Below are 140,674 nucleotides of genomic sequence, written 5' to 3'. Positions count from 1 at the left end.
AGCCATTCTACCATAAATAATCAATAGGGGGGAAGTTGTAAATGACTTGGATCAACGAACGCCACAATGATGCATACTAGTTAGGTTGAAGGAAAATAATTTTAGAATTTTGCTAGAGTTTAGTTGAAATTGACAAGGAAAATAATACGATCAATCGCCCTTTTAACTATTGTTCAAATTGGGTCTCATAGTGATCAACGGTCAAGAATCATCTATACACGCAATTGAGTGCACCCTAACTCAATCAGCAAGCTTAATTCTTACGTACTATTGTGAAATCTCATTTATTTTTTGGATGAGTTTGTGTCTTGCCTAATTGTGTATTGAAATGGAGATTGAATGCAACAATTACAGGTAGCAATGATGCCGTCCTATATTGGGGGTGTAATTGTGTTAACTTTGATTTGGGGAGGAAGTTGACCCTTTTGACTTTTCAGTCATTTCATTCTGATGACCTTTTCGTGATACCGGGAGCACCTGTTGTCAACTCCTCACTGGTCCAAAGGAGTACAATTTTCTCATTAATTTTGGAAGGGAGAGAATCCTACTCCAGTCCAAAGGGTGCTTTGCTCTACATATGCAGGGCATACAGTACAACGAGCCATTTCTCAATGACAAACCTCTACCACTACTTTGCACGACTTATTGTTTTGATTAAGGCTACGGGTGCTACTATGGCGGAAGCTTTGGCCATTATGCATGGGTGTAATCTGGGGGCAAGAATTGGATGGAATTCGATATGTGTTGAATCGGACTCTTTCGATTCAATCTCTTGCCTGAGGGATCCGGCAAAGAAGGGCAATTGGGATGCTTTTCCAATTCTCAGGAAGTGCTTAAGATTGGGAAGGGCTTTTCAAGCTTGCCGCTGGTCTTGGGTTCTAAGACTGGCCAACTTGGTCGTGGACTGTTTGGCGTCGCGCAATTGTAAGGAAGTATGTGATCAAACTTGGGTCAATAGACCCCCATCTTCCCTGGTCCATGTATTATGCAATGATGGTCTTCCTTGCCCTCCGTAGTTGCTTTTTGTTAGTTTGAGAAGGGACACTTTAGCATTTGGTGCGGCATCACGGTTCCCTTGTACCTTCTTGTTCTCTTTTCTGTTGTTGTGATGTTTGTTTGTTAGCCACTTTGGTTGGCTTTCTTGTTCCTTTTGGCATCTTTGCCCGGATATGATTATTCTGATTTCCAAAAAAAAAAGGAAGGTGTTATTGACACTTCAAAAATCTCATTTTACACTCCTCACAAGTGTATTTTTCTTTCTTAATATAGAAAGTTTGGAGTGTATAATGAAATTTTTAGAGTGCTAATAACAATTCCCTTTGCTAATTATTATCTCACACTTTCCCAATTTTCTCATTTATCAACGAGGGAAATAATATTAGGGGTTTTTGAACATTAATCCTTGCAAAAGATTAAAATTTAAAAAAAAACCTGGTGCTAGATTAAATATTCAATTTAATCCCTTGAGTGTACTTTTATCAAAATTTACATTCAATTTTTGTTATTTAATGTGTATTTTTATTTAATCTCTCCATATTAAATTTTAATTTTATTAATATGCACATATTTAGTTTTTTTTTTAATTAGAAATGAATGTAATGAGAAAATATTAAAAAAAAATTGTGATACAAAAATATATAAATACATAAGTGTTCAGAAATGATTGTGCCAAAATATATAAAATTGACTTTTTTGTACTGAAATATTTGTACCTACATGATTGTACCGAAATATATTATAATGAACCTAAATGTATGTACCAAAATGTATTATATTGAATTAATGTACCTAAATGTCAATATCGAAATGTATGTACCTAAATGTCAATATCGAAAATGTATGTACCTAAATATCAATACCAAAATGTATGTACCTAAATGTATTTACCGAAATATAATAATTGAATTAATGTACCTAAAAGTCGATACTCAAATGTGTGTACCAAAGTGTACGTAACGAAATACATTATATTGACCGAAATGCATTATATTGAATCAATGTAACTACATGTTTGTACCGATGGATATACCAAAATATTCAAATGTATTAATGTACCTAAATAAAGAACATACAAAATTGTTATCGGAATATATATTATAAAAAAATTAGTTGCCTAAATGTAGACATTAAAATATATTATGATGAATGAAATAAAAATTAAATTTAAATGTAATTAATACATTAAAATAAAAATAAAAGGATAAAATAAAACATCAAAATACAACTAATAAATGATATGATTAAATGTGCTAGGGACTAAAATTGGATTTTAATCTTACATATGGTTATAATCTAAAACTCATCTTTTTTAAGGATTAAAATGAAGTTTTCTAATAATATTATCAAACATTTTGCTCAATTCTAAACCCTCAAAAGTTGGGTAGAGTTTGATAGTTATTTGCATCTATACAAGTAATATGTGTAGCAATATCAATCAACATTTACTACATGCTTCGCTTCAAACTTTGTATGTGGTAGTAATTAATGGGTTCAAACTTTTCATGATGCTTTTTGGGTAAATTACATAGTAGCTCCTCAGGTTTGAGGTCTATTACAATCCCATACAACAACTTTAAAACATTTAACTTTCATACATCCAGTACCATTTTAATTCAAAATAACATATCTGTTAGATTTTTCATCCATTAGTCTGTTAAATGCTGACGTGGTTACCACATTTGTGCTGATGTGGCTGCCACGTGGAAACAAAAATTATTTTATTTTATTTTAAAAAAAAACCTAAATCTTCTAAATAATAAAATTAAAAAAAACTAGAAAATCCCGAAACCCAGATCCCTTCCTTCCTCTCCCCCCCCCCCCCAACACCCTAATGCAACTCCTAAAATCCTCTCTTCTCCCCGCAACCCTCAAACCCATACCCCCCATCTTCAAGTTCATCCCTGCAACCCAAAAATGATAACCCCCCCACCCCACCCACGTCCCCCACCCTAAAACCAGAAACCCATAACACCCCCCCCCCACCGGTGACCCTCCCTCCATCCGCACCCACCCTCTTTCCTTCTCTACACACCCCCCATTCCACGAACCCGATGATGGTGAGACGGGATATGGTTTTTTTTATTTTTTTTTGGGTTGCAGGTAGGGGGTTGGGGGAAGAAGATGAAGATGGGGGAGAAGATGGGGGAAGATGGGGGGGGGGGGGAAGACAAATCGAAGGGGGCTTTTTTTTTTTTCTTCTTTCTTTTCTTTCTGGGTTGCAGGGAAAAAGATGAAGATGGGGGATATGGGTTTGGGGGTTGCGGGGAGAAGAGAGGAGGATGAGGGAAGGTTTCAGTTTTTTATTTTGATTTTTAATTTTAATATTTAGAAGATTTAGGTTTAAAAAACAAAAAAATGCCACGTGGCAGCCACATCAGCACAAATGTGGCAGCCACGTCATCATTTAACATACTAATGGATGAAAAATCTAACGGATGTGTTATTTTGAAATAAAATGGTACTGGATGTATGAAAGTGAAATGTTTTAAAGTTGTTATATGTGGTTGTAATAAACCTCAAACCTGAGGGACTACTATGTAATTTACCCATGTTTTTTTTGTTTAGTTAAGTTTACGGAATCAAATGTTTAGCAAGTATTTCATACATGTTGTCTCTTGTACCAATAAAAATAAAAAAGAGTTGTCAGTGAGGAATGGATTTATGGTTATTTCAGAATGCTGACAAAATTTGTAAAAAATAAATAAATAAATAAATAACCGAGGAAGAAGCTTTTTGCGGTCACAAGAATAATAGAACAGTATATTTACATTCTTATCGAAGGAATACATTGTATCGAACTCTTCCATATTATCACTTAGAAACATATATTTGTGTGTTGGGTGTATCCCTTTGAAAATCTGAGATGCCCTTGAAAGTTGCCTTTTAACTGTTCGACGATTGTCTGTATGGGCATTGGGCATTTGTCGATATGGTCACTTAGGATACGTTGGTATCTGGTGGCATGCTCGATCAAAAGTTATTGATATCAGTCGACATGGTCACTTAGAAGCTGTTGGCATATATTGACAAGTGTGGAATATAACTTGGCAAATCACTTCAGGCCCACCAATGTTGGACCAAATGCCAATTTGCATGCTCAATTGTCCATAAATTTTGCGCACTACAAGTGCTATTCTTATTAACCCCGCATTTTATTTCTTGGATTAGCCATTGATGTCTTTAGAGAAGCAAATTTCATGGCAGACAATTTACTAGATTTGATCTTCCTATTCAAGACACTCATACGTGGGATCACTCAGTGCCTTCCAAGACTTGGAATGCTTTCCTTTTTTATTGTACTCCAGTGGTACTCGTTTTTTCCCTAGCAAAAAAGAAAAATATACCGAACTCGCCATCTATAAAAATTTAAGCTAAAAAAAATATTCTATAAAAATTAACTAATTTATTTGGCTATTTTAGGAGAATTATAAAGTCGCTGATATTATCCAAATTGGCCCATCGTGGTCCAAATTAAAAAAAAAGGTTAATGCTAGCGAGACCAAAATTTTAAACTAAATTCACAAACTAAATGATGTGTCACAAATAAAAAATAAGCACGTTAATTAATACTTAAATAATAATTCAATTATCAACAACTAAGTCATTTTGTTTGAAAGTTTGGTTTAAAAATTTATCCTAAAAATCGAAAATACAAGCGGTCATATCCACAAAACCACCAAGAATTTGTTTTTAACACAAAACCCTAAAACATCAGTGTCCCCATTTGTCACTGTCAGCGATCAAAACCCTAACCACTTTCCCGCTCTTCCCCGAGATCTAGTTCACATATTCTGCTTATTTTCTCGAGAAAGTCCTTAAAATTTCTGTTTGACGGATGGCTAATGGTTTTGAAAGGTGAATTTCAGAGCTTTATGAATTTTGTCATGTATATCTGTCGTTCTTCCAACTTTTTTTTTGGATTATATAAATTTTTTATCTTAGATAATTATATTATCAAATTTACGAATTTCTTTTGTTCCTTTCTGGATTTGGAGCACAGCAATGGGCGATCCCGATTACCCAGCGGTGGAGGAGGCGGTGATTCTCAGAAATTGACAACCGCCGATGCTCTTTTGTTTCTCAAACAAGTGAAGGATGCGTTTTGTGACAAAGAAGAAAATTATGAGAAATTTCTCGAGATCATGAAAGATTTCAAGGCTAAAAGGTAAGTTCAGATTTCCAATTTCCAATCTCAAATTAAAACTAATTTTTTTTCTTTCTGTTAATTATGATGGATGGGTTGTTGTTGGTGTTATATCCGCAGTTGGATTAATTTTCTTGTTCTCGTTCTCCTGAACTCAGGGCTGTCACAGAAGATGTGGTTGCACGAGTGAAGGAATTATTCAAAGGGCATAAGGATTTAATTTTGGGATTTAATCCCTTCTTACCGGAGGGTTATCAGATAACCCCGGATGACGACGAAGATGCAACTTCGCTGAAACAGACAGTTGATGAAGATGAAGAAGCTGCTGGCTCTATAAACTTGACAAACGTGAGTGAGTACAAATATATTTTTTAAATCAAAGCATGTGTCTTAATTTGTTAGGATTCCGTGGTACATTGAATGACATAGTACGATTGTTCATTGACAGTTAAATATATAGAGTTGTTGAATGTCATTACAACATATATGATCGTTAATTGGTGTTTATATTACATGAATATATTGTTTTTGGTGGTATGATATTTGATTTGAATTGTTGATTTAAACTTCTGTTTTAGTTTTTGAATTTTGCCAAAATGATTACTATTTGTCAAGTATGTGAAGTGTATTCCATCGGAATATCTAGCAACATAAGATGCTTATGTTGTCAAAGTTGTGGATATGGATCGTTGCTCATGAGTAACTGTTGTGTGGTACTAAAAAACAGCTACATGAGTTGGTCCCCGTGTTATGAGTGGATACTTATAGATACTAACCCTAAAAGTCCCAAATATCAATCCGTAACACATGGACTTGTTAAATCACCTGGCCGAATTCCAGTTGGTAATTTTTCATTGATCAAGATAATTTTTGTTTCAATTCGGATTCCGACAACATAAGCATTCTGGCGAAAAATCATTACTCGTGAAAATGTGAAATCCAAAATCAAAACTCTAGATTTCAAAATTATCAATTCAGGAAAAATAAAGTCTTCTCTATGAGAAGTTTTGAACTTTTGAGATTATTATCATGATTTCCTCCTTGCAATAAGTATAAAATTATTGTTCTTATTTTAATCATAATCTTGTGTTGATCTTTGACTTTCAGGAGGACAACGGGGAGTGCAGTATCTGCTTGGGGAGGCTGAATGCTGGGTACATTTCACTGGATTGCTCCCACCGCTTCCATGCTAAATGTTTTAGGACCTGGTGGAGCAATAACCCGACGTGCCCATATTGCAGACTTCGGGTCAACGAGAATGGAGAGAAGGATCCCTAGGAGGACCGAACCTGGGTGGAGCTGGAAGATGGAATAACGAGAACCTGTTGCGAGCAGATAAACCACATGATTAGATAACGGGAGTTGTTATTGACATTTAAGAAAAGTCGTACACATTCAGGGAGAAGTTGCACTTGCTAGAGTAAGTGATGACGTTTTTGAACTGCCATTGGTGGCTCCCGAAGATACACAGAAGTACATTGGTTGTTTTCATAATTAATAAGAATCGATCGAGGTCAATTAGAAGTTTGGATGTCTTAAGAACTAGAGCAATAAAGTGCACAGGTCGAACGTTTACTGAAGAAGATGATGTCCTCGCAGTTGGAGCGCGGGAACATTTGTGTTCTTAAATCTTAATTTTCTTGTTTACCCAATTGTCTAATTTTTGCTTTTAGTTGAATGTGGTAAAAAACACAAAACCAAAAATGCTTGATTGACATTCAAAGTTTTCATCATGTTTTTCTAAGGTTGTTTAATAACTATTTCGTTTTCGATTTTGTTTTTACATTTTTATTTTATAAAAAACAAAACAAAAATCATGTTTGGTAACTATTTTTGAGTTTTCAGTTCAAGGAAAACTAAAAATAAAAAACGATAAAATTAAATTTTGAAGTTTTCAAAATTTGACTTTTTATTTTTTGTTGATGTTCTGATTTTTTATTATTGGAACTAGGTAAACTTGAATCACCATAAGATAGTAGGGAGCCTTTCCACTAGGCCTGGCAAACGGGTCGTGTCAGTCGTGTTCGTGTCGTTTTCGTGTAACACCTGTTATCTTAACGGGTCGTGTCGTGTCATACCCGTTATCTTAACGGGTCCTTAACAGGTCGTGTCACTTTACCCAACGGGTAAAGTGACCCGACCCGTTATGACCCGTTAAGAAAAATATATTTTTTTTCTTAAATTTGCACATACCACACATTGCCACATAAATATTACTTCAAAACATTAAAACACATTTGTCGTTTAAGTACTACATCTACACTCGAAAATAAGAGCCTAATAAAAAAATAATACATACACTACTAATCTATTACAAATTTTAAATGTGCAAGGATATGCAAAATGAAACAGTTTTTGTTTTCAAGGTTGTGAAATCTTTCTCAAAAGTTTAAACCTCAATTTACAAAATCCTCGATTTACATCGATCATCATGAAATTGCATTTGAACTTTGGCTTGATCTATTGCCTTCAAGAGTTATGTTGATGATGTTTTCAGTAAGGTTTTCCACGTCATAACTATCTTCTGCATAAACTAAGCATAGAAAAACCAAACATTAAAAATCATTCAAATTATGAGAAGTTTACCAAAATAATTATGAAAACAAATAAAACAATAGTACTATACCATACTTTTATTAAGTATAAACATAAGATCTTGTGGTATCCACTAGTGTAAATATTTTAAATTGAAGATCAAATTCAATCATTGTATTCATATAAGGTCAAGGAGTGTAGTTGTAAAAAATCATCAAAATCGGAGTTAAATTAACCGTTAAAATCATGATTTTTCGTTTATAACCGTCGAAATGTTTTGTCCGGTTACGTGCTCTCTGAATGTTTGTTTTTTGCAATTTTTGGCGTATGCGATCTCGAAATATATACAAACATGTTTGACGGTTAGATCATTGAAACTAGTTTCGTAGAATGAGTATCCCATCAAAACAATAGATTCACTAATACTTAAGAGTTTATTCATACTTTTATTAAGTATAACATAAGATTTTGTGGTTTCCACTAGTGTAAATATTTTAAATTGAAGATCGAATTGAATCATTGTATTCATATAGGGTCAAGGAGTGTAGTTGTAAAAAATCATCAAAATCGGAGTTAAAATGACCGTTAAATCGTGATTTTTCGTTTATAACCGTCGAAAAGTTTTGTCCCGTTACTTGATCTCTGAATGTTTGTTTTTTGCAATTTTTGGCGTATGCAATCTCGAAGTATATATAAACATGTTTGACGGTTGGATCATTGAAACTAGTTTCGTAGAATGAGTATCCCATCAAAACAATAGATTCACTAATACTTAATAGTTTATTCATACTTTTATTAAGTATAATATAAGATTTTGTGGTATCCACTAGTGTAAATATTTTAAATTGAAGATCGAATTCAATCATTGTATTCATATAGGGTCAAGGAGTGTGGTTGTAAAAAAACATCAAAATCGGAGTTAAAATGACTGTTAAATCGTGATTTTTCGTTTATAACCGTCGAAAAGTTTTGTCCCGTTACTTGATCTCTAAATGTTTGTTTTTTGTAATTTTTGACGTATACGATCTTGAAGTATATACAAACATGTTTGACGGTTGGATCTTTGAAACTAGTTTCGTAGAATGAGTATCCCATCAAAACAATAGATTCACTAATACGTAATAGTTTATTCATACTTTTATTAAGTATAATATAAGATTTTGTGGTTTCCACTAGTGTAAATATTTTAAATTGAAGATCGAATTCAATCATTGTATTCATATAAGATCAAGGAGTGTAGCTGCAAAAAATCATCAAAATCAGAGTTAAAATGATCGTTAAATCGTGATTTTTCTTTTTATAACCGTCGAAAAGTTTTGTCCCATTAATTGATCTCTGAATGTGTTTTTTTTGTAATTTTTGACGTATGCGATCTCGAAGTATATACAAACATGTTTGACGGTTGGATCTTTGAAACTAGTTTCGTAGAATGAGTATCCCATCAAAACAATAAATTTACTAATACTTAATAGTTTATTCATACTTTTATTAAGTATAACATAAGATTTTGTGGTATCCACTAGTGTAAATATTTTAAATTGAAGATCGAATTCATTACTTGTATTCATATAGGGTCAAGGAGTGTAGTTGTAAAAAATCATCAAAATCGGAGTTAAAATAACCGTTAAATCGTGATTTTTTGTTTATAACCGTCGAAAACTTTTGCCCCATTACTTGATCTCTGAATGTTTGTTTTTTGCAATTTTTGGCGTATGCGATCTCGAAGTATATACAAACATGTTTGACAGTTGGATCATTGAAACTAGTTTTGTAGAATGAGTATCCCATCAAAACAATAGATTCACTAATATTTAAGAGTTTATTTATACTTTTATTAAGTATAACATAAGATAGTGTAAATATTTTAAATTGAAGATCGAATTCAATCATTGTATTCATATAGGGTCAAGGAGTGTAGTTGTAAAAAATCATCAAAATCGGAGTTAAAATGACCGTTAAATCGTGATTTTTCGTTTATAACCGTCGAAAAGTTTTGTCCCGTTACTTGCTCTTTGAATGTTTTTTTTTTGCAATTTTTGGCGTATGCGATCTCGAAGTATATACAAACATGTTTGACGGTTGGATCGTTGAAATTAGTTTCGTATAATTCATATCCCATGAAGTTCAATGGTGTGTGTGTGTATATATATATATTTATTTATTAAGTAGATTTAAATCTATTTATTTTGTATGTATAATTATTATAGTTTTTAGGGGTATCAAATTTAATATATATATATATATATATATATAATTATTATAGTTAATATTTTGGGTATAATTATTATAGTATATATAATTATTATAATTATTATAGTTAATTTAATATATATATATATATATATATATATATAATTATTATAGTTTTTAGGGGTATAAAATTGTTAAATTAATATATATATATAATTATTATAGTATTTTTTTAGGGTTATAAATTATTAAATTAATATTCTGCTTATCGTGTATCGTGTTACCCACGTGTATACCCGAACAAACCCGTTATCTTAACAGGTGCTTATCGGGTTACCCGATAACGACCCGTTTCGTTATCGTGTTGACCCGAACACCTGTTAATTTCGTGTCGTGTCGTGTCGGGTTATCGGGTCGTGTCAGGAATTGCCAGGCCTACTTTCCACCCACTAAACATGGCATTTTAAACTCAATTCATTATTCCAAAGCATTTGATTTTAGGTGAATGTTTTACAAATCGGATTGTTAACGGGTGAATCTATTAAATAACGTGTCATTTTGAATTTACCTGTGAAATCCATTAGCACCTATTAATTTTAATAGAACAAATCACTTCACTTCGCTTATAGCAAATAGTTTCTTTTTTCAAGCAAAGTTGAATGCTCGAGGAAAAAGCTGGGAAGAAGAGAACAAAAAAGCTTATCCACAGTCCTTTTCCAGTTTCTAGTTATGGATGAGCCTTTATCTTAAAATTTTGAGTAAATCATAGCAATGGTCCCTCAATTTTAATCAAATTGGAGCAATGGTGCCTCAACTAAAAATCCATTACCATTGGCCATTCAACTCATCAAAACGTGTAGCTATGGTCGTTTTCGTCAACATCCTTAAAAATTTGTTACAACGAGTTATGTTAGAAGGACCATTGCTACAATTTGATTAAAGTTGAGAAACCATTTCTCCAATTGGGTTAAAATTGAGGGTCCATTTCTCCAGTTTGATTAAAGTTGAGGGATCATTGGTAATGAATTTTTTGTTGAGAGACTATAACTGCACGTTTTTATGAGTTGAAGGATAAATGCTAATGGATTTTTAGTTGAAGGACCATTACTCTAATTAAGTTAAAGTTGAGGAACCATTGCTACAATTTACTTTAAAATTTTATTCTCTTAAAATAAACAAGAATAACTAATAATATTCATCTAAGAAAATGTCTTCATCTTTTCTTTTTATTTGCCTTTTGTAACAACTGAATCTAAAATCGACCTTTTGCACTATATTCAAACACACATCACTTCCCCTAAATTTTTAATTAAAGATATTCCATTTTTTTAGGTGATCGTAAGCGATTTAGTTTATTTGGGGATGAATTCGTGACACCAGTTTTTTTAAACAACTTTTGACACATGTTTTTGTGGAGCTCATAACGTCTTTTAACCATCTGAACATCTATCTTTTAGATATTATCTCAAATATCATGTCTTTAAAAATTACCCAAATTTGAAACCATATAGCCATTGGATTAAGAATTTTCTTTGTAGAACCGTATTTGTTTATTTTCTTCACTATAAATAAATGTCTTAATGACTTTGGATTTGTCTAATTTTTTGCGACGAGGATCTATGAATGATGTTCTAAAAAACAGAAGGTTTAGATTGTTGAAGTACATTACGAAGTAGGCACTACAAAAACTTGTGTTAAAAATTATGTAAAATAAATGATGTCACATATCTATTTTGATTTCTTTTGTTGAAGTACATAAATATGTACTACAAAAACTTGTGTTAAAAACTTGTGTTTAATTCAACAGTTTTTGTAGTGCCTACTTCGTAATGTACTTCAACAATTTAACCAAGTCTCTATTTTGATGTCATATATTATAAACAACTCTAGTTCATTAGAAGGAAATTTAAACTTGAGTAAATAAATCGACACATTATCATCACTAAATGACATAACCTAAATCAGCTTAATACTTTTCTTTATAGTTACTCCTCGTAGACCCTACGCTTTAAAAGATGTTAGGAATGAATCTAAGTTATCAAACTATATTTTAATCTTCCTCTCTTTGCCATTGTTTTTCTTTTCTCTTCTTTGTCACATTTTTCTGGCCCTGCCTTTTTGCATATTTTATATTTACTTTTGTGCATGGAGTTGATTGTACCACCACATTACCACTTCGAGGAGGAAGGCACCAGTTTGTGTACTTGCGTGGATTGGCAGTTTTGAAGCCTAACTCCACTTGAAAAAAATTAAGAAATGTTTCAATGTACCGGAAATAACGTCCAATACAACAAGTATTAGAGTATAAGTGGTTGAATTTTTTTTTCAAGTATTTAACCACTTGTATTATAATACTTAATTTACAAAACTATGTACTTGACATACTGAAAAATCGATCCAAATAACTTGTGCGGTTGCAGGTTTAAGATTCCCAACGGTCACACGAGGCAGCCTCTCTACAAAACAAACAAAACAATCAACAAAGGAAAAATTGAACAAAAGCTTAAAGTTGGAGACAGGATCACATTTCTAGAGAATGAGAGCAATTTCTAGTCATATATACAAAAGGCCAATACGTAAATCTGTTGAATTAAACCAGAGACTTGGTTAAATCAAATTTAAAATCCATAATTATAGTAACCACTCTTTAAGTTACGATAAAATCCGATGTTGTAATATGACAGTTACAATAACCCACTTTACTCCACTAACCAACGTTTTGATGTCTTACTTTAAACTACTAATCATTAAGTTTGTCAAGAGGACATAGTTGTTCCGTGGTCTTGACGAAATATTTTAAGTTACTTAATGGTGTGGAACAAAATGACACATCAAACATTATTCATGTGGGAAAGCTAGGTCAATACAACTTTTAGAGCAATATCAGATTCGACTATAGTTTCAAGAGCGTGGCATTATTCTAACCTCTTTTTTTTTTTTCAAAAATTTGAGTACTAAAGAAGGGCAACATTCTCTGAAAAAAAAAGGGAAAAAGTAGGCCGAACATACTTTACATGTACTTTCAAGACATAACAATCATGGGCTAAAATTGTCCAACCCGGGCCCATAATTCGGTCCAAAATTTTTTAACGAAATCCGTGAATTTATTTAGAGTAAATCAACTTTTAGCGCAAACCGTGTTACTAATTGGACACGTTAATCAACATTTAACATTTAAATACTAATTTAATATTCAACAACCACGTCATATGATTTAAATTGATATTTTCATTAGAATTACACATTTATTTAAGAAGAAATATATGACTCGTTTGAAAAAGATTTTTAAATGACTGAAAATGAGTTTAAGTTATAAAATCACTCGACGTGTTTATTGCAATAAGCACATGCAAGAAACACTTGAAGTGATTCTTACCGAAAACACTTCAATTGTTTTTATACATAACACTTTAGAATTCACTTGCCAATTTACCATAAATTAGTTTCAAAAATATTTTTACCAAAAACGTTCTCACCAGTTTAAAAAGCACTTCTTGTTTTTTTTTTCTAATTTTTTTTTCTAATTTTTGCAAGTGGAGGCCGAGGCTCGGATGGGAAGAGAAAAGAGAGACATGAGCTATTTTTCAATACAAAACCCCAAAAAACACAACCCATTCCGTTCCTCTTCACATTTTCGAATTCTCTCTTCTCTCTCTTCTCTCTCTCGTCTCTCTCTTTGTGTCCGATTATTTACTTGCCATTTCCACGTTTTTTCTTCTCCTCCAAAACTAAAAACCTAAAGTCTCTCCCTTCTCTTCTCGTCTCTCACAAAATTCACTGCCTAACGTAACACAAGAGGCAGCAGAAAGCAGAAGAGACAATCACAGATATCTCAAAAGCCATTCTCTCTCCTTTTTTGGGTTCTAATTTTCTCTCTTTCTCTCTCTTCCTCTGTGCGCGATCAAAGATCTGTTGCAGAATAGTAAGTCTTCGACGATTGCTTTCGGCAAATGGCTGTTTTTTTTTTTTTTTTTTTTTTGTAATTTTTTGGGGTCCAATTTTCTGATTTGCGATTTTTGGTTTTTTTTTGGCAGGGATGAAGAGAGTGAGAGATGATGTGTACGTCGGCCCTCAATTGAAGCGGCCCCCCTGTTCGTCTCGCGGGGACTCGTAAGTTCCATGATTTGTTCATCACTCTTCAATTGCATGATTTGCTTTATGTTTTGTTTGGTTTGTGAGGATTTTTAATTTTACTCATGTCAGTGTATCGGTGCGCGATTTTGGTTCTGTTGCCCTTGTTTGTGAATATTGGTGTAATTTGATCGTTGTGTTGTTGAATTGCGTACTTTTTAACCTGCAGTGGATTGGATTGTTTGTTCTTGATCATAATTTGTTCAATTTGTTTAGGGTTTGTTGTTTGTTAGAGTTGAACTGAGTACTAGTTTGGGTTTAAGAGGTAAAGTCGAGAGCTTTCTGAAAATTTTGTTAGGTATGTTGTTTTTAGCAGATATGATTTCGGTTTTTAGAGGTAAAGTCAAGAGCTTTCTGAAAATTTTGTTAGGTATGTTGTTTTCAGCAGATATGATATGCTTTTAGGAAGATTAAATCTTCTGATGAATATTAATATAGTTTTATGTTTGAGGCTTAGATCAATGCAGTAGACGGAATGTTGACGGAAATAGTACCTGAGAATGATGATTATCTCTGTTTTCTGGAAGTATGTTCTATTTTTTCTGTTGTAGCTGACTAGATTTAGAAAACAACTATCAGGGGAAGTAGGAAGGAGTTGTATGTGTTGAGTAATTATTCTTTTGTTTATGATGTTTCATGAATTTGACAGTATTTATTTTTATAGTTATATGTTGAGTTTGATGATCATTTTTTGGATGTGGGGCAATAGGCAATCCCAGATACCGGGGGGAGGAGGTGGAGGAGGGGGCGTTGGAGTAGGTGGAGCTGGGCCCATTGGAGGAGGAGGAGGAGGTGCTTCACAGAAATTGACCACCAATGACGCTCTAACCTATCTCAAAGAGGTGAAGGACATGTTTTTAGACCAAAGAGAAAAATACGATACGTTTCTTGAGGTTATGAAAGATTTCAAGGCCCAAAGGTATCAATGTACCCATTATCATTCCTTTTTTCTCTCGTAATACATTCCTAGTTGATTCCTCAGCTACTGGATTCCTGTTTTTGTCTTTTTCAGAACTGACACAGCAGGTGTCATTGCAAGAGTAAAGGAATTATTTAAAGGGCATAACAACTTAATTTTGGGCTTTAATACCTTCTTGCCGAAGGGTTATGAGATAACCCTCGATGAAGATGAGACTCCACCAAAAAAGACAGTTGAGTTTGAGGAAGCTATCAGTTTTGTAAACAAGATAAAGGTGAATATGTTTAATTTTATTCTAATGGCAAGTTTAAACATTTATTATTTTCTGTTTGATTGATGGATTTCTGTCCCTACAGAAACGTTTCCAAAATGATGATCATGTCTATAAATCATTCCTAGACATACTGAACATGTATCGAAAGGAGCACAAGGATATAAATGAGGTCTACAGTGAGGTAAGTGTACACAATTTTCACTTTTGGCGTTTGATGTTGAATTGTTTTCTGTTACATGGTATTTCTATTTACCTGAGAAAATATTCCTCCCTATGTTCTTAGTAATTTAAATCAATTTACAGGTTGCTGCTCTTTTTGATGAGCATCCCGATTTGCTTGATGAGTTCACCAGATTTTTACCAGATGCGTCAGCAGCAGCTTCAGCACATCAAGCTCAATACGGCCGCAATTCATTTCCACGTTTCAATGAGCGAAGCTCTGCTACACCCACATTTCGGCCAATGCATATGGAGAAGGTAATTACGAAATTCTCTTTCTATTATGTTTTTGATGTTTTCTTGTTTAGTTAGTGATTTGTAATGGGGGGCTGGCTTCTTTTCACAGCAACGTAGGAGGGATAGGATCATGACATCCCATGCTGATCGTGATCTTAGTGTTGATTGTCCTGAGCTAGACGATGACAAAGGAACGGTGAAAGTTCAGAAGGAGCATAGAAAGCGTAGTGAAAAGGAGAATAGGGATAGAAGAAATCGGGACGATGATGATAGAGAATTAGAGAATGATAACAGTGTCTACAAATTGCAGCGTTTTCCTGACAAAAGAAAATCCACCAGGAAGGTTGAAGGTTTTGGTTTGACTGCTAACTTTGCTCCTTATGATGACAAAGACTCCTTAAAGAGTGAGTTTATGAAGAAACTGTTTCAGTTATATACATTCATGGTCCTTTCTTAAATGTGTTGCATCTAGGTATTGTGGTTTTATTCTCTGGTTTGCAGATGGAATAAGGAGTTGTAATTTGTTTTGAAATGGCAATATGCGTGTTTCTCATGATGATAGCCATCTTAAATGTTAGTCTTCACTGCCATAAAATTATGAAATAAATTGTTGGTTTGTCAACATTGATACGATTTTAGGTTATGGAACTAACAAAAATGCACATCGTTTGTTTAGTTTTAGTGTAAGTGTAAAATTCTACCTGGAGAAAGAGATGTGATTTCTGGTAGTTGGTCTGAAAGTCTGCCATTAGAGATGTGTTAATTGAATATTCTTTTAACCCACAATGCGCCTTGTAATGTTTCCCTGTTCAATATTAGGAAAACCTGAATTTTTTTTATCACAGTACTTGATTTTGAAATCCTTGGGAAATGGATGCAGCTTATTTTGCTTACGTTCATCATTCTTTGGAACATAATTGTTGTTTTTTAAAGTTCTATAGTTTCAGTTCTCGTGTTATTACATCAGTGTTGCTTATGGTCTCTCATTTTTATGTTAGGCATGTACAGCCAGGGATTCGTTTTCTGTGAGAAGGTGAAGGAGAGGTTGTGTAGTCAAGATGACTACCAGGCATTTTTGAAGTTGCTTAACATTTATAGCAACGGAATAATTAAAAGGAATGATCTGCAAGGTTTGGTACGTATTACTCCATGTTCAGCAGTTAATCAACACTTCTAAAGTCAAGCATTTTGTGCTCTCTCTTTGAGCTAGGGGAAACTGGACGAAGGACACTTCATGATAACCACATATTTATCTTTCTATTCAATAAACTTAAAAAATGCTATTGCCTCTAGTTTGACTTTTACCAGTAAACTTTACCCATCTCAGGTGACTGATTTATTGGGAAAGTATTCAGATCTTATGGAGGAGTTTAATGATTTTTTGGAGCGTTGTGAGAATATAGGTAACTTAAATGCCATCAATTTTGAGCTGCTTTCTTGTGGTTCTTTTTCTTTTAGATTGTATCTGATGGGATTTATTCTTGCAGATGGGTTCCTTGCTGGTGTTATGAGTAGAAGTATGTATATTAGTCCTCCATTGGTCTTTTTTATCATAAGATACTAGGTGATCTGTTTCTGTACAATCTGCGTTTGGAAGAATAATTATTCTTCTGCATGGCATAATTTGAGCTATCATGTGATTTCTCATTTCTCTGGAATTTTTGCTTGCTTCTGTAATTTGAGAATCCTGATTGGTAACTTGTTGACTGCAGAATCTCTGAGTAGTGATGGTCCTGTTCCTTTTTCTAGACCGGTGAAGGTAGAGGACAAAGATAAAGAGCCAAAGCGTGAAACGGAGGGAGCTAAAGAAAAGGAAAGATACAGGGAGAAGTATTGGGCAAAATCTATTCAAGAGCTTGATCTCTCTAACTGTGAACGTTGTACTCCAAGCTATCGGCTTCTGCCTGAAGACGTACGGGTTAACATTCTGTACTTAATATAGGACTATGTAACATAGTCTGATGCTCAACTTATTGTTGCTTGTCCCTTTGCAGTATCCAATACCTTCAGCAAGCCAGAGATCAGAACTTGGTGCTCAGGTTTTGAATGACCATTGGGTCTCTGTGACTTCAGGAAGTGAAGATTACTCTTTTAAACATATGCGCAGAAATCAGTATGAAGAAAGTCTGTTCAGATGCGAGGATGATAGGTAATGTTTGGTACAAGGCTGTTGATATCATTTTTACTTTTGGTATGCAAGTGAGCTTGCAGATCGTATGGATGGATAGAGATCCTAGTAGGTTCTGTAGATCACTATTGATGTAATATCATTTCCTTTACAGTACATGCTAGTTCATTATTGTAAACTTATGTTGGCTTTCATTTTGGAAAGTTTAGGTTTGAGTTGGATATGTTGTTAGAGTCGGTGAGCTCAACCGCTAAGCGAGCAGAGGAACTCTTGAACAGCATTAATGAAAATAAGATCAGCATGGAAACTTCAATCCGTATTGAAGACCACTTCACTGGTTGGTATCTATTAACTGATTGAGAAGCAATTAAATGTCAGGTATCTATTCTGCTATTTGAGCTCCTTTAACTGCATTGACCTTTTTCATTTGATTTGTTTTATTGCAGCGTTAAATTTAAGGTGCATTGAACGTTTATATGGTGACCATGGTCTTGATGTGGTGGACATACTGCGGAAAAATCCAACTCTGGCTTTGCCTGTTGTATTAACTCGCCTGAAGCAGAAACAAGAAGAGTGGACAAGGTGTAGATCCGATTTTAACAAGGTCTGGGCTGATATATATGCCAAAAACCATTACAAATCACTTGATCACCGGAGCTTCTATTTCAAGCAACAAGATTCAAAGAACTTGAGTAGCAAATGTAAGTTTTTAATTTGACGATTAGTTTCCTTGAGCACTTCTCTCTCTGTGGGTTTTTAATAACTGTTCCACCATGCTGATTCTGACTCCCATTGATTGACAGCTTTGGTGGCTGAGATCAAGGAATTGAAAGAGAAAAAGCAGATAGAGGATGATATCCTTCTGGCCGTTGCTGCTGGAAACAGGCAATCTATAGTTCCACATATGGAGTTTGAATACTTAGATATCAGCTTACATGAAGACTTGTATAAACTTGTCCAATATTCATGTGAAGAGGTTTTCTCAACAAAAGAACAATTAAATAAGGCTATGAGACTTTACACTACCTTTTTGGAGCCAATGCTGGGTGTTTCTTCTCGGCCCAATGATTCAGAGGATGATGAAGATGTTGACAAAAGTAGGAATCAGGCTAAGAATTGTACTGCGTCAAGCATGGGAGAAAGCGATGGAAGTCCTGGTGGTGATTCTGCCACAGTGAATTTTAAGCAGCCCAAATCTGTGTGTAATGAAGAAGAAAATGCTTTAGCAGAAGTGGAAAGTTTGGCTAACGGGGATAACTCGGCTAAAGAAGATGGAAGTCGTGATGCAGATCTTGTCTGTAGGAAAGATTCTATATCTGAGAAAATTCAACTAGAAAAAGACCAGAAGAATATGGATGTCCCTAAGAAAAGGTATCTGGGCACCGGCATGGACAATGCTTGGCCGTCCAGTCAACCATCACATCCAATTGGAGCAGATAATAATCATGGTAGAACGAGCTTGGAAGTGTTATCAGGTCTGTTTTTATGAATTTGATTTTTTTTATTGTAATGGCATCTTATTCGATATGTTATAATTTATTTTACTTTCTAGAGTTATAATAATGCTAGAATACTGTGAAATTTTTTCAATTGAAGGGTGTGCTGCAACCACGTCAAGGCCTGGTGCTTCTATTAGTGACAATGACCATTTACAGAAGGGAAATGCTGATGCTGTTCCGTTGTCAGAGGTATGAGTCTGGATCCTGGAATATCGTCATTTGTGATGGCTTTGGTTTTTAATTTATTTATTTCACCTTATGGTTTTGGCACTTGGTGCGATGGCAAGTGCCTTCGCCCATAAGCGGTAGGTCTCGGGTTCGAGACTTGGGAGCAGCCTCTCCATAAATGGGGGTAAGGTTAGCCGACATTCACCTCTCCCAGACCCTGCGTAAAGCGGGAGCCTTGTGCACTGGGTACGACCTTATGGTTTTGGCAATGCGTACTGATTTACTGTTTGGTGCTTCAGGGTGTCGATAATGCAAAACCTGCTTTAATTGCTAATGGAGTGTTTCCAGAAAGCACTAAAGTTAGCAGTCGTCATGAAGAGTCTGTTGGGCCCTCCAAAATTGAAAAGGAAGAGGGGGAATTATCACCAATTGCTGACTTTGGGGAGGATAACTTTGTTGTCTCTGGAGATGCTGGGGTGCAAGCTATGCCTAAGGCAAACCGCAGTGTTGAAAGCCGACCGTTTCAGTCTGGGAATGGGGAAGACATTAGTTGTCAGGAAGCTGGAGAAAATGATGCAGATGCAGATGATGAAAATAGTGAAAATGTTTCCGAGGCTGGTGAAGATGTCTCTGGCAGTGAGACAGCTGGTGATGAATGTTCCAGAGAAGAGCAAGGCGATGATGAAGACGCTGAACCGGATGACATTGATGGTAAGGCTGAGAGTGAAGGTGAGGCAGAAGGGATGGCGGATGGGCATCTTGTTGGAGGAGATGGAACGTCCTCGCAATTGTCAGAACGTTTTCTTTTGTCTGTGAAACCTCTTGCGAAGCATGTACCAGGTTATTTACTTGAAGAAAGGAAAGACTCTCGCGTTTTCTATGGGAATGATAATTTCTATGTGCTTTGCAGGCTTCATCAAGTAAGAGACATTTTCTTTCATTTTTGGAAGTTAGTTTGTCTTTTATTTACAACTGGATATAAGCTTGACTTATTTGATTTGCAGATTCTATACGAAAGGATTTTGTCTGCAAAAACAAGTTCCACAGGTGCAGAAATGAAATGGAGAACTTCAAAGGATGGCAGTTCTCCGGATCTGTATGCCAGGTATTTTTCAGGCCTCTCTTTTGTATAGATAATAGATTAGAACTGTCGCAACTGTTCAAAGCAATTTTAATCATACAGTTTATTCATCTATTATGCAGATTTATGAGTGCTCTATACAATTTGCTTGATGGATCTGTTGATAATGCAAAATTTGAGGATGAATGCCGAGCTATTATTGGAAACCAGTCTTATATATTATTCACCTTGGACAAATTAATATATAAATTCGTCAAACAGGTTTGCTCACTAGAAATTTTGTACTTTGACTCAAAAATAAAAAATAAAAAAATAAAAAAAATTTCTGTGTGTTTTCTTTTGCTGCCAAGGTTCTGATCAGTGGTTATTTATGCAGCTTCAAACTGTTGCAAGTGATGAGACGGACAATAAGCTTCTTCAATTATATGAATATGAAAAGTCCCGGAAAACTGGGAAGTTAATTGATTCTGTTTATCATGAAAATGCACGGGTCCTCATTCATGAGGAGAATATTTACAGATTGGAATTTGTAAGTTCTTTGACAATTGCCCGTGTATTAGACTAAAACCTACCCTTTTGAATATATTTTCTTATTTTGTGATTTACTTATTTTTAATTTTCTTTGTGCAGTCCTCTTCACCCTCCCGGCTGTCCATCCAGCTGATGGACAGTGTGAGTGAAAAGCCTGAGGTGTTTGCAGTTTCCATGGAACCTAATTTTGCATCCTATCTGCACAATGAATTTCTGCCGGTTTATCCTGGGAAAAAGGAGCCGCATGGGATTACCCTTCAGAGGTGATAATGCACTCTTCATTAATGTTAAAAGTGCTAGAATTGCTATACTTCTCTGAAGGAACACGATAGACACTGAAATACGGTGCCATCCGATGGATTTAGTTTCTTCCCGTGTTTTTTGGCAGGAAAAATTATATGTAAATCCTCTCACAGTGTTATGATATGTTAATAATTAGTCATATACAGCAACTCAGGTTGCCTTGCGGTATATAGAATGAGCCAAAAGTTTCTAGTGTTTTTGTTAGTTAATGGATAACTGACTGATTCAATCCGTTTTGCAGAAACAAGCGCAAATATGCAGGGCAAGATGAATCCTCTTCCTTTTGCAAGGCCATGGACGGTGTTCAGTTAGTCAATGGTTTGGAGTGCAAGATAGCTTGCAACTCATCCAAGGTATCTTGCCCTCGTATGTATTTCTTATCTTCACCATCACCATCAGTTTTACCTTCTTTACAATATAAGCACAGCTGGAAGCTGGAGAAATAATAGCCACACGTGCGCACGCGCACACACACTTATGCATTTTTTGTGCACGGAGTTTTATTCATCAGAGTATCATGTGGCAGATCTCTTACGTTCTTGACACAGAAGATTACTTCTTCCGTGTGAGAAGGAAAAGGACATCTGAGGCCAGATCACCATATTCTGATCAGACGAGAGTACAGCGATTCCACAAATTCTTATCAATCTCATCATAGCTTAGAAGGAAATTCGTTTGACATTGGGAAGCTAAAGGTAGACATGATAAACATTTCGAAAACATATACCCTTTTTTCGTATCTTCCACTGCCATACAAGTTTTGCGAACGACTGTAAACCCAAGCTTTCTTGAACAGGAGTCATCTACTCGATTTCTGAGACTGGTGAAGGATGATGGCGGGCCTGGACACGTAGAGCATGTCTGGTTCAGAAGATTGGCCTCCGAGCCATTGTTGTGTATATAAGGTTGGTGTATGATAATTTCGTAGAAAGGTATTTAAGTTATAGTTCTTGATCTTTGTCATAGTTAGGATATTTTCTTCCCCACTTCCATAAGCACACTGTGTAAGTGTAACAAATTGATCAAATAGCAGAAAAAGCACGCGAGTTTTAACAAATCCCGAGCTTTTTAACTACAAATTTGTGGTTTCGTACCAGCATTTTGCAGGCATTACTGCATCAGTATTCTTTTCCACCATAAGATTATGTTTCATAGAACAGATTCTTTACCTTTTTCGATGCATCTGTGTTATATATGCTGTTCTTACCGAAAGATTTTTGAGTTGGCTATCACCGAAACTATACAATGGCGCCCATTTTGTTTTCGGACTCAGTTACATCGGGACGGAAATAAACGGGGTGTGGAAGAAGGAGAAAAGTAATGTGCGGAAATCATTTTCTTTATGTGCGGAAAACAGATGAAAAAAATTCAGATTCAAGACCAGAAAGGAAGTAAATGCTGAATCTGGGTAACAAAGCTAGAACGGGGCGGGAAGAGGATCCTCTCCTGAGCTTAGGATGGGGATCCTCCTGACCAGTTCATCTGGGCTGTTCAAATTTAATCCAGCGGTTGCAATTATTATAACTTTTAGAAGACCTTCTGTTTGTAGTCGTTGAATTAACTTTGAACGGCCTAGATGGGTTGGTCAGGAGGATCCCCAATCTGAGCTTAGGAGAGGATCCTCTTCCAACGGGGTGGGCCCAGAGAACTGGATTAGCGTGAGATGGAATTGGATCCGGAGCCTAGAAATTAATTCATCTGGACCGCACAAATTCAATCAAACGGTTCTATTAACTCATTTTTCTAGCCTACCACACAAAACCAATAGCTCTGATTTCTTTTACACACCAATCAACGGTTCAGATGATTTGATCCTTGGGCTCCGAACTTAAGATCCAATTCGGGTGGAAAGTGGGCCGGAGCGGGTTGAATCCGGTAACCATAGATAATGGATAATGCGCCGTCACGTGGTTCTCGTACGTGGAAGTGCAACGGACTCCTCGTTTAGGGATCCACTTTCTGCATGTTGACTTGCTCGCGCCACTTGTGGCTTGAGCTCCGCCAGCAGTAACAAGAACCTGCACCCGTTAATTACTGAAATGCCCTTGGCTCGTTTAAATATCAACAATTAGTTATTTTCTCGTATTGTTGATATTTAAACAAACATCATCTTAATCGTCAGACGGTGATTGCATTGCAGCCAATTTGGACGTAATTGATGTGCTCTTAAAAGACGCAATTGAAAGTCCAGGAGGCAAAATCGTAATAAGATATTAAATTCGTTGGACAATGCTGATGTTTCTTTTTATGCGTAAATAAAGAGGTCTCATGTTTGAATCGTTAAATGACAAGTTTGATTTCTAATTATGTAGTTTAATCGAAATCCTTTTATCCCTAAAACAAAAAATAAAAACCAAATTGTATTTTTCATTTATCCCTTTTCTATTTTCAGCTTTTTTTTTTTTTTTGGTCAAACGATAAATTTGTTAAATTAGATGTTAGATTAGTCATCAACGGGGTTTGAACCCACGCCATAATGCAAGGGTTCAACACCTTTTCACCACTGCGGTAAGGGGCCACTTGCATTTTAGCTTATCGATATGAATGCTTTTTTCTTTCAACGAATGTTTTAAAAATGGAAATGAAAAGCGTACACAAGTAAATAAAGGTGGATCTCGAGGGTAGTTTCGGAATCGAAGAAATACATAAAACCGGCAGGCAGAAAAAGTGTATGGCTGTCGGAGTGGTAGAAAAAATCAGTTAATAAAAGAAAGAGAGAAGAGAGGCGAGGAAGGAACGCAGAGAGCCAAAAGATTTCGTAATATCCACTCCCTCCCTATCCACCCCCCCCCCCCCCTCTCTCTCTCTCTCTCTCTCTCTCTCTCTCTATATATATATATATATATATATATATATATTTATCTATCTATATTTCCCAGTTTCTATCTTCTCATTTTTCTCTTCCATTTCCGAATCAGTCCTGTGGGGTTTTCAGAGCTAGGGTTTTTGTGAATCGAATTTTCATTCCGATTTCAATGAGTTCGGGTTCAATCTCCTGCTCTCCTGTCGTCACCAAAGACTTGGCCAAGAAGAAGAGGGTAAGCTCGCTCGCTATGTCATCCATTCTCCTCCGCTCTCTGTCTTTTCTCTTTCGTGCATGCGTCGGTGTGAGCTTGGAAATGGAGGGAAATTTGAATATGAAAAGTTTCAATTTCGACCGAGGGTTATTGGTGCATTCGTGAAATTCGATTTCAATTTTGGTTTTTGGGCGGAATTGAAGTTGAATTTTTGTGATGTTGTGAATTGTGAGCTTGTTCTTACTTGTAATTGTTTTTCTCAGACGAACAGGTTGGCGAAATTGAAGCAGAGCAAGCTCGATGTTCGCCGCGAGCAATGGCTTTCACATGGTATTGCTTCCTTCTCTCTCGATTTTTTTTTTTAATTTTTTTTTTGAATTATGAATTTTCAATACGAACAGAAAAAATTTTACTTTTTTGGATTGCCAATGAAGCTAGTATGTCCAACAAATAAAACAATGGAAGCTAATATGCTTAGTGGAGGTATGAAGATCGAAACTTGGGCATCGGACAATGTTTGTATTTGGATGCAGAACTTGGTGTTTGCGAAATGTAGACTTAGGCATCGGGTGAGCACAATGACGTTCGTTAAAAATTTAGAAAAATAAAAAGGACCTTTATCTAAGGTGTCATACATGTTCTTACCCACAATTTTGAAGTAAAGCTGGTTTCTTTGTCAAGAGTTCGCTGCCATCGGTCGTCATTACTCGATCAATGACATGATCAATGGATATAGGGAAAAGTCTTTTTCATGCCTTAGGTAGTTCTATGAACCAAATCAAGACGCCGAGCTTTTTCTAGAAGTTTTGATCTCATCGATTCAGGAAAGACTGACGAGTGGCTTCGCTTTTGAATTGTTTTTTTTTTTTAATGTGCGTCTTGCACAACTGACTTTGATGTGGCACCTGACGTTTTCCCTGACATTGATGACCTGATTTTTCTTCTCCCCACCCCCACAAAAGACAACGAAGTTTTACATTAACGGCTTTTGTGGAACAAGTTAGAGATTTTTAGTAGTTATCAAAATTTTCTTATATACATTTGATCCTAATAAACTTCGTGTGCAATGCAGTCAAGAATAAAGGGCACAAAGTGAACTTGGATGGGAGGGGTGGGTCTCCTACACCATCTAGGCAAGTAGAGAAAGGGCAAAATGGATCATTGGACAATTTGGAAACGAATTCAACCGGAGGAGAGAATGACAATTCGAGCATCCATGACAGCGATTTGGAGTCTCTGACAACCAGTCCGAGTGGAAGCAGTTTGGATTGTAATGATTCGATGAAGAATCTTAGTGAGAGCAGTGGAAGAAATTGTTCGGGAACTGTCAGCAAGGAGGATGCTGATGATGGGTGTCTAGATGACTGGGAGGCTGTGGCCGATGCTTTAAATGCAGAGGACAACAAGCATACCCCTCTTACTGATTTTCCTTCCAAAGCGGAAATCACAGTTGAACCCACAGTTCTTAAACTATCTAGCGAGAATCCTGGAGTTGAATTATCAAATCCAGAGGATAGAAACATGGTTCCTGGGTCACATACGGCGCGTTGTGCTTGGAGACCTGATGATGCTTCCCGTCCTCAGAGTCTGCCCAATGTGCCAAAACAGCATAGTTTCATGGTGCAATCAGACTGGCATTGTGGCCATGGAACCATTGCATGGGCATGGCAAAACATCGTGCCCCAGCCTTCTTCATGTCCTATATGCTATGAGGATTTAGATGTCACAGACTCGAGCTTTATTCCGTGTTCATGCGGCTTTCGCCTTTGCCTCTTTTGCCACAAAAGGATTCTAGAGGCAGACGGGCGCTGTCCAGGCTGCAGGAAGCAGTACGATCATGGAAACGGAGCAATGAGCATCAACAGAGGAGCTACAACTTTTAGAGTGGCTTGATCTTGCAGTGTGAGTACAAAATCCTAGAAAGTGAGTTTCTATATCGTGAACTTTTTGTTTATCGCCTCTCTGTTTGCGCTGAGTCAAGTCCGTCAAACTTTATATATCGTTAACGAAAATTTGAGTTCTGATTGAGGCGGGAAGCGGCCTGGTATCGGAATTGGAACTTTGGTGAGTCCAATTCCTGTATAATGTTTAGAATATGTTGGTGTAGGAAACTGATGCAGTTATGTGAATAGTTGGGGGTGGTACAAACTTTCCAAATAAGAAATTTAAGTATATCCACGTTCTTTTACCTATGGGGATGTCACTGGCGTTCTGGATCAATAACACAATGGAATGTTCCCGAGAGATCTCTCTTAGACGACACTTCTTGCGGTCAGTCCCTGTCATCTCGGGATGCCTCAATGGCAGTATTCTCAACCAATCATGCAGTGTCATGTACCAGATACGATTGTCTTGAGATACTGTTATTGTCGCATCGAAGTTTCACTCTTGTATGAGATAAAATTGTCGTGTTTGTCTAGTATGAACCGACTCATAGCATGCCTCGAAATCTATAGCCGTTGAATTGTTAGATAAGGATCCAACGGTTACATTCTGGAATTTCCGATTTTTGGGTGTCTAAATTCGCTTGAATTCTTCAAATCTAATGTGAAACTGCCAGATGGAATTGTGGAGCTACGGCTTTGTGGTGACGACAGCCAGCCAGTTGGTTGCCGCCTTCTCCTACAAGACTCATCTGTCCACGTGAACTCTTAACATTTGGAAGCCATGTTGGTTAACTTTTATTTTTTAAATTCCAATTTTATTATTCTCAAAATTTTCAAAAATTGTACTTTTCTATACTTATTTTCTTGCGTCTCGTTTTTATACTTAAACGTTTAATTTTTCTGTCACTTAGCATATTTCCGTTTGTCTTTTCGTTATGTTTTCCGTTAACTGTTGACGCGATGAAAAAATCAAAGGTGGTCAACTATTTGTTGTCAAATCTGCGCCTCCCAAGGGGAATGGCCATTGACTAGTTGGCTTCCAAAAACCTGCTACAATTTAGTCCCCATGTCGCTTTAAGATTTTGAAAACCTCGGATAACTTGTGTGACCAGTAAACCCAAGTCACATTTATCTTCTAGGCCATCTTAGATACTTTGTAGAATGTATGTATAAACTTGACTACTTGCTCTCGAAAAAATTATAGTAACAAGGGGAACATCGTCATCCATGATAATCGATCAACTTATAACTTAAAAAAATAACAATCAAACCTTATTTCACTAAGTAGGATCGGTTGTATGAATTCTAAAATGCTTAGGCGCTTGGTTTTGTATCAAATTTTCCTTTTGATGAAAATTGCGATATTCCAGCACCGTTAGCTCTAAGTATTTTATATCTTTTTGAGATTTTCTGTTACTTTTTCGTTTTAAAAGGATACTATGTTTGAAACTTGAAAGGTAAAAACAGCAATTGTGTTTTAGTCCAAGATAAATGGTTTTTTTTTTTTTAAATTTGGTACCACAAGTAAAATAAATATAATCATTTTTGGTTAAAATAAGGTACTTTCTTGGCATTGAGTTTCATTCTGGATTTCTGTATTTTGAGTCCGTAAATCGAGAGATCTGAACTAGTCAACTTCAATCCAACAACCCCATTAGCTCATCTCACTGACCCACTTCGCAAAAATTCAAAAACTTAACTATTTGAATCTCTTTCTCTCTCTAAACAATCTCTTAATCTTTAGACTTCTGACACAAAAATCCGTATTAAACCTCAATTCTCATTCATGGCATGTGGTCACTTGCCAATGATTAACAATAAGTGCAATAATGATATTCCAAGCTGTTCAAAGCACATGGCCACATGGCTTCCTACGCTGGACAGAACCTCCAGTGGAAAAGCATATTAAAATAATATATTTTTTATTTATTATCCAATACTAAAATAATATTCAAACAACCCGAAAGCTAATGGAAAATTCCTCTGCACCAAACCAAATGTGTTATATTGTATAACTGTCCTCTCAGTTTTCCAGAAATTTCACTTTCTTCTCTACAATTTATTTTTTTGCACTTTCATCCAAATAAGTTTGTTTTGATTTTTACTTTAAACATGTTTGTGATTGCTTATACAAACACTAAAAGTGCTTTTTATGAGCATAACTCCTTCCCTACATAAGCATAACTCGTAAAAGCCTGCAAGGAAAACAACCGAAAAACAACTTTCAGTACCCTGTAACTGAGAAACAAAAGAACAAATCCACCCGAGTTGAGGCTTGCGTCTGATTAATAATCGGTATAGGATTCCCAAGTGAAGTTGTATTTATAAAACTTAAAAAAAAAAATTCAGCCTCATTGCCAGATTGAAACGATACTATCGAAACGAACCTACAGGGATTAACACGAAAGAAAAACAAACTATATCGGAACAAAAATGAAAACCCGAATAAGCTACGGGGACTGTTGGTGCAATTTTAATATTTTGGTCCCAACTAATTATTACAATTTAAGCAACCAAATAATATTCAGACGCGTTTTTCTGTTAACACAAAAAAGACGTTTACTCTCTCTCTCTGCTTTTTCTTTGACCATTTCACTTACATATACTCCTTCCTCTCCTCCTCCTCTCCATTTCCATTCCCCTCCTCCATCGCCGACGATGCTTCTCCTTAAACCCATTGCTCTCCTCCTCCTCCTCCTCCTCCTCTCCGCCGTCCCCATTCCCGCAAACGCAATCCGATCGTTCCCGGACTCGCAAACCCAACCGGGAAATGAAAAACGATTCCACATGGATTTCTCAGAAGCTCCCAAATACACAAACGGAATCAGCTGCCCTGTTCTTCCGGGTGCAGCAAACGACGTCTGCGATTCCTCCCTCGTCCACGTCGCAATGACCATCGATTCCGAGTACTTGCGCGGCACCATTGCCGCCGTGCACTCTGTTTTCAAGCAAGCCTCCTGCCCGGAGAACATATTCTTCCACTTCGTCGCCTCGGATTCCGGCTCGGTTGATTCTCACCGCCTCTCTCGCATTCTGACGTCAACTTTTCCGGCGCTTAATTTCCGAGTTTATATCTTCAGAGAGAGTCAGGTGAACCATCTGATCTCTCCTTCGATTCGCCCAGCTCTGGAGAACCCATTGAACTACGCGAGGAGCTACTTGGCTGATTTGCTCGACCCCTGCGTTGAGCGAGTGATATATCTCGACTCCGATGTCGTTGTTGTCGATGACATCCAGAAGTTATGGGGGATTTCCTTATCCGGGTCGAGAGTGATCGGAGCTCCGGAGTACTGCCACGCCAATTTCACCAAGTATTTCTCCGACGAGTTCTGGAGCGATTCCGAGCTCCCCAAGGCGTTCGATAAAAAAACCCCGTGCTATTTCAACACCGGCGTGATGGTCATCGACTTGGTGAGATGGAGAGCCGGAGGGTTTACGAGAAAGATCGAGAACTGGATGGAGATTCAGAAGGAGAAGAGGATTTACGAGCTGGGTTCTCTTCCGCCGTTTTTGCTGGTGTTCGGCGGCGACGTGGAGGCGATTCACCACCGGTGGAACCAGCACGGCCTCGGCGGCGATAATTTGATGAACAGTTGCAGGCCTCTGCATCCGGGTCCGGTGAGTTTGCTGCATTGGAGCGGCGGAGGGAAGCCATGGACGCGGCTGGATTTGGGAATGCCTTGCCCTGTCGATCTTCTCTGGGCCCCTTACGATCTCTACAAACACCATCAAAGTCACCTTCAAGATCTGCATCTTCTTCAACAAACACATCAACAATTTTTTATGTTGTAGCATTAATTAGGCACAGGATTATTTATTTATTTATTTATTTTTTACATAAATTCGTTGATACATAGGAGGAAATATTATTTTTACCAGATGTAAATAGAGGGAGAGATTTGAACTGAATGAAAATTTTGGAACATATCGTTCCGTTTTGCCAAATTCAGTCATTTTTTTCTTTTCTCAAGGTGGTCTTCTGGTGCGTTGTACGATCAACATATGCCCAGACCGTCAATGTGCTCGGTTTTGATCTTATTTAGATCGTCTTTCCAAATCTTTGATAGGTTAAGTTATGTAGATCAAGATGCAAGAGGTCAGAAGAACAAGCGAAAATTATTGCGGTATTCCGTAAAACGCTTTCATTTCGAAGAAGAAGAATGATACAGATGAACTAGTAAAACAAACAAGGTTGACATAGATGAACATGAAGAATGTACACGCTTCGCACTTTCCCCTCTTCACAATAATCCAACAACGCAACTCAAATGTAATCGGTTCTCCAAGCCTCTTAAATGATGACCTAACAACATACACCTGCCAAACGAAATGTGAACTTTCAAATTTCAATCGTTAATGGAATCGGTTCAACTAGTACGATATCTCAGAAATCTGGAGCATTTATTTGCGCCTACGACTATACGTATAAACTATGTGAACGCGGACTATTCCCAGAAGTGACTTCATGCAAAGCAAATTTGGACAAGCAATAAAAACAAGCCATTTAAGGAGGACTATGACAGGAGTCTAACCAGAAAAGCAGTTTCGCTAGGTAATCTCGTGAAGTTCCTATGGTCTCAAGTTCGCCATCAGCATCTAGGCTAATCTCTTTGTCCCCTGTCTCCAAATCCTCAACAAATTCTGAGGAAGTACCATCTTTGAAGAATCTCTGCAATATATTTTGAATAAGCTGGTGTATAATTTCCTGCACCTCTAATGATGACGGTCGAGATAGTTCAGTTACCTGTTAAAACAAATGATGGTAGCATCATAAGAAAGGATGGACTCATAAAAATTGCAACCCCATCGCAAAGTAAGATTATTACCATATTAGAATCTAGAGACCGTAGATACTCCAATAAATCATTCCTAGGTCCTCTATCATATTCTAGTTGCATATTTTCCTGCTTTTCCGCCTTCAGTTCCTGAAAAAAGCAAAGCATGTCATTCCCACATTCTGCTTAAAACAATGCACAATCCTTCAAGCATTTAACTTCAATATCAAATTAAGCTCAAAAACACAAAACTTGAGCATCGTTACCTAGAGGTGGCAAATCAACCCATTGGGTTGTTAATGGGTAACCATTAAGACCTGTTTAGTTTGATTTCAACATAATAAGGTATTACACCATCATCACCACTACCATTCTTACCACCACCAATCTCACCACCTTATTACGGTGAAATCAAACTAAACGGGTCTTAATGGTTACCTATTGACAACCGAATGGGTTGATTTGCCACCTTCGTATATAAGATTGATACAAGACACATACAACGAATATAAAAACGTTCAGAACCTAAAACTTGGAAGATCATAAACCAAACAAAAAGGAGCTTTGATCTTGCTTTCAAAACTTAAAAAAAGCAGTCCAAACTAGAATTTTCGACTATTTTAGGCTCAATTCGAAGAAAAGCACTAGTAATTGTGGAAATGAAAAGGACAGAAAATTCAGAGAGCAAATGCTCACCTCCTTCACATTTGTCAGCTCTGATTGCAACGTCTGGATATAATTCAAAGCCTCCGGAGGCAAATCGCCGAAAACCTGAGGAGTTGCTGAATCCAAGAGTTCGCTACTCACCCCGATACCATTTCCACCATCCCTTTCCTCGCTTTCCACCCTATCCGACACCCCATCCATCTCCGACCGATCCAACGGCACAGAATTCTCCGTGGATATGTCGAAATTCCTCATCAACGATATCCGATACTCCGCGTTCCACAGTGTATATCTAATTGATACAATAAATCCCAAAGCAATTTTACTCTAATTAATACAATTACGCACTGAAATTACTGAAATTTGAAGAAAGGGGATAAAAATGTGAATTATTACCCGGTGATTATGGAGGATGCGAGGAGGCGGTGGAGAGGGGCTTTGCAAACCCTAACGGTGACGGAGAACTGTTCGGACGGGAGCAACCCCAGCATAGTAGAAATGGTCTGCTTCATGGAGTCCCTGGCGGAATCCGAAACGCCCTTGGAGATAACGGAGGTGTCGAGTGGCTCAATTTTCTTGAGCATGTTCGAAATCACGGAGAACCCGCGGTCGAACCCGGACTTCCGAGTCGAGACGAACTCGTCCGACACGCCGCCGCCGTCGACGCCGGAGATGAGGCATCGGACAGAAGAAGTTGAACCGGCGGATACACGTCGCCGCGGAAAGGAGGAGGGGAGTAAGGGGCGGACGAGGAGGTGGCGGGAAATCGGTGGCGGCGGTTGGGATGGCTTGAGAGAGAGGTCGGCGACGCGGGAGAAAACGAAGGCGCGAGCTGGCGCCGCCATGAACGAGCTGGCTATTTGCTGGAAGCTCTCCGCCTCTCTCACTCTCTGTGGCTTGCGCCTCCTGGAATCTTCAATCTTTATATCTGCCCGTTCAATTTTGATTGGCTGATGAGATTGACCTGGGTTTTTGAGGAAATTACAGATTCACCACTGGTGGACCAAACGAGGAGATTAATATTTAGACAAGTACCTACTGCGAAAGCGAGTACAAGTTTGTTGTGGGATTTTTGTGAATCAATTTCTAATAAAATAAAATTTAATTACTATTGCAATTATTGTAATCGAGTGAGTTGGCAATTTGCAATTGGACCACGTATCTAATTAGCTAAAGTAGAGGATAAAAAGAACTTGGTTGCTATACTTTGTTCTCTTTTTCTTCTTTGTAATTGAGATCATGAGCTGACAGATCACGTAAATCGATTCGAACCGTTCAAAAGAGGAAGAGGGAGATTCGTACTTTTGGTTTCTATGGGCTGACAGACTACGTAATTCGATTTGAACCGTCCAAAAGAGAAAGAGGGAGATTTGTACTTTTGGTTTCTGTGAGCTGACAGACCACGTAATTCGATTTGAACCGTTCAAAAGAGGAAGAGGGAGATTTGTACTCTTGGTTTTTGTGAGCTGACAGACCACGTAATTCGATTTAAACCGTTCAAAAGAGGAGGAGGGTACTCTTGGTTTTTGTGAAATAAGTCAGTAAGATGGAGTAATGAAGGCCGTACAATTTGAGATGAATGATCCGAATTACTTGATCCATTGGCTTCATCCTAATAAAGCCGTACGATTTGAAATAAATTATCCGAATTACTTGATCCGTCGGCTCCTGATCCGGAGAGGATCTCGATTCATTCTCCCGTTCCAATCACGCGTCATTTTTGAATTCCCCGACTAACAAAAATCTTGCCACGCAGGTATGCAACATTGGCAAAGATATCATAGTTTGGTCATAACTTGAGCATTTTCTCCAAGTGAAAACCAACGAGTAGTAACTTATGACTATTACCATTGGGGTGTGATATCTACACACCTCTGTTTACTTCTCACACAATCTTCTAAATTTTCAGCAGCCGGATTAGATAAATTGAAAAAAAATCAATGGAAAAAAATTAACAAGGATGTGTAAGAAGTAAAAAAAGGTTTGTGGACAGCACACCCCTTACCGTTTCACCAGTGAAAACACATACGATCGAACAACTCCAACTGATTACAACACGAAACCTGAATCTTCATCCCACAATAAGCAAAAAACCAATTCGATAAAGCACTAACTGTTACAGGCAAAGTATTGAAAATAAAACCGACATAATTCTGTTCTAAGACGCTATCAATCTAGTTGATGAAAAATACCGTTACGACAGTAATTGGAAGTAGTGGTGATCACAAAACCTATGGCTCGACTGTGCTTACTTGTTGCCACTCGCCATCGACAGATTCTTTCCACAATGTTACATTGTTATCCCCATCAGCTACCGCCAGCAAATTTCCGGTTAGTGACCATGACACCCTCCAGACCGGGGTCTTGAAATCCTTCAAAACCTTCCCTTCCCATTGCTCGCCTTCCTTAGCCACAATCCAAATCACCACTGTTCCATCCTGCGAAGCACTTGCGATTGTGGACTTTGGCAGTCCCAAGTTGGGTGCCCAGGCTACATCTCTCACCCAATCACTGTGCATTTGAAGGGCGGGGAAGCAATCCATCTTCCAAATCCCATTGTACAGCTTCCACACCTTCACAGTATTATCGCACCCACCGGATGCCAGCTTATGAACGGGATCAAGCAGACCAGATCCTACTAGAGCGCCAGGAGCCATTGCTGGGGCCCATGAAACTGAGGTTACTCCAACAGGGTGGGCTTGATCTATCTTAGTGGTGTCCCAACCACCATCGGCCCTGGCAGTGAAAACCGATATATTCCCATCAGAAGAACCGCAAGCTAAGATTAGACCAAGTTCATGAGGCGCCCAAGAAATGGAATTTACTGACGACTTGTGGTCATTAAAAACATGAGCCTGTTGCCACTCATTCGGATTACCCTCCTTCCAGATGATCACCTGACCATCGTAAGAACAGGAAGCAAGGATCGACCCGAACTTGGGATGCGCCCAAGCTACCTCCCAAACAGGGCCGCTATGAGCTGACAATGTAGCTAGGTGCTGTGATGCGTTTCCAACACCAATTATCTTAATGGTGGCATCAGACGAAGCTGTTGCTAGACGCTTTCCGTAGTAATCCATGGCTACATCGTGGACAGTGTCCTGGTGACCCGTTTCGATCTTCTGTGCAGGCATCGTTACCAATTTATATTCTCGTGCCGAAAATTTCCCCAAATCACCTTTCCTTCAATTTCCTAAATTTGTCTCTGCTTCCTCTGGAGTACAATGTTCTTCACATCAAAATTCAAGTCTAATATTCAATAACTAAATTCCCAAATTATTGCAATTCAGATAATTTCTATAGGCAAATTATATCACAAACAACGAGAAATTGAAGTAAACAAATTCACAATAAAAATATTATTTTGCGAGAAATTCCTCTTACAGCAGGTTGAAGATCTAACAGATCACAGGAGAACAAAAATAATTCGCTATAAAAACCCATAATTTAATTTAAATGTTCATACCAATAAAACGAAATCAATCATAATTTCAGATTAATTGCAGCCGAAATATAAAAATTCCAGAAACTTTGATTTCAGAAGCTCCGTAAGGGAAGATCTAGAAATAAAGTGTGATAGATCTGAAAATATCGTGCCAGAAATTGAACTGATTTTACATCGGAAATATAAACAAGGAACACGGCGGAGGAGCGACTGACCTCTGAGAGGAAGAGAGAGAGTGACAGAGGACGCGGCGGCGGTCTCTGATCGGAGAACCAAAATTTCTTGAGTTGAGAGAAAGCGCTTATCTTTGTAAGAGAGAGGAGAGAGAGTCGCTTTCAGGCTTCAGCAGCTCTGAGCGTGCGTATGTGTTTCTTAGGGAATGTTTAGGCACGTGGGCTTTGATTTGGATATGGGCTTCCCTTGCAAGGATTATGAGAATTTTCGAATTGTGTCTGCTTATCATACATCGTCTGGTTAGAAATTATTTTAAATATTTTTATTTAAAATTAAATATGAATAGCATGTGAAGAAAATTGATCGTACGATGTACGATAAACTAACACAATTTGAGAATCCTCATAACTCTCACAAAGAGGATCCGAACAGGATCCTCATCCGGCTTCCCTAATATGCATAGCCAGCCAGTTGGCCCAGTTGATCGTTCAATAGATGTTTGTCACATCACGAGTTTGTTTGAGGGAGGCAGATTGTCTGCCCTTCTGTTATGGTGCCCTTTCCATCCCCTCCTATTTGTGTGGTTATGGTTAAGCCACGTTAAAATTTTATATTGATATTTTTATAAAGATAATAAAACAAAAAACAATAATAATATAAAATGTTGATGTGATTTAACTGTAACCGTACAAATAAAAGGGGATGAGAAGTGCACCATAATAGAAAGGCGGACAATTTGCTTCCTTGTTTGAGGAGAGACTCTCTTGCCAAGTGTCCAATAGATGTTTTGCGCTTGTTACAATGGATGCTTGTCACATAATTTTCCCTTTTTTGTACAATAGTTTCTCACCCGCTCAAAGACACAAAGAAGAGAGCTCTTTGCATTCGGGTCGACGGTCCTAAATACAAGAGGTCCTCCTTGTTTGTGTCTTGGACGAGAGAAATTCTAGGGTTTGGCCTTCTGAACGGCCTCATCCCTCCATGCACAAAATCTCACCCAAGACCAACCCATACATTCCGGCCCTACGTACCACTGTGTCTTGGTGCTCAAACCAAAGTTGTTGTCTTTGGACGGACAGGTGACTTGGCCCGGGTGATCATACCTAAAAATCTCTTGGATGGATGTACTTAGACAACAAATTAGCCCTCTATATCATGGATGCGAAACATTACAAGCAAAATCATAGCTGAAACAAAATCCAAACATTACCACTTACCTCACTATCATTTTGAACACAAATACTAGTCCTAATCTCATACATAACTGTCAGCAGCAGTTTTACAACAAAAAGAATCCCGAGGGCAAGTCTATCAATCGAATTGCTCGCAAGGGCAACCGTGGATGACTGCTTCGACTGTATCGCTACTCTACTAGTTGTCTATGCCCTGACTTGGCAACATGTATTGAAGTAGCAGCATGTATATGGTTCCCACTTTCATCAGGCTGATAGCGGGATGTGAGAAACCATTGTGATTTGCTACTAACCCCATTGACGAAGCGTCCATGAGAATGCAGTAATGAAATCAGTCACTAGTACCTTTGCCCGTGTGGTAGTAACTTGAACTTGTATGCCTGCATTTCTACGGGAGAGATAAGGATGCGTCATAGCTCTTAGCCATAAACCCTGCTGAAGAAGCAACAATGAGAATACAGTAAGAAACCAGTTGCTAGTACATTCATTTGGGCGGCCGCAATTCCAACTTGTAAGCCTGTATTTCCATTGGAGAGATAAGAACGTGTCCATCTTGAGCAAAATCTCCAAATTGCTCAGTATACCCAAGCATATCCATGTCCTCATGTAAAAGATTTAAGGAAGTAACTCTCGCATTCAATACCTTAAGGTCCTTGAACATGTAAAAGAGATTCACAGTCTCATCAGCAAATCTAGTGCACCCTGATCTGCCCTTCCGACAATATGAAGCGTCCCAGTTCTGTCTCTGTAAAATTAGGGCAAACCTAGAATCTTCGAGAGGTTGCTGAGAGTATTTTAGAGGTTGGGGAACCTTAAAACTTACAATATGCAGATCACATGGTAAGGGAGCGGCTAAGGGGGAGAAAGACCTTGGGGGTGGCTGCACTGACAACTCCTCTGGCTTCTTGGCAATGAATGCATGCAACGGATAGTTCAAGTGAGCACTGACGCAGTGAGAAAGAAGCGAGGGATTTAAGGGCAATGGGTTGGAAACCGGGTTTGATGTGGCTGAAATGTTAGACTCCACAACGATGTGGAAGATTACATTCATTGCACGATTGTCCATCACTCCTTGTCCAAGACCTCGTCCATCATCTCTTACCAAACGACGGTCAAGCATAATCTCCAACCATCCATTTTTAAGACTTGCCACACCCAAAGACTGCCGGGAATGGACTGAAAACCGCTGACCAGCAGACCCCTGCATGAATGCAAGAGAAGGCATAGGGTAGTAATTGCCCTGAACTGGGATTTTATCATAGGTTTCTCTCCGGCTCATCTGAAAGCCATTTAAATCAGAAAAGAATATTCTTTTGTTATCAACATCTGTTTTATATCTAACTATCAACTCCTTGTCATCGAACTCCTGACCAAGAAGCTCAACATGATACTCCTTCTCGATGAGAAATTCCTGTACAGTATTCTCTCCATTGTAGACACGAGTGCTATGAGAAATGGGGCTCTTTTCCCATTCAGTCCTTGGATAAGAGTATACTTCCTGCACCAAAGGGCCCTCAGAGATCACCAACTGCCCACCTTCTTCGATGATAACCTGTGCATCACCGTTGGGTTTAAATAGGTAGGCTCCACTTCCCCAACTAGAGTACATATCTATTTCTTCACCCACAACATTTGGGGAACCATTCTTATAGCTGACTTTCTGCAACAGACCATGCTTCACATCAAAGGTGAGTATTTGGTGCCTGTTCTGGATTTCAGCCACATCAGCATCTGCTTTTGAGCATGCATATGGAGTGGGGCAAGATAAAGAACTAGACTTTGAGAAGAATCTTAGTTTTGCTGGTTTGGCCTTTTCACATCCATGCAACCCGTTAGCAATGTAATATGTTTGCAACCCCAAGGCGGGAACAGAAACCTGCCAGTAGACACGATGCCTTCCAGTAAATATTTTGCTTTTATCATGCTGCAGCTCAGGAGATATTTGGCTTTGAACACATGTCGAGTTTGAGTCCAGAACAGTAACATCTGGACGGTTAACAATAACCATCACAACCTCTTCTCTTGTCTGCTCCAAAGGATTAAAAAACACCACTGATTGTCTAGTTCCTTCACGGGCCATGATTGCTCTATGGACAGGCTGAACATCATATTTAGATCTCACCTGTTCTGGCTCAAACTGAGAAGGGTTATTGTCATTTTTCTCATGGCGTATTCCAAGCAGTACTTCAATAGCTTTAGACATGAAAATCTGCAAGTCCTGCAAAGATGTGTGCATCCGAGTCCCATAGTCCAGGACCACATGATCTTTAGCAGTACCAGTCACACCATCATGATGCTGGAAAAGAGCCAAGTTCCTCCTGGCAGCAGCCAACTTGTAGGAGAACCCCATGGGCAACTTTTCACATTGTGCTCTCTCGCAGTACCCAAGCAGGAAAGCCATCATCATATCTGTGGTACGAAGTGTTTGCTCGAGTACTCGATCAACAGCCTTGAAGAAAGGCCTGGACACATAATAGCCACTCCAATAGTCCTGTTGCCTATCAGCATAAGTGAAGAAGTCACCTGACAAAGAAGGAAAACCCCCAACCTGACCAGAACCAATCTCACCAGGAAGTGAATGATTTATTCTTTCAGCCTCCTCACGAAGGGTCGAAAAGTAATCTTCCAAAGTTCCAAACTTGACCTCTGTGTTTAAACTGGGATTAGAATTGATATAGTCAAACAACATTTGGTAGTTCCTAAACTGAGCTTCAGCTTCATCGATGCTTATGTAGCGGAAATCATCTCCAAGAGGAATAAGAAGTGTATTTGTCCTGTACAGTGTTGATTTCTTCTTATATTGATCCAGTAGAATAAGTGCCCGCTCCTGAACATTTTCCTGGTTGGTCTCTACTGGATTGTCTCCCCACGGACAAAGTTCATAAACAAAGCCACGCATTCGAGCAAAGTCAAACTGACAACAAATGGCAGGCTCTGGCCCACAAGTATGTGGAATATCATAAGAATAAAAGGGCATCATATGGACAAAAATATCAGTAGTTTCATCCACATCCCAGCTCTGACGCCATATATACTCCAAATTTTTATGCAGTGCAAGTTCCTTCTTCAGCTCATAATGGGTCCTCTGAATAAGCATATTTTCGAAACCCATGCGACGGAGAAGATATGCCATGGTAGGTGAGTATCCAAACGGATCTATTGCCCATGCATTTTTAGGAACAACCCCAACAGTTTCATTCAACCACATATTTCCTTCAGTCATCTGATACATCAATTGCCGAAAGATATAAGAAGCAATTCAGCAGCATAAGAGATGCATAAAATCTTAACAAAGAACAATATAAAAAATTTAATATAATGTACCTGCTCAATTATGGCATAATAATGTGAATTAGCCTGCATCAAGAAGAAGAACCAATCTATTAAGCTTCAACAACACGAACGCATTGGTTAAAAAATCAATGTAGATCTAAGAGTAGTCTAAGCATATGCTATACCAGTAAAAACAAGCATGCAATTAAACAAAAGCTTACATATATGAATATTACCTCATCGTTCATTACCCAGCCACCTCCAACAATTTCCAGCTGACCATTCTTCACCAAATTTGTGAATGACTCCCTTTTGTGATCAGAGGAGTCCCTCCACCATCTTTCCAGATAAGACATCTCTTCCCATATAAACTTGCGCCGAGAATCCTACACATCCAGGAAAAATCCACTCAACTGAATCACACACAATCTCGGAAAGTTTCGAAAACAGAAAAACCTCAACAGAACAGCAAAACCAAAATTATATGTAGTTAACCTATAGTTTTTTCTCAGCTGCAATTACTGCTATCATACAAAATGCAAGTTCTTCCATAATTAAAACAATCAATCCAAGAAAAAGCATTAGCAGATATATTAACCGGAATATATGAACTCAATGCACTAATCATATAAAACAATAAAATTTAACCCAAATGAGTAAAATTTAAGCTCAAGCAAAACCCAATTAAAAGTTTGAATCTTTTTGCTCACCTTAGAAAGCGTATCGACAATGGTGTCGAGAATATGCCTGGATTGCCTATCGTAGTACTCTTCGACGGTGAGCTTCCAGCCGGGATCGTTATGCGAATGGGGCACCACAAACACCTTCAATTTCTCAGAGTCCCACTCGTCCCCTTTGTAGCTCACCCGCCACCCCTGCTTCCACGGCCCGCCGTCCACATCCGAGAATTCAATCTTGTCGTACAGCTCCTTGGTGGTGATGTCAACGGTGGCCCCCGCAGCGGCGTCGGCGCCCGAATCGGGTTTGCGGGAGACGGGCTTTCGGGGCTTGGAGAAGCGGGTGGAGGATTTGGATTTGAAGTGGGTGGAGAGGGGTGTGGGGACGCCGTAGCGGAGGATGACGATGAGAAATAGGAAGAGGGAGATCGAGAGGCCGATGATGAAGAAGTTTGCGAAGATGAAGTCGCGGAGGGATAATCGCCTGCGGGGCTTTCTGGTGAGCTTGGATTTGGGGTTGGAAGCGGAGGAGGAGGGGAGGAGGGAGTTGGCCCAACCGCCGCGGCGGGTGCTGCCGATGTACGATGAGAAAGCCATTGTCGTTTGTTTTGCTTTGGGCGAAATGATATCGAAGGGAAGGAGGAAGAGGAGGAGACGCACTTTACAGTCGGTCGTTTGCTTGCTAATGGTGGGTGGACCCCGCGGTGGAGAGTTTTCAGTTTGTTTGTAGTAGTGCAGTTTTGGTTAGTGTAGTGACGACTGGATCAATACGGCAATACCAATCGGATCTGTCGGATTATTGGACTTTTCTCTTCGACACTATTGACTTCTTTATTTTTCTTGACTTTTTAGCTACAATTGTGAGATCAGTTTAACTCATTATTTTGGTTTCTAATATTTGAATTTGATAGAAATGGTTCGATTTTGTTTATCGTCAATCATTTAGGTCATTTCGCAAAAAATCGTTGTTAAACAAGGATCAAAATAATAAAAATAACCTCAATTTAGTATAAAATTGGCCAAAATGATTTCACAAAAATTCAAAATATTTTTGTTATTTTACCCTTATTCAACGAAATTCTTTTAAGAAAAAGACTAAAATGGTTGACAATATTCAAACACAGGAATCACTTCTATCGATTTCAAATCTCATGGTCTAAATTGAGAAGCTATGTCAATTTCATGTATCATTTTGGCTAAAAGGCCAATTTTATGTGATATAATATATATAACGTAAATTGTAGCAATGGTCCCTCAACTAAAAATCTATTACTATTGGTCCCTCAACTCATCAAAACGTGTAGCTATGATCATTTTCGTCAACTTCGTCAAAATTTTGTTAAAAAGAGTTATGTTGGAAGGACTATTGCTAAAATTGAGTTAAAGTTGAGAGACTATTTCTCTAATTGGGTTAAAATTGATGGACCATTTCTCCAGTTGGATTAAAGTTGAGGGACCATTGACAATGAATTTTTAGTTGAGAGACTATAGCTGCACGTTTTGATGAGTTAAAAGACCAATGCTAATGAATTTTTAGTTGACGAACCATTGCTCCAATTGAGTTAAAATTGAAGAACCATTGCTACAATTTACTCTTATATATACTCCAATTGAGTTAAAGTTAAAGTTAAATTTGAATTTTTAGGTACTAGAAAAGTAGTAACTCGAGGTCTCAAGTTCGATTTCATTTCGACATTAACGCTTTCCGGCACATTTGAGACTGTTTTTGAACCCACTGAAAAGCAATCCTTCGTAAACAAATAAACTTTTACATATCTGATACAAATGCATTCTCCGTCGAAACAAAAATGTTGCGTAGCTGTTCTTGTGTAGCTGAATTATACGGTACGCTGGTTAACCAAAATAATTAAACAAAAATACCGGCATGAACACGAGCGGCGAGCAAAAACCAGGAAGCAAGCTCTCTCTTGAATATCATAGAATGATTTCCTCCTGTACGCTAACGTTAAGAGTCTTATTTGGGAGAACGATGCTGTTGATCACCACAACTTCGTCTTCAACTGTCACCTCTTCTCCTGCGAAAAGAAAACGAGAGGGCTCTTCAAATCGGTCAAATGCATTGAAAAATAAACTTGTGCATTCCACGGCATCAAATTCAAAGACGAAAGAATTGAGAAACCAGGCATGCATACCGAGGATGGTAATTCCAAGCTTTGCGCTGTAGTCTCCGTCAGCCTAAACCAGTAAATTAAGTTTTTAGTTCGCCACAAGAATGACGAGCAAGCTGTACAAGTTTATAGAAATCTATAACTTAACAGAAAAGGTGAGTTACTAGTTTAATTCGCTAAAGTTTGTTAGTTTTCCTTATCATGCAACTACATAGCTAGACTTGCCTGGACACGCGACCATTTTCCAATAGACGACTTCCATCCAACAATAGCATTTATAACGACTGCATTTTCCTGTCATGAAATAGAACAATGAAGTTTGGATAAATTCACTAAAGCATTCCCAATATGCTATGGTTCTTGTTTATCCATCGATATACCAACTTCAATACCTTGATTTCCACATCATCCAAGACAATGCAATTTATAAGCCTTACTCCTGCCCCTACACGAACATTTGCTGAAAGAGACACATCGGGACCAATCTGTGCACAAAAGTAAGTCGCACTTAGAAGGAAATGCAGAAGAAGGAAGCTCTACTTCAGAGTGTCAGTAATGACTACTGCCTCCACTATATTCACCATCCTACACCGTTCAATATTCATGTACAATATATACATGCAACCGCAAATAAGAACAGAACAAAATGGGGTACATGTATATTAGTAGAAGATGAGATGAAAGTGAACTTACCTTAGAAGTTGGATGTACTTTTGCCGATGGATGAACATAAACATTACCAACAATTCTAGCATTCTTGGTACCATCTCCACTAGCTAAAAGGTGTTCGGAGTTAATTTGGAATTGAGAAAGATACAAACCCGAACATTTTAAAGACATTCTGTAACAGAAAACAAAGATTAGTATAAGGCAAATGATAGTAAAGATTAAGGAAAAAGGAAAAATAAAGGAAGCTATTAGGATAAATTAGGCTACCCAGGAGTCTTGATCTGTTCCCAAAAATCCATGGTCTCATATGTATACAGTTTCTTCTTTCCAGCAAGAGGTGACAAAATATCTTGATCCAATCTAACAAAATCTGTAGGAAGAGTCCTGTTGAAAGGAGTGTAAATCAACATTAAAACTGACACACACTAAATTTAAACCAGTTACAACTCTATTTCTAAACGCACTGCGTTCATGCCACAAGAGATGACATTCCAAACAAAAGTTCCTTCTTCTAGTACTAAGTACTAACACAAAAAGATCTTAGCTTTTAAACAGGTATTCACAAAGTATACGATCTGGACAAGCGGTAAGCACTTCTCAAGTGAAACCAGGGAATTTAAATGAGAAATTGCTATAAGTTCATTATTCAAAGTATAAGTATGCAACCAGGATAAAGATGTCAACCTTGTTGCGGACTGGAGGGCTTCAAAGCTGGAAACACGACGTAAATTAGCTGCAATTGTCAAATACAAAGTCAGACTCCCAGAAGATGGAAACCAGGGAATTCAAATGAGAAATAGCTATAATAAGTTCATTATTCAGATATGGACAGACGTCAATGAATTCTGCACGGCTATTCATTTGCATCATGATCCAAGCTTCATGACTTCATTTTGAATATTCTATGGAGTAGCAAATGATTCATTCACTGTGAAAAATTTATGCATATTTACTTCATAGGGGTAAAGGAAAATAGGAATAGCAATAAGTGTTGAGGCCAAATTTGTTCTCAATAATTACAAATCAAGTAACATAATATCTTTAGAGCCAGAATTTGATCCCAAGTGCAAACCAATCCACAACTATATTGCCAGTAGAGAAAAAGACAAACCTCTGCCTTCTCGGTGACTGGAGACTTCTTGAATGGCAGAAAAAATATCTGGAGTAAATACATATACACCACAGTTGATCAAATCACTCACCTGCATTTAGAAAATAGATAACCCTTACAAAAAGTGGTCGGGAACAAGCAAATAAAACGAAGAATTGAGATCATCAAACACCAACTAAATGAACAATTTCTGAACATTTACTGCATCGTTTACGTACAAAAGTCTCTGGCTTCTCAGTATAATGCAATAATTCTTTGGTGGCAGGATCAGCAACCAACTCCCCAAACTGGTTTGCAGATTCAGCAGAAACCTACAGATGAACCAAAAAACGAAGAATAGAATGACGAAAAAACAAGAGGAAAGAGCATCAGCAATATGGAGCAGAGTTGCAACATTATTCAATAATTCAAGCTGTCTGTCACCAAACTAACCTTAATTACTAACATTGTACCCATCCCCTTATATCCTTTATGAGCCTCTGCAACGACGAACAACAAGAAGCAATAAAAGGAATTACTTTTATGAAATCTTATCTATAATTACACGCAATAAACTTCCAATTAACATACACGAATACAGAACACAAAACTCACCAAGCATGTCTGCAAGCGGAAAACTGCAGCAAACATCACAATTCAGCAAAAAGATGTGCGACTGTTCCACAGACAAATACAACATTGCATTAAGCAAAATCTTATTACAAACATAGCAGTGGAAAATGGAAACAAACGAGAATTAAGCATAGAATTCGAACCGGGCTGTCTTCCATGATGATATCTCTGTAGTAATACAGTCCGCCGGCCGAGCCGTGCGGTTTGTCCTCTCTCAAGTACCTCACTGGCACTCTGAGCTCATTGGAAATGGAAGACACGTACAGTGCGAATTCTTTCTCTTCATAGAATCCAACCAAATAGATTTGTGCTAAATTGGGTATCTGTAGCATAAAAGCAAGCATTCAAATCTTGCTACTTAGTTCGAAATCAAAATTCTTTGATGGGATTTTGGTTAAAGGTTGAAAAGCCAAAATCCAAAAGCAAAAAGCCAGAAGCCAAAAGCTAACCTTTTTACAAGCTGCAATGGGGTGGTACACCATAGCCTGCCCAGCCAATGGGAACAGCGGTTTCGGAGTGTTGAATGACAGAGGCCGAAACCTAGTCCCTGACCAGAAATTCAAACGCAAAAAAATCAGAAAAATTGAAGAACAAAAATTGAAGGAAAAGATTATGAATTGTACGAAGAGTAGTACCTTTGGTGGGCCCGCCCACCATGATTACAGCGACTACCTTCTCCCCCATGACTGAAACGGAAACCCTAGATCTTGAGCTGGGCTGGAGATCTCAGCTCCTCGGAGACAAGCTCAAAGTTTGAAGCTTTGGAGGAGGAGAAGAGAGTTCGTTACTAAAGCACATATGCTGACTTTTTGCTTCTGTGGTGAGAATTGCGAATTAATCATAATTTTGCTAAAATCGGATCCCAAGGGAGAATATTACTTGAACTCAAGGTCCAAAATATTGATGATATCGGAAATATCGGTAGTCTAAAAATACGAAAATTTTGAAGGAAATATCGGTATTATCGATATCGATAAAAATTAAATAAAAACCACAAAAATTGTAAGAAAAACTTGGAAATTTTTATTGAAACTTTGCAGGATTTATCACAAAAAATTAGAAGGAAATGCATTGCATGATGGATTTAACTGATTTAAGTTGATTATATAGCGAGCTGACAAACATTGTGAATGTATAAATTATGTAGTAATTAATGAAAGAAGTTTAAACACATCATAATCATTTATATATAATGAATTAGTACAATATTTTACACTTTATACATTGCATGGTAAGATACATGAATGACTTAGTACCACGTAGAGTTCCTATCAAGGTCTAAAATATCGATGATATCAGAAAGATCGGTAGTCCAAAAACATGGAAATTTTGATGGAAATATCGAGATATTATCGATATCGATAAAAATTGAATAAAAACCACGGAAATTGTAAGAAAAACTTGGAAATTTTTATTGAAACTTTACAGAATGTTTATTTAGTCAATTATCTATTAGTTTATCACAAAAAAATTGGAAAGAAATGCATTGCATGATGGATTTAACTAATTTAAGTTGATTATATAGCGAGCTGGCAAACATTGTGAGTGTATAAAATATGTAGTAATTAATGAAAGAAGTTTAAACACATCATAATCATTTATACAATGAATTAGTACAATATTTTACACTTTATACATTGCATGGTAAGATACATGAGTGACTTAGTACCACATAGAGTTCCTATCAAGGTCTAAAATATCGATGATATCGGAAATATCGGTAGTCCAAAAACACGGAAATTTCGATGGAAATATCAAGATAATATCGATATTTTAGATCTTGCTTGAACTCGACACCATCTACGACGTCGTTTGGCACGCTATCCACGCCCACTTTTTTTTTTTTTTTGATAAGCAACGATATTTGGTATTTCATTAATCATTCGAGAGCAATATATAGGTGTCAATTGGGTACAATCCTTCAGCGTCCAAGAAAATGATCTGAAGGTGAATTTGTGCAAAAGAGACAATAATAGTAAACCCCTAGACAGTTACCACATGTACGAGAACTTCCCATTACATCCATACAAACCTGTCATATAAACAATATATAACATATTTGTATAGGTGAATGCAAACAGTCACCGTTGAATAGCACGACCACATAAAGTCATCGTTAGTAGATGAGACCACATAATATAACGCTCAAAGCGGAAACCAAGTACAACCATCATTGTAGCGCGGCCATAACACTCGTTAGGCGTGGCGATAGAGTTAGACTAAACTAACTCAAAACTAAACTAAATTAAATTAAACTAAACTAGGCTAGAAAAACTAATCCAGGAAGGGAACCATTAAACGACACAATCCGGTGGGGGAAAGAACCCTCAGGCAAGGATTATAGTCGTGCCGAGGCACAAGACGACAAAAACCCTAAACACCATCTGGGTCCGCCACATCCACAAGTCCAGCAGAGATGCAAAGATGAACCACATGCGGCATAAATTCCAGATCTGAAAAATGCAACCACCAACAATAGTGGCCCAGACAAAGCCACCGCCAGATTTGCAAACCCAAACCAAAGCAACACCACCAAGGAAGCGTTGCGCTCAAATCCGAGCATGGATTCCGGCAAATCACAACACCAAGCAGAGTGATGTAAACGTGATTCCAACGGATCAGCACCCTTGGGAAGGCAAGGTCTGGATCTGAATGAAAGAGGAGAGAAACGAGAGGGGAAATGAGGGTGGAAGGCTGAGAAAGGCTAGGATGGGGAAATGGCCTAAGAAACAGAGGGGGTGTTTGGCGAGGCAAGAGAAAATTGAGGTGGCAGGGGGAATGGAAAGGAAAAAGGGGACGGGGAGAAGGGAGGGAGGCTAGGAGGAGGAGGAGAAGCTGCCACCGACCCCTAGCCTTAGCCAAAGGTCGGCGGCCATGGAGGAAGGCTAGGGTTTGGCTCTGGTTCAAGGGGGTTTATGGAGAGAGTTTCTAAAGAGAGAAAATGAGAGCTCAGAAAATCTGGAATTCTTTTTTGAACATTCCACGCGCTCTTTTTAGTTCTCACACAACCCTCTCAATGTTCGACCATTGGATTGAATGAATTGAAGAAATCAATGACAAAAATTAACATGGGTGTGTGGAAGGTAAAAATGATTGTGTAAATAACATTATCCTTTGTCAAAAATATATCCTTTCACTTGTTCGAGTCTCTCTATCCGTAGATTAAAATAATTTGAAATATACATAATCATTATCAACTCTCTAGTATTTCAATGATAATTCTCGTTATAGAGTTAAAGTAAGGCAGACTAAACGTAGGCAAATTAGCTAAAACATAGTCTCACACTTGAATTTCTCTCTTAATATATTTTATGTCATAATATCTCTCGAACATATAAATTATATCAGAATATCGCTCGAACATGAACCACAAACTACATTATATTGTATTACCTACTAAAAGAAGTTTACATACATCCAATCTACCCAACACAACTATTGCCCTTTGCATGTTTCTTGACATGTCCAAACACCATTACATTCATTAGCCACACAAACATGAGCTACCACTTCTCATGACAAGAGGGAAAGATGCATGCCCATCTTCAAGCAGAAAAACATCTGGTATCATAAACTTCATAATGTTTGACAAAATCTTTTTCTCAGCTTCAAGATGTACACAAAGAAGTCCCCAAACGATGGCGAAAGAGGCGCCGGAGAACCCATCTGGAATCGCCAACAGGGTCCTAAATCGCATCGAGTCCACAATAAATGGGCTACAATGTCACTGTCAATTCTGTCAAGGGATGAAAGTTGTCAAAAGTTCTAATGCTATGACCCAACGCATTCCAACTGCAATGTTATATCCTTGACTCCAGCTTCGTGTAGTACCTGTGATACTCGTGCCCTTGCAGCAACCCTGTCAAATTCTGTCGAAACACCACTACGTCTGAGTTTGTGAAACTCCACACGTGCCAGTTTCGAATGCCAGAAACCCCCCTTATCTTCCTAACCTCGATAAGAGCTTTTCTCAAATCCTGCTCGTGTGCTCCAGGAAATATTTGGAGCAAGATTTTTGCCGAGTTTCTGAGTAATGGGATAACTGAAGATATAATCAAGATGGAAATGAATATTGACCAAAGTAAGTAAATTTCAGAAACCAAAGAGAAAGTTATGCTAATTTCAAAAATCATTTTGACTAAAAAGTCTTCTGCAAATCGGCCACTGAAATTCCTTCTCAAGCATTCCTCCTCCACTCCGGGAGTTCCCCTAGGCCATTTGATTGACGTAGTCACGTAAGCATTTTTATCATATGATGATGACGATGAGTTAATCAGGAAAGAGAAAGTCACTACATTGTCCATTAAATATAAATTTCACTTACTTCACGTAACTTCAAAAGTTTATATTATCTCAAACATTCTTTCCCAACTTAGACTTGATTAAACCTATGCGAAAAAAGAAACCACAAACAAGTTAAGGATATAATCTAAGCTAAGTCTATGTATGATACGGTATGAACATATATAAATAAGATATTTTAGTCAAAATGGTCTTTTGAGATTGAAATAGCTCTTCACTTTGGTCCCTCCATCAATCATTTTGGTAATTCCATGAAAAATGTTAAATAAGGACCAAAAGGACAAAATACCCACAATTTTAATAAATAAAGGACGAAAATGATTGACGGTGGACAAATTCATGGACTACTTCTATCGATTTTAAATCTCAAGAACCAACGTGAGAAGTTATATATGTCAATCTCAAAGACCATTTTGACTAAAAAACCCTATAATAAGGTAACATTTTAGAAGTGATTTTAGAATGACTGATAGTACTTTTGATGAATTGCTTTTGAAATTAATCTTTAATAAAAATGTAAGTGAATTTTGAAAAAAACACTTGAAATGCTTCCTGCAAGAAACACATCACTGGTGCTTCATGAAGAAAGCAGTTCAAATTCTTTTGGAATCCAAAAATAATTTCACTAAAAATATTTTCAGTCATTTTAAAAAGACTTCCAAACAAGTACTAAATGTTTACATATATGTGGTGTTTAAGTGAAACAAACTAAACATCATGAGAGTGCGTCTTTTGTAATTAGCACAACTGCACATCTGATCAACTTCATCTACTATCCGTTGGTTACTCTTTCGTGCATCAACAATATAAATTAATAAATTAATAAATTAATTTATAAATAATAGTCCCTTGTGTTACATTCAAAGGTGTAATTAACTGCGCTGTACAAAAATTCCATACCTATAAATACAGCATAACATGTGGAGTGTGTTTATGTAAATCGGAAGAATATCCAAGAATGTGTCCGCACTCATGTCTCTATATTGCTTTGCATACGTGTGTCAACTCAACCATCGTAGAATTTAAGATTACAAAACGACAGTTCTTTTACCTCCATTGTTGTCCCTGTCACTGTCGACCCCTCTTGTAAAGATTATCATGTGTAGCTAGCTCAACCATGCACAACTCAAAAGTAGGGTACCACTAAAAGGCGCTCATCTCTTGAGAAAATATAATATCATATAAGTTTTATAAATACTGAGAACACAAGTCACATAATGTATTATTTGTATAATAAAGGTTAAAGACATAACTGATATGTCTTACTTCTAAAATTTATTAATAAAATACAAATATAGGTATTATAATTTAAGTGAAATAGTAACGTTACATGACTGTACTTTCCTAGGACTGACGGTTTTGTTTTGTTTTTATCTCTCATAAATCTTTCACTACAAATCGCTAGTCGCTTTCATAAAGAAATCAAGTGCTTTCCATCGTTGCAAGCCACCCAAATGAAAAGTTTATAACTACTCCTCGAAGCACTGAAGAACCTTCACGCTCCCTCCATCTGTCCCTTCCCAGACTACATATCTTCAGCTAGTTATCTTTTACCTAACTTTTGAATTTAGATTTCTTAGTTTAATTCCTAGCTAAAACTTATACGTAGCAGCCATCCTCGTCAGCCACCACTGCATATATATACACAACTGTATATATAAAATAAGTGCAGGTGCATGCACGTCTGTACGTCTGCAGTTGTGTGTGTAAACTGTATGTCTGCGTATGTCACTTGTGTGTCTCTGTGTGTCATCTGTAAGGTGGGCTAATACAACATGGTTCTAGGATCACAATTTAACATGCATCATGATAATTACAAGAAGAAGATGAATGACACTAACTTGCACCGATTGGAGACATGGTGGCTTGAGTCCACAGGTTGTCTTCTACTTCCAAGAATTCAATAATATCTCTCTGCTATATGAATAGAGTCCAGCGTATAGCGTATCTAAGAGATTAAGCGTATGAAAGAAGGGACTTAACCATAGTACTTATATCATTAAGGCTTAATCACAGCCGGCCTATTATTGGTTGTGAAAATCAAAACCTATCACATAAGTGATTGAGTCCTACCATGATTCTATATCTTTGTAGTGAAACCTATTAGATTTCTTTGAGGTCAATTGCAAGGGTTAAGATTCCATAATCCGTATTTCACTAGGACTATCAGATTACTTATGTCGTTAACAACTCGATAAACAAGTGGCTTACTACACAAAGTGGCTTACTACACAGGTAATCCAATACATCATTCATTGTCATTCATAACTTTACATCATCTGCATGCTTTGCACTTCACAAGTAACGCATGCTGATGAATCTCTCTCTTAGTTCAATTCTCAAACGTAAAGCATCCCAACATCAAATGCACTCAAAACTTGATTGCTTCTGTTGCCCTAATTGTGTGGATTTTTCGACACAAAAATATGAACAAATTGTAACAGACTGAAAGGAGAGAACCGACCGGTTTGGCGAGTACAAAACATGAAAACGAAAAATGGAAACCTTAATATTAAAAATGGTGAAAGTTGCATATCATTATTAATGGAGATTGGACACTCAGTCAAAAGTGTTTTTTGCGTAGGATAAAGAGGCTGCTTTCTGATCATCATGGAATATTATCTTGTAGTAGTAGTATTATTGAGGATCATCTCCAAATCCTCATTGTGAGGATGTCGGAGATCTTTCAATCATGTCTGTTTATCATATATCGTATGATCAGTTTTTGTCAGGTGCTATTAATATTCAATTTGAAATAAAAAAATTACAATAATTTCTGACCGCATAATGTACGATAAACGAATATGATTAAAAGATTTCCAAGATTCTCATAAAGAAGATCTAGAGAGGATCCTCATTCATCTTTTAGTATTGAATCTTAATTATATGGAAATTACGTGCACAAGTGTGGCACATGCATGTTATTGTTTGAGAAAAGTTTACATCAAATCATTAGTTTTGATGCAAAATAAATATGATATGCGAAATAATTTGACAATATATAAGATGTTTATGTTATCATTTTGAATATACGAGTATTGTTTCCTAAGTTAGTTTTATTTACTTTTCATTCCTTGTATGAGAAATGTAAAGTAAATTAAATTAACTTAAAAGTGACTTTTTTTTTATTGTCTTTCTTTTGTGTTTATAATCTTTGTCCTAAAAAACGCCCTAGGCGGCCGCCTAGGCGTTGGGTGCCTAGCAACCGAGGCGTTTTTGGGCAAATCGGGCGGAAAAATCGGGTTGGGCCTAGGCGTGCTGGGCAACTAGGTGGGCTAGGCGGTCCTAGGCGGCCCTAGGCGATCCTAGGAGGTTTTTTTATTATTTATTTTTTATTAATTGCGTGCTTTTTTCTTTTTTTTTGTTTCATGGTGGTATACTTATGGAAATGGTGTATCTAATTTGCAAATGATGGATTTACTACAAGTTCATCCAATACTTATGGAAATTGTGTACCTAATTTGCATTTGACCATTATTTTATTATCCATACAAGTATAATTTTTTTTTAGGTGTCAATATGTACTTATTTACAAGATATACAAGAAATTTACCTAAATCCGCCTAGGCCGCCTAGGCGCTAGGCGCTAGCCCGCCGCTCGACTAGCGCCTAGCGTTTTTTAGAACCTTGTTTATAATTATAAAAGGTTTATTATATTTACACTTCACGTATTGTTAAATAAACCCTACATACTTAATACACTCCACATTTACTTTTTCGATTAAAATTTATCTTAATACACTCCATTTACTTCCCCATATTACCCTCCCACCCCATTCTCAACATACACCTTACATTTTCTATATACGCCTCACATTCTTCACATTTTATAATACTCTGTCACAATCAAGATTGGATGAAGATGAGGTTGCTGTGACTCTGTTGAAGGTGGCAAACGAGGTAATACGCTGAGGTTTAATGACAAAAAATCGAGGGTAAAAGCAGCAAGGGAAGGAGAACAATCAGAAGGTCTCTTGTAATGTGAATGGTAATAGGACTTTGCCCAGATTGGCAAAAACGTAGCTGAATGTTGATGTAGTTTCATTGCATTTTTAGATGTATTAAAAGAAAACATATTTATTTATTGGTGTTGAATTGCAGAACAGAGATTGTGTTTAGCCATTTTATTACTTAAGTGATTGAGTCCTACCATGATTCTATATATTTGTAGTGAAACCAAAACCGAAACCAAATTTTTTTGCGGTTTGATTCTGTGCGGTTTTGAAGCCAAAACCGAAATGAAACCAAACCGTTTGGTTCGGTTCGGTGCTGTTTCAAACGGTTTAGGTTTGGTTTTTAAGAAAAAATGTACAATTTGCAATTTAACATATTAATAAGCATTTCCCAGTAGTAATAAGAAAAAGACATTTGTTATATAAACAATTAGCATGTTGCATGCAGTTGTTATGTTAAAATATGTTTGTGCAACTAAAAGGTGTCTCGTACAAGGTATAACATAAAACAAGTTGAATAACTTTGAATTCATTAAACATGAGCGAAACTTTCATACTAGAATATGTGATATCATGCTTCAAATGAGTGCACTTCATTAGATCATTGTTCGACTCTTGATAACAAGATTAGTCCACCCTTGTACATATATGTGTGTGTGTGTGTGATGGTATAAAATAACAAAGGTCCTTCAAGTTAATGAACGAAAGAAAGTGATGAATGATGATATTCTAGTGTGGTTGTGTCCATACTAAGTGCATGGATTCTAACAAACAACAAATTAAAACATGAAATTTAATATGGACATTTAATTAAATGTTTATTAATATTTGCGATGTGATTCAGTTTCGGTGCGGTTTTCAAAAGCCAAAACCGAAATCAAACCGTTTTCTATGTTGCGGTTCGGTTTCAAAATCAAAACCGTTCCAAAACCACAAAACCAAACCGTTCGGTGCGGTTCGATTTGGTTCGTGTTTCGGTTTTAAGTGCCCACCCCTATTCACTAGGACTATCAGATTACTTTTGTCGTTAACAACTCATAAACAAATGGCTTACAACATAAGTAATCCAATACATCATTCATTGTCATTCACAACTTCACATCATCTGCATGCTTTGCCTTCACAAGTAACGCATGCTGATGAATCTCTCTCTTAGTTCAATTCTCAAACGTAACGCATCCAAACATCAAACGAACTCAAAACTTGATTGCTTCTGTTGCCCTAATTGTGCGGATTTATCGACACAAAAAGATGAACAAATTGTAACAGACTGAAAGGAGAGAACCGACCGGTTTGGCGAGTGAAAAACATGAAAATGAAAAATGGAAACCTTAATATTAAAAATGGTGAAAGTTGCATGTCATTATTAATGGAGATTGGACACTCAGTCAAAAGTGTTTTATGCGTAGGATAAAGAGGCTGCTTTCTGATCATCATGGAATATTATCTTGTGGTAGTAGTAGCTAGTAGTATTATTGAAGATCTCGAAGATCTTTTAATCATGTCTGTTTATTGCATATCGTACGACTAATTTTTGTCAAATGCTATTAATATTCAATTTGAAATGAAAAATTTACAATGATTTTTGATCGCATGATGTACGATAAACGAATACGATTAAAGGATTTCCGGCATTCTCACAAAGAGGATTCGAAGAGGATCTTCATTCATCTTTTAGTATTGAATCTTAATTATATGGAAATTACGTGCATAAGTGTGGCACATGCATGTTATTGTTTGTGAAATGTTTACATCAAATCATTAGTTTTGATGCAAAATAAATATGATATGCAAAATAATTTGACAATTTATAAGATGTTTATGTTATCATTTTGAATATACGAGTATTGTTTTCTAAATTGGTTTTATTTACTTTTCATTCCTCGGATGAGAAATGTAAAGTAAATAAAATTAACTTAAAAGTGACTTTTTTTTATTGTCTTTCTGTTGAGTTTATAATTATAAAAGGTTTATTATATTTACACTTCACATATTGTTGAATAAATCCTACATACTTAATACACCCCATATTTACTTTTTCAATTAAAATTTATCTTAATACATCCTATTTACTTTCCCATATTACCCTCCCACCCCTATTCTCAACATACACCTTATATTTTCTATACACCCCACATTCTTCACATCTTATAATACTCAGTCACAATCAAGATTGGAGGAAGATGAGGATGCTGTGACTCTGTTGAAGGTGGCAAACGAGGTAATACGCTGAGGTTTAATGACAAAAATTCGAGGGTAAAAGCAACAAGGGAAAGGAGAACAATCAGAAGGTCTCTTGTAATGTGAATATTGCTAGGACTTTGCCCAGATTGGCAAAAACGTAGTTGAATGTTGATGTAGTTTCATTGCATTTTCATATGTATGAAAAGAAAACATATTTATTTATTGGTGTTGAGTGCAGAACAGAGATTGTGTTTAGCCATTTTATTACTATTATCATTTCTTTTAATTGGGGTTATGCTGTGAGACGACATATATAAAGCAATATCGTTAATTTCTTCACACCCATTCAAGTTCTAATCCGGCAGTTTTATCATTTTGCTTGCATTTGTTGGGAAGACAAAAAAAGTAGATAAATAATACGTTAAAAGCGATTTGGGTTTATTCAATTTTTTTATTTTTTATTCTAACCTAATAAGGTCGAAATTGGCATTGCATAGTAAGGTGTATAAGTCATTTAATATGTATTCAACAGTATATGGTGTGCTAATAAAAAAAGTCTTATAAAATTGTATTTTGATGTCGATGTTTTTCGTTTTATTTGTTTAATAAAATACTTATTACCTTAAAAAACAATAATCACAGAGAAAATTCTAAAAATTAAGGAACCTATTCTAACATGCCTTTGATGTATGGTTGGCAAGAAAACATTAATGGTTAAGTAAGCTACTTTTAGGGTTTAATTGCATGAAAGTATCCCATTTATTTATCATCCATCAAGTCTATATGGTTTATATAATTACTAGTTGAAACTTAATTGGAATAACCTTGGTAATCTTCCATGTATATCACGAGAGATTTTTAGTGTTCCCGTCAAACAAAGTGGTACATCACGTGTCCCTATATAAATGGTGGGTTATGTATGTTAAAATGTTAATAACTTAAAAATTAAACATTTCCACCATTTATATAAAAACACGTGATGTACCCGCCGTATTTCCGTCACAATTAAATTTTTTCCTAATATCACATGATTCGCATCACATGGAACACAAAGCAGGAGGGCTGGCCCCATCCTACGTGTCAAACGCTCCACGTGTTCCATTATGTGGTACATATATCAGTAGATATCAAACAGTGAACGTTAGAGACTGACGTATGGGGCTTATTTTGTTGCATCAGATCATTGCTTTCTTGGTCACGTCGCCATGAAGACACCATGCCCAAAACTGAAAAAAATAAAATAAAGTGGAATCCATTAAACTCTGATAGCTCTTTCCATTGCCTTATAATTTTGTGCGAGCATTGTTGGAGAGCTTATCATTATATATACAAAACATAGTGTTTGGGAAGGAAGGAAATATATTGCCAATGATGATGAAGTTTGCATTATTGCTTGTTGGTGGGAATATGAAAACAACAGTAGCAGCACAGTAATCTTCGAATGATGACAGATTTATAGGAGAGCCAAAGCCGAGCTCCGTGGCTATAGCTTAATACTCTAGTAGCTTCGCATCACATCAAAGCAGAGGTTATATGTTAAAGGGATCACAAGCAGCCATCCTTTGATATAATTTTGGAACATCATGGCTGGATCAGGAGGAAAAAGACTCGGCTCCTCTTGCTTTCTTCTGATAGGTAATTTAATCATACTCTCTTCATGATATGAGTTTTACCGGCCAGATGGGTTAATTTTTGTCTGTTTATTTATAATTATAGTGATTGCTGGGATGGAGAGATTTGCATACAAAGGAGTGGCATCAAATCTAGTGACTTATTTAACCGATGTGGTGAAAATGAGCAACTCGGCAGCGGCCAAGACGGTAAACAGTTGGTGTGGGTTCACATCCATGCTCCCACTCTTAGTTGCACCCCTTGTCGACTCTTACTGGGATAGATATCCCACCATCTTGGTCTCTTCTTTCCTCTATGTTGCAGTAAGTGTACACATTCACTTTGTTTTCTCCCTTCCCTTCCTTTGTTTTTGACAAAAAGGGATATCTCTAACTAGTTGAAAGTGAGATTCAAATTCTAGCGCAAGGTGTGCACACTGCACTGGTCAACTGACCTAACCCACATATGCACTTACTCTCTTCTTTGGACTCTTACTTAATATCAATGACTATCTATAAAATAGTTTTAGCAAATTTAGGCCAATTATCTTGATCATAGGATATCACTGATAAATAGGAATTTCTATAGTGAAAAGTGGATGCATCTACTTAGGTATCTTATTGAACAGAAATTCCTCTTTTGCTAAAAGTTTAAAAGCTCAGCACAAATAATGTTTTTTTTTTTGTTCGGAATTTTTTTATCAAGATGTTGCTGATGATAGATTTAAAATGGAGTATGAGTCATCTGCACTAATCTTCTTTCCATTAGAATATAGTGGAGATTTTAAGAAATGCCTCTTAATTTATTGTTGAAGAATAAGGTCATAATGAGCGGGTTTACTGTTAGAAAAAAAAAACAAGCAAGTTTACTACTAATTGCGCTGAGGTCTTTTATAAATAAAACCTCCCAACTACAACTACCGTTTATGACCTTTTTCTAATCTGGCCTCACGACTTTCAATTTGGTCACGATAAATTTTTGCTCTAAATGTGTAGAAAAGGTGAAACTATAAGCTCACATGTACGTGGTTTTGTTTCTAGGGGCTTGTGGCATTGACATCAACGGCATTCAAACGGGCAACACCTGCTGCAAACAAAACAAGTTCCAATTCATCATTTCTGTTTTGCTCTCTGTACTTGATTTCTCTAGGTCAAGGTGGATACAACCCATCGCTGCAAGCATTTGGAGCAGACCAACTGGACAGTGAAGAGGAACTTCCTAGCAGCAAAGACGATCAAAAATCAAGCAAAAAGAGAATGTTTTTTCAGTGGTGGTATTTTGGTGTTTGCAGTGGCAGCCTCATGGGTGTCACTCTCATGTCCTACATTCAAGACACTTTCGGTTGGATTATAGGTTTCGCCATCCCCATGATATCGATGGTTATATCGGTTGTGGTGTTTATGTGTGGAAGCCGAATCTATACATATAGAGAGAATGATGAGGCCATGGATTATAAGCCTATTTTCAACATAGTTCAAGTCATCAAGGCAACTGCATTAAAGTTAATGAAATGCAGAATCATATTACCGAATGAAACTAATGTTACCGAGCTAGAGTAAGTTAACTAATTTCTAACATGGTACTTCTTTTTGTGGTTTTAACGGTCAAGTTTACAATTAAAGAAATGATTTTCCCACACCGTTTTTCTCCCATGCACTCCTCCCTTACCTGTTGGGTTGAATAAACAAAGGAGAATGAAGTGACATAAATAAATGGACGACTGCCAAAAGGAGAAAATGGGAGTGTGGATAAAAAATTTTCTCTTAGGATTACGGAAACTTTAACGAAAAGCTTTCGGTATTGTTCACTTTAATGAAAAACCACATTTTTATACTAAAAAGTCAATTACAGTACTATTCACTTTACCATTTATTTTGTTATTATCGTTAAAACTCAAAGTTTTCAAGTCATTTTCATTAGAATTAATGTAACTGAATTCTGATGCTAATGATATATTATTTGGCTGGTTTTATACTATATAGGCTTCAAGAGAAACCGCTTTGCCGTCAAAATAATAGCAGCACAGCAAGCTTGGTTGGGAATCCCAAAAGTGGCTTCTACGTGCTTGAAAATGCAAAAGTGCTTTTGAGGCTTCTGCCAATATGGATTATGCTTTTGATGTTTGCAGTGATTTTCCAACAGCCTCCAACATTTTTCACCAAACAAGGCATGACGATGAAGAGGAACATTGGAAGCAACTTCAAGGTTCCACCAGCAACTCTTCAAAGCGCTATCACACTTTCCATAATCCTCCTGATGCCTCTATATGACAAAATAATGATCCCGATTACGCGTCTGGTTACGTCTAATGAAAAGGGTATTAGCGTGATGCAACGGATGGGGATCGGAATGTTCGTTTCGGTCATAGCAATGGTCATTGCAGCGGTTGTGGAAGCAAAAAGGCTCAAGATCAGCAGAGAAATGGAAATGCTGGGATCTCAACCCGAAACTGTACCGTTTAGCATCTTTTGGCTGCTTCCACAGTACATTCTTCTAGGTATTTCAGACATTTTCACCGTTGTTGGAATACAAGAGTTCTTTTACTCCGAAGTCCCCAGAAGAATGAGAACAATGGCCTTTGCATTGTACACTAGTGTTTTTGGGGTGGGAAGTTACCTGAGTACCCTTTTGATTGCAACAGTTGAAGCAGTTACAAGTTCAGGAGGAAGGCAGAGCTGGTTCTCCGATGACATGAATGAAGCTACAACAACAACAACAACAACAAAGCCTTTTCCCACTAAGTGGGGTCGGCTATATGAATCCTAGAACGCCATTGCGCTCGGTTTTGTGTCATGCCCTCCGTTAGATCCAAGTACTCTAAGTCTTTTCTTAGAGTCTCTTCCAAAGTTTTCCTAAGTCTTCCTCTACCCCTTCGGCCCTGAACCTCTGTCCCGTAGTCACATCTTCGAACCGGAGCGTCAGTCGGCCTTCTTTGCACATGTCCAAATCACCAGAGCCGATTTTCTCTCATCTTTCCTACAATTTCGGCTACTCCTACTTTACCTCGGATATCCTCATTCCCAATCTTATCCTTTCTCGTGTGCCCACACATCCCACGAAGCATCCTCATCTCCGCTACACCCATTTTGTGTACGTGTTGATGCTTCACCACCCAACATTCTCTGCCATACAACATCGCTGGCCTTATTGCCGTCCTATAAAATTTTCCCTTGAGCTTCAGTGGCCTACGACGGTCACACAACACGCCGGATGCACTCTTTCCATCCAGCTCGTATTCTATGGTTGAGATCTCCATCTAATTCTCCGTTCTCTTGCAAGATAGATCCTAGGTAACGAAAACGGTCGCTTTTTGTGATCTTCGCTAGATTGCTCCGGTCATTAGTGTGGATAAGTATATAAATGGATAGAGATAGGAAAGCAAACACAAGATGTACGTGGTTCACCCAGATTGGCTACGCCCACGGAATAGAAGAGTTCTCATTAATTGTGAAGGGTTTACACAAGTACATAGGTTCAAGCTCTCCTTTAGTGAGTACGAGTGAATGATTTAGTACAAATGACATTAGGAAATATTGTGGGATAATGATCTCGTAATCACGAAACTTCTAAGTATCGGAGTGTGGTGTCGTCTTGACTTGCCTTATCTGTCTCATAGGTAGATGTGGCATCTTCTCTGGAAGTACTCTTCCTCCATCCAGGGGTGGTATCTTTAACTGGTGGAGATGCACAAGGTAATGTATCAATTTCACTTGAAGCTTACTTGTAGTTTCAGGCTTGGTCAAGCGCGATACAAACCATGTAGTAGGAGTCCCCCAAGTCGCCGAGCTAGGGGGTCTGCTGAAAGAGGTGACAGACAAGGTAAGCAATCAGAGCTCCGACTGATTGTTCACCTTCTCCCCATCTTGCAGCAGCATGAAGGATAAAGAGAAGAAAAATGAGAAGAGATGATATGAGATACTTTTGCTTTTGAAGAAGTAACTTTCCACAGGCTTATTCTTGAACTGAGCTGGAGGGTTTTCTGGTTTCCTCCAGAGTATAAGGCCGACTGGAGAATTTGAGGGTCAAAACAAGTCCATCAAATCTAGAGTACGTTCCACCCTGCTGATATGGGATACTTTTGCTTTTGACAAAGTAATGGATGTATCGGCACGTGTGCTGTTACGCTTGTCTCCACATGCTTCCTTGTATCCTTCGCACTTGCCCTATCTGTTCCTCAAGCATATGCGGAATCTTCCCTGGAAACATAAGATGATGAAGATGAGTACTCGAGAGCAATGCCAGGTAAGTAATCAGGTAAGGGGTTCCAGGCAGTCAATTCCTGGCTGGAAGCTTGATTCCAAGTACTGACTGATTGCTCTCTTTCTCCTTGTCTTGCAGGTAAAAACAAGGCCAAAAGAAAAAACAGGGAAAAAGCATGATATGAGATACTCTTGCTTTTAACCCTGATGATATGAGATATTCTTGCTCTAGTATAGCTTGTTTGCAGAGGTATTATCGGGGGGAAAGAAAGCTGAATATTTCGAAAGGCTTTGTTGGGAGTGCCCTCTCAGATATGATGAAGGGTTGAGCATTTTTGCAGGTCTGCCTGTCCGTTGGGGATGGAGGTCGACATATATAGGAGTCTCCCTAACAACAAGTAGTAATGCTATTCCTTTACCCTGCTTGGTCATAGCACGGTAGTGGGAGCTGCCAGTTTCACATGTTTTAACTCTGTCAGAGCACTTTGAAAAAGTGGTCTGTGGTATCTGGCTCTCGAGATTCGGAGAACGATGCCTCTTCGATTTTTGAGAAAGCAATCATGCTGGGGGTCTGACTCTCGAGATTCGGAGAGCAGTGTCTCTTCGATTTTTGAGGAAGTAATCATGTTGGGAGTCTGGCTCTCGAGATTCGGAAGGCGGTGCCTCTTCGATTTTGGAGCAAGCAATCTTGTTGGGAGTGTTGTCTCGAATGTGAGTAAAGGTTGGACATGTTTGCTAGTCTACCTTGCCACGAAGCACAAAGGTTGACACACAGGGACTTTCCAATTATCCAGCAATGGTACTGTTCCTTTACCCTCTCTTCGATTTTGAGAAAGTAGTCATGTTGGGAGTCTGGCTCTCGAGATTCGGAAGACGGTGCCTCTTCGATTTTGGAGCAAGCAATCTTGTTGGGACTGTTTTCTCGAATGTGAGTAAAGGTTGGGCATGTTTGCTAGTCTACCTTGCCACGAAGCACAGAGGTTGACACACAGGGACTTTCCAATTATCCAGCAGTGGTACTGTTCCTTTACCCTTGTGGGTAATAATATGGTAGCTAGACCTTCAAAATTTATGTGTCTAAACTTTGTTAGTGCTGTTTCTTTGCTATTCTTTTACCTTTCTTGGTCAGAGCGATGTAGTGGGAGCTGCAAGCTTCACGTGCTCAACTTTGGCAGAGAACTTTGGCAAAGTGATCTGTGGTACCCATGAGTTATTGTTGCGTGTGGGAAGTGGGTGATTGAACAGTAAGATTCATGTGCTTTCTACTTCACCAGAAGTCTTCGACAAAATGCCCATAATTTCTGCAAAGCTGAGTGTGCGTGTGACAGGTGCTGACAAGGCTAGAAAAGTAGGTGCCTCTTCGATTTCTGAGATCGGCCCTCGTGGTCTCTGAGCAGCCCAGCTTTTGAGAAAGCGAGCGCCTCTTCGATTGATTCGGAGAACGGTGCCTCACCGATTTTTGAGAAAGCAATCATGCTGGGGGTCTGGCTCTCGAGATTCGGGGAGCAGTGTCTCTTCGATTTTTGAGAAAGTAATCATGTTGGGAGAGTGGCTCTTGAGATTCGGAGGGTGGTGCCTCTTCGATTTTGGAGCAAGCAATCTTGTTGGGAGTGTTTTCTCGAATGTGAGTAAAGGTTGGGCATGTTTGCTAGTCTACCTTGCCACGAAGCACAGAGGTTGACACACAGGGACTTTCCAATTATCCAGCAATGGTACTGTTCCTTTACCCGCTCTTCGATTTTTAAGAAAGTAGTCATGTTAGGAGTCTGGCTCTTTAGATTCGGAGGACGGTGCCTCTTCGATTTTGGAGCAAGCAATCTTATTGGGAGTGTTTTCTCGAATGTGAGTAAAGGTTGGGCATGTTTGCTAGTCTACCTTGCCACGAAGCACAGAGGTTGACATACATGGACTTTCCAATTATCCAGCAGTGGTACTGTTCCTTTACCCTTGTGGGTAATAATATGGTAGCTAGACCTTCAAAATTTATGGGTCTAAACTTTGTTAGTGCTGTTTCTTTGCTATTCTTTTACCCTTCTTGGTCAGAGCGATGTAGTGGGAGCTGCAAGCTTCACGTGCTCAACTTTGGCAGAGAACTTTGGCAAAGTTATCTGTGGTACCCATGAGCTATTGTTGCGTGTGGGAAGTGGGTGATTGAACAGTAAGATTCATGTGTTTTCTACTTCCCCAGAAGTCTTTGACAGAATGCCCATAATTTCCGCAAAGCTGAGTGTGCGTGTGACAGGTGCTGACAAGGCTGGAAAAGTAGGTGCCTCTTCGATTTCTGAGATCGGCCCTCGTGGTCTCTAGGGAGCCCAGCTTTTGAGAAAGCGAGCGCCTCTTCGATTTCTGAGATCGGCCTTCGTGGTCTTTGAGCAGCCCAACTTTTGAGAAAGCAAACGGCTCTTCGATTTCTGAGATCAACCCTCGTGATCTCTAAGCAGCCCAACTTTTGAGAAAGCAAACGCCTCTTCGATTTCTGAGCAGGCGCCTCTTTGATTTCTGAAGCTCCGTCGAGTGCAGATTTTTATAGAGGCTGGCATTAAGTTCCAAAGCACACTTGAATCTCCACCAGTAGAAGCTTCATTCTTGCACTTCTAATATCTTGATTTGTCCGACCTCTTCTCTCTTCAACACCTTTGAAAATGTCTGGCCCCTCCGACCGTCGTTTTGACTTGAACCTTGTTGAAGAGGCAGCCCCGCCTTCTCCAGACAACATATGGCGCCCATCCTTCGTCTCCCAAACTGGTCCTCTTACCGTTGGGGATTCCGTGATGAAGAATGATATGACCGCTGCGGTGGTGGCCAGGAACCTTCTCACTCCCAAAGATAACAGACTACTTTCCAAACGGTCTGATGAGTTAGCTGTTAAGGATTCGCTGGCTCTCAGTGTTCAGTGTGCAGGTTCTGTGTCTAATATGGCCCAACGCCTATTTGCTCGAACCCGCCAAGTTGAATCATTGGCGGCTGAAGTGATGAGTCTCAAACAGGAGATTAGAGGGCTCAAGCATGAGAATAAACAGTTGCACCGGCTCGCACATGACTATGCTACAAACATGAAGAGGAAGCTTGACCAGATGAAGGAAACTGATGGTCAGGTTTTACTTGATCATCAGAGATTTGTGGGTTTGTTCCAAAGGCATTTATTGCCTTCGTCTTCTGGAACTGTACCGCGTAATGAAGCTCCAAATGATCAACCTCTGATGCCTCCTCCTCCTAGGGTTCTGTCCAGTACTGAGGCTCCAAATGATCCCCCTCCGGTGCCTTCTCTTTCTGGGGCTCTACCGACTGCTGAGACTTCTCCTAAGCAACCTTTGTGAAGGCTCCCTCTTGTGTGTTTATTTTGACTCATGTATATGTACATATTTGTAGCTTATCGGGGATATCAATAAATAAGCTTTCCTTCATTTCAACGTATTGTGTTAAATACACCAAAGCCTTCTTCGCTAAGTTCTTTGAATTTTCTTTTGTTGAAGCTTGTATGTTGAAGCTTTCTGAGTGGAGCATGTAGGTTGGGGTAGTGTTCCCTTAATTTCCCGAGTGAGGAAAACTTCTTGGTTGGAGACTTGGAAAATCCAAGTCACTGAGTGGGATCGGCTATATGAATCTTAGAACGCCATTGTGCTCGATCCTGTGTCATGTCCTTCGTTAGATCCAAGTACTCTAAGTCTTTTCTTAAAGTCTCTTCCAAAGTTTTCCTAGGTCTTCCTCTACCCCTTCGGCCCTGAACCTCTGTCCCATAGTCGCATCTTCTAATCGGAGCGTCAGTAGGCCTTCTTTGCACATGTCCAAACCACCGTAACCGATTTTCTCTCATCTTTCCTTCAATTTCGGCTACTCCTACTTTACCCCGGATATCCTCATTCCTAATCTTATCCTTTCTCGTGTGCCCACACATCCAACGAAGCATCCTCATCTCCGCTACACCCATTTTGTGTACGTGTTGATGTTTCACCGCCCAACATTCTGTGCCATACAGCATCGCCGGCCTTATTGCCGTCCTATAAAATTTTCCCTTGAGCTTCAGTGGCATACGGCGGTCACACAACACGCCGGATGCACTCTTCCACTTCATCCATCCAGCTTGTATTCTATGGTTGAGATCTCCATCTAATTCTCCGTTCTTTTGCAAGATAGATCCTAGGTAACGAAAACGGTCGCTCTTTGGTATTTCTTGATCTCCGATCCTCACCCCTAACTCGTTTTGGCCTCCATTTGCACTGAACTTGCACTCCATATATTCTGTCTTTGATCGGCTTAGGCGAAGACCTTTAGATTCCAACGCTTCTCTCCAAAGGTTAAGCTTTGCATTTACCCCTTCCTGAGTTTCATCTATCAACACTATATCGTCTGCGAAAAGCATACACCAAGGAATATCATCTTGAATATGTCCTGTTAACTCATCCATTACCAACGCAAAAAGGTAAGGACTTAAGGATGAGCCTTGATGTAATCCTACAGTTATGGGAAAGCTTTCGGTTTGTCCTTCATGAGTTCTTACGGCAGTCTTTGCTCCTTCATACATATCCTTTATAGCTTGGATATATGCTACTCGTACTCCTTTCTTCTCTAAAATCCTCCAAAGAATGTCTCTTGGGACCCTATCATACGCTTTTTCCAAATCTATAAAGACCATGTGTAAATCCTTTTTCCCATCTCTATATCTTTCCATCAATCTTCGTAAGAGATAGATTGCCTCCATGGTTGAGCGCCCTGGCATGAACCCGAATTGGTTGTCCGAAACCCGTGTCTCTTGCCTCAATCTATGCTCAATGACTCTCTCCCAGAGCTTCATTGTATGACTCATTAGCTTAATACCCCTATAGTTCATGCAATTTTGTACGTCGCCCTTATTCTTGTAGATAGGCACCAAAGTGCTCGTTCGCCACTCATTTGGCATCTTCTTCGTTTTCAAAATCCTATTGAAAAGGTCAGTGAGCCATGTTATACCTGTCTCTCCCAAAACTTTCCACACTTCGATTGGTATATCGTCTGGGCCTATTGCTTTTCTATGCTTCATCTTCTTCAAAGCTACAACCACTTCTTCCTTCCGGATTCGACGATAAAAGGAGTAGTTTCTACACTCTTCTGAGTTACTCAACTCCCCTAAAGAAGCACTCCTTTCATGTCCTTCATTGAAAAGATTATGAAAATAACCTCTCCATCTGTCTTTAACCGCGTTCTCTGTAGCAAGAACCTTTCCATCCTCATCCTTGATGCACCTCACTTGGTTTAGGTCCCTTGTCTTCTTTTCCCTTGCTCTAGCTAGTTTATAGATATCCAACTCTCCTTCTTTGGTATCTAGTCGTTTATACATATCGTCGTAAGCCGCTAACTTAGCTTCTCTGACAGCTTTCTTCGCCTCTTGCTTCGCTTTTCTATACCTTTCACCATTTTCATCGGTCCTCTCCTTGTATAAGGCTTTACAACATTCCTTCTTAGCCTTCACCTTTGTTTGTACCTCCTCATTCCACCACCAAGATTCCTTTTGGTGTGGGGCAAAGCCCTTGGACTCTCCTAATACCTCTTTTGCTACTTTTCGGATACAACTAGCCATGGAATCCCACATTTGGCTAGCTTCCCCCTCTCTATCCCACACACATTGGGTGATTACCTTCTCTTTGAAAATGGCTTGTTTTTCTTCTTTTAGATTCCACCATCTAGTTCTTGGGCACTTCCAAGTCTTGTTCTTTTGTCTTACTCTTTTGATATGTACATCCATCACCAACAAGCGATGTTGATTAGCCACGCTCTCTCCTGGTATAACTTTGCAATCCTTACAAGTTATACGATCCCCTTTCCTCATTAGAAGAAAATCTATTTGTGTTTTTGACGACCCACTCTTGTAGGTGATCACATGTTCTTCTCTCTTCTTAAAGAAGGTGTTGGCTAAGAAGAGATCATATGCCATTGCAAAATCCAAGATAGCTTCCCCATCCTCGTTTCTCTCCCCAAAACCATGGCCACCATGAAAACCTCCATAGTTGCCTGTCTCCCTGCCCACGTGTCCATTTAAATCTCCTCCTATAAATAACTTCTCCGTCTGAGCAATTCCTTGCACCAAGTCTCCAAGATCTTCCCAAAATTTCTCCTTCGAACTCGTATCCAACCCTACTTGAGGTGCGTACGCACTAATCACATTGATAAGTTCTTGTCCTATTACAATCTTGATTGCCATGATTCTATCTCCTACCCTCTTGATATCTACAACATCTTGTACCAAGGTCTTATCCACGATGATGCCAACACCGTTTCTCGTTCTATTTGTGCCCGAATACCAAAGTTTAAACCCTGAGTTTTCTAGATCCTTTGCCTTACTACCAACCCACTTAGTTTCTTGTAGGCACATAATATTTATCCTTCTCCTCACCATAACTTCCACTACTTCCATAGATTTTCCCGTTAAGGTTCCTATATTCCACGTTCCTAAACGCATTTTGCTCTCTTGAACTCTACCCTTCTGTCCTAGATTCTTCACCCTCCCCCGTCTAATAGGATCAAAGTACTTCTTTTGTGTGTCCCGGGTAAAGTTGATAGGAGCATATGCTCCCAAACAACTTTGAGTGGAGTCGTTCGAAAAGAAGTTTCTATGGCCCCCTTGCTCATTTAACACTGCATCCGGGTGCCGATGGAGATACAGCGACCCTTGCTCACTTATCACTGTGCTCGGGCCACACAGCGCGCCACTTACGGGTGACGCCCTAGCTTTAGCGCGATTTTGTTCTGGATTCATTTTCATAAGGATTCGACGTGATCATGGAGTGCCGGCTGTCGACTACCTGACGCCCTCCCCCTCCTCCTTTATCCGGGCTTGGGACCGGCCATGTAAGACATAGGCGGAGTTACATGAATGAAGCTAGACTTGATAAATACTACTGGTTTTTTGGCCTCACTAAGTGCATTGAGCTTTGTGTTTTATGTAATTTTGTCTAGGTGTTACACGAGTATGAAGGATTTGGACTTGGAAGATGAAATCTGTAAATAAAGCTCTTTGTAATTTTGTCCAACATATACATACCGGTACAACTTTTATTTGTTTATTATTTTATAACATTTAGGTACAGTTTATTTGATTGGAGAATCTTAATTATCGTCAGTTATATGCTCAGAGGAGAATTTTTACCCGTTATAAGATAAATTTTTTCGTACAATAGGTATATTTATTTGATACAAGAAATTAAGAAACATTATAAGTTCATGGATTTTGACAAATTTATTTGATACAGAAAATTTTGAAATATTATAAGTTCACGGCTTTTGATGAACTTACTAATAAGTGAACGTGGTGATCATCATCGATCCAATGTTGTATAGAGCTTTGATTCCACTAATATCATCCCTAGTCAGTCTCCGGCGTGTGAAGCCAGAGCTAATGGTGGGAAGCATTACAGCTCCTCGAACAGAGAACTATGCCCAAGCCCAAGCAGATGCCCAATTTCATGCCAAGCCACAGACTACAAGTCATAAGCACCCGTCACAACATCCACAGCCCACCGTTCATCCGCGTCGAAGTGAAATCTCCCATCAGTAGGTGCAAAAGAATGGGCCAAGACTCCACGGTGGCCATCAAATGGGTATCCATCTCCATGAGCACGTTTATGAAAAATAGAAAACTAACGAAAAGTTCAAACAAATTTTAATTTTAATGAAAAATGACAAATAAAGATATAATGAATAATATCAGGAAAAGGTAAAAATGTGGTTTTTCGATAAAAGTAAACAGTACCGGAAGTGTTTCGTTAAAACTCCAAAAAAGAATAATGCTCAACCGTGTTAGTCAAACCATGTCCACCGTTATGGTGAGGTTTATTTCCTGATTGCATAGAGGTGGTGCCGTTGACAATATCCGGAACACCGTATCAAGACTTCATCATATTCCGTACAGTTTCCGCGTCTAGTTTTACGGTAGAATTGAGGCTGTAGTTAAGCTGGTAAGTTTTGATGGAAGACTCCAACTGGGAAGGAGAGGAAGGAGGAGAGCAAAAATACTATTCTATCATCTATTTGTAATAAGGTTTTCTTACAATCTTGTAGTTTTCTTCCCTTATAATTAATCTGTACACATATTGGCGGATTGGCCTCAATACAAAGAAGAATATAATACATAAAATTTTCAAATATTTTAGCAGAAACACAATTACACAAAACAAATTGACTGTAAATACAAAACAAATTGAAAGTTGCATTATATGTGCATGTTCCTAAAACATCAGAGTTAACACACGTTCAACATATAGAAGGCCAGACATCCATATTTCTATAAGCTTCAAAAGCTCCAAAAAAAAATCATATTTTCAGCATATGTATGCTGCTACAACTTTAATTAATTATTGCAGAATTTCAATACACTCAAGTTGAGGTACCTTATTTGATTAAGGGATGAAAAAAAGGGTGAACTTCAATAATAAATACTACTTAATTTAATGATTAATCTTTGAGTACTCTTGATTATGTGAATATGCATGTGAAGATCAAGTACTATATAAAGCTTTAATTCCTTGAATATCATCTGCATGCAAACTTTGAGCAAATCCAGTACGAACGGTGGAGGACATCACAGCTCCTTCAACAGAGCTATGTCGTAGCCCCAACAGATGTCCGATTTCATGCAATGCCACAGTCTCCAAGTCATAAGCACCCTCCACAGCTCCCACAGCCCACGGCTCATCGGCATCGTAGTGGAATCTCCCATTGGTCGGTGCAAATGCATGAGCAAGGGTCCCGCCTCGGCCGTCAAATGGGTTCCCATCTCCATGATCACCACTAGCAAAACTTATTGTCAGATCCGCGTTCTCATAGGTTTGGGATTGACTGAACGAGAAGTGTGTGTTGCCTGCCCATGTTGTTAGTGTTACTCTAATTTAGCTGGATTTGTTTTTAGAATACTGAACAGAAGCAAAAGCAAAGATGGAAGATGAACCGAAAAATAGTTTTTTTTTTTCTTTCTTGTTCTCTACTGCAAAAATATTGCAGAGGAATATTTTGTACTACACAGAGAAATGAGCACTCACACTGCTTTACATTTAACTGATGGCCTTAGCTTTAGGACCACACTAAACACTACTTTTAATCTTAGTCACTCATCAACCTAATTACATGGATCAAACACCACATGGCACTCATGGCCTTACATCATTTAACCTTACACTTGGCATATATGCTCAAATGAATACACACATTAAAACTCATCTTATTTCTAATACTTAATCAGCTAGAGACTTATAATTCAACACTCCCCTTTAAGTCTTGAGCTGATTTCACTCCTAGCATGTTCCTGAGATAATTAAACCGATCTTTAGGCAGAGGTTTTGTGAAGATATCAGCAAGTTGTTCATTAGTTGGACAGTACACCAGATCAATGATACCATCCTTCAGTGCATCCTTGATGAAATGGTATCTTCTGTTAATGTGTTTGGTCTTTTGATGAAACACAGAGTTCTTGGTGATTGCAATTGCTGAGGTGTTGTCACAGTGCACTGGAGTGGCTTCGGTTTGAAATTCACCAAAGTCTTCAAGCACAAATCTCAACCAAATGGCTTGAGTAGTTGCTTCTGAAGCACTGATGTACTCTGCTTCTGCAGTGGAAAGAGCAACGCAATTTTGCTTCACAGATGCCCAAGAGAATACTCCACTGCCAAAGGAGAAAGCATAACCAGAAGTACTTTTACTGTCCTCAATTGATCCACTCCAGTCACTGTCACAGAACCCAATTAACATTGAGTTCTTACCCTTCACATATTCCAGACCATAATCAAGTGTACCCTTAATGTATCTTAGCACTCTTTTAGCAGTTCCAACATGCTTACTGGTAGGGCAGTGCATAAATCTGGCTAACAGACTGGATGCATACATAATATCAGGCCTGGTTGCAGTGAGATATAAGAGACTTCCCACAAAACTTCTGTATAACTCTTCACTTGCAGCACCACTTCCATCATTCGTGGTTAACTTCTCAGTTGCAACTAATGGAGTAAGCACAGGTTTGCACTCTTTTAGACCAAATTTGTCTAACAAAGAGCTTGCATATTTCTTTTGGTGGATGAAAATGCTTGAAGTGGTCTGAATTATTCCCATTTCAAGAAAATGATGTAGAAGGCCCAAATCAGTCATCTCATACTTTCGTTTCATGTCTTCCTTGAATTCTTCAAGCATTTGTTTGTTGCTCCCAGTATAGATTATGTCATCCACATAGATCGACACAATCAAAATGCCTTCCTCTTCTGTCTTGATGTACAGTGTTGGTTCACTTAAGCTTCTTGTGAAACCACATTGTGAGAAATAGGTATCTATTTCTCCATACCAGGCCCGTGGTGCCTGTTTTAGACCATACAAGGCTTTGTGAAGTTTGTATACCCTGTCTTCCTCCCCTTTAGCTACAAAACCATCAGGCTGCTCCACATAAACCTCCTCCTCTAGAACACCATTCAGAAAAGCCGATTTGACATCAAGTTGATAGAGTTTCCAACACTTTTGTGCAGCCAATGCTATAAGAGTTCTGATTGTATCTAAACGGGCAACAGGAGCAAAGGTCTCGTTGTAATCTATTCCTGGTTTCTGGGCATATCCCTTTGCAACAAGCCTTGCCTTGTTCTTTTGCACAGTTCCATCCAAGTTGAGCTTGGTTTTAAACACCCATTTTACTCCAATTATAGGCTTGTTACTTGGCCTGTCCACTAACTCCCAGGTTGCATTTTTTTCAATCATTGAAAGCTCATCCTTCATAGCATTCATCCAAGATTCATCCTTACTTGCATCTTCATATCTCTCTGGTTCCATAATGCACAGATTACATTTAGCAAGTACATCATCCAGCCTTCTCCATTTTAATGGAGTATGATCAATCACTTGTGAATCTCTTGTACTTTCACAAGATCTACTAGAGGATTCAGTAGATTGGACTTGAGGAGTAACCGGTGCATTATCAGTATCACTTGTTATTTCTGTCAAACTTCTAGATGGCAAAGTATTAGAGGCTGGGGTCTCAACCTCTGTGAATGCACTGCTTGGTGACTCACCAGACTGCCCTTCATAATTGAACATAGACACATGTTTCTCTGTGCTTTCCTGCCAATTCCAACTTGAATCTTCATCAAACACAACGTCTCTTGACAATATTACCCTTTTAGAAAATGGATCAAAGACCCTATAACCTTTCTCACACCTTGCATAGCCAATAAAAACTCCCTTTAGACTCTTAGCTTCTAATTTGTGCCTTAATTCAGCTGGGATATGAACATAACAAACTGAGCCAAAAATCTTCAAATGTGCAATACCCGGTTTCCTTCCACTGTAAGCTTCAAAGGGGGTTATGTTATCAAGAGACCTGGTAGGACATCGATTCAGAATGTACACAGCAGTATGCACAGCTTCTGCCCACATATAATAGGGCATTCCTTTATCGTGTAGCATAGACTTAGCCATTTCAACCACGGTTCTGTTTTTCCTTTCCACCACTCCATTTTGCTGTGGAGTGTATGCAAGAGAAAGTTGCCTTTGAATGCCTTCTGTATCACAGAACTGATTGAACTCAGTAGACAAGAACTCCCCTCCTCTGTCACTCCTCAGACATTTCACCCTTAAACCAGTTTGTAACTCAGTCATTGCTTTGAATTTCTTGAAACAGGAGAAGGCCTCAGATTTATATTTAAGAAAGTATACCCAGATCATTCGTGTTGCATCATCCACAAGCAGCATAAAGTATTTGTTTCCTCCAGTGGATTCATTTCTCATTGGTCCACATAGATCAACATGGATCAATTCGAGTGAAGCACCAGCTCTTTGTGTTTGACCACTAGGGAAACTTTCTCTGTGCTGTTTACCATATTGACAACCTTCACAGACTCTATCATTCTCTTCTAGATCTGGTAATCCATGAACCATATCTTTCTCCTTCAATTTTTTGATTCCACCAAAGTTTAGGTGGCCAAGTCTTCTGTGCCAAGTCCGGGCACAGTTAGCAAAACTGAGCTTCAACACAAGTTGCTTTTCAGAACTTAGAGATAGAGGATAGCATCTGTTTCCTCTCATCTTTACACTGATAATTTGACATTCCAGAGAAGGGCCATCAAAGACAGTACACATACCTCCACCAAACACAAGATAGTATCCGTGCTCATCCATTTGTCCTACACTAAGTAGATTCTCTTTCAAGCCAGGTAGGTACATGACTTCTCGAATGTATTTTCTTCCTCTGTTAGTCTCAATTTCCAGTGATCCAATTCCTGCCACATTAACTAATCCTCCTGTTGGCATTTGAACCTTCCCTGCAACATTCGTATTCACATCAACAAGAAGATCAACATTTCCTGTCATATGATTACTGCAGCCGCTATCTATGTACCAATCTCCATTAACCTTAGTCTCAGCAACTGCACAATTTGCATAAAACAAGTTCCCTGTTACTTCCATTTGACTGGCACAGTTTGCCTTTTGAACAGACTTTCCAACAATACATTCTTTTGCCCAGTGCCCAAATCTGTCACAGTTATAGCACTTAGATTTCCCCTTATACCTACATTCACCATAATGAAACTTTGAACACACCTTACATTGAGGTTTTACACTCTCTTGACCCATACCCTGTGAGGAAGTACTATTCTGTGCAACACTTGTGTATGATTTTTGCTGAAACTTTGGTTTTGACTCCCATTTCTTGCCCTTTTGATTCCAATTTCTCTGTGGTTTAAAGGTACTAGACTGAGCATAACTTCGATTCTGCCCTTTTGAACTAACAGTAAGAGAAGAAAATGCTCTCTCAGTTGCATCTGAGGAATGCAAATCAAACCTCTGCTCTTGACTCTTCAATATAGCTAATACCTCTTGCAGTTCAACAGATTCTAAACATTTAGTGTTTTCTATCACTAAGCATATAGGATCATATATCTTAGTGAGACTGATTAACACCTTCTGAACTAATCTCTCATTTGACATAGTTTCACCAAACGTCTTCATTTGATTAATCAGATCATTTAAACGAGTAAGATACCCAGTCAAAGATTCATCATCACGCATTCTAGTGTATTCAAATTCTCGTCTAAGATTCTGGAGTTTCACAGATCTTACCTGATCCCCACCGTGATATTCGCCATATAACAGATCCCATGCCATTTTTGCTGAGTCTGCGTTTGCGATTCGAGGGAAAATCTGATCGGAGACTGCGCTTTGAATGATTCCGAGAGCTTTTGCATCTTTCATGAAGATTGCAGCCATTTTCTCATCATCGTCAACATCAACCTCTGTATGTTCATCAGTCTTAGCTTCCTTCTTCTTCGAATCAGGAACCGGAATCCCTTTTTCCACCAGATTCCACAGTCCATACGACTTGAAAATGGTAACCATTTTGATTCTCCAGAACTCGTAGTTCTCACCGGAGAAGATCGGGGTCCTCACTTCAGCACTCCCAGGTCCAGCCATCGTGAGCTTGTGTGAACCCAGAAACACGTAGTTCTTAGATCACAGATAAGCTCCGGCAAACTTCACCAAGTCCAGAGACGGTGACGTTTGAGCTCACAGAAACACGCCCAGATCTAATCGAAACAAGGCTCTGAGGCCATGTTAGTGTTACTCTAATTTAGCTGGATTTGTTTTTAGAATACTGAACAGAAGCAAAAGCAAAGATGGAAGATGAACCGAAAAATAGTTTTTTTTTTTCTTTCTTGTTCTCTACTGCAAAAATATTGCAGAGGAATATTTTGTACTACACAGAGAAATGAGCACTCACACTGCTTTACATTTAACTGATGGCCTTAGCTTTAGGACCACACTAAACACTACTTTTAATCTTAGTCACTCATCAACCTAATTACATGGATCAAACACCACATGGCACTCATGGCCTTACATCATTTAACCTTACACTTGGCATATATGCTCAAATGAATACACACATTAAAACTCATCTTATTTCTAATACTTAATCAGCTAGAGACTTATAATTCAACAGCAAAAGCGCGCGCAACTGCGTCCCGGGCCTCAGTTGGGGTGGTTTGATCAAAAGCATAGGTGAGATGGTACTTAGAAGAAGGCCATTTAGGGTTTCCAGGGAAGAAAGAATAATGAGCAACTGTGTGAGGCGAACCATGTCCGCTGTGGTGGTGAGGGTGTCTTTTCTTTCCCGATCGCATGGAGGTGGTGCCATTGATGATGTCTGGCACACCGCATCGCGGCATCATCATTTTTGATACGGTTTTGGCATCTAATGTTCCGGTGGCTTTGAGGTGGTAGTTGAGCTGGTAAGTTTTGATCGCTGACTCCAAGATGTCGTCGAAATCATCATTATCGGAATGGCCGTTTAAGTATCCAAATTTTTCAAGGTACTTCTTTAGGTCTTGGATGCCTTGGACCTTGTCGCCCTTGTGACACCCCTTAAGATGGTTGAGAAACTCGAATGGCGACGTGTTTTTGTTGTGGGTTTCTGACGACGTTGCATGGGAGAAGAGAGAAAGGAGGACAAAGAGAAAAGTGATTGTGAACAGAGAAAGAGTACATTTTGAAGCCATTGTAAACTACTTAAGCACTTATGATTAAGCAGATTGTGGATATATTGCAAAAGCTTTGTATTTGGAGGGCTATTTATAGGTCTAATAGCGAGATAAATTATTGCACAAATTGAGATTGAGCTGGGTCTTCAATAGTAATATGATCATGACCTTGACTATGCATGGCTAAGTCTTGCAAGGTTCGAGATGATGGTCCAGAAGAAGAAATAAATAAATAAATCGGGAACAAAATTAGTAGACTAATTCTTGGTGCAGACTCCAGAATATACGTATAAAACCAGCCAGCCAAAGAGAGAAACTGTCGGAATAATAAATTAAAGTTAACTAGAAACAAAGACCTAACCCAAAAATTCCACATATGCGTCAAAATTAAGGTTTTCTAACCTAAGTATGTTTCAAATGTTGTATAGTGGAGACACAATGAAATACCATTAAAAAAAAATGGGTACGTAACATCCTAGAAATCACTTGCGAATCGCTCTGTTTTTATGTATTGTTTTTAATTTGATTTTTCTGTTTTGAAAAATGGTCCATATGACTCCTGTGTAGGGGTGGTTCGGTATGGGATACCATACCGAAACTAGTATCCCGAATTCCAAATCGAAAATTTTCGGGACGGGAATTTGAAGACCATTCCCAAACCAAATTTTCGGGAATCCCAAATTTCGGGAATCCCAAAATATTTTTGGGATTTCGAGACAAATCGGGAATCCCAAATTTAAATTTTAAATTATGAATTGTTCTTCAAATATATAATTCAAGAACTAGGAATGTCATTTCATTCACACTACCATTTAATCGAACACTGGCATGCCTGACTATTTTTATCAAAGTCAAAATTCAAATTAATTAAACCCTTTTTGCAATCTATTAAGAGACAAAAGAATCAAGCATTCTGAAATCATCAACCATGGTAGCAGCAATAATAAAATCCAAATGAATATTAAACAGAACATGAAAAATATGCAAGGTGTAGGGCATTCCAGGTTGCAGAGCATGAATTAGAAACTACTAGCATCAATTATAAAAGAATAATATATATAATATATATGTAGAAATATATATATATAATAATAATTAATATTATACATTTTTGGTTCGGTATGGGATTCCCGAAATATCGAGAAGCCAATCCTGAATCCCGTACCCAAATTTCGGGATCGGTTCTGGATAGCATCCCAAAATTTTCGGGAATTTCGGTTTGGGAAATTTTTGGTTTGGGATCGGGATTTTTTCGGTTTGGTTCGAGATTTTTGGGAATTTTTTCCACCCCTACTCCAATGTGCACTCTACTTTGCCGGCCTGATTTTTTTTAAGGAAAACTAATGAAAAAGCTTGAAAACTTTGAGTTTTAATGATAAGGACAAAATAAAGGGTAAAGTGAATAGTACCAGGATTGACTTTTTAGTGTAAAAATGTGGTTTTTCTTTAAAGTGAACAGTACCGGGTGCTTTTCGTTAAAGTTCCCATTTTTTAAATCAAGATAAACTAAAACTAATCCCTAACAACAAAAAGGAATATATTTTACGTGTAATTGTCTTTGGCTTGTTTTTTTTACATAGCAAGCATGAACCCTAGCCTTCACCATCATTCCTCTGCAATTCTTTTATTCTTTCTTCCTCTTCGTCTCTTTCTTTTTCAAATCCTAAGCCTCTCTATACAATTGAAGGGGCGAATCAAAATATATAACTAGGTTTAGAGGATTGCAAATAATGTAAGCATATGGAATCTATGAGTTTAATCTTTTTTTAATTTGGTAAACTATGAATTTATATTTTATGGTTGTGGATATATTTTGTTGGGTGTTATTATTATTATTATTATTTTGTTCCAGTTTATATGTTCATAAGTGATGATATGATATTCAAGCATTCACAAAAGACAAATTCTATGATTGTTATGCATTGAAGATTGAAGGGCCCACAAAAAAGTAGCAATCCATGTGAGCAAAATTCTATCACTCTCCCTCTACCTACGAATACACTTATATTCTCCTTTTATTATTTTTAATTCTTTTTTCTTAGTTATTTTTCTTGCAATTTGGCTAATTAATGATTGTTTTAAATTCCATAAGAATTAAAATTTCAAATTGATTTAACGTTCATGGGCATTGATGAGTGAAATTTTCAAATAATTTTTTTTTAAAATTGTATGATACTAATTTATCAATTGGTGCTAGGTAAATTGTTGTGTTATACATGAAAGTCAAATTATTCAGAGGGCAAAGTGGGGGTTTGCTTCTTTCAACGGATGAGATTGAGATAGGGGAATCTAATCCAACAAACGATTGATAAGTGATGAAATCTAACATTGTCACAATTTGAACTTTTTAGGTTGAAAGGTTCATATAAAAAAAAATTAAGATAACACGTCTAAAAATCAACTTAAGAAAAACTAACACACAAAAATAAATTATCGCTTAATCAAATTACTACATAAATAAATATATATAGCCCTATATAGAGCCCGAAAGATATAGCTCCTCATTAGAAGAGATTCTTTTATAAAACCCCAAAGATTCCTTGGAGCTCAAAAATTAGTTATATCCACCACTTTTCTAGCCTTATATAGAGCCCCTCACTGCGGACGCTCAACAATGGCTTGCCTAAGGCCATGTAAGTTGTCTTTTTTGAATTCTTAAATATATTATCATGTCATCTATCATGAACATCTAGACTAAAACAAAAAAAAGATTATATTCATAGTCTTCTATAGGCTTTCCTTGAGTTGCAATCTTCTAAACCTAATGATATATTTTGATTCACCCCTTCACCTGTATAAAGATACTTAGAAATTTGAAAAAGAAACAGACAGAGAGGAAGTGAGATAAAAGGATTTGCAGAGGAATGATGGTGAAGGCTATGGTTCATACTTGCTATACACTTGAAATACGTTTCTTTTTGTTGTTAGGGGTAGTTTTAGTTTGTCTTGATTAAAAAAAATAAAGACGGCAAAGCAGGTTCTTAAATTGCACGGCCCCTCTTAAATGTACATGGTATGATCCTTTTTTTCAAAATAGAAAAATTGAATTAAAAACAATTCATAAAAGAATATCACACACGGGATTTGAAACACGAACCTTGGGGGAAAAAGCTTAAGTGTTTTAAAAAAAACATTGCTTTGTCATTATTTCTACATTTATTAAATATTAAATATCATATCTCTACTAATTAATTAAAATCTCTTTGTCAATCAAAAGAGGATGAAAAGACAACTTAGTCTTCTATCACAAAAAAAAAAATGGTGGGCAATAATGTACTTTCACAGATCCAAATTTTACTGTTTTTTATTGAAACCTCACCTACATGTGATATTAAAATACCTCCAATATTTAAAAAAAAAAAAAACCGAAAACAAAAACCTCCCACTTCCCCACATTCTCTCTCTCCCTCTCTCCTTCTCATTTTCCAAAAAAATGTGTAAGCAAATGCTAGTATCTATTAAGTAAAAACAAAAAATTTGGACCCAGCGAAATCAGGTGCTCCCGTCAAAGACGGGTCTGTGAGCATACCCCTCAAAGTGCATGGATTTGTCAAAAGAAAAAAAACACATGAATTTGTAAGCAATGTGCCCAAAACGATGTTTTAACTTTACCAAGAACCCTAAAAAGACTAATTTGTGCGCTCTAAATCATCTCTATTCTCCAATTGAGAAAGTGATAGACGCATTAGATGTGTTTAAAATGCCACCACAAAAATATAATGTCTCATTTTTGATATACATATGGAACATTAACATCAACAACAACAACAAAGCCTTTTCCCACTAAGTGGGGTCGGCTATATGAATCCTAGAACGCCATTGCGCTCGGTTTTGTGTCATGTCCTCCATTAGATCCAAGTACTCTAAGTCTTTTCTTAGGGTCTCTTCCCAAGTTTTCCTAGGTCTTCCTCTACCCCTTCGGCCTTGAACCTCTATCACGTAGTCAGATCTTCGAACCAGAGCGTCATGAGGCCTTCTTTGCACATGTCCAAACCCATTTTGTGTACGTGTTGATGCTTCACCGCCCAACATTTTGTGCCATACAGCATCGCTGACCTTATTATCATCCTATAAAATTTTCCCTTGAGCTTCAGTGGCCTACGACGGTCATACAACATGCCGGATGCACTCTTCCACTTCATCCATCTAGCTTGTATTCTATGGTTGAGATCTCCATCTAATTCTCCGTTCTTTTGCAAGATAGATTCTAAGTAGCGAAAACGGTCGCTTTTTGGTATTTCCTGATCTCCGATCCTCACCCCAAACTCATTTTGGCCTCCATTTGCACTGAACTTACACTCCATATATTCTGTCTTTGATCGGCTTAGGCAAAGACCTTTAGATTCCAACACTTCTCTCCAAAGGTTAAGCTTCGCATTTACCCCTCATGAGTTTCATCTATCAACACTATATCGTTTGCTAAAAGCATACACCAAGGAATATCATCTTGAATATGTCCTGTTAACTCATCCATTACCAACGCAAAAAGGTAAGGACTTAAGGATTGTTGATGCACAAAATCAGTGAGGACTTTGGTACAACAGAAAGTAATAAGTTTGTGATCTTTGCTAGATTGCTCTGGTCATTAGTGTGGTTAAGTATGTAAATGGATAGAGACAGGAAAGCAAACACAAGATGTACGTGGTTCACCCAGATTGGCTACGTCCACGGAGTAGAGGAGTTCTCATTAATTGTGAAGGGTTTACACAATACATAGGTTCAAGCTCTCCTTTAGTGAGTACAAGTGAATGATTTAGTACAAATGACATTAGGAAATAGTGTGGGAGAATGATCTCGTAATCACGAAACTTCTAAGTACCAAAGTGTGGTATCGTCTTCACTTGCCTTATCTGTCTCATAGGTAGATGTGACATCTTCTCTGGAAGTACTCTTCCTCCATCCAGGGGTGGTATCGTTAACTGGTGGAGATGCACAAGGTAATGTATCAATTTCACTTGAAGCTTACTTGTAGTTTCATGCTTGGTCAAGCACAATACAAACCATGTAGTAGGAGTCCCCCAAGTCGTCGAGCTAGGGGATCTGCTGAAAGAGGTGACAGACAAGGTAAGCAATCAGAGCTCTAAGCAATCAGTCCCAGATCAGAAGTTTAATTTCGAGTTTCGGCTGATTGTTCTCATTCTCCCTATCTTGCAGGCAGCATGAAGGATAAAGAGAAGAAAAAAGAGAATATATGATATGAGATACTTTTGCTTTTGAAGAAGTAACTTTCCACAGGCTTATTCTTGAACTGGGCTGGAGGGTTTTCTGGTTTCCTCCAGAGTATAAGGCCGACTGAAGAATTTGCGGGGTCAAAACAAGTCCATCAAACCTAGAGTACATTCGACCCTGCTTATATGGGATACTTTTGCTGTTGACAAAGTAGTGGATGTATCGGCACGTGTTCTGTTACGCTTGTCTCCACATGCTTCCTTGTATCCTTCTCACTTTCCCTATCTGTTCCTCAGGCAGATGTGGTATCTTATCTGGAAGCATAAGATGTTGAAGATGAGTACTCGAGAGCAATGCCAGGTAAGTAATCAGGTAAGGGGTTCCAGGCAGTCAGTTCCTGACTGGAAGCTTGATTCCAAGTGCTGACTGATTGTTATCTTTCTCCTTGTCTTGCAGGTAAAAACAAGGTCAAAGGAAAAGATAAGGAAAAAGTATGATATGGGATACTCTTGTTTTTAACCCTGATGATATGAGATATTCTTGCTCTGGTGTAGCTTGTTTGCAAAGGTATTATCAGGGGGAATGAAAGCTGAGTATTTCGAGAGGCTTCGTTGGGAGTGCCCTCTCAGATATGAGGAAGGGTTGAGTATTTTTGCAGGTCTGCCTATCCGTTGAGGATGGAGGTCGACATATATAGGAGTCTCCCTAACAACAAGTAGTAATGCTATTCCTTTACCCTGCTTGGTCATAGCACGGTAGTGGGAGCTGCCAGCTTCACGTGTGTCAGAGCACTTTGAAAAAGTGGTCTGTGGTATCTGGAAAGCTGATGTTGCGTGTGAAGATTACAGACAAGCTTTATCCAAGGAGATCTGGCTCTCGAAGTTGAGAAAGCAGTGCCTCTTCGGTTTTCGAACAAGCAATCCTGTCGAGGATCTGACTCTCGAGATTCGAAGAACGGTGCCTCTTCGATTTTTAAGAAAGCAATCCTGCTGGGAGTCTGGCTCTCGAGATTCAGATAGCGGTGTCTCTTCGATTTTTGAGAAAGTAATCATGTTGGGAGTCTGGCTCTCGAGATTCGGAGGGCGGTGCCTCTTCGATTTTGGAGCAAGCAATCTTGTTGGGAGTGTTTTCTTGAATGTGAGTAAAGGTTGGGCATGTTTGCTAGTCTACTTTGCCACAGAGCACAGAGGTTGACTCACAAGGACTTTCCAATTATCTAGCAGTGGTGCTGTTCCTTTACCCTTGTGGGTAATAATATGGTAGCTAGACCTTTAAAATTTATGTGTCTAAACTTTGTTAATGCTGTTTCTTTGCTATTCTTTTACCCTTCTTGGTCATAGCGATGTAGTGGGAGCTGCAAGCTTCACGTGTCTAAACTTTGTCAGAGATCTTTGGCAAAGTTATCTGTGGTACCCATGAGCTGATGGTGCGTGTGGAAAGTGGATGATTGAACAGTAAGATTCACGTGCTTTCTACTTCAACAAAATGCCCGTAATTTCAGCAAAGCTGAGTGTGTATGTGACAGGTGATGACAAGGCTGAAAATAGCAGGTGCCTCTTCGATTTCTGAGATCGGCCCTTGTGGTATCTGAGTAGCCCAACTTTTGAGAAAGCAAGCGCCTTTTCGATTTTTGAGATCAGCCTTCGTGGTCTTTGCAGCCCAGCTTTTGAGAAAGCAAACGCCTCTTCGATTTCTGAGATCGGCCCTCGTGGTTTTTTAGCAGCCCAGCTTTTGAGAAAGCAAACGCCTCTTCGATTTCTGGGCAGGCGCTTCTTCGATTTTTGAAGCTCCGTCGAGTGTAGATTTTTATAGAGGCTAGCATTAAGTTCCAAAGAACATTTGAATCTCCACCAGTAGAAGTTCCATTCTTGCACTTCTAAGATATTGATTTTTTCCGACCTTTTCTCTCTTCAACACCTTTGAAAATGTCTGGCCCCTCCGACCGTCGTTTTGACTTGAACCTTGTTGAAGAGGCAGCCACGCCTTCTCTAGACAACATATGGCGCCCATCATTCTTATCCCCTACTGGTCCTCTTACCATTGGGGATTCTGTGATGAAGAATGATATGATCGCTGCGGTGGTGGCCATGAACTTTCTCACTCCCAAAGATAACAGACTACTTTCCAAACGGTCTGATGAGTTGGCTGTTAAGGATTCTCTGGCTCTGAGTGTTCAGTGTGCAGGTTCTGTGTCTAATATGGCCCAACGCCTATTTGCTCGAACCCGCCAAGTTGAATCATTGGCGGCTGAAGTGATAAGTCTCAAACAGGAGATTAGAGGGCTCAAGCATGAGAATAAACAGTTGCACCGGCTCGCACATGACTATGCTACAAACATGAAGATGAAGCTTGACCAGATGAAGGAATCTGATGGTCAGGTTTTACTTGATCATCTACGGTTTGTGGGTTTGTTCCAAAGACATTTATTACCTTCGTCTTCTGGGGCTGTACCGCGTAATGAAGCTCCAAATGATCAACCTCTGATGCCTCATCCTTCTAGGGTTCTGTCTAGTACTGAGGCTCCGAATGATCCCCTTCCGATGCCTTCTCTTTCTGGGGCTCTACCGATTGCTGAGACTTCTCCTAAGTAACATTTGTGAAGGCTCCCTCTTGTTTGTTTATTTTGACTCATGTATATGTACATATTTGTAACTTATCGGAGATATCAATAAATAAGCTTTGCTTCATTTCAACGTATTGTGTTAAATACCAAAGCTTTCTTCACTGAGTGGGGTCGGTTATATGAATCTCAGATCGTCATTGTGCTCGGTCCTGTGTCATGTCCTCCGTTAGATCCAAGTACTCTAAGTCTTTTCTTAGAGTCTCTTCCAAAGTTTTCCTAGGTCTTCCTCTACCCCTTCGGCCTTGAACCTCTGTCCCGTAGTCGCATCTTCTAACCGGAGCGTCAGTAGGCCTTCTTTGCACATGTCCAAACCACCGTAACTGATTTTCTCTCAGCTTTCCTACAATTTCGGCTACTCCTACTTTACCTCGGATATCCTCATTCCTAATCTTATCATTTCTCGTGTGCCCACACATCCAACGAAGCATCCTCATCTCCGCTACACCCATTTTGTGTACATGTTGATGCTTCACCGCCCAACATTCTGTGCCATACAGCATCGCCGACCTTATTGCCGTCCTATAAAATTTTCCCTTGAGCTTCAGTGGCATACGATGGTCACACAACACGCCGGATGCACTCTTCCACTTCATCCATCCAGCTTGTATTCTATGGTTGAGATCTCTATCTAATTCTCAATTCTTTTGCAAGATAGATCCTAAGTAGCGAAAACGGTCGCTCTTTGGTATTTCCTGATCTCCGATCCTCACCCCTAACTCATTTTGGCCTCCATTTGCACTGAACTTGCACTCCATATATTCTGTCTTTGATCGGCTTAGGCAAAGACCTTTAGATTCCAACACTTCTCTCCAAAGGTTAAGCTTCGCATTTACCCCTTCCTGAGTTTCATCTATCAACACTATATCGTCTGCGAAAAGCATACACCAAGGAATATCATCTTGAATATGTCCTATTAACTCATCCATTACCAACGCAAAAAGGTAAGGACTTAAGGATGAGCCTTGATGCAATCCTACCATTATGGGGAAGTTTTCGGTTTGTCCTTCATGAGTTCTTACGACAGTCTTTGCTCCTTCATACATATCCTTTATAGCTTGGATATATGCTACTCGTACTCTTTTATTCTCTAAAATCCTCCAAAGAATGTCTCTTGGGACCCTATCATACGCTTTTTCCAAATCTATAAAGACCATGTGTAAATCCTTTTTCCCATCTCTATATCTTTCCATCAATATTCGTAAGAGATAGATTACCTCCATGGTTGAGCGCCCTGGCATGAACCCGAATTGGTTGTCCGAAACCCGTGTCTCTTGCCTCAATCTATGCTCAATGACTCTCTCCCAGAGCTTCATTGTATGACTCATTAGCTTAATACCTCTATAGTTCATGCAATTTTGTACGTCACCCTTATTCTTGTAGATAGGCACCAAAGTGCTCTTTCGCCACTCATTTGGCATCTTCTTCATTTTCAAAATCTTATTGAAAAGGTCAGTGAGCCATGCTATACCTGTCTCTCCCAAGACTTTCCACACTTCGATCGGTATATCGTCTGGGCCCACTGCTTTTCTATACTTCATCTTCTTCAAAGCTCCAACCACTTATTCCTTCCTAATTCGACGATAAAATGAGTAGTTTCTACACTCTTCTGAGTTACTCAACTCCCCTAAAGAAGTACTCATTTCATGTCCTTCATTGAAAAGATTATGAAAATAACCTCTCCATCTGTCTTTGACCGCGTTCTCTGTAGCAAGAATCTTTCTATCCTCATCCTTGATGCACCTCACTTGGTTTAGATCCCTTGTCTTATTTTCCCTTGCTCTAGCTAGTTTATAGATATCAAACTCTCCTTCTTTGGTATCTAGTTGCTTGTACATATCGTCATAAGCCGCTAACTTAGCTTCTTTCACAGCTTTCTTCGCCTTTTACTTCGCTCTTCTATACCTTTCACCATTTTCATCGGTCCTGTCCTTGTATAAGGCTTTACAACATTCCTTCTTAGCCTTCACCTTTGTTTGTACCTCTTCATTCCACCACCAAGATTCCTTTTGGTATGGAGCAAAGCCCTTGGACTCTCCTAATACCTCTTTTGCTACTTTTCGGATACAACTAGCCATGGAATCCCACCTTTGGCTAGCTTCCCCCTCTCTATCCCACACACACTGGGTGATTACTTTCTCTTTGAAAATGGCTTGTTTTTCTCATTTTAGATTCCACCATCTAGTCCTTGGGCACTTCCAAGTCTTGTTCTTTTTTCTCACTCTTTTGATATGTACATCCATCACCAACAAGCGATGTTGATTAGCCAAGCTCTCTCCCGGTATAACTTTGCAATCCTTACAAGTTATACGATCCCCTTTCCTCATTAGAAGAAAATCTATTTGTGTTTTTGACGACCCACTCTTGTAGGTGATCACATGTTCTTCTCTTTTCTTAAAGAAAGTGTTGGCTAAGAAGAGATCATATGCCATTGCAAAATCCAAGATAGCTTCCCCATCCTCGTTTCTCTCCCCAAAACCATGGCCACCATGAAAACCTCCATAGTTGCCTGTCTCCCTGCCCACGTGTCCATTTAAATCTCCTCCTATAAATAACTTCTCCGTCTGAGCAATTCCTTGCACCAAGTCTCCAAGGTCTTCCCAAAATTTCTCCTTCGAACTCGTATCCAACCCTACTTGAGGTGCGTACGCACTAATCACATTGATGAGTTCTTGTCCTATTACAATATTGATTACCATGATTCTATCTCCTACCCTCTTGACATCTACAACATCTTGTGTCAAGGTCTTGTCCACGATAATGCCAACACCGTTTCTCGTTCTACTTGTGCCCGAATACCAAAGTTTAAACCCTGAGTTTTCTAGATCATTTGCCTTAAGACCAACCCACTTAGTTTCTTGTAGGCACATAATATTTATCCTTCTCCTCACCATAACTTCCACTACTTCCATAGATTTTCCCGTTAAGGTTCCTATATTCCACGTTTCTAAACGCATTCTACTCTCTTGAACTCTACCCTTCTGTCCTAGCTTCTTCACCCTCCTCCGTCCAATAGGATCAAAGTACTTCTTTTGTGTGTCCTGTGTAAAGTTGATAGGAGCATATGCTCCCAAACAACTTTGAGTGGAGTCGTTCGAAAATAAGTTTCTATGGCCCCCTTGCTCATTTAACACTGCATCCGGGTGCCGATGGAGATACAGCGACCCTTGCTCACTTATCACTGTGCTCGGGCCACACAGCGCGTCACTTATGGGTGACGCCCTAGCTTTAGCGCGATTTCGTTCTGGATTCATTTTCATAAGGATTCGACGTAACTGAGGAGTGCTGGCTGTCGACTACCTGACGCCCTCCCCCTCCTCATTTACCCGGGCTTGGGACCGGCAATATAAGATAAACTTACACAGGCGGAGTTATATGGAATATTAACATCGACTACAAAAAAATAAAAATAAACTTTGAGGCACATGTTTGGTTTTAGGTCTTTCTCTATTACCCGCTGTGGTATTTATACTCCCAGCTGATATGTTTTATTTATTTTTTTTTAATTTTAAATGATCAAGATCAATATGCATTGTACATAAACTTGCTTTAGTCTTCCACCAATCACTCTCTCAGAATGATTAGTTTAATACCTAACTTATATGAATGCGTCTACATTTTAAAACTCACTTTGTTTTTCTTTCCGGCCATCGTCTCGAACGTCAAAGACCTATCTAGTTACAATCAAAGTCATGATCATACTAATTACTATGGAAGACGCTGCTCAGTCTCAATACCCCTCCAAATACCAAGCTTTTGCATCATCTAAAAGTACTATTTTCCTCTTCACAATGGCATCAAAAAGTACTCTTTGCCTCTTCACAATCACCCTCGTCCTCGTCTTTCTTTCTGTTCTCTCCCATGCAACATCGGCAGAAACCCGCAACCAGAAACCTTCGCCGTTCGAGTTCCTTAACCATCTCAAGGGGTGTCACAAGGGTGACAAGGTCCAAGGCATCCAAGACCTAAAAAAGTACCTTGAAAAATTTGGATACTTGAACGGCCATTCCGATAGTGATGACTTCGACGACATCTTGGAGTCGGCGATCAAAACCTACCAAGTCAATTACCACCTCAAGGCCACCGGAACCTTAGATGCTAAAACAGTATCAAAAATGATAATGCCGCGATGTGGTGTCGCTGATATTATCAATGGTACAACCTCCATGAGATCCGGAAAGAAAAGGCACCCTCACCACCACGGCGGACATGGTTCGCCTCACACAGTTGCTCATTATTCTTTTTTCACCGGAAACCCAAAATGGCCTTCTTCTAAGTACCATCATCTCACCTATGCTTTTGATCAAAGCACCCCAACTGAGGCCCGGGACGCAGTTGCGCGCGCTTTCGCAACATGGGCAGGCAACACACACTTCTCGTTCAGTCAATCCCAAAACTATAAGAACGCGGATCTGACAATAAGTTTTGGTAAGGGTGATCATGGAGATGGGAACCCATTTGACGGCCGAGGTGGGATCCTTGCTCACGCATTTCCACCGACCAATGAGAGATTCCACTACGATGCCGATGAGGCGTGGGCTGTGGGAGCTGTGGCGGACGCTTATGACTTGGAGACTGTGGCCTTGCATGAAATCGGACATCTGTTGGGGCTACAACATAGCTCTGTTGAAGGAGCCGTCATGTCCCCTGGCGTTCGTAGTGGATTTACCCAAAGTTTGCATGCAGATGATATTCAAGGAATTAAAGCTTTATATAACACTTGATTTCAGATAATCAAAAGTACTAAAAGATAAATCATTAAAGCTCATCAAAAGTCAGCCGTTCATAATTTTTCTTTCATTATCCAATAATTAAGGTACCTCACCTAGAGCGTACTGAGATTCGTAATACGTACTTTAAAGTTTTAGTAGCATATATATGCTGGAAGTTTGATGAGAATATACATCCTGGGAATGCTCTGGGAATGCTCTGGCCCCTTTCTTGTTTAACTTCGGAGTTCCTACGGAACCCGAAGCCAGTGATTTTCCAAAAGACGTCGTGCTAGGTAGAGATGAGAATATACATATAAGGTTTACAGGATCCACTCCCTGAGCAATGTGGGATCTTACAAAGGTAGTATCAAACTCAACATTCACCAAATTCAAAATTAAAATTTGTCGGTTACAAGTGTAAGAAATATCCTAAAGCGTAGTAGTAGCAACTTTGAAGTGAAACCTATTTATTTTGTCAGATGTATGAAAAGAAAACATATTTATTTATTGGTGGTGAATTGCAGGACAGAGATTGTGTTTAGCCATTTTATTATTTAAGTGATTGAGTCCTACCATGATTCTATATCTTTGTAGGGAAACCTATTAGATTTCTTTGAGGTCAATTGCAAAGGTTAAGATTACATAATCCTTATTTCACTAGGACTATCAAATTACTTATGTCGTTAACAACTCCATAAACAAATAGCTTACAACACAAGTAATCCAATACATCATTCATTGTCATTCACAACTTCAGATCATTTGCATGGTTTGCCTTCACAAGTAACACATGCTGATGAATCTCTCTCTTAGTTCAATTGTCAAACGTAACGCATCCAAACATCAAACGAACTCAAAACTTTATTGCTTCTGTTGCCCTAATTGTGCGGATTTATCGACACAAAAAGATGAACAAATTGTAACAGACTGAAAGGAGAGAACCGACCGGTTTGGCGAGTAAAAAACATGAAAACGAAAAATGGAAACCTTAATATTAAAAATGGTGAAAGTTGCATGTCATTATTAATGGAGATTGGACACTCAGTCAAAAGTGTTTTCTGCGTAGGATAAAGAGGCTGCTTTCTGATCATCATGGAATATTATTTTGTGGTAGTAGTAGCTAGTAGTATTATTGAGGATCTCGGAGATCTTTCAATCATGTTTGTTTATTGCATATTGTACGATCAGTTTTTGTCAGATGCTATTAATATTCAATTTGAAATAAAAAATTTACAATGATTTTTTATCGCATGATGTACGATAAACGAATACAATTAAAGAATTTCTGGCATTCTCACATAGAGGATCCTCATTCATCTTTTAGTATTGAATCTTAATTATATGGAAATTACGTGCACAAGTGTGGCACATGCATGTTATTGTTTGTGAAATGTTTACATCAAATCATTAGTTTTGATGCAAAATTATATATATACTAAAAGAGAAAAAAGCCTAAAACACTGTTCATAGCACAGTGCACTGACGATTTTGCCCTTGCTTTGGTTCTTTTATTTCCTTTCTGCCAAAATCGCAGTTGGTGCCCGTCTCTGGCGCCACTCCTGATTTACACGTGTTGTTGGTAATGTACACGTGTTCGTAATCTTGAAAGAAGAAGGCGGAAAAGCCGACCTTTATCCATTTGCTTCCAGAAACAACGAGCTCTCTCTCGCGCAGCAACCACAAGCTCTATTTTGGAGAAACTACGAAACATCTCGACTTCTCTCTCAGAGCCCAGCTCGAGTCCTCAGGTAAAAAGGAGAAATGCTGATGGATAATTTTTCTCCAATACTTGATTTTCTTGGTTTGTTTCTACTGATCTTTTGTTTCTTGGGTTGATTGCACTTCTTTTTCGTTATTTTTGATGCAGATATGAAGAGGATTTGTGAAGTTGTTGTGATTTCATGCTAAGTTTCTTTGAACGGATTTGAGAATTTGGGATCGTATGGTGTGTTTTGAAGGTTTTTTATTTTATTTTTTATTTTGGGGAAAAAAATGGTTAACAGGTCCTCTGTTAGGATTTTCCTGGCAAAGAGTATAGAGCAAGGGAAGGGAAAAATGAGAGAGACACGGATTGGAGCATTTTTTTTTTTAATACGGGTTGAGGCTTTTTTTATAATTGATTTGGGGTTCTGTTTGGGTTTGGGGTTGTGATATTTCTGTGTTTAATTTGGTATTTCATAGTTTGGAGTTGAGCGGTTAATTTTTTGGACCTTATGATCTCATTTGTGATTATCAAGTGCATAATGGTTAATTTTTTTTGAAATGGTGCTCAGAATTATCACCATTTTTCCCCTTTAATTTTCGGTGGAAGCACTGTTCTCTTCATGCTAATTGTTGAATTGTTCGAACCAGTCTGTTGTATATATATATTTTCCCCGTTCCTCTGTTTGTTGTCTGTATAAGTACGAATTCATCAATTTATCAATTGGGTTGTTCTTCGTTTGTAATTTCATTAATTGGGTCTTTAGATACATTTTATTGTTGAGGAGGTGAGATGTTGCCTACAATAGGCATCAACTATTACAAAAACCTTTTTAATGAAGAAACAAGAGAAACAGAGACAATGAAGATTGTAATCAACAGCTGGGGGGCATAATCGTTTCTGATACCTTAAAAAGAATGAAAAACAAAACTCAATATTTGGATACAAAGAAAATTAGGAAGTCAGATAGATGTTAACATAATGAAAATAATTCCACCGCTTCCTTCCTCTAAAACTCCGCCGTGTAAGTTTATCTTACATTGCCGGTCCCAAGCCCGGATAAAGGAGGAGGGGGAGGGCGTCAGGTAGTCGACAGCCGGCACTCCATGATCACGTCGAATCCTTATGAAAATGAATCCAGAACGAAATCGCGCTAAAGCTAGGGCGTCACCCGTAAGTGGCGCGCTGTGTGGCCTGAGCACAGTGATAAGTGAGCAAGGGTCGCTGTATCTCCATCGGCACCCGGATACAGTGTTAAATGAGCAAGGGGGCTATAGAAACTTCTTTTCGAACGACTCCACTCAAAGTTGTTTGGGAGCATATGCTCCTATCAACTTTACACGGGACACACAAAAGAAGTACTTTGATCCTATTAGACGGGGAAGGGTGAAGAAGCTGGACAGAAGGGTAGAGTTCAAGAGAGCAAAATGCGTTTAGGAACGTGGAATATAGGAACCTTGACGGGAAAATCTATGGAAGTAGTAGAAGTTATGGTGAGGAGAAGGATAAATATTATGTGCCTACAAGAAACTAAGTGGGTTGGTCGTAAGGCAAATGATCTAGAAAACTCAGGGTTTAAACTATGGTATTCGGGCACAAATAGAACGAGAAACGGTGTTGGCATCATCGTGGACAAGACCTTGACACAAGATGTTGTAGATGTCAAGAGGGTAGGAGATAGAATCATGGCAATCAAGATTGTAATAGGACAAGAACTTATCAATGTGATTAGTGCGTACGCACCTCAAGTAGGGTTGGATACGAGTTCGAAGGAGAAATTTTGGGAAGACCTTGGAGACTTGGTGCAAGGAATTGCTCAGACGGAGAAGTTATTTATAGGAGGAGATTTAAATGGACACGTGGGCAGGGAGACAGGCAACTATGGAGGTTTTCATGGGGGCCATGGTTTTGGGGAGAGAAACGAGGATGGGGAAGCTATCTTGGATTTTGCAATGGCATATGATCTCTTCTTAGCCAACACCTTCTTTAAGAAGAGAGAAGAACATGTGATCACCTACAAGAGTGGGTCGTCAAAAACACAAATAGATTTTCTTCTAATGAGGAAAGGGGATCGTATAACTTGTAAGGATTGCAAAGTTATACCAGGAGAGAGCGTGACTAATCAACATCGCTTGTTGGTGATGGATGTACATATCAAAAGAGTGAGAAAAAAGAACTAGACTTGGAAGTGCCCAAGGACTAGATGGTGGAATCTAAAAGAAGAAAAACAAGCCATTTTCAAAGAGAAAGTAATCACCCAGTGTGTGTGGGATAGAAAGGGGGAAGCTAACCAAATGTGGGATTCCATGGCTAGTTGTATCCGAAAAGTAGCAAAAGAGGTATTAGGAGAGTCCAAGGGCTTTGCCCCACACCAAAAGGAATCTTGGTGGTGGAATGAGGAGGTACAAGCAAAGGTGAAGGCTAAGAAGGAATGTTGTAAAGCCTTATACAAGGATAGGACCGATGAAAATGGTGAAAGGTATAGAAAAGCGAAGCAAGAGGTGAAGAAAGCTGTGAGAGAAGCTAAGTTAGCGGCTTATGACGATATGTATAAGCGACTAGATACCAAAGAAGGAGAGTTGGATATCTATAAACTAGCTAGAGCAAGGGAAAAGAAGACAAAGGACCTAAACCAAGTGAGGTGCATCAAGGATGAGGATGGAAAGGTTCTTGCTACAGAGAACGCGGTTAAAGACAGATGGAAAGGTTATTTTCATAATCTTTTCAATGAAGGACATGAAATGAGTGCTTCTTTAGGGGAGTTGAGTAACTCAGAAGAGTGTAGAAACTACTCTTTTTATCGTAGAATCCGGAAGGAAGAAGTGGGTGTAGCTTTGAAGAAGATGAAACATAGAAAAGCAGTAGGCCCAGACGATATACCAATCGAAGTGTGGAAAGTTTTGGGAGAGACAGGTATAACATGTCTCACTGACCTTTTCAATAGGATTTTGAAAACGAAGAAGATGCCGAATGAGTGGCGAATGAGCACTTTGGTGCCTATCTACAAGAATAAGGGCGATGTACAAAATTGCATGAACTATAGGGGAATTAAGCTAATGAGTCATACAATGAAGCTCTGGGAGAGAGTCATTGAGCATAGATTGAGGCAAGAGACACGGGTTTCGGACAACCAATTCGGGTTCATGCCAGGGCGCTCAACCATGGAGGCAATCTATCTCTTACGAAGATTGATGGAAAGATATAGAGATGGGAAAAAGGATTTACACATGGTCTTTATAGATTTGGAAAAAGCGTATGATAGGGTCCCAAGAGACATTCTTTGGAGGATTTTAGAGAAGAAAGGAGTACGAGTAGCATATATCCAAGCTATACAGGATATGTATGAAGGAGCAAAGACTGCCGTAAGAACTCATGAAGGACAAACCGAAAGTTTTCCCATAACTGTAGGATTACATCAAGGCTCATCCTTAAGTCCTTACCTTTTTGCGTTGGTAATGGATGAGTTAACAGGACATATTCAAGGTGATATTCCTTGGTGTATGCTTTTCGCAGACGATATAGTGTTGATAGATGAAACTCAGGAAGGGGTAAATGCAAAGCTTAACCTTTGGAGAGAAGTGTTGGAATCTAAAGGTCTTCGCCTAAGCCGATCAAAGACAGAATATATGGAGTGCAAGTTCAGTGCAAATGGAGGCCAAAACGAGTTAGGGGTGAGGATCGGAGATCAAGAAATACCAAAAAGCGACCGTTTTCGTTACCTAGGATCTATCTTGCAAAAGAACGGAGAATTAGATGGAGATCTCAACCATAGAATACAAGCTGGATGGATGAAGTGGAAGAGTGCATCCGGCGTGTTGTGTGACCGCCGTATGCCACTGAAGCTTAAGGGAAAATTTTATAGGACGGCAATAAGGCCGGCGATGCTGTATGGCACAGAATGTTGGGCGGTGAAGCATCAACACGTACACAAAATGGGTGTAGCGGAGATGAGGATGCTTCGTTGGATGTGTGGGCACACGAGAAAGGATAAGATTAGGAATGAGGATATCCGGGGTAAAGTAGGAGTAGCCGAAATTGAAGGAAAGATGAGAGAAAATCGGTTACGGTGGTTTGGACATGTGCAAAGAAGGCCTACTGACGCTCCGATTAGAAGATGCGACTATGGGACAGAGGTTCAGGGCCGAAGGGGCAGAGGAAGACCTAGGAAAACTTTGGAAGAGACCCTAAGAAAAGACTTAGAGTACTTGGATCTAACGGAGGACATGATACAGGACAGAACACAATGGCGTTCTAAGATTCATATAGCCGATCCCACTCAGTGACTTGGATTTTCCAAGTCTCCAACCGATAAGTTTTCCTCACTCGGGAAATTAAGGGAACACTACCTCAACCTATATGCTCCACTCACAAAGCTTCAACATACAAGCTTCAACAAAAGAAAATTCAAAGAACTTAGCGAAGAAGGCTTTGGTGTATTTAACACAATACGTTGAAATGAAGGAAAGCTTATTTATTGATATCCCCGATAAGTTACAAATATGTGCATATACTTGAGTCAAAATAAACAAACAAGAGGGAGCCTTCACAAAGGTTGCTTAGGAGAAGTCTCAGCAGTCGGTAGAGCCCCAGAAAGAGAAGGCACCGGAGGGGGATCATTCGGAGCCTCAGTATTGGACAAAACCCTAGAAGGAGGAGGCATCAGAGATTGATCATTTGGAGCTTCATTACGCGGTACAGCCCCAGAAGACGAAGGCAATAAATGCCTTTGGAACAAACCCACAAATCTCTGATGATCAAGTAAAACCTGACCATCAGATTCCTTCATCTGGTCAAGCTTCCTCTTCATGTTTGTAGCATAGTCATGTGCGAGCCGGTGCAACTGTTTATTCTTATGCTTGAGCCCTCTAATCTCCTGTTTGAGACTCATCACTTCAGCCGCCAATGATTCAACTTGGCGGGTTCGAGCAAATAGGCGTTGGGCCATATTAGACACAGAACCTGCACACTGAACACTGAGAGCCAGAGAATCCTTAACAGACAACTCATCAGACCGTTTGGAAAGTAGTCTGTTATCTTTGGGAGTGAGAAGGTTCCTGGCCACTACCGCAGCGGTCATATCATTCTTCATCACGGAATCCCCAACGGTAAGAGGACCAGTAGGGGAGACGAAGGATGGGCGCCATATGTTGTCTGGAGAAGGCGGGGCTGCCTCTTCAACAAGGTTCAAGTCAAAACGACGGTCGGAGGGGCCAGACATTTTCAAAGGTGTTGAAGAGAGAAGAGGTCGGACAAATCAAGATCTTAGAAGTGCAAGAATGGAGCTTCTACTGGTGGATATTGAAGTGTGCTTTGGAACTTAATGTCAGCCCCTATAAAAATCTGCACTCGACGAAGCTTCAGAAATCGAAGAGGCGCCTGCTCAGAAATCGAAGAGGCGTTTGCTTTCTCAAAAGCTGGGCTACTCAGAGATTCTCAAAAGCTGGGCTGCTCAAAGACCACAAAGGCCGATCTCAGAAATCGAAGAGGCTTGCTTTCTCAAAAGCTGGGCTGCTCAGAGACCACGAGGGCCGATTTCAGAAATCGAAGAGGCACCTACTTTTCCAGCCTTGTCAGCACCTGTCACACGCACACTCAGCTTTGCGGAAATTATGGGCATTCTGTCAAAGATTTCTGGCGAAGTAGAAAGCACATGAATCGTACTGTTCAATCACCCACTTCCCACACGCAACAGTAGCTCATGGGTACCACAGATAACTTTGCCAAAGTTCTCTGACAAAGTTGAGACACGTGAAGCTTGCAGCTCCCACTACATCGCTCTGACCAAGAAGGATAAAAGAATTGCAAAGAAACAACACTAACAAAGTTTAGACACATAAATTTTGAAGGTCTAGCTACCATATTATTACCCACAAGGGTAAAGGAACAGTACCACTGCTGGATAATTGGAAAGTCCCGGTGTGTCAACCTCTGTGCTTCGTGGCAAGGTAGACTAGCAAACATGCCCAACCTTTACTCACATTCGAGAAAACACTCCTAACAAGATTGCTTGCTCCAAAATCGAAGAGGCACCGCACTCCGAATCTCGAGAGCCAGACTCCCAACATGATTACTTTCTCAAAAATCGAAGAGAGGGTAAAGGAACAGTACCACTGCTGGATAATTGGAAAGTCCCTGTGTGTCAACCTCTGTGCTTCGTGGCAAGGTAGACTAGCAAACATGCCCAACCTTTACTCTCATTCGAGAAAACACTCCCAACAAGATTGCTTGCTCCAAAATCGAAGAGGCACCGCCCTCCGAATCTCGAGAGCCAGACTCCCAACATGATTACTTTCTCAAAAATCGAAGAGACACCGCTCTCCGAATCTCGAGAGCCAGACCCCCAGCAGGATTGCTTTCTCAAAAATCGAAGAGGCATCGTTCTCCGAATCTCGAGAGCCAGACCCCCGACAGGTCTGTAATCTTCACACGCAACATCAGCTTTCCAGATACCACAAACCACTTTTTCAAAGTGCTCTGACAGAGTTAAAACATGTGAAGCTGGCAGCTCCCACTACCGTGCTATAACCAAGCAGGGTAAAGGAATAACATTATTACTTGATGTTAGGGAGACTCCTATATATGTCGACTTCCATCCCTAACGGACAGGCAGACCTGCAAAAATGCTCAACCCTTTCTCTTATCTGAGAGGGCACTCCCAACAAAGCCTTTCGAAATATTCAGCTTTTTTTCCCCCCGATAATACCTCTGTAAACAAGCTATACTAGAGCAAGAATATCTCATATCATCAGGGTTAAAAGCAAGAGTATCCCATATCATGCTTTTTCCCTGTCTTTTCCTTTGGCCTTGTTCTTACCTGCAAGACAAGGAGAAAGAGAGCAATCAGTCAGCACTTGGAATCAAGCTTCCAGCCAGGAACTGACTGCCTGGAACCCCTTAACTGATTACTTACCTGGCATTGCTCTCGAGTACTCATCTTCAACATCTTATGCTTCCAGGGAAGATACCGCATCTGCCTGAGGAACAGATAGGGCAAGTGAGAAGGATACAAGGAAGCATGTGGAGACAAGCGTAACAGCACACGTGCCGATACATCCACTACTCTATCAAAAGCAAAAGTATCCCATATCAGCAGGGTCGAACGTACTCTAGATTTGATGGACTTGTTTTGACCCTCAAATTCTTCAGTCGGCCTTATACTCTGGAGGAAACCAGAAAACCCTCCAGCCCAGTTCAAGAATAAGCCTGTGGAAAGTTACTTCTTCAAAAGCAAAAGTATCCCATATCATCTCTCCTCATTTTTCTTCTCTTTATCCTTCATGCTGCCTGCAAGATAGGGAGAATGTGAACAATCAGCCGGAGCTCTGATTGCTTACCTTGTCTGTCACCTCTTTCAGCAGATCCCCTAGCTCGGCGACTTGGGGGACTCCTACTACATGGTTTGTATCTCGCTTGACCAAGCATGAAACTACAAGTAAGCTTCAAGTGAAATTGATACATTACCTTGTGCATCTCCACCAGTTACAGATACCACCCCTGGATGGAGGAAGAGTACTTCCAGAGAAGATGCCACATCTACCTATGAGACAGATAAGGCAAGTCAAGACGATACCACACTCCGGTACTTAGAAGTTTCGTGGCTACGAGATCATTCTCCCACAATTTTTCCTAATGTCATTTGTACTAAATCATTCACTTGTACTCACTAAAGGAGAGCTTGAACCTATGTACTTGTGTAAACCCTTCACAATTAATGAGAACTCCTCTATTCCGTGGACGTAGCCAATCTGGGTGAACCACGTACATCTTGTGTTTGCTTTCCTATCTCTATCCATTTATATACTTATCCACAATAATGACCGGAGCAATCTAGCGAAGATCACAAAAAGTGACCGTTTTCGCTACCTAGGATCTATCTTGCAAGAGAATGGAGAATTAGATGGAGATCTCAACCATAGAATACAAGCTGGATGGATGAAGTGTAAGAGTGCATCCGGCGTGTTGTGTGACCGTCGTAGGCCACTGAAGCTCAAGGGAAAATTTTATAGGACGGCAATAAGGCCAGTGATGTTGTATGGCACAGATTGTTGGGCGGTGAAGCATCAACGTACACAAAATGGGTGTAGCGGAGATGAGGATGCTTCGTGGGATGTATGGGCACACGAGAAAGGATAAGATTGGGAATTAGGATATCCGAGGTAAAGTAGGAGTAGCCAAAATTGAAGGAAAGATGAGAGAAAATCGGTCCCGGTGGTTTGGACATGTGCAAAGAAGGCCTACTGACGCTCCGGTTCGAAAATGTGACTACGGGACAGAGGTTCGGGGCCGAAGGAGTAGAGGAAGACCTAGGAAAACTTTGGAAGAGACCCTAAGAAAAGACTTGAGTACTTGGATCTAACGGAGGACATGATACAAATGAGCGCAATGGCGTTCTAGGATTCATATAGCCGACCCCACTTAGTGGGAAAAGGCTTTGTTGTTGTTGTTGTTGTTGCTTCCTTCCTCTAACTTGATGACCATCCTTTTGGAACAATGTTTGATGAGTTCTTATTTCGAATGTGTTTGCCTTACCATTGTAAATTGCTGGAGGTCCCTTTGTTCTTTATCTTGCTCACAAGCATATTGATATGTAAATGTATGTAATAATTTGTGTACTGATAGGATATATGCATTACACATGTTATGTTTGTTACTGTTTTAAAGCATTATTAGATAGCATGTTGCATATTCTTTTAATACTTACTTTATTATTGCAAATTTGTGAATCTTATACCATAGCAAATCTTATGAATTCTCTTTTTCCACTATATCCAAGGTTGGGCAGATGGTGTGCTTCAATGTATCATTTTGATAGCTTTTGATAGCTTTTGTGTAATTTATTTTCACTGCAAGTTTGTAAACATTTACATATTGCCAACATAGATTTTGATATATAAACACACTTTCTTTCTAACAATATATATACTTTGTCTGCAGACTTACAAAACAATGAGCATCGTACCAATCTGTGAATTAAAGCCTTTTAGAAACAATATGAAGATCAAAGTTAGAATATGCCGGTTGTGGAGACCCAAAATGTTTGGACGCCAAAACCAATTCAATGGCTTACAATGTGTACTGGTTGATGAACTGGTGAGAAAACCATTTTGTTTAAATGTAATATAGTTAAAACTATAATTTCAAAAAGAAGAGAAAGCTATAAATAACTCTTTATAATTTTTGTAATGCAGAATGATGCCATTGAAGCCTCGGTCTTAGAAGCAGACTATGAGATAGTAGCTCCAAAAATTAAAGTTGGTTTTATATATGAGATCACACGGTTGCATAGCCGTTCCAGTAAACAAACGTACAAGGTCGTACCACACACTGTACAACTATACTTCAATGGGAAAACAACTTTCAAACAGATACCAGAAAGACCTCCACACATTCCTGAGCACCGCTTTTATTTAGTGGATTACAGTGAATTGTTATCCCGTGTAGATAAAGTTGAAATTCTCACAGGTAATTAAACACATTTATAAACCTACATCTATATGCCATTTTTGTTTGTCAACATTTTTTCATGCTATAATCTTATGATATTGGATTGCCAAATTGCAAGATGTTATGGGACATATCACAGCAGTGCAACCATTGGAAGACAGAATGGTTAACAAAGAAAGACTGGAAACAAAATGTGACGTTCACCTTCAAAACACCAGGTAATCATTTTATCATGTGGTAATCGTTCATTAGACATTGAATACGTGTCAAGCGTATATTCAACTATAACATGACTGACATTATGGGAAAGAATAGGCAATTGTATTTAGATGGGTGGAATACAAAAACTATTGATGCAGGAACTTGAACCTATGGTGATCCATATGCAATTTAAGGTGATTTCATTAATGAGTAATCAAGTTCTGTTTTTAATTTTTTCTTCTTTTGATATGTGAATGTTGATTGTCGAAGAACTGAAGGTTGCTAGGTTGGTGAAAATCTGAAGGTAAACGAGTTGGAAATGCTGTGCACAGAAATGGAGTGTTCTGCAAATGGTTTTCACACACACATATATGGACTCCAAAAGTAAACGAGTTAGAAATGTTTCGTAATATTTTGCTCTAACTTCTTTGGTCGGAAACGAAGAAGTGAGAGTTACACTTTGGGGAGACTGCGCCAGGACCTTTGATATTGAAGTTGTAACACAACAACCATCACCAATTGTGGCTGTGTTCACAAGTCTCAAAGTAAAACGGTTCCTAGGTACACAACTTAACTTTACTTCTTTCCAATGTTTACATTGTATTACAAAAAAATAACATGCTTCCACATCTGCAAACCCACAGGAAACACAGTGCTTAGCAGTACCGGATGCACTTTGTTTTTCATAAACCCAAAAATACCAGAAGCAGCAAATTACAAATCGATGTAAGTTTTTTTTACCATTTTCTGAACAATATATATATATATATATATATATATATATATATATATATATATATATATCACTCAAATAATATTAAAATTCAATCTCATTGGGTTACCACTTAACACAAAAATGTGCAAAAACTTTGCCAGTTCCAGTCATGCTTTGAAAATGATTCCAACCTCAGCACAACTAATGACACCAGATCAATTGGATGCCGCTGAAAAACTATCAGTAGGGCAATTGAATATCTTGGATCCAAATCTTTATCAGGTAAAATGGAATGCATTCCAAATTTAACAATGTTGTATATTTAACAGTGTTATATTGGTCTCAAAATTCGTTTTTCTGGGTTGTCAGCTTTTGTATCCATGCAATTAGTATAATAGAAATTATGTTTTGATTGCACAGACAGTTTTCATTGATGTCTGAAACATTTCCTGAAAACTGGATGAAGAGTATAAGAATGTAGGTTCGTGTCTGTTCAAATTATACTCATCATTCTTTAACAAATATTGCAGAACACTCCATTTCTGTGCAGAGCAGCAGTTGCACGGTTTGATTTGAGTAACGGCTGATGGTACAAGGCATGTCTAATCTGCTTCAAACAACTAAAACCAAAGCCTCAAAGTGACCTGCTGGTTTGTCCAACTGATGATATTCAAAACCCTATTGCTTGGTAATACAAAATTACTCTGAATCTATTACTATATAAAACATAAACTTAATTATACTTCTTTATAAATAATCACATCAATTTCAACGCAGGTTCAAAGTTAGTTTAATTCTTGAAGATGCCAATGACGAAACCAATGCCATCATTATAGGTAAATCAACTGAAGAACTATTTGGAATCACATGTGAAGAATTAGTAATCAACAAAAGTTTCTGTGACCAAAATGAATTACCACAACAAATACTCCGAGTAAAAGGTCAAATCAAACTTTTCCAACTCAAACTTGGGAAAGTTAAAAGTGACACAAGCAGAAATGACTTGCTCATCCAAACTGTTTTCAAGGATCAAACACAAATTCACCCTTCAAACAACAACAAAGATGATGAAGCAATAAGTAACCTTGGGAAGAAACATATGGTTCATGAAATGTTACCATGCACACCACCACTCTCACTCAAGAAATCTCTACCTTCATCTCCAACTGAGAGCAGTTCAAGTTCAAAGAAACGACAAAGGGAGCCAGTCAACAAGAGTCTTTTCACCTCTACACCAACAAAAAAATCTAAAAGGTTAGTCTTTATAAAAAAATAAATAATTGACATAAACCTTTTTTCCATTACTAGATGTGCACTGATGCTTTAATCTCTCTTCATTTTACATGATCCAAGTGATACCACAAGTGGATACAGTGAAGAGACCTATGCATTTGAAGAGACCGATGACGAGAATGTAGCAAACACAGATAAAACTCCCAGTGAATAGAGTATGGATCCCAACACTCATAAATCAATTTTCTTAACAATTTTTTTTCCCATCTTCAATGAGTAGTTTCTCTAACACAGAACTATATCTTATAAATATTGCATAATATAGATATAAATATTTCATTTGGGTTGTCGATGAGACCAACTGGAAAATCTAGAGAGTTTATTTAGTATGGCTGCAAAATATATGCAATTTAGAGTCATTCAATTCTTATGTCAATGTTTTTTTTTCTTCAGTTCATCGTTGTCATGCAAGATGGAGGAGGCACCATTAACGTGAGGAGTTACGTATATGGGTGTCTTTAGTGAAACAAATCTTACTTTTTGAGCTGTGTACAGTTTTAGATGTAAAAGTCTCCCTGGGATAGGACCATAGCTTTTGAAAAACAATCTCTGAGGATGATATACTAACATCCTCAACTTTTTGCATGTAATATATAAATATAAATAGAACTCTCTGGCTATGGCGTACGACCATCCCAATTTTTGTCGTGTAATATAAGAATGTAATATATGTATATCCCTTACTTTGGCACATATTTTCTCATGTATATAAGCCCTACTTTGTACACGTTTAAGATCATTTTGAAACCCGCAGCATCGCGCGGCCCTCAATTGCTAGTAAATCCGATATGCGAAATAATTTGACAATATATAAGATGTTTATGTTATCATTTTGAATATACGAGTATTGTTTCCTAAATTGGTTTTATTTACTTTTCATTCCTCATATGAGAAATGTGAAGTAAATAAAATTAACTTAAAAGTGACTGTTTTTTTTATTGTCTTTCTGTTGGGTTTATAATTATAAAAGGCTTATTTTATTTACACATCACGTATTGTTGAATAAACCCTACATACTTAATACACCTCACATTTATTTTTCAATTAAACTTTATTTTAATACATCCCATTTACTTTCCCATATTACCCTCCCACCCCCATTCTCAACATACATCTTACATTTTCTATATACACCCCACATTCTTCACATCTTATAATACTCGGTCACAATCAAGATTGGAGGAAGATGAGGCTGCTGCGACTCTGTTAAAGGTGGCAAACGAGGTAATATGCTGAGGTTTAATGACAAAAATTCGAGGGTAAAAGCAGCAAGGGAAAGGAGAACAATCAAAAGGTCTCTTGTAATGTGAATGGTGCTAGGACTTTGCCCATATTGGCAAAAACGTAGCTGAATGTTGATGTAGTTTCATTGCATTTTCATATGTAAGAAAAGAAAACACATTTATTTATTGGTGTTGAATTGCAGAACAGAGATTGTGTTTAGCCATTTTATTACTATTATCATTTCTTTTAATTGGGGTTATGCTATGAGACGACATATATAAAGAAATATTGTTAATTTCTTCGCACTCCATTCAAGTTCTAATCCGGTAGTTTTATCATTTTGCTTGCATTTGTTGGGAAGACAAAAAAAGTAGATAAATAATACGTTAAAAGTGATTTGGGTTTATTCAGAAATTTTTTATTTTTTATTCTAACCTAATAAGGTCGAAATTGGCATTGCATAATACGGTGTATAAGTCATTTAATATCAAAGTTGAATGTGAGGTGTATTCAACAGTATGTGATGTGCTAATAAAAAAAATCTTATAAAATTGTATTTTGATGACGATGTTTTTCGTTTTATTTGTTTAATAAAATACCTATTACCTTAAAAAACAATAATCACAGAGAAAATTCTAAAAATTAATGAACCTATTCTAACATGCCTTTGATGTACGGTTGGCAAGAAAACATGAATGGTTAAGTAAGCTACTTTTAGGGTTTAATTGCATGAAAGTATCCCATTTATTTATCATCCATCAACTCTATATGGTTTATATAATTACTAGTTGGAACTTAATTGGAATAACCTTGGTAATCTTCCATGTATATCACGAGAGATTTTTCAGTGTTCCCGTCATACGAAGTGGTACACCACGTGTCCTTATATAAATGGTCGGTTATGTGTGTTAAAATATTAATAACTTAAAAATTAAAATTCTCCACCACTTGCATAAAAACATATAATGTACCCTCCGTATTTCCGTCACAACTAAAATTGTACCTACTATCACATGATTCGCATCACATGGAACACAAAGCAGGAGGGCTGGCCCCATCCTACGTGTCAAACGCTCCACGTGTTCCATTATGTGGCACATATATCAGTAGGATATCAAACAATGAACGTTAGAGACTGACGTATGGGGCTTATTTTGTTGCATCAGATCATTGCTCTCTTGGTCACGTCGCCATGAAGACACCATGCCCAAAACTGAAAAAAAATAAAATAAAGTGGAATCCATTAAACTTTGATAGCTCTTTCCATTGCCTAATAATTTTGTGCGAGCATTGTTGGAGAGCTTATCATTATATATACAAAACATTTTCACAAGTGTTTGGGAAGGAAGGAAATATATTGCCAATGATGATGAAGTTTTCATTATTGCTTGTTGGTAGGAATATGAAAACAACTGTAGCAGCACAGTAATCTCCGAATGATGACAGATTTATAGGAGAGCTAAAGCCGAGCTCCGTGGCTATAGCTTAATACTCTAGTAGCTTCGCATCACATCAAAGCAGAGGGATCACGAGCAGCCATCCTTTGATATAATTTTGGACATCATGGCTGGATCAGGAGGAAAAAGACTCGGCTCCTCTTGCTTTCTTCTGATAGGTAATTTAATCATACTCTCTTCATGATATGAGTTTTACAGGCTAGATGGGTTAATTTTTGTCTGTTTATTTATAATTATAGTGATTGCTGGGATGGAGAGATTTGCATACAAAGGAGTGGCATCGAATCTAGTGACTTATTTAACCGATGTGGTCAAAATGAGCAACTCGGCAGCGGCCAAGACGGTAAACAGTTGGTGTGGGTTCACATCCATGCTCCCACTCTTAGTTGCACCCCTTGTCGACTCTTACTGGGATAGATATCCCACCATCTTGGTCTCTTCTTTCCTCTATGTTGCAGTAAGTGTACACATTCACTTTGTTTTCTACCTTCCCTTCCTTTGTTTTTGACAAAAAGGGATATCTCTAACTAGTTGAAAGTGAGATTCAAATTCTAGCGCAAGGTGTGCACGCTACACTGGTCAACTGACCTGACCCACATATGCACTTACTCTTTGATTCTTGCTTAATATCAATGACTATCTATAAAATAGTTTTAACGAATTTAGGCCAATTATCTTGATCATAGGATATCATTGATAAATAGGAATTTCTATAGTTAAAAGTGGATGCATCTACTTAGGTATCTTATTGAACAGAAATTCCTCGTTTGCTAAAAGTTTAAAAGCTCAGCACAAATAATGTTTTTTTTTTTTCTTTTGGAATTTTTTTATCAAGATGTTGCTGATGATAGATTTAAAATGGAGTATGAGTCATCTGCACTAATCTTCTTTCCATTAGAATATAGTGGAGATTTTTAGAAATGCCTCTTAATTTATTGTTGAAGAATATAAAGTCATAACGAATGGGTTTACTGTTAAAAACAAAGGTAAAAAAAACAAGTAGGTTTACTACTAATTGCACTGAGGTCTTTTATAAATAAAACCTCCGAACTACAACTACCGTTTATGATCTTTTTCTGATTTGGGCTCTCGACTTTCAATTTGGTCACGATAAATTTTTGCTCTAAATGTGTAGGAAAGGTGCAACTATAAGCTCACATATACATGGTTTTGTTTTTAGGGGCTTGTGGCATTGACATCAACGGCATTCACCCGGGCAACACCTGCTGCAAACAAAACAAGTTCCAATTCATCATTTCTGTTTTGCTCTCTGTACTTGATTTCTCTAGGTCAAGGTGGATACAACCCATCGCTGCAAGCATTTGGAGCAGACCAACTGGACAGTGAAGAGGAACTTCCTAGCAGCAAAGACGATCAAAAATCAAGCAAAAAGAGAATGTTTTTTCAGTGGTGGTATTTTGGTGTTTGCAGTGGCAGCCTCATGGGTGTCACTCTCATGTCCTACATTCAAGACACTTTCGGTTGGATTATAGGTTTCGCCATCCCCATGATATCGATGGTTATATCGGTTGTGGTGTTTATGTGTGGAAGCCGAATCTATACATATAGAGAGAATGATGAGGCCATGGATTATAAGCCTATTTTCAACATAGTTCAAGTCATCAAGGCAACTGCATTAAAGTTAATGAAATGCAGAATCATATTACCGAATGAAATAATGTTACCGAGCTAGAGTAAGTTAACTAATTTCTAACATGGTACTTCTTTTTGTGGTTTTAACGGTCAAGTTTACAATTAAAGAAATGATTTTCCCACACCGTTTTTCTCCCATGCACTCCTCCCTTACCTGTTGGGTTGAATAAACAAGGGAGAATGAAGTGACATAAATAAATGGACGACTGCCAAAAGGAGAAAATGAGAGTGTGGATAAAAAATATTCCCTTAGGATTACGGAAACTTTAACGAAAAGCTTTTGGTACTGTTCACTTTAATGAAAAATCACATTTTTATACTAAAAAGTCAATCCTAATACTATTCACTTTACTCTTTATTTTGTCATTATCGTTAAAACTCAAAGTTTTTAAGCCATTTTCATTAGAATTAATGTACATGAATTCTGATGCTAATGATATATTATTTGGCTGGTTTTATACTATATAGGCTTCAAGAGAAACCGCTTTGCCGTCAAAATAATAGCAGCACAGCAAGCTTGGTTGGGAATCCCAAAAGTGGCTTCTACGTGCTTGAAAATGCAAAAGTGCTTTTGAGGCTTCTGCCAATATGGATTATGCTTTTGATGTTTGCAGTGATTTTCCAACAGCCTCCAACATTTTTCACCAAACAAGGCATGACGATGAAGAGGAACATTGGAAGCAACTTCAAGGTTCCACCAGCAACTCTTCAAAGCGCTATCACACTTTCCATAATCCTCCTGATGCCTCTATATGACAAAATAATGATCCCGATTACGCGTCTGGTTACGTCTAATGAAAAGGGTATTAGCGTGATGCAACGGATGGGGATCGGAATGTTCGTTTCGGTCATAGCAATGGTCATTGCAGCGGTTGTGGAAGCAAAAAGGCTCAAGATCAGCAGAGAAATGGAAATGCTGGGATCTCAATCCGAAACTGTACCGTTTAGCATCTTTTGGCTACTTCCACAGTACATTCTTTTAGGCATTTCAGACATTTTCACCGTTGTTGGAATACAAGAGTTCTTTTACTCTGAAGTCCCCAGAAGAATGAGAACAATGGCCTTTGCATTGTACACTAGTGTTTTTGGGGTGGGAAGTTACCTGAGTACCCTTTTGATTGCAACAGTTGAAGCAGTTACAAGTTCAGGAGGAAGGCAGAGCTGGTTCTCCGATGACATGAATGAAGCTAGACTTGATAAATACTACTGGTTTTTGGCCTCACTAAGTGCATTGAGCTTTGTGTTTTATGTAATTTTGTCTAGGTGTTACACGAGTACGAAGGATTTGGACTTGGAAGATGAAATCTGTAAATAAAGCTCTTCGTAATTTTGTCCAACATATACATACCGGTACAACTTTTATTTGTTTATTATTTTATAACATTTAGGTACAGTTTATTTGATTGGAAAATCTTAATTATCGTCAGTTATATGCTCAGAGGAGAATTTTTACCCGTTATAAGATAAATTTTTTCATACAATAGGTATATTTATTTGATACAAGAAACTAAGAAACATTATAAGTTCATGGATTTTGACAAATTTATTTGATACAGAAAATTATGAAATATTATAAGTTCACGGCTTTTGATGAACTTACTAATAAGTGAACGTGGTGATCATCATCGATCCAATGTTGTATAGAGCTTTGATTCCACTAATATCATCCCTAGTCAGTCTCCGGCGTGTGAAGGCAGAGCTAATGGTGGGAAGCATTACAGCTCCTCGAACAGAGAACTATGCCCAAGCCCAAGCAGATGCCCAATTTCATGCCAAGCCACAGACTACAAGTCATAAGCACCCGTCACAACATCCACAGCCCACCGTTCATCCGCGTCGTAGTGAAATCTCCCATCAGTAGGTGCAAAAGAATGGGCCAAGACTCCACGGTGGCCATCAAATGGGTATCCATCTCCATGAGCACGTATATGAAAAATAGAAAACTAACGAAAAGTTCAAAAAAAATTTAGTTTTAATGAAAAATGACAAATAAAGGTGTAGTAAATAGTACCAGGAAAATGTAAAATACGGTTTTTCGATAAAAGTAAACAGTACCGGAAGTGTTTCGTTAAAACTCAAAAAAAAAGAATAATGCTCAACCGTGTTAGTCAAACCATGTCCACCGTTATGGTGAGGTTTATTTCCTGATTGCATAGAGGTGGTGCCATTGACAATATCCGGAACACCGTATCAAGACTTCATCATATTTTCGTACAGTTTCCGCGTCTAGTTTTACGGTAGAATTGAGGCTGTAGTTAAGCTGGTAAGTTTTGATGGAAGACTCCAACTGGGAAGGAGAGGAAGGAGGAGGAGAGCAAAAATACTATTCTATCATCTATTTGTAATAAGGTTTTCTTACAATCTTGTAGTTTTCTTCCCTTATAATTAATCTGTACACATATTGGCGGATTGGCCTCAATACAAAGAAGAATATTGTTTGTACCATACTTGACCAATCCCGAAACTACCGAGCACCGGCCAACGCTATACTGTCAAGGACCCAGAAGAGTTCCCCTCCGACCAGGAGGCCAATCACTACTCGACACGTGTCAAGATTAGAAGCCAATCAGAGCGCAGCACGTGTCAACATCAAGAACCAATCATAACATGACACATGTCAATGTGACAAAGCTACAAGTTTTTCTATAAATAGGGGTCATTCGCCCACAATATTGCCTAATGCCATTTGTGTTAAATCATTCACAAGAACTCACTAAATTGAGAGCTTGATCCTTTGTACTTGTGTAAGCCCTTCACTACTAATAAGAACTCCTCTACTCCGTGGACGTAGCCAATCTGGGTGAACCACGTACATCCTGTGTTTGCTTCTCTGTCTCTATTCATTTACGTACTTATCCTCACTAGTGACCGAAGCAACCAAGCGAAGGTCACAAAACCTGACACTTACTGTTGTACCAAAGTCTTCGCTGATTTTGTGCATCAACATTTGGCGCCGTATGTGGGAAACGACACTTATTCCTACTCTCTTCAGCTGTGTCAAGCTGGTTTCTATCATTCGTACACTTTCTTTTGACCAGGCATCCCTCTCCAACATGGGAAGCGAAGGAAGCCACAGCACACAGAATGACACCCCCCTTGCACATAGTGCGAAACAACGAAAGAAGGAAGGAAAACGAGTTCTTCTTCAAGCTAAAGTCGATGAGTTGGAAGCTCAGAACAACAAGATAGCAATGAGGAATGAGGTCCTCCAGGAGCAATATGAGAAGCTCTTCGAGACACTCCACGAAGCTAGGCAAGCTCAGACACGCGAGCTTGTTGCCCCCGTGGAAGTCAACCATCAACTGGGTGCCCTCCAACATGGAGGGTCACATGCATTCGACATAGATATCCCTGATAGGGAACAGATTACCCCTCGACTTGATAATCAACATGAGGCTTCTCTTAACCCAGTTGCTTCGACCCGAACCATGAGAAGTGGAGGGAGACACCTCTTTACTGAAGGGGCAGAAGGATCGAAAGCTGTCTTTCGCGATTGTCGGGATTTCCTGAAGCAACGTCGAGAGAATTCCATCCATATAAGCTCAAAGATTAATAACCCAAGGATTTCTGAGAGACTCGGTCCCCTGCCACGGCCCAAGCCGGCCACCAATTTGGGGAAGGGGCAACAAGTCCCAGAGAGACATGAGGGTACATGGGACTCAGAGGTGTTCCGACAGACATACCCTGGAAGCCAGTACAGAGAGTCCAGGGAAAAATCACATGCCCTTGATCAAACCTTCCTAACTCCAATAGGAGATGGAGATTTACGAAAGAAAGCTCCAGTGACACATAACTCCGCTCAGGACCCCCTTGTCCTACAAATTCTTGAGGAAGTAAACAAGTTGAAGGCTGAACGTCAGGCTGAAATACCTGACTGGAACCAACCCAGGCCTGGCCCTCTTACAAGGAGGATCCTCAACACCCCCCTTCAAGCAAAGACAAAGCAAAAGCTTGGCTTGCAACTTTATACTGGAAAAGAGGACCCGATTGAGCACCTTAACCTCTTTGAGTCCACCATGGCATACCGGATGCACACCGACGAAGAACGATGTCTTCTCTTCCCCTCCACCCTCTCTAGTGGAGCTCTAAATTGGTATTGTCGTCTTACACATGAGACGGTAGACTCATTTGAGGAATTGAGGAAACTATTTGTTTCCCAACACATTTTCCAAACCGATCGCTTGCACTCTGCAGATGACTTGTACACTATCCGCCAGAAGCCAGACGAGTCATTACGTATGTATGCTGACCGCTTCAGCCATGAATACTCCCGGTGTGCCGAGGCAGACGACAAGACTGCCCTCAAAGCCTTCACGGCAGGCCTGCGTGATTGTTTCTTTAAATACATGATCAATGCCAATACTTGGAAGACTTACTCTGAGGTGATGGCGCAGGCTTATAACCATGCCTCCGCCGAGGCAATGACATATCAAGAGAAACCCCCTACAACCATCCTTTATCAACAAGTGGGAGGTGGAAGCCAAACTCACCTAAATGAGAAGACCTCGACTTTCCAAACAGCAGTGGCACCTCCCCATGCCTTGCATAATGCTTCGCCGAATCAACAGACATATCAATTTCAAGGCAAGAGGAAGGATTTCCATCCTCACCACTCTCATTTCAGTAAAAAGAGTAAGGGACACTATCCCGATAACCAAGGGTATCGCCACAATAACGCTCGCCCCCAGGCAGTCAATGCAGTGGGTCAAACCCGCGTCAAGATACCCCCTACCCCAAGGTATGAGACATACACGCCCTTGAATGCCACATGCGCGGCCATTTACCCCAGCATAGCTCACCTGATACCAAAGCCAAAGCCGAGGCACCCAGATTACACGCCCCCGAATAACGCGGGCATGTTTTGTTGCTACCATGAGCATAACGGCCATGATAGCGAGAAATGTATCATCCTCCGTGATCGTATTGAAGCTTTGGCACGAGAAGGAAAAATTGATCAATTCCTCCTTCACCCTCAAAGGGATAACCGTAACCAACGCCAGGTGAATGTCATATATTCCATAAGCGGCGGCACACCCATATCTGAATCTTCCAATAGGGCCATGAAAAACAGTGAACGAATTCTGAGGCCTGGTCACCAAGTGTTTCACGTGGAAGACATCAGGGGAGGGAAGTATCAAAAGCCTAACTGGGATCCGATATGTTTCTACCCTGAGGAAGAAAGAGGCATCATCTACCCTCATAACGACCCATTGATCGTGGAGGCTCACATAGCCAACTTTGATGTTCGACGAATCCTCGTAGACACAGGGGCTTCGGTCAATATCATGTTTGCCGAAGCTTTCAGGGCGCTCAGTGTAGCTGAACACTTGCTCGATCGCTCGATTTCTCCTCTGATAAGCTTCTCCGGTGATATCGTGCAACCCTTAGGGAGCATACATTTACCCTTTACTATTGGTACAGGCCCTTACACGGCTACCATTACCACTAACTTCCTAGTGGTTGACTGCCCAACGGCATACAATGTCATCTTTGGGCGCACAGGCATCAATGATCTCAAGGCTATGGTATCCACGCATATGCTGTTGATGAAATTTCCAACCCCCCATGGCAACGGCTACATCAGAGGAGATCAGCTTAGTGCACGATCATGTTACAACACTTCAGTTAAGCAACAACACTTGCCCGGACCCAAGGAAACCCTGTCTGTACATGACCAAGTCACAAAGACCAGTCTAGATGAAGCGAACTTGGATCTTCCTGATAGCAACAATCAACCCGATGATCCTCGAGATGACTCTTTCACCCAGCAAGCCCAACCTGCTAAAGAGTTGGAGAAGGTACCTATCTCAAGAGATTATCCAGATCGCATGGTGAAGATTGGCACCACATTGTCACCACCCCTTCGGTTAGCATTGATATCTTTTTTGAAAGAGAACACTGAAGTCTTCGCCTGGTCATACGAGGACATGCCAGGCATCTCTCCCGATGTCATCTGTCATCGTTTGAGTATTGACCCCAAGATCAAGCCGGTGAGACAGAAGCGAAGATCTTATGACGCTGAACAATACGAGGCAATGAAAGCAGAAGTTGAAAAACTCAAAGGCATAGGCTTTGTCCGCGAAGTCAATTACCCGACATGGGTAGCAAATGTGGTCCTTGTTAAGAAAAATCCGACCAAAGAAAGTTTTTTGCTTCAAAAGGTCTTGTGGAGAATGTGTGTTGACTACACCGACCTAAACAAAGGGTGTCCGAAAGATAGCTTCCCTCTTCCTCTTATTGACAGACTTATAGACTCTACGGCCGGGTGTGAACTCCTGAGCTTCATGGATGCTTACTCAGGATACAACCAAATCCTCATGAACCCTTCGGATCAAGAACACACAGCCTTCACTACCGACAGAGGACTATACTGCTATAAAGTCATGCCTTTCGGCCTAAAGAATGCAGGAGCGACTTATCAGAGACTAGTCAACTCAATGTTCGCCGAGTAGATTGGGAAGAGCATGGAAGTTTACGTTGATGATATGTTAGTCAAGAGCAAACATGCTGACCAACACATCACCAACCTATCTGAAACTTTCACTATTTTGAAGAGGTATCGAATGAGGTTAAACCCCAACAAATGTGCCTTCGGCGTAGGCTCTGGCAAATTCTTAGGTTTCATGATTAGCCAACGAGGCATTGAAGCTAATCCCGAGAAGATCAAAGCAATCCTCGACATGAAGGAACCGGTAACTTCAAAGGACATCCAGAGCCTTACTGGCAAGGTGGCAGCCTTAACCAGGTTCATTTCTAAGGCCACAGACAAATGTGCTCCCTTTTTTAAAGCACTTAAGGGAAGTAGGAAGTACATTACATGGACTGATGAATGTGCCGAGGCATTCAAAAACCTCAAGGAGTACATGAGTAAAGCCCCTCTACTCTCCAAGCCCGAGGTAGGAGACATTCTCATTATCTACCTATCGGTATCAGCTTCAGCCGTAAGTTCCGTTCTCATTCGAAAGGATGGGAATATTGAGCGACCTGTCTACTACGCTAGCAAAGCCCTACAAGATGCGGAGACACGATACTCCAACATTGAGAAATTAGCTCTAGCATTGGTCATGTCTGCTCGGAAACTTCGCCCTTATTTCCAAGCACACGCCATCATCGTGCTTACCAATCACCCTCTTCGACAGATACTCCAGAGTCCTGACACGTCTGGGCGAATGATCAAATGGGCGATAGCATTGGGTGAGTTTGACATCTCCTACCAACCAAAACCAGCCGAAAAAGGTCAAGCAGTAGCAGATTTCATTGCCGACTTCACATATCCGGTTGACATTGCTTCTACACCTGAAGCAGTGGCTTCATTACCCCCGGAAGCTCAGAAGGTAGAATCAACGACCTCAGCATGGAGTCTGTATGTTGATGGCTCATCCAACCAACAGGGCTGTGGAGCGGGACTAGTCTTGACTACGCCCGACAAAGTAGCAATGGAGTATGCTCTTCGTTTCAAATTCAAGGCATCAAACAATGAGGCCGAGTATGAAGCCCTTCTGGCAGGATTACGTTTGGCCAAACACCTCGGGGTTAAACAAATTGATATTTTCAGTGACTCCCAATTAGTGGTCAACCAGGTTACCAACAACTTTGATGCTAAGGACAGCTCCATGGCAGCATATCTTGCGCAAACACAACTTTTGCTCAAGCACTTCCACTACCAGATCACCCAAGTTCCTCGAGCGGCAAACAGTCATGCAGACGCCCTGGCTCGCCTCGCCTCAGCTGTGGAAGACAAGATTGGAAGAAAAATTCATGTCGAACTGTTGGCAACACCAAGCACCATGGCCGCAGAAGTATGCAACTTACAACAGGGGGATAGTTGGATCACCCCGATCTATAATTTCCTTGCTCATGGCACCCTCCCAAATGATAAAGTCCAGACTAAGCAAATTCGATACAAGTCTACCCGCTACCTGATCATCAATGATCAACTCTATAAGCGAGGTTTTAGCCTGCCATACTTAAGGTGTCTTACGCCTGCCGAGGCGGAAATCGTCCTTCGGGAAATACATGAGGGAGTCTGTGGAGATCATGCTGGATCTCGGTCCCTAGCACACAAGACTTTTCGCCAAGGATATTACTGGCCAACACTCCACCAGGATGCCATCAAAGTATCCCGCTCATGTGACAAATGTCAACGATATGCAACTATTCCTCATTCCCCTCCAGAGCCTCTTACTCCTATGATCAGCCCTTGGCCCTTCGCCCAGTGGGGACTTGATTTGATCGGCCCAATGCCGGCAGGGAAGGGCAAAGTCTGTTACGCAGTCGTTGCAGTGGACTACTTCACAAAGTGGGCCGAAGTAGAACCCTTGGCAACCATTACTGAGGCAAAGATAGAAGACTTCGTGTGGAAGAACATCCTTTGTAGATTCGGCATTCCCAATGCGATAGTCACTGACAATGGGCGACAGTTTGACAACAAGAAGTTCAGGTTGTTCTGCTCTAAGTTCAACATCAACTTATGCTTTGCCTCTCCAGCTCATCCCCAGTCTAATGGACAAGTTGAGGCCATCAACAAAATAATCAAGCGCACTTTGAAAACCAGCTTGGACAAAGCTAAAGGCTGTTGGCCAGAATTTGTACCCCAAGTTCTTTGGTCATATCGCACTTTATATCGGACTTCAACAGGAGAAACTCCATTCTCACTTGCCTTTGGCACAGAGGCGGTTGTCCCTGTTGAGCTCGAGCAAGCAACATTCCGAGTCCAGAACTACATTCAAAGTGAAAATGACAAACAACTCACCCTCAACTTGGATTTAGTCGAGGAACACAGAAACCAAGCTCACTTGAGGAATGTCGCCTACAAGCAGCGCATCTCCAACTATTATGACTCTAGGGTCAAGCTTCGTTCTTTCAAAATAGGAGACTGGGTCTTAAAGAAAAGATTACTCTGCGACAGAGTCCCGAGTGAAGGCACACTTAGTCCAAACTGGGATGGACCGTATGAAGTCATTGGCATCAGTCGCCCTGGCTCTTACACACTTAGAAGCTCCGATGGCAAGACCCTTGGCCATCCATGGAACGCTGATCACTTGAAGTACTACTACAAATAGACTCACGATGTACAAGTGTTGAGCTATAGCCGTTCGGCATCCTATTTAATGAAGGCCATTTGGCAATGAATTCAATAAAGAGGTAATTTAGCCAACTCAGCCCTCACTCTTTTACATTCCTAGCAAGGGAACACTCAAGTGTTGAAACCTCAAAGCAGATATATCCAACACGAAACAAAATCTAGGTATGTGTCGACAAGACTATACAAAGAAAGGAACAACCAAACAATGGCTTATATCCAAACAATAGATCTATTCATACATAGCCAAACATGCATTAATAATAGTGCAAACACTCATAAACACCTAAAATCCAAAACTCTCAAGCTTATAACATGGGCACATGTTATACACACATCAGACTACTACATCCAGAATACATGCAGATAGTAAAGACACTGCTATTCATTCTCATCTGAAGCCGAACCCCTGGCAGTATCACTCCGCGTCCTACCATCATCCTCTGCATCCCCAAGATCCTCTTCACCATGCTGAGTCTGTGCATCAGCACTACCTTCATTATCAGACTCATCTTCGCTGCTAGGATCAACAGCAAGGACAAATGTCTCGCCCTTTCGATGATGCTCATCTATATCTTCGTGGTATTTTCGAAGAATGCTCCCATCATCATAACGATCAAGGACGGCCATCCATTTCCTTTTTTCAAAGCGAGCTTCTTGAGCACAGTAGGGTTTAATAGCAAGATGAAAGGTCGAAGAACTTAAGTATTCTTGCACAGCAGCCTCCCTTTCAGTTGGAATGCTCTTCTCCAGTTCAGAAATCTCAACTAAGGCACCATCCAATTCTCCCCTAACCTTGGATACTTCCAAGGTAGCCACCTCCAACTGTTTTTTAGTTGCCTCAAACAATTTCTTAAGCCTTAGGTTCTCACCATTTCGCCTTTTCAAGCTCTCCATGGTTTCGTCCTTCAGTTGGAGAGCCTGAGTCAAAAGTCCCTTATTCCTTCGGGCCTCGTCCACAAGCTGCTTATTCTCCTTCAGTTTTGCCTTGTACCGCTCAACCTCTTGCAGTCTGTCGTGATACTCGGCCATGACCTACATGGCAAGACGATCATCACTACCTAAATAATGATAATAAAGAGGAAAAAGTAAGGAAATGACAAAGTAACACTCACATATGAAGACAGCTTCAACATCCGGTCGCAATCCGATTCATCCTTAGCTAAGGGCTCTCCGAGCTCATCGAAGGCGAATCGACGTCCTGCCAAGCAATTGTTGATATCCCCAAAATCCTTTGGCCGCGTGGCAACCCTCAAGTCCTTCCACGGGACACTGCCAGCTCTTTCCTTGCCTTTCCCCTCATGGCGGGAACCAGGATCACTTTCCTGGACAGTGTGCTCCATAGTAAGAGGATGAGGCAACAGTCGGCTCCCTTCTCCTGCAACTACGGCAGCAGCATTATCAACGGCCTCGACTCCAGTCTTCCTAAAGGCAGGCCCCTTAAGGACCCCATCTTGGGACTTAGGTCTAACGGATGGTTCCCCTCGGAACTTATGAATTTTCTTATGCGGTAGGATGTCTTCCGAATGAACTAACACTGGTGCTTTCCTTTTATGGGTGCTAGTCCCTGTTTTCTTGCTTACCTTCTCCACTGCATAAGGAAAATCAAAATAAGAAATACAACTTTCCAAATAAAGTAAGGAATTGAGCTAAGTTTACATGAAGGATACAACTTACTCGATCGTCCCTGGCTCTCGGAAACTAAGGGTTGGAAACCGTACCGACGAAATAAGGGTCGTAGCTTGCTTAAGTGTCTATCCTCTTTGGGCACCCTCAACACCTTCTCTATGTCAGATAGCTCCTGCCCAAACAGTTGGATGGTGCCCCGCGTCACTACATGAAGCAAAGTGTTAGAAGCAAGAAAAGACCACAACAAATAGCAAATAGTACGAACGGTTGATACGTTACAACCTACAGTCTGGAAGTGAGTAAGCACACGTCGCTCAGGCGTGACACCCTTATCATACTCCCAATCATTATACAGAAAGCACCAACGGTTTTTCCATGTGTAGTATGCCTTTTTCTTACCATACACAATACGCTCTCTCTCACTCCGACATGCACACTCGGCATAACCAGTGCATGATTTTGCTGGGCGCATCTTGTAACAGTAACGCCACTGATGGAAGGAAGGCTCACACAACCCACACTCCATCCAAATGATATAAAATCCAATCAAAGTATCCCAGAAACCAGGATTGAGTTGCCCAGGTGCATATCCGATCAAAGATAACATCTTTTGCAACCACGGATGTAAAGGTAGTCTCACCCCTAAAGTCAGTAATATCTGGGTGTAGAACATAACATGACCTTGGGGAGGCTCAGAAGGCCATTCTTCATCATGTACCAAACGTATCCCTACACTACGAGGGATATTACATGACTGCCTTAGCGCCTCAACCTGCTTCTCATTATCTAACAAGTTATTCTTTAGATGGTCTGCTGTGAACTCAGAGCGAACTATGGGTATGGCATCAAAAACAACCCCCTCACCCAACGCCATGGAGGAAGAACTAGCAATAGCTAAAGTTTGACGGTTGGGAAGATCATCCAATGTTTCTCTAGTACCGGACTCTAACAAAGACCCTGAAGACTCCGACATTGCAGACTCAGACTTAGAGCTAAAGCCAAAAGAGCCCTCATCACTAGAACTTCCAGGCTCTGACATCTACAATAAGAAGAAACAAATTCTATCACTACATGCATGATCAAAACATAAGGAAGTTCCTATATTACCCACATGAAGATGGTGCAAAGCGATGCCGGAACCCTTCTCAATCAGAAAGCAATCCGTCTTCCACAGTCACTACAAAACAAGCAAATGAAGACCGTGTCAAGCGCCAAAAAAAAAAAAAAAAAAAAAAAAAACAGCTTCATCCAAAAAGCTTCACCCGAAAAGCTTCACCTCCAAAGCTTCACCCACAAAGCTTCACCTAAAAAGCTTCACCCACAAAGCTTCACCCAAAAAAGCTTCACCCGAAAAGCTTCACCTCCAAAGCTTCACCCACAAAGCTTCACCTCAAAAGCTTCACCCACAAAGCTTCACCCAAAAAAGCTTCACCCGAAAAGCTTCACCTCCAAAGCTTCACAAGGGCCCAAAGCTTCACTTAAAAAAGCTTCACCTACAAAGCTTCACCTAAAAAAGCTTCACCTAGAAAGCTTCATCTACATACTTTCACCATCAAAGCTTCACCATCAAAGCTTCACCTAGAAAGCTTCATCTACAAAGCTTCATCTACAAAGCTTCACCATCAAAGCTTCACCTAGAAAGCTTCAACACCAAAGCTTCACCTACAAAGCTTCAACACAAAACCTTGCTCCAAATAAACAAATTTTGTTCACAAAACCTAAACATTTTTTGTTTTACACCCACAAGGGCCCAAAATCTTCATTCTTATTTATTCACTTATATATGTTCCCAAACATATTATGATAGATCAAATAATAATTCAAAGTCCAAAATTTAGTTATGGACAAAAATACAAGCAATTCACCAGTACTGAAGTTGCTACAAAAACTGGAATCTTCCCCAGCCTAGAAATCCAACAAAGCTTCGCCTCCTTTTCTCTATCAAATTTTTGCAGCTGCTGCTTCTCTCCAATGGAGCTGAATTTTGGACACCCTCTAGTTCTTGAGCAGATGAACAACTTTCAAGAAGGAACCATTTCTGTTTGAGCCACGGAAATTAAAGTGTTGAAGCTCCAAGCATGACGGTCGGATTCTTGCAGATTTCGAAGCTGCTGTGATGTTTCGAAGATCTGGAAATATTTAACCATTAGTTCATTCTGAATTTTTGATATGTTATGAAAGAGACGATGAGGAACAACTTCAATGAAGAAAGCATGCTGATCTGAACAATAGAAAATGGAGTTTCGAAGCTCACAACAAATCTGACGGGTTGACAGAAAAATAATAACCAGTCATTCATCATACCTGAATTTCTTGAGTTATACAGCTCCGAGGGATCTCAATTTTGGATATGTTGTAGTTCACAAGTTAAGCAACAACTTCGATGAAGAAAGTATGTTGATCTAAGCAAGAGAAAATGGAGTTTTTGAAGCTCACAACAGGTCTGACGTGTTGACAGACAAATGATGAACAATCACTCGTCGTACCTGAATTTCTAGAGTTGTACTGATCTGATGGCTCTCAAATTTGGATATGTTGTAGTTAAGGAATTAAAGAACAACTTTCATGAAGACAACTTTGTGATTCGAGCTACAGCTGATGGTCTTATATTGAAAACCAATTCAGGTTGTTAGGGGAAATGAAAACCAATTCCACCAAAGAAACATCATTATGATGTTTCATCATTATGGTGTTTTCATCATTATGATGCTTTCATCATTGTGATGCTTCCATCATTGTGATGCTTCCATTATGATTGTAATGCACCAACGGTTACACCCTCTATCATAGCAGTATGTGTGTGTATCTCCCTATAGTCATCATGTGCAAGACTATCGTAGTCAGATGGCTTTCCATAAAACAGCTACCAACCGTTACACCTTCTGCAATTCCACTTATTCGGGCCTAGCAACCTTCATAAACAAAATATATGAAGAAAAAGTCCGGGGCTACCACTTAGAAAACAAAAGAATGAAGTTTTGGTACTTACGACATGGACTATTAGCAAGACACCTCATTCGTCAACTCCCTCGACTAGAGACTTGGGGGACTCCCACCATATGCTACTACGCCTTGGTACTCAAAAGTTCGTGACTACTCAGTGACTTGGATTTTTCAAGTCTCCAACCGAGAAGTTTTCCTCACTCGGGAAATTAAGGGAACACTACCTCAAACTACATGCTTCACTCACAAAGCTTCAACAATACAGGTTTCAACAAAAGCAAAAATTCAAAGAACTTTATGAAGAAGGCTTTGGTGTATTTAACACAATATGTTGAAATGAAGCAAAGCTTATTTATTAATATTTTCGATAAGCCACAAATATGTACATATACATGAGTCAAAATAAACAAACAAAATGGAGCCTTCACAAAGGTTGCTTAGGGGAAGTCTCAGCAGTCGGTAGAGCCCCAGAAAGAGAAAGCACCGGAGGGTGGTTATCCGGAGCCTCAGTACTTGACAAAACCCCAGAAAGAGGAGGCATTGGAGGTTCATCATTTGAAGCTTCATTACCAGGTACAACCCTAGAGGACGAAGGCAATAAATGCCTTTGGAACAAACCCACAAACCGCTGATGATCAAGTAAAACCTTACCATCAGATTCCTTCATCTGGTCAAGCTTCCTCTTCATGTTTGTAGCATAGTCATGGGCGAGCCGGTGCAACTGCTTATTCTCATGCTTGAGCCCTCTAATCTCCTGTTTGAGACTCATCACTTCAGCAGCTAATGATTCAACTTGGCGGGTTCTAGCAAATAGGCGTTGGGCCATATTAGACACAGAACCTGCACACTGAACACTAAGAGCCAGAGAGTCCTTAACAGCCAACTCATCAGACCGTTTGGAAAGTAGTCTGTTATCTTTGGGAGTGAGAAGGTTCCTGGCCACCACTGCAGCGGTCATATCATTCTTCATCACAGAATCCCCAACGGTAAGAGGACCAGTAGGGGATATAAAGGATGGGCGCCATATGTTGTCTGGAGAAGGCGTGGCTGTCTCTTCTCCAAGGTTCAAGTCAAAACGACAGTCGGAGGGTCCAGACATTTTCAAATGTGTTGAAGAAGGAAGAGGTCAGACAAATCAAGATCTTAGAAGTGCAAGAAATGAGCTTTTACTGGTAGAGATTCAAGTGTGCTGTGGAACTTAATGCCAGCCTCTATAAAAATCTGCACTCGACGGAGCTTCAGAAATCGAAGAGGCGTTTGCTTTCTCAAAAGCTGGGCTGCTCAGAGACCACGAGGGCCGATCTCAGAAATCGAAGAGGCGTTTGCTTTCTCAAAAGTTGGGCTGCTCAGAGACCACGAGGGCCGATCTCAGAAATCGAAGAAGCACCTGCTTTTTCAGCCTCGTCAGCACCTGTCACATGCACACTCAGCTTTGCGGAAATTACGGGCAATCTGTCGAAGATTTCTGGTGAAGTAGAAAGCACGTGAATCTTACTGTTCAATCACCGCTCTCCATATGCACCATCAACTCCTCGGGTACCACATATAACTTTGTCAAAGATCTCTGACAAAGTTTAGGCACGAGAATTTCGAAGTTCCAGCTACCCTACTATTACCCATAAGGGTAAAGGAACAGCACCACTGCTTGACAACTGGAAAGTCCCTATGTGTGTCGACCTCCGTGTTTTGCGGCAAGACAGGTTGGCAAGAACGTCCAACCTTTACTCACATTCGAGAAAAGACTCCCAACATAATTACTTTCTCAAAAACCGGAGTAGCACCGCTTTCCGAATCTCGAGAGTCAGATCCTCGACGGGATTGCTTGTTCGAAAACCGAAGAGGCACAACTCTCAGAACTTCGAGAGCCAGATTTCCTTAGATAAAGCTTGTCTGTAATCTTCACACGTAATATCAGCTTTCCAGATACCACATACCACTTTTTCAAAGTGCTCTGACAAAATTAAAACACGTGAAGCTGGCAGCTCCCACTACATTGCTGTGACCAAGAAGGGTAAAGGAATAGCATTACTACTTGTTATTGGGAAATCCCTATATACATTGACCTCCCTCCTCAACGGACAGGCAAACCTGCAAAAATGCTCAACCCTTTCTCGCATTCGAAAAGGCACCCTCAACATAACCTCTCGAAATACTCAGCTTTATTTCCCCCCGATAATACCTCAGCAAATAAGCCACACCAAGAACAAGAGTATCTCATATCATCAGGGTCGAAAGCAAGAGTATCCCATATCATGCTTTCTCCCTGTCTTTGTCTTTGTCCTTGTCCACACCTGCAGGACAAGGAGAAAGAGAGCAGTCAGTCGGAACCTGAAATCAAACCTCCAATTTGGAACTGACTGCCTGGAGCCTTTGCCTGGTCGCTTACTTAGCATTGCTCTCGAGTACTCATCCTCAACTGCTGTCAAGGTCACGAATTCCACCGGCAAATACCTCATGACAGTTGATCAGATATTGGCTCTTTACACTGAAGCTGCCAAGCGTGAATGAGTCACTATGAAGGAATGTTCTGAAGGACCATTTAAATGCAAAGGTTGCACACCACTTCTGCCATGCAAAAGATTGAAGCAGAAGGTTCAACGGTGGGCTGAAACAGATCACTACAGCACGACACCTTTCCATACCACATTCATTATTCCGTCAACAGCAAAAGTATCCCATATCATCAAGGTCGAACGTACTCTAGATTTGATGGACTTGTTTTGACCCTCAAATTTTTGAGTCGGCCTTATACTCTGAAGGGCACCAGAAAACCCTCCAGCACAGTTCAAGAATAAGCCTGTGGAAAGTTACTTCTTCAAAAGCAAAAGTATCTCATATCATCTCTTATCCATTTGCTTCTCCTTATCCTGGCAGTTGAATGAGAGACAAGGAGAATGAGAACAATCAACCGGAAGCCGACGTCAAACCTCTGATCCTGGGTTGCTTACTTGGAAGTTTGACTGCTTACCTTGTCTGTCACCTCTTTCGGCAGATCTCCTAGCTCGGCGACTTGGGGGACTCCTACTATAGGGTTTGTATCGCACTTGACCAAGCCCGAAACTACAAGTAAGCTTCAAGTGAAATTGATACATTACCTTGTGCGTCAACATCAGCTAAATACACCATTCCCGGATGGAGGAAAGGTACTTCCAGAGAAGGGCAGATGAAGATCAGACCACACTTCGGTACTTAGAAGTTTCGTGATTACTCAAGGGATTGGATCTTGCAAGTCCCCAACCGAGGAGTTTCCCTCACTCGGGAACTTAGGGGAGCACTGTTTGTACCATACTTGACCAATCCCGAAACTACCGAGCACCGGCCAACGCTATACTGTCAAGGACCCAGAAGAGTTCCCCTCCGACCAGGAGGCCAATCACTACTCGACACGTGTCAAGATTAGAAGCCAATCAGAGCGCAGCACGTGTCAACATCAAGAACCAATCATAACATGACACATGTCAATGTGACAAAGCTACAAGTTTTTCTATAAATAGGGGTCATTCCCCCACAATATTGCCTAATGCCATTTGTGTTAAATCATTCACAAGAACTCACTAAATTGAGAGCTTGATCCTTTGTACTTGTGTAAGCCCTTCACTACTAATAAGAACTCCTCTACTCCGTGGACGTAGCCAATCTGGGTGAACCACGTACATCCTGTGTTTGCTTCTCTGTCTCTATTCATTTACGTACTTATCCTCACTAGTGACCGAAGCAACCAAGCGAAGGTCACAAAACCTGACACTTTCTGTTGTACCAAAGTCTTCGCTGATTTTGTGCATCAACAAATATAATACATAAAATTTTCAAATATTTTAGCAGAAACACAATTACACAAAACAAATTGACTGTAAATACAAAACAAATTGAAAGTTGCATTATATATGCGTGTTCCTAAAACAAGTTAACACACGTTCAACATATAGAAGGCCAGACATCCATATTTCTATAAGCTTCAAAAGCTCCAAAAAAAAAATCATATTTTCAGCATATGTATGCTGCTACAACTTTAATTAATTATTGCAGAATTTCAATACACTCAAGTTGAGGTAACTTATTTGATTAAGGGATGAAAAAACAGGGTGAACTTCAATAATAAATACTACTTAATTTAATGATTAATCTTTGAGTACTCTTGATTATGTGAATATGCATGTGAAGATCAAGTATTATATAAAGCTTTAATTCCTTGAATATCATCTGCATGCAAACTTTGAGCAAATCCAGTACGAACGGTGGAGGACATCACAGCTCCTTCAACAGAGCTATGTCGTAGCCCCAACAGATGTCCGATTTCATGCAATGCCACAGTCTCCAAGTCATAAGCACCCTCCACAGCTCCCACAGCCCACGGCTCATCGGCATCGTAGTGGAATCTCCCATTGGTCGGTGCAAATGCATGAGCAAGGGTCCCGCCTCGGCCTTCAAATGGGCTCCCATCTCCATGATCACCACTAGCAAAACTTATTGTCAGATCCGCGTTCTCATAGGTTTGGGATTGACTGAACGAGAAGTGTGTGTTGCCTGCCCATGTTGCAAAAGCGCGCGCAACTGCGTCCCGGGCATCAGTTGGGGTGCTTTGATCAAAAGCATAGGTGAGATGGTACTTAGAAGAAGGCCATTTAGGGTTTCCGGGGAAGAAAGAATAATGAGCAACCGTGTGAGGCGAACCATGTCCGCTGTGGTGGTGAGGGTGTCTTTTCTTTCCCGATCGCATGGAGGTGGTGCCATTGATGATGTCTGGCACACCGCATCGCGGCATCATCATTTTTGATACGGTTTTGTCATCTAATGTTCCGGTGGCTTTGAGGTGGTAGTTGAGCTGGTAAGTTTTGATCGCTGACTCCAAGATGTCGTCGAAATCATCATTATCGGAATGGCCGTTTAAGTATCCAAATTTTTCAAGGTACTTCTTTAGGTCTTGGATGCCTTGGACCTTGTCGCCCTTGTGACACCCCTTAAGATGGTTGAGAAACTCGAATGGCGACGTGTTTTTGTTGTGGGTTTCTGACGACGTTGCATGGGAGAAGAGAGAAAGGAGGACAAAGAGAAAAGTGATTGTGAACAGAGAAAGAGTACATTTTGAAGCCATTGTAAACTACTTAAGCACTTATGATTAAGCAGATTGTGGATATATTGCAAAAGCTTTGTATTTGGAGGCCTATTTATAGGTCTAATAGCGAGATAAATTATTGCACAAATTGAGATTGAGCTGGGTCTTCAATAGTAATATGATCATGACCTTGACTATGCATGGCTAAGTCTTGCAAGGTTCGAGATGATGGTCCAGAAGAAGAAATAAATAAATAAATCGGGAACAAAATTAGTAGACTAATTCTTGGTGCAGACTCCAGAATATACGTATAAAACCAGCCAGTCAAAGAGAGAAACTGTCGGAATAATAAATTAAAGTTAACTAGAAACAAAGACCTAACCCAAAAATTCCACATATGCGTCAAAATTAAGGTTTTCTAACCTTAGTATGTTTCAAATGTTGTATAGTGGAGACACAATGAAATACCATTAAAAAAAAATGGGTACGTAACATCCTAGAAATCACTTGCGAATCGCTCTGTTTTTATGTATTGTTTTTAATTTGATTTTTCTATTTTGAAAAATGGTCCATACGACTCCTGTGTAGGGGTGGTTCGGTATTGGATACCATACTGAAACTAGTATCCCGAATTCCAAATCGAAAATTTTCGGGACGGGAATTTGAAGACCATTCCCAAACCAAATTTTCGGGAATCCCAAATTTCGGGAATCCAGAAATATTTTTGGGATTTCGAGACAAATTGGGAATCCCAAATTGAAATATGAAATTATGAATTGTTCTTCAAATATATAATTCAAGAACACATTCATGAACTAGGAATGTCATTTCATTCACACTACCATTTAATCGAACACTGGCATGCTTGACTGTTTTTATCAAAGTCAAAATTCAAATTAATTAAACCATTTTTGCAATCTGTTAAGAGACAAAAGAATCAAGCCTTCTGAAATCATCAACCATGGTAGCAGCAATAATAAAATCCAAATGAATATTAAATAGAACATGAAAAATATGCAAGGTGTAGGGCATTCCAGGTTGCAGAGCATGAATTAGAAACTACTAACATCAATTATAAAAGAATAATATATATAATATATATGTAGAAATATATATATAATAATAATTAATATTATATATTTCTGGTTCGGTATGGGATTCCCAAAATATCGAGAAGCCAATCCCGAATCCCGTACCAAAATTTCGAGATCGGTTCTGGATAGCATCCCAAAAATTTCGGGAATTTCGGATTGGGATCGGGATTTTTAGGAATTTTTTCCACCCCTACCCGTGTGCGCTCTACTTTGCCGGCCTGATTTTTTTTAATCAAGATAAACTAAAACTAACCCCTAACAACAAAAAGGAATATATTTTACGTGTAATTGTCTTTGGCTTGTTTTTTTTTACATAGCAAGCATGAACCCTAGCCTTCACCATCATTCCTCTGCAATTCTTTTATTCTTTCTTCCTCTTCATCTCTTTCTTTTTCAAATCCTAAGCCTCTCTATACAATTGAAGGGGGCGAATCAAAATATATAACTAGGTTTAGAGGATTGCAAATAATGTAAGCATATGGAATCTATGAGTTTAATCTTTTTTTATTTGGTAAACTATGAATTTATATTTTATGGTTGTGGATATATTTTGTTGGGTGTTATTATTATTATTATTATTATTTTGTTCCAGTTTATATGTTCATAAGTGATGATATGATATTCAAGCATTCACAAAAGACAAATTCTGTGATTGTTATGCATTGAAGATTGAAGGGCCCACAAAAAAGTAGCAATCCATGTGAGCAAAATTCTATCACTCTTTCTCCACTTGCGAATACACTTATATTCTCCTTTTATTATTTTTAATTTTTTTTCTTGCAATTTGGCTAATTAATGATTGTTTTAAATTCCATAAGAATTAAAATTTCAAATTGATTTAACGTTCATGGGCATTGATGAGTGAAATTGTAGCATCCCACATTGCCCAGGGGAGAGATCCTTAAATGTATATTCTCATCCCTACCTAGCATGAGGCTTTTTGGGAGCTCACTGACTTCGAGTTCCGTAGGAACTCCGAAGTTAAGCGAGAATGAGGCTAGAGCACTCCCAGGATGGGTGACCCACTGGGAAGTTGCTCGTGAGTTTCCAAAAACAAAATCGTGAGGGAATGGTAAGCCCAAGGCAGACAATATCGTGCTACGGTGGTGGAGCAGGCCTGGGAAGTGATCCGCCCCGGGTCGGGATGTGACAATTGGTATCAGAGCCAATTCCTGGCCAGAAAGTGTGCCGATGAGGACGTCGGGCCCCTAAGGGGGGTGGATTGTAACATCCCACATCGCCCAGGAGAGTGATCCTTAATTGTATATTCCCATCCCTACCTAGCATGAGGCATTTTGGGAGCTCACTGGCTTCGGGTTCCGTAGGAACTCCGAAGTTAAGCGAGAAGGGGGCCAGAGCACTCCCAAGATGGGTGACCTACTGGGAAGTTGCTCGTGAGTTTCCAGAAACAAAACCGTGAGGGTGTGGTCAGGGTCCAAAGCAGACAATATCGTGCTACGGTGGTGGAGCGGGCCTGGGATGTGGTCCGCCCGGGCAGGGATGTCCCACATCGGGGGAGTGATCCTTAATTGTATATTCCCATCCCTACCTAGCACGAGGCCTTTTGGGAGCTCACTGGCTTCGGGTTCCGTAGGAACTCCGAAGTTAAGCGAGAAGGGGGCCAGAGCATTCCTAAGATGGGTGACCTACTGGGAAGTTGCTCGTGAGTTCCCAGAAACAAAACCGTGAGGGCGTGGTCAGGGTCCAAAGCAGACAATATCGTGCTACGGTGGTGGAGCGGGCCTGGGATGTGGTCCGCCCGGGCGGGGATGTGACAATTGGTATCAGAGCCAATTCCTGGCCGGAAGTATGCCGACGAGGACGTCGGGCCCCTAAGGGGAGTGGATTGTAACATCCCACATTGCCTAGGGGAGTGATCCTTAAATGTATATTCTCATCCCTACCTAGCATGAGGCCTTTTGGGAGCTCACTGGCTTCGAGTTCCGTAGGAACTTCGAAGTTAAGCGAGAATGAGGCTAGAGCACTCTCAGGATGGGTGACTCATTGGGAAGTTGTTTGTGAGTTCCCAAAAACAAAACCGTGAGGGAATGGTAAGCCCAAAGCGGACAATATCGTGCTACGGTGGTGGAGTGGGCCCAAGAAGTGATCCGCCCCGGGTCTTGGTCCTAGGTAAATTGTTGTGTTATACATGAAAGTCAAATTATTCAGAGGGCAAAGTGGGGGTTTGCTTCTTTCAACGGATAAGATTGAGATAAGGGAATCTAATCCAACAAACGATTGATAAGTGATGAAATCTAACCTTGTCACAATTTGAACTTTTTAGGTTGAAGGGTTCATAAAAAAAAAATTAAGATAGCACGTCTAAAAATCAACTTAAGAAAAACTAACACACAAAAAAAAAATCATCGCTTAATCAAATTACTACATAAATAAATATATATAGCCCCATATAGAGCCCAAAAGATATAGCCCCTCATTAGAAGAGATTCTTTTATAAAGCCCCAAAGATTCATTGGAGCTTAAAAATTGGTTATATCCACCACTTTTCTAGCCTCATATAGAGTCCCTCAGTGCGGACGCTCAACAATGGCTTGCCTAAGGCCATGTAAGTTGTCTTTTTTGAATTCTTAAATATATTATCATGTCATCTATCATGAACATCTAGACTAAAACAAAAAAAAGATTATATTCATAGTCTTCTATATGCTTTCCTTGAGTTGCAATCTTCTAAACCTAATGATATATTTTGATTCACCCCTTCACCTGTATAAAGATACTTAGAAATTTGAAAAAGAAATAGACAGAGAGGAAGTGAGATAAAATGAATTGCAGAGGAATGATGGTGAAGGCTAGGGTTCATACTTGCTATGTAGAATATAATTACACTTGAAATACGTTTCTTTTTGTTGTTAGGGGTAGTTTTAGTTTGTCTTGATTAAAAAAAATAAAGACGGCAAAGCAGGTTCTTAAATTGCACGGCCCCGCTTAAATGTATATGATCCTTTTTTTTTCAAAATAGAAAAATTGAATTAAAAACAATTCATAAAAGAATATCACACACGGGATTTGAAACAGGAACCTTGGGGGAAAAAGCTTTAAGTGTTTTAAAAAAAACATTGCTTTGTCATTATTTCTACATTTATTAAATATTAAATATCATATCTCTACTAATTAATTAAAATCTCTTTGTCAATCAAAAGATGGTGAAAATACAACTTAGTCTTCTATCACAAAAAAAAATGGTGGGCAATAATGTACTTTCACAGATCCAAATTTTACTGTTTTTTTATTGAAACCTCACCTACATGTGATGTTAAAATACCTTCAATATTATAAAAAAAAAAAAACCGAAAACAAAAACCTCCCACCTCCCCACGGTCTCTCTCTCCCTCTCTCCTTCTCATTTTCTAAAAAAATGTGTAAGCAAATGCTAGTATCTATTAAGTAAAAACAAAAAATTTGGACCCGGCGAAATCAGGTGCTCCCGTCAAAGACGGGTCTGTGAGCATATCCCTCAAAGTGCATGGATTTGTCAAAAAGAAAAAAAACACATGAATTTGTAAGCAATGTGCCCAAAACGATGTTTTAACTTTACCAAGAACCCTAAAAAGACTAATTTGTGCGCTCTAAATTATCTCTATTCTCCAATTGAGAAAGTGAAAGACGCATTAGATGTGTTTAAAATGCCACCACAAAAATATAATGTCTCATTTTTGTTATACATATGGAACATTAACATCGACTACAAAAAAATAAAAATAAACTTTGAGGCACAAATAAATACCCCTCCAAATACCAAGCTTTTGCATCATCTAAAAGTACTATTTTCCTCTTCACAATGGCATCAAAAAGTACTCTTTGCCTCTTCACAATCACCCTCGTCCTCGTCTTTCTTTCTGTTCTCTCCCATGCAACATCGGCAGAAACCCGCAACCAGAAACCTTCGCCGTTCGAGTTCCTTAACCATCTCAAGGGGTGTCACAAGGGTGACAAGGTCCAAGGCATCCAAGACCTAAAAAAGTACCTTGAAAAATTTGGATACTTGAACGGCCATTCCGATAGTGATGACTTCGACGACATCTTGGAGTCGGCGATCAAAACCTACCAAGTCAATTACCACCACAAGGCCACCGGAACCTTAGATGCTAAAACAGTATAAAAAATGATAATGCCACGATGTGGTGTCGCTGATATTATCAATGGTACAACCTCCATGAGATCCGGAAAGAAAAGGCACCCTCACCACCACGGCGGACATGGTTCGCCTCACACAGTTGCTCATTATTCTTTTTTCACCGGAAACCCAAAATGGCCTTCTTCTAAGTACCATCTCACCTATGCTTTTGATCAAAGCACCCCAACTGAGGCCCGGGATGCAGTTGCGCGCGCTTTCGCAACATGGGCAGGCAACACACACTTCTCGTTCAGTCAATCCCAAAACTATAAGAACGCGGATCTGACAATAAGTTTTGGTAAGGGTGATCATGGAGATGGGAACCCATTTGACGGCCGAGGTGGGATCCTTGCTCACGCATTTCCACCGACCAATGGGAGATTCCACTACGATGCCGATGAGGCGTGGGCTGTGGGAGCTGTGGCGGATGCTTATGACTTGGAGACTGTGGCCTTGCATGAAATCAGACATCTGTTGGGGCTACAACATAGCTCTGTTGAAGGAGCTGTCATGTCCCCTGGCGTTCGTAGTGGATTTACCCAAAGTTTGCATGCAGATGATATTCAAGGAATTAAAGCTTTGTATAACACTTGATTTCAGATAATCAAAAGTACTAAAAGATAAATCATTAAAGTTCATCAAAAGTCAGCCGTTCATAATTTTTCTTTCATTATCCAATAATTAAGGTACCTCACCTAGGTCCCGGCCACGCCCTTACGGTTTTGTTTCTGGGAACTCACGCGAGCAGAACTTCCCAGTGGGTCACCCATCCTGGGAATGCTCTGGCCCTTTTCAGACCCATCCTGGGAATGCTCTGGCCTTTTTCTCGCTTAACTTCGGAGTTCCTACAGAACTCGAAACCAGTGGGCTCCCAAAAGGCCTCGTACTAAGTAGAGATGAAAATTTACATATAAGGCTTATATGATCCACTCCCCTGGGCGATGTGGGATCTTACAATCCACCCCCCTTAGGGGCTCGACGTCCTCGTCGGCACACATCTGGCCAATGATTGGCTTTGATACCAAATTGTCACATCCTGGCCCGGGCTCCCACCATATCTCGGGCTCAACTCCACTAGAGCACGATATTGTCCACTTTGGGCCCCGGCCACGCCCTCACGGTTTTGTTTCTGGGAACTCATGCGAGCAGAACTTCCCAGTGGGTCACCCATCCTGGGAATGCTCTGGCCCCTTTCTCGTTTAACTTCGGAGTTCCTACGGAACCCGAAGCCAGTGATCTTCCAAAAGACCTCGTGCTAGGTAGAGATAAGAATATACATATAAGATTTACAGGATCCACTCCCTGAACAATGTGGGATCTTACAAAGGTAGTATCAAACTCAACATTCACCAAATTCGAAATTAAAATTTGTCAGTTACAAGTGTAAGAAATATCCTAAAGTGTAGTAGTAGCAATTTTGAAGTTTAAGTTGAAAGATTATATAAGAGCAGGTTCAATATTTTACTTTATTGTTATTTCCATTTTAATTACTACTCAAACTATGGATGCAAAGTGCGAAGCATGGGATAGATTTTTAACTTTAAGTATGTCGGGAATAAGGCCGAATAAGGCTTAATACAACAAGTATTATAATACATGGAAATTTCTTTTTCAAATATCCAACTGTAAAACATATATGTGCATATGTATGTCCCAATATCACCAATCATAAGTTAGCCAATTGAATTATCAGAAACCAAGAACAAAATATATAGATCAAGCATGCTTATGAGAATTAAACATGGAAACTTGCATAACAACTGACCTGCAGAACCTGAGATCAAAGACGACGCCATTGCAGCTCTACGAATATGTTTAATCTTCTCCTCTTTCTCAAAGCACAAGTACTCCCCGAACAATAGGTATTCGGAACAAATATCAAAAATGAGCCGATCTTTGCAAGAGCAGTGACTAAACATATATATAGCAGTGTTCCAAGTATTCTCCTATTAGAATTTGTATGGAACTCAAACAGCTAAGCCATATCACAATATGAATCAATTAGACTCCTGATACTGAGTCATATCCCATATAGAATTGGTATACCACACTCTCTCATAATTCTATAACAAATAGGATTTACCAAAAGCTTATTAACAGGACTTTTCCAAACAAAGATTTATACAATCCGGCTCTAAATTGTTAGTCTCATACTCATACTCTTACATTCTCCCACTTGAGTATGAAATATGACTAACAGCCTTATAAATCATGGAAGTGATCACTAAGTCCAAGTTAATAAAACGCTCATTATCACATACAACCTTACCTAAGCATTTTAAAGCATGGAACTGATGAGTTTCTTCTGTCCATTACATAATTAACCCAGCAATCACAACATACCCAATCTGCAATTTGTAAACATGTGAACTAAAATTTGCAGTAATGTCAAAACACATTACTCCCACTCATATAAGCCAATCTTGACACAATAAGGCCATGAGCACAGTTGATAACTAAAATTTATCAATACCAACAGTATAATCAATAGTCCCGAAAGTATGCTTCAACAAAATCACAAAATGATTTTCTAGCAAACCAAACTATCTCATATATAAAATTTGTTTTCTAGTACAAGTTAATCCCATATGGAAAAACTAAAAAACCCTTTATTGAAAATAGCTAACAATAAACTACCTGAAAAGATTAAACTCAACCAAAATAAAACTAACTCAGCTTGCAGAACCGCAACTTCAATATCAATGCAGAGCAACGAAATATCAAACAACAACCTTTATGATTCACTCCCACTTGTCAAAAGACTCTAACACCCCCATTCGAACAACATGTCCCTTAAAAACATTATTAGGGAGTGCTTTAGTCAGGGGATCCGCAATCATTAAGTTGGTTGACAAAAACTGAATTTCGATTTCCCCCTTCTTTACCATTTCTCTTACTTTAAGAAACTTCACATCCATCAATCTTGAAGCTGAAGTTCTTTTGTTGTTCTTTGAGAAAAACACTGCTGCAGAATTGTCACAGAACATTCTTAAAGGCCTTTTCACAGAATCAACAATCTTCATTTCAGCAACAAAATTTCTCAGCCAAACTGCTTGTTTCATTCCCTCAAAACATGCTACGAACTCAGCTTCCATTGTAGAAGTTGATACGATTGTCTGTTTGGCACTTTTCCATGAAACAACACCCCCTTTCATCATGAAAATATAACCTCCAGTTGACTTCCTTTCATCAAAATCTCCAGCAAGATCAGAATCAGTATAGCCAACGATCTCTAAACAATCATCTCTACCATACATCAGCATGAATTCTTTTGTTCTCTGCAAATGTCTCAGAACTTTCTTTGCAGCTATCCAATGAGATTCACCTGGATTTGATTGAAATCTTCCCAGCAAACCCACTATGAATGCCAAGTCAGGCCTAGTACATATGTTTGCATACATAAGACTTCCAACCAATGAAGCATATGGCCTCATCCTCATCACTTCAATCTCATGCTCAGATTTAGGACATTGATTTCGAGAGAACTTATCACCTTTGTTTACTGGGACATCAGCCTTATTACAGCTTTCCATATTAAACCTACTAAGGACCCTTTCAATGTAACCCTTCTGAGACAAGCCAAGCAATTTCTTTTGTCTATCCCTCACTATTTCGATTCCAAGCACATAATGAGCTTCTCCCAAATCTTTCATCTCAAAATTTGTGCTCAAAAGTTTCTTGGTTTCCACAAGTAACTGCAAATCTGAGCTTGCAAGCAAAATGTCATCAACATATAGAATTAGAAAGATAAAGTTCGATCCTTTAAACTTAAGATAGATGCAATCATCCATCTTATTTTCAGTAAAGCCATGAGATGTGATTACTTGATCAAACTTAAGAAACCATTGTCTTGAAGCCTGCTTAAGTCCATAGATTGACTTATTAAGCTTGCAGACCATCTTTTCTTTCCCCCTTTCAACAAATCCAAGAGGTTGAATCATGTGAATATCTTCTTGCAAGTCTCCATTCAGGAAAGCAGTTTTTACATCCATCTGGTGTAATTCCAGATCAAAATGTGATGTCAAAGCCATAATTACCCTCATCGAGTCTTTGGAAGAAACTGGTGAGAATGTGTCATTATAGTCTACACCCTCCCTTTGATTGAACCCCTTTGCTACTAAACGTGCCTTATATCTTTCAACTCTGCCAGCAGCATCTCTCTTTGTCTTGTATACCCATTTACACCCAATAGGCTTGATATTGGATGAGGGATTCACCAGTGTCCACACATTATTCTTGGCCATTGATTCTAACTCCTCTTCCATAGCTTTCTGCCATAGGGTGACTTGAGAACTTTGGACAGCTTGTTGATAAGTCACAGGATCATCAATATCCCCAATATCAAATTCAGAGTCTTGGAGATAGACAAAATCTGCAGAAATAGCCGGTTTTAAAATTCTGGTAGATTTCCTTAAGGGTTGTTGACCAGCCAATTGATCTGTGCTTTGAACAATTGATGAGTCTACCAATGTTGGAGAAATATGTATAGATGGATCCAAAAGTTGATCTTGAGCAGCAACTTCGGCAGTTTCAGTTCCATGCATTTCTGTATCTAAATCAGTGATTGATGCAGAAGGTCTTGGTAACACAGAGACATAATTATAATCCATGGAAAATGAGCTATCAACCTGTTGTCCCAATTCTTCAAACTCGAAATTGTCTAGAACCAAATCTGATACATCTTCATCTTCTAGAAAAATTGCATTGTGAGTCTCTTGTATTCTGGTATGTGATTGAGGGCAATAAAATTTAAACCCTTTTGATTTCTCAGGGTAACCAATAAAATAGCATGAACTGGTTCTTGGATCGAGTTTTCTTTCATGAGGGTTGTAGAACCTTGCTTCTGCTTTACACCCCCACACATGAAAATGATTAAAGGTTGGTGTTCTACCAGTCCACAACTCAAATGGTGTCTTTGAAACTGACTTTGTAGGTACCCTGTTTAAGATGTAATTGGCAGTCTTTAAAGCTTCTCCCCAGAGAAAACCAGGTAGCTTGGATCTTGAAATTAAACTTCTAACCATGCCCATCAATGTCCTGTTTCTTCTCTCTGCAACCCCATTCTGTTGAGGTGTTCCTGGAGTGGTATACTGAGCCACAATCCCTTGTTGCTCAAGATAGTAAGCAAAAGGGCCCTTCTGTTGCCCAGCTTCTGTATACCTGCCAAAATATTCCCCTCCCCTATCTGATCTAACAATTTTAATTACTAAGTTCAACTGTTTTTCCACTTCATTTTTAAAGATTTTGAAACATTCAAGGACTGCAGACTTTTCTTTTATCAGGAAGATGTGACTGTGTCTGGAAAAGTCATCAATAAAGCTCACAAAATATGAATTCCCGCAAATAGTTTTAACTGAAAAAGGTCCACAAACATCTGTATGTATGAGTTCAAGTAAAGCTTGGCTTCTCTTAGCATCTAACTTTCTTACATTGGTTGTTTTACCCTTCATGCAATCAATACAATCAGATGCAGTTTTGAAATCAATGACTGGTATAAAATTTAACTTTGAAAGCTGCAAAACTCTTTCTTTTGAAATATGTCCTAACCTTTTATGCCACAACATGTAAGTGTCATCAATATGCATTCTTTTGGTCGTGGTGTTCAAAACATGCATACTGTTATTAACTATTGAACACTGCAATTTCCACAAATTGTCATGCAAAAAAGCTTTTCCAACCAAGGACCCCCTTTTAAAAAATTTTGTGCATTCAACATCCCCAATGAAAACGATGCCTTGCTGGACTAATTTTGATGCAGAAAGTAAGCTTCTCCTCATTAGAGGAACATAAAGGACATTTTCTAATTGTAACACAAAACCAGTCTCAAACTTGAGTTGAACAATGCCAACAGCTTCAACTAACACTTTGGTTCCTTCACCAACAAAGACATTATAAGAATTTGATTGTTTTTGTTGTTTAAAACCTTGTAACGAGTTAGTTATGTGAACGGACGCACCGGTATCAAACCACCAAGAGTTTGCAGGAATTTCAATGAGATTTGACTCTTCACGGACATAAATATCAGTTCTACCTTTTGCCCTAAGCCATTCCTTGAATATTTCACAATCTTTTCTATAGTGGCCTTTTGTTTTACAGTGATGACATCTGATTTTCTCAATATTCTTAGCTTTCTTTTTAAAATTGTTAGATTTAGAGGAATTGGATATTTTAGCAGATAAAGCAGATTTATCAGAGTAATTGGATTTAGAAGTTTTACCAGCATTCGCACTCCCAAAATTGGCATTGAACTCCTTCTTCCCTTTGGATGTTTGTACAAAGTTGACGATATCCACTTCCTTTCCTTTGTCATGCTTCTGTCTATTTTCTTCTTGCACACACTGTGCAATCAATTCATCCACTGTCCAGGTTTTGTCTTGAGTGTTATAAGAAACCTTTAGTTGACTGAACTTCAAAGGCAAGGCTTGCAGAATCGTGAAAACTAGTTGCTTTTCACATATATTCATGTCTAAAGAATTCAACTTCTCAGCTGCATCAGTCATCTTCATGATATGGTCTCTAATTGAGCCTTCTCCCTCAAACTTGTAGGTTGTTAGAAGTGTCATATACTGAGCGATTTCAGCCTTCTAAGACTCTTTAAATTTGTTCTCAATAGCAGTGAGATAGTCTTTTGCCAGATCACACTTCTTTATGCCTCCTCGCACAGTGTCCGTCATACCACTTTCCAATATGGACAGTGCAACTTTATTTGCTCTTGTCCATCTTTCAAATTCCACCTTTTCAGATTTAGTACTCTTATCATTAAGAGCTGCAGGTTGTGGCATGTCAAGTGCTATGTCATACTCATTTAGTGTCAGGAGCAATTCAATTTCTCTTCTCCACTTCCTATAATTGCTTCCACCAGTGAGTATGGGCACAACAGCCAAATTTATGGTTTTGAGTGAAGCTGCAGAATGACAACAATGAAATCAACACATTGAATCCAATAAGATTCCTGATTTCCATCAATCACTTCACCTTAATCCAAATATGAATCAATTTAATCATATATATATTCATAATCTCCCAAGAGAGAACATATATAGAATAAACAATTCACAGGGAATTTCAACACATATTCATGTTCAAGAGAGTGAATCTTAAATATCACTCTTCACATGGATTTAGCAATTTCAATGTTGGTAAAACAACTGCAGTTATTAATTTCTATAGCAACGGAAGCAATTTAAGCATACTGCAATTTCAGTTTATGGAATTACCAACAACAAGATGAGAAATTATATCATCTATATTCAAACATATTCAATTCTTCAGTAAGAATCATAGACGAGAAGGATATTAATCATTCATACCTTTCAAGATTCATATATGAATGCACGAATGAACAAAATCAAGATAGCAAAGATGAAAAGGAAAGATAACAGTACTCCTTTGTCATCGCAATCCTTTGAAGGAAAGAACAAGATAACCGAGAACCCAGAAAACCCAGAAAAGATAACCGAGAAAAATTTCCGAAAACCCAGGAAACATTACTGCTTTGTTAAAGAGGAATAATTCCTTCTTTTTTTTTTTTTTTAATTTATTTTTTTAATGGAAAACGTCGTCGTTTAAGTATCCCCTTAAAAAAAAAACTTAGTTCGAAAAGAAAAAACTTTAAGAATATAGCAGATTAATCTTTTGTTCTTTAACCAAGATTTCTTAATTCAATGGTCAAAATTCTTTGGCTCTGATACCACATGTAAAACATATATGTGCATATGTATGTCCCAATATCACCAATCATAAGTTAGCCAATTGAATTATCAGAAACCAAGAACAAAATATATAGATCAAGCATGCTTATGAGAATTAAACATGGAAACTTGCATAACAACTGACCTGCAGAACCTGAGATCAAAGACGACGCCATTGCAGCTCTACGAATATGTTTAATCTTCTCCTCTTTCTCAAAGCACAAGTACTCCCCGAACAATAGGTATTCGGAACAAATATCAAAAATGAGCCGATCTTTGCAAGAGCAGTGACTAAACATATATATAGCAGTGTTCCAAGTATTCTCCTATTAGAATTTGTATGGAACTCAAACAGCTAAGCCATATCACAATATGAATCAATTAGACTCCTGATACTGAGTCATATCCCATATAGAATTGGTATACCACACTCTCTCATAATTCTATAACAAATAGGATTTACCAAAAGCTTATTAACAGGACTTTTCCAAACAAAGATTTATACAATCCGGCTCTAAATTGTTAGTCTCATACTCATACTCTTACACCAACTACTACCGGGCTTATATTCCTAACATACTAAAAAATCTCTTGAAGAAAGGCAATAAATTATTAGAGTAAAAGAGGTGAGAAATCCCACTCAAACTAGGGTTTATAATCCCAATTCCCCACTCGAAGTCCCACTCCAATCTACTTCAATTCCCATTGAAATATCTGTAAGTTGAGCGGTAACTTTATCATGGGCAAGAACGAAGTCTTCTCACCAAAGGCAATCACCAATCGAAATAAAGCCAAGGGACTCCAGACGCTGCGATGGTACTGCCCCGATGTGCCAAAAACCATACACTTGTTAATATTTAGTGCAAAGCGTAAGGTTGAGGAGACGTTGAATGTTTGGCTTATTACGTATAATAGGAGAGAGTTTTCAATGTGCCCATAACACAAACATATGTCAGATGCCATTGTCATTATATAAGTGGATAAACGTTTGAAGAAAAAAAAGCTTCCTTCAATGCCCCATGCTCTGGACACATTGAAAAATCTTTCCTATAGTAGTGACCGAAGTTCTAATTTTGATACGCGTTTTAAGGAGAGGATGAAGAAGAAGAGGACTAGAGAAGGAGAAGCAGGAGAGGGAGATTAAGAGGCGGATTGAGAGGGTTGCTCAGTTGTTGATTCCATTGAATTTGATACAACAGTTGTTTCACGGAATCGATCATCTGCATGCATTTCCTATTTGTAACTAGGATGACTAGACTTCAAAACAAACTATAGTAACATATTTGAAATGCGGTACAAGAGAGTTGGAAGACTCTTCTTCTGGTTTCGTGCTGCATTTATGCATTCAGTTTCAACCGGCTTCCTGAACTCGATTGTCGTTGTTGGCATACGATGACATACTGATATAAAGTAGTCCTTTGTAACTTTTCTGTAGCTACATATTCTATATGGATCAGCTCATCAGCTTATATGGGAATGAATGAGTAAGGATTTGGAAAATGATGTAATAATTCTTTAGTCTTTGATCTTAAATGGCATTAAGTTTCCTACATCTTTTCTAAATTAAGATCGTGAAAGTAAATCGATGTCTGATCTTTTATCAAGCGTGCCAACGTTCATCAGTTGGCTGCTGAGTGATATGATGCCACTTGGCATCATATTATTGTGACATGTATATCATTGGGTGATTAGAAAAAGAGAGAATTTTAATGAAAAAATTCCGATATTGTTTACTTTAACGAAAAATCACATTTTTACACTAAAAAGTTAATTTGTTACTATTTATTTTATTTTTTGTTTTATCCTTATCATTAAAACTCAAAGTTTTCCAAATTATTGTCTTGCCAAATGAGAATAGCCCACCTGTCTTCTCTAAAACTACTCCAAACATCGGTTATCTTTGTAACCAAACATCAATCATCTTCCTCACCATCAAGCGTAGTTTTCTCCTTGCACCCCAACAGCAACCCCAAGCCTTGTTTTCTCCGTGCACCCCAACAGCAACCCCGTCAAAAAGGACTGGAGTGGGATCGCTGTCGAAGAGGACTAGGTGGGGTCGCCGTCAAAGAGACGATTGACGTTGGACTCGCCGGCGAACAGAGGGGTTGGGGTAGTTGAGATCGCCGGAGGAGAGATGGGTGGAGTTGGGGTTGCTGGGGAAGGAAGGGATTGGGGCGAGCTCACCAGAGAATTGAGGGATTTAGGGTTAGTCTCGCCGGAGAAGAGAGATGTTGTTCTCACCGGGGAAGAGGGGGAACCGCCGAAGAAGGGAGGGGGTTGTCTGCACGGCAAGAAGGGAGGAAGAAGATGGTGTTTGTTTGGTTACCAATATAATAAGAGTTTAGAGTGAAATTCATTTGACATGTTATATCTGTATTGGGCCATGGAGGGCTGTCAGTAAGTTGGGTACTCTCTAGTGAGTTCTCAAGTATTGTCCGATTAGAAATTGTAACTAATTGTGGTTAAAGCTGTTAGTTTATTGCTTGGCAGATAAGTATGTTCATAGTTAGTATAAATGAATCCGGATCCTCTTTGTGAGATCACGGAAATCAGTAAATCGTGTATATTCATCGTATATCGTACGGTCAGAAATCATTTTAAATAATTTTATTTAAAATTGAACACAAACTGTACTTGATAAAAACTGACCGAACAATGTACAGTGAACAAATACGATTCACGAATTCTCAAGATTCTCACGAAAAGGATCCGGAGAGCATCCTGTTGGAGTATAAACAGGGGTTCTTGTAAAGCAGCATGCGTCAGTTGCAAAGTTGTCATTTGTGTAATAAAGAGTTACGTTTACAGGGCAATTGAGAAAGACGTAGAGAGGGTCTTAAACCTTATTTGCATTTTCTTGGAGTCGGACATACTTGCATAAGGGTACACTCAATTTCTTGGAGTCGGACATACTTGCATAAGGCGCAGATTTGCGTCCGTAGATCCATACAGAGTTTCAGTATGCGAGTAACGGACTCCCGAACCCAGCTATGTTCACGCTACTCCGATTACAGAGCAGAGTATGCAAGAAGTCTTCAAGAAAATCCAGGCAATTGAAGAAAATCAAGCTAAAATGTGGAGTTCCTAAGGTCCTTCTGAATCGGCAATTCGGAAACTTGTTGGCTAAACATGAAAGTTACATATTG

General features: G+C 39.2%; 14 protein-coding genes, 1 long non-coding RNA gene and 2 pseudogenes across 18 annotated transcripts; 10 read left to right on the top strand and 7 right to left on the bottom strand.

Annotated features, from left to right (window-relative positions):
* Positions 1-4,712: 4,712 nt before the first annotated feature.
* On the top strand, positions 4,713-6,790 carry LOC103421623 (paired amphipathic helix protein Sin3-like 4). Its single transcript, XM_008359667.4, has 4 exons — positions 4,713-4,854; positions 5,000-5,164; positions 5,302-5,491; positions 6,251-6,790. Exons 1-4 carry the CDS (start codon positions 4,835-4,837, stop codon positions 6,419-6,421), a joined length of 546 nt encoding a protein of 181 aa, XP_008357889.2. The 5' UTR covers positions 4,713-4,834; the 3' UTR covers positions 6,422-6,790.
* Positions 6,791-13,457: 6,667 nt separating this feature from the next.
* On the top strand, positions 13,458-22,415 carry LOC103442777 (paired amphipathic helix protein Sin3-like 2). Its single transcript, XM_029107781.2, has 24 exons — positions 13,458-13,790; positions 13,903-13,978; positions 14,709-14,918; positions 15,012-15,192; positions 15,275-15,373; positions 15,496-15,669; positions 15,758-16,052; positions 16,647-16,783; positions 16,976-17,051; positions 17,136-17,165; positions 17,361-17,560; positions 17,643-17,797; positions 17,986-18,113; positions 18,223-18,477; positions 18,580-19,251; positions 19,373-19,464; positions 19,743-20,363; positions 20,448-20,548; positions 20,647-20,785; positions 20,901-21,053; positions 21,155-21,318; positions 21,600-21,711; positions 21,885-22,053; positions 22,155-22,415. The coding sequence occupies exons 2-23, from the start codon at positions 13,905-13,907 to the stop codon at positions 22,014-22,016; spliced, it is 4,200 nt and encodes a 1,399-aa protein (XP_028963614.1). The 5' UTR covers positions 13,458-13,790; positions 13,903-13,904; the 3' UTR covers positions 22,017-22,053; positions 22,155-22,415.
* Positions 22,416-24,031: 1,616 nt separating this feature from the next.
* Positions 24,032-26,563, top strand: LOC103442301 (uncharacterized). Of its 2 annotated transcripts, XM_070804991.1 has the most exons (4): positions 24,032-24,116; positions 24,277-24,396; positions 24,639-24,705; positions 25,448-26,563. In XM_070804991.1, exons 2-4 carry the CDS (start codon positions 24,334-24,336, stop codon positions 26,266-26,268), a joined length of 951 nt encoding a protein of 316 aa, XP_070661092.1. In that variant the 5' UTR covers positions 24,032-24,116; positions 24,277-24,333; the 3' UTR covers positions 26,269-26,563. The 2 variants fall into 2 exon arrangements, with proteins under 2 accessions (XP_070661092.1, XP_070661093.1); XM_070804992.1 differs by lacking the exon at positions 24,032-24,116 and having other exon boundaries at positions 24,163-24,396.
* Positions 26,564-28,461: 1,898 nt separating this feature from the next.
* LOC103442300 (probable galacturonosyltransferase-like 10) lies at positions 28,462-30,206 on the top strand. Its single transcript, XM_008381079.4, has one exon. It carries the CDS (start codon positions 28,695-28,697, stop codon positions 30,051-30,053), a length of 1,359 nt encoding a protein of 452 aa, XP_008379301.3. The 5' UTR covers positions 28,462-28,694; the 3' UTR covers positions 30,054-30,206.
* Positions 30,207-30,377: 171 nt separating this feature from the next.
* On the bottom strand, positions 30,378-32,745 carry LOC103442299 (uncharacterized). The gene is made up of 5 exons (XM_008381077.4): positions 32,099-32,745; positions 31,733-31,994; positions 31,088-31,186; positions 30,794-31,005; positions 30,378-30,578 (listed from the first exon to the last, which is right to left on the bottom strand). Exons 1-5 carry the CDS (start codon positions 32,545-32,547, stop codon positions 30,503-30,505), a joined length of 1,098 nt encoding a protein of 365 aa, XP_008379299.2. The 5' UTR covers positions 32,548-32,745; the 3' UTR covers positions 30,378-30,502.
* A 922-nt stretch (positions 32,746-33,667) lies between these two features.
* On the bottom strand, positions 33,668-35,568 carry LOC103442298 (protein transport protein SEC13 homolog B). 2 transcript variants are annotated; one of them, XM_008381075.4, is made up of 2 exons: positions 35,363-35,568; positions 33,668-34,916 (listed from the first exon to the last, which is right to left on the bottom strand). In XM_008381075.4, the coding sequence occupies exon 2, from the start codon at positions 34,834-34,836 to the stop codon at positions 33,934-33,936; it is 903 nt and encodes a 300-aa protein (XP_008379297.1). In that variant the 5' UTR covers positions 34,837-34,916; positions 35,363-35,568; the 3' UTR covers positions 33,668-33,933. The 2 variants fall into 2 exon arrangements, with proteins under 2 accessions (XP_008379297.1, XP_008379298.1); XM_008381076.4 differs by having other exon boundaries at positions 33,668-34,931; positions 35,363-35,526.
* Positions 35,569-36,449: 881 nt separating this feature from the next.
* Positions 36,450-41,259, bottom strand: LOC103442297 (alpha-mannosidase 2-like). The gene is made up of 4 exons (XM_008381074.4): positions 40,498-41,259; positions 40,024-40,173; positions 39,839-39,871; positions 36,450-39,737 (listed from the first exon to the last, which is right to left on the bottom strand). The coding sequence occupies exons 1-4, from the start codon at positions 41,059-41,061 to the stop codon at positions 36,999-37,001; spliced, it is 3,486 nt and encodes a 1,161-aa protein (XP_008379296.2). The 5' UTR covers positions 41,062-41,259; the 3' UTR covers positions 36,450-36,998.
* An 869-nt stretch (positions 41,260-42,128) lies between these two features.
* LOC103422160 (uncharacterized) lies at positions 42,129-45,844 on the bottom strand. Its single transcript, XM_029107780.2, has 14 exons — positions 45,621-45,844; positions 45,435-45,532; positions 45,129-45,308; positions 44,968-45,028; positions 44,806-44,852; positions 44,592-44,684; positions 44,374-44,464; positions 43,947-43,995; positions 43,530-43,646; positions 43,287-43,434; positions 42,986-43,078; positions 42,819-42,887; positions 42,618-42,660; positions 42,129-42,500 (listed from the first exon to the last, which is right to left on the bottom strand). Exons 1-14 carry the CDS (start codon positions 45,667-45,669, stop codon positions 42,400-42,402), a joined length of 1,239 nt encoding a protein of 412 aa, XP_028963613.1. The 5' UTR covers positions 45,670-45,844; the 3' UTR covers positions 42,129-42,399.
* An 11,017-nt stretch (positions 45,845-56,861) lies between these two features.
* LOC139188035 (protein NRT1/ PTR FAMILY 5.8-like) lies at positions 56,862-60,553 on the top strand. The gene is made up of 4 exons (XM_070804990.1): positions 56,862-57,059; positions 57,141-57,358; positions 58,076-58,590; positions 59,018-60,553. Exons 1-4 carry the CDS (start codon positions 57,008-57,010, stop codon positions 59,799-59,801), a joined length of 1,569 nt encoding a protein of 522 aa, XP_070661091.1. The 5' UTR covers positions 56,862-57,007; the 3' UTR covers positions 59,802-60,553.
* Positions 60,554-69,382: 8,829 nt separating this feature from the next.
* LOC103451417 (metalloendoproteinase 2-MMP-like) lies at positions 69,383-75,794 on the bottom strand. The gene is made up of 2 exons (XM_070805499.1): positions 75,167-75,794; positions 69,383-70,075 (listed from the first exon to the last, which is right to left on the bottom strand). Exons 1-2 carry the CDS (start codon positions 75,727-75,729, stop codon positions 69,703-69,705), a joined length of 936 nt encoding a protein of 311 aa, XP_070661600.1. The 5' UTR covers positions 75,730-75,794; the 3' UTR covers positions 69,383-69,702.
* An 11,494-nt stretch (positions 75,795-87,288) lies between these two features.
* LOC114826801 (metalloendoproteinase 3-MMP-like) lies at positions 87,289-88,269 on the top strand. Its single transcript, XM_070804601.1, has one exon. The coding sequence runs from the start codon at positions 87,292-87,294 to the stop codon at positions 88,222-88,224; it is 933 nt and encodes a 310-aa protein (XP_070660702.1). The 5' UTR covers positions 87,289-87,291; the 3' UTR covers positions 88,225-88,269.
* Positions 88,270-89,799: 1,530 nt separating this feature from the next.
* Positions 89,800-102,294, top strand: LOC103421453 (replication protein A 70 kDa DNA-binding subunit B-like). The gene is made up of 11 exons (XM_070804993.1): positions 89,800-89,960; positions 98,849-99,004; positions 99,103-99,376; positions 99,477-99,576; positions 99,996-100,120; positions 100,204-100,285; positions 100,436-100,556; positions 100,805-100,962; positions 101,052-101,528; positions 101,628-101,722; positions 101,961-102,294. Exons 2-8 carry the CDS (start codon positions 98,861-98,863, stop codon positions 100,859-100,861), a joined length of 903 nt encoding a protein of 300 aa, XP_070661094.1. The 5' UTR covers positions 89,800-89,960; positions 98,849-98,860; the 3' UTR covers positions 100,862-100,962; positions 101,052-101,528; positions 101,628-101,722; positions 101,961-102,294.
* Positions 99,630-99,978, top strand: LOC139188036 (uncharacterized). Its single transcript, XR_011571151.1, has 2 exons — positions 99,630-99,753; positions 99,864-99,978. It is a non-coding gene; the product is annotated as an uncharacterized lncRNA (long non-coding RNA).
* Positions 102,295-104,234: 1,940 nt separating the features above from the next.
* Positions 104,235-107,271, top strand: LOC103411043 (protein NRT1/ PTR FAMILY 5.8-like; annotated as a pseudogene).
* A 7,898-nt stretch (positions 107,272-115,169) lies between these two features.
* Positions 115,170-117,259, bottom strand: LOC139188202 (uncharacterized). 2 transcript variants are annotated; one of them, XM_070805402.1, is made up of 4 exons: positions 116,895-117,259; positions 116,661-116,816; positions 116,099-116,574; positions 115,170-116,018 (listed from the first exon to the last, which is right to left on the bottom strand). In XM_070805402.1, the coding sequence occupies exons 1-4, from the start codon at positions 117,217-117,219 to the stop codon at positions 115,365-115,367; spliced, it is 1,611 nt and encodes a 536-aa protein (XP_070661503.1). In that variant the 5' UTR covers positions 117,220-117,259; the 3' UTR covers positions 115,170-115,364. The 2 variants fall into 2 exon arrangements, with proteins under 2 accessions (XP_070661503.1, XP_070661502.1); XM_070805401.1 differs by having other exon boundaries at positions 116,661-117,259.
* Positions 117,260-123,406: 6,147 nt separating this feature from the next.
* On the bottom strand, positions 123,407-124,680 carry LOC103425577 (metalloendoproteinase 2-MMP-like). The gene has a single exon (XM_008363666.4). It carries the CDS (start codon positions 124,645-124,647, stop codon positions 123,718-123,720), a length of 930 nt encoding a protein of 309 aa, XP_008361888.2. The 5' UTR covers positions 124,648-124,680; the 3' UTR covers positions 123,407-123,717.
* A 4,821-nt stretch (positions 124,681-129,501) lies between these two features.
* On the top strand, positions 129,502-130,476 carry LOC103429128 (metalloendoproteinase 3-MMP-like; annotated as a pseudogene).
* The last annotated feature ends 10,198 nt before the right edge of the window (positions 130,477-140,674 follow it).

This window comes from Malus domestica, chromosome 09 (genome assembly GCF_042453785.1).
Source record: "Malus domestica chromosome 09, GDT2T_hap1".
In the NCBI taxonomy this organism is placed as follows: domain Eukaryota; kingdom Viridiplantae; phylum Streptophyta; class Magnoliopsida; order Rosales; family Rosaceae; genus Malus; species Malus domestica.
This window is presented reverse-complemented; position numbering and strand designations above follow the sequence as displayed.

What these genes read in the sequence shown, in the direction of transcription:
- LOC103442300 (XM_008381079.4), top strand. Translation starts at nt 28,695, where the DNA reads ATGAAAACCCGAATAAGCTACGGGGACTGTTGGTGCAATTTTAATATT.
- LOC103442297 (XM_008381074.4), bottom strand. Translation starts at nt 41,061, where the DNA reads ATGGCTTTCTCATCGTACATCGGCAGCACCCGCCGCGGCGGTTGGGCC. An exon ending in GCTGGGTAATGAACGATGAG is followed by an intron (nt 39,872 to 40,023) that starts GTAATATTCATA and finishes TTCTTGATGCAG; the next exon opens with GCTAATTCACATTATTATGC. An exon ending in ATTATGCCATAATTGAGCAG is followed by an intron (nt 39,738 to 39,838) that starts GTACATTATATT and finishes TTGATGTATCAG; the next exon opens with ATGACTGAAGGAAATATGTG.
- LOC139188035 (XM_070804990.1), top strand. Translation starts at nt 57,008, where the DNA reads ATGGCTGGATCAGGAGGAAAAAGACTCGGCTCCTCTTGCTTTCTTCTG. An exon ending in CTCTTGCTTTCTTCTGATAG is followed by an intron (nt 57,060 to 57,140) that starts GTAATTTAATCA and finishes TTATAATTATAG; the next exon opens with TGATTGCTGGGATGGAGAGA. An exon ending in CTTCTTTCCTCTATGTTGCA is followed by an intron (nt 57,359 to 58,075) that starts GTAAGTGTACAC and finishes TTTTGTTTCTAG; the next exon opens with GGGCTTGTGGCATTGACATC.
- LOC139188202 (XM_070805401.1), bottom strand. Translation starts at nt 117,219, where the DNA reads ATGTTATCTTTGATCGGATATGCACCTGGGCAACTCAATCCTGGTTTC. An exon ending in CGAGAGCCAGGGACGATCGA is followed by an intron (nt 116,575 to 116,660) that starts GTAAGTTGTATC and finishes TTCCTTATGCAG; the next exon opens with TGGAGAAGGTAAGCAAGAAA. An exon ending in TGTTGAAGCTGTCTTCATAT is followed by an intron (nt 116,019 to 116,098) that starts GTGAGTGTTACT and finishes CTTGCCATGTAG; the next exon opens with GTCATGGCCGAGTATCACGA.
- LOC103442299 (XM_008381077.4), bottom strand. Translation starts at nt 32,547, where the DNA reads ATGGCGGCGCCAGCTCGCGCCTTCGTTTTCTCCCGCGTCGCCGACCTC. An exon ending in AGCTGACAAATGTGAAGGAG is followed by an intron (nt 31,187 to 31,732) that starts GTGAGCATTTGC and finishes TGCTTTTTTCAG; the next exon opens with GAACTGAAGGCGGAAAAGCA. An exon ending in GGTCTCTAGATTCTAATATG is followed by an intron (nt 31,006 to 31,087) that starts GTAATAATCTTA and finishes TTGTTTTAACAG; the next exon opens with GTAACTGAACTATCTCGACC.
- LOC103442298 (XM_008381075.4), bottom strand. Translation starts at nt 34,836, where the DNA reads ATGCCTGCACAGAAGATCGAAACGGGTCACCAGGACACTGTCCACGAT.
- LOC103425577 (XM_008363666.4), bottom strand. Translation starts at nt 124,647, where the DNA reads ATGGCTTCAAAATGTACTCTTTCTCTGTTCACAATCACTTTTCTCTTT.
- LOC103421623 (XM_008359667.4), top strand. Translation starts at nt 4,835, where the DNA reads ATGGCTAATGGTTTTGAAAG. An exon ending in ATGGCTAATGGTTTTGAAAG is followed by an intron (nt 4,855 to 4,999) that starts GTGAATTTCAGA and finishes TTTGGAGCACAG; the next exon opens with CAATGGGCGATCCCGATTAC. An exon ending in GCTCTATAAACTTGACAAAC is followed by an intron (nt 5,492 to 6,250) that starts GTGAGTGAGTAC and finishes TTTGACTTTCAG; the next exon opens with GAGGACAACGGGGAGTGCAG.
- LOC103422160 (XM_029107780.2), bottom strand. Translation starts at nt 45,669, where the DNA reads ATGGGGGAGAAGGTAGTCGCTGTAATCATGGTGGGCGGGCCCACCAAA. An exon ending in CAGTCACCGAGAAGGCAGAG is followed by an intron (nt 43,996 to 44,373) that starts GTTTGTCTTTTT and finishes TGACAATTGCAG; the next exon opens with CTAATTTACGTCGTGTTTCC. An exon ending in AAGTACATCCAACTTCTAAG is followed by an intron (nt 43,079 to 43,286) that starts GTAAGTTCACTT and finishes TTTTGTGCACAG; the next exon opens with ATTGGTCCCGATGTGTCTCT.
- LOC103421453 (XM_070804993.1), top strand. Translation starts at nt 98,861, where the DNA reads ATGAGCATCGTACCAATCTGTGAATTAAAGCCTTTTAGAAACAATATG. An exon ending in GCAGCAAATTACAAATCGAT is followed by an intron (nt 100,286 to 100,435) that starts GTAAGTTTTTTT and finishes AAACTTTGCCAG; the next exon opens with TTCCAGTCATGCTTTGAAAA. An exon ending in TGGATCCAAATCTTTATCAG is followed by an intron (nt 100,557 to 100,804) that starts GTAAAATGGAAT and finishes CAAATATTGCAG; the next exon opens with AACACTCCATTTCTGTGCAG.
- LOC103442301 (XM_070804991.1), top strand. Translation starts at nt 24,334, where the DNA reads ATGAGTTCGGGTTCAATCTCCTGCTCTCCTGTCGTCACCAAAGACTTG. An exon ending in ACTTGGCCAAGAAGAAGAGG is followed by an intron (nt 24,397 to 24,638) that starts GTAAGCTCGCTC and finishes TGTTTTTCTCAG; the next exon opens with ACGAACAGGTTGGCGAAATT. An exon ending in CGAGCAATGGCTTTCACATG is followed by an intron (nt 24,706 to 25,447) that starts GTATTGCTTCCT and finishes TGTGCAATGCAG; the next exon opens with TCAAGAATAAAGGGCACAAA.
- LOC103442777 (XM_029107781.2), top strand. Translation starts at nt 13,905, where the DNA reads ATGAAGAGAGTGAGAGATGATGTGTACGTCGGCCCTCAATTGAAGCGG. An exon ending in AAAGAACTTGAGTAGCAAAT is followed by an intron (nt 18,478 to 18,579) that starts GTAAGTTTTTAA and finishes ATTGATTGACAG; the next exon opens with CTTTGGTGGCTGAGATCAAG. An exon ending in TCTCCGGATCTGTATGCCAG is followed by an intron (nt 20,549 to 20,646) that starts GTATTTTTCAGG and finishes TCTATTATGCAG; the next exon opens with ATTTATGAGTGCTCTATACA.
- LOC103451417 (XM_070805499.1), bottom strand. Translation starts at nt 75,729, where the DNA reads ATGGCTTCAAAATGTACTCTTTCTCTGTTCACAATCACTTTTCTCTTT. An exon ending in GCGCGCGCTTTTGCTGTTGA is followed by an intron (nt 70,076 to 75,166) that starts ATTATAAGTCTC and finishes AGTAACACTAAC; the next exon opens with AACATGGGCAGGCAACACAC.
- LOC114826801 (XM_070804601.1), top strand. Translation starts at nt 87,292, where the DNA reads ATGGCATCAAAAAGTACTCTTTGCCTCTTCACAATCACCCTCGTCCTC.